The following is a 140,583-nucleotide window of genomic DNA, read 5'->3' as shown; positions in this document are numbered from 1 at the left end:
TAGAAAGTTGTGCTTTACACTGTTTTCAGACAAAAGTTAGTTTACTTAATGTGCTACTTGCAAAAATATAATGTAGAGTTTCTTCACAGCTTTATAATTACTGTACATTTACAGAGTCTCCACCATACGTTGGACATCACTTAGAAGAGATTTGCCTTCTTCTTCATGTCATTACGTTTCCAAAGAGGAAGCTGATCGAATTCTTGAATCCTCATGCCGAAGATTTCAAAAAAGGAATCTGGAGAGAGGTGACGCTAAAGAATGAGAGCAGAGGGGGGGAAATATTAAGAAAGAGACATGTTAGAGTGCCGTGACATTGTGTGAATGCTTTCTCTCCCCAAAACTGTGATATACCTCAAGTCTCGTTCTGTCGACGTCCCTGGGAAGCTGCACTCTTCCTCTGTTAGTGACTGACAGCACTTCATACGGGTAGACCTGGATGAAACAAAACGGGGCGGAGGATGAGTCGACTCAATCACACCAGCGAACCGAGATGAGAGTTAGAGAGGACGTCATGTGCCACGCGCACACACAGACACCACGAATAGCCAAGATCAGCAGTCCTTTAGTGGGAATTTATTACAAGACTCTTACATAAACTGTGAGGAATGCTACTGAGACTGTCCTTCAGACTTCAGTGTCAAGGCTGCATCTGAGGTTCCTCTTTATTATCCTTGACAATTATTTGCATATGTTAATGTTGATACAGGCAGTTTGCCATTTTCTTCTTTGCAGTGAAATTACCAAATAAAATAAATAATTTTAATGAATATCTAAATAATAAGAAATCATTCAAAAAGTTTTGTCTGAAAGGAAAAAAAAAAGGGGGGGGGGGAGAAAGGTTATGGCTAAAATATGCAAATAATACTTGCTTTTGGTTCCAGCAAATTGGGCATAGAAACTCCTCTTTCCATTCGTGCTAATGGATGCAGGCCATCATGGCTGAACTACAGAATGAAGCAAACACATGCAGAGAGGGATCATGGCAGGATTAATCGTCAGCAGATTACTGGAAGCAAAGTATGTCTGTGCCGTGTGAGCCGGTTATATAATAAACACACTCGATGAAATCGGGAAAAACGTAGATGCGAGATGTATAAAAGCTGAGGTGACTGGATACGTTTCAGAACACGCAGCTGCACACAGTGAGTTCATGGCCGAGCCGTGCAACTAAAACTCCTTGTTATTGACGCCCACGTACCTTGACATCTGAAAAGAAACGGCGAAAAAGAAACAAAGCGTCATTAATTTCAGAGAGGTTCTGTGTCTGCGAGAAGGACTGCAGAGGTACGCATCCTTACCTCTGAATCTGTCGCCGTTGTAGTGGGAGAAATCAGCTGATTGTTGCTTTAATGAGGGAAAAACACAGACGATCAACAAGCGCTCTGGGAAAAACTCATTCATTTCCAAAGAGACGGTTTGGCATCAGTGGGGTTTTGTCTTACCCCATTCAGGCCATTGTGTCCATATCCAGGCAGAGAGCATGTTTGGGATGTGGAGGAATTTGGATCTGAGTGAAAGTGAAACAGCAGACAGATAAGCTCATCATGAGACGACTTACAATCAGGCTCCTCTCTTTGCCCTAAATAGATTAGGCCCACTGAGCAAAACATGCTTGGCCAGGTTCTTCTTCTCGGAGCCTGCATCTAATTCTTCTGAAGAGCGGACTTCTCATTACCCATCCACGTCTATTTTTAGATTTTCTTTTTAAAACTTTAGAAACTGAGCATTAAAGGATAATCTCAGTGTAAGTCACTTTTTATCCGTGCAATTTTCTTCCAAATATAGGTCGCAAACTAGTTCGGATTCCTGGCTATTTTTCAGTAGAAAGGCTTATCAAGACACTGATTGTGTCTGACAAGGATTCACTCAAACTGCACAAATGATTACGGTTCACACAAAGAATCAGTCTTTTGATTAAATCTTACAAGACTACAAGTGTTTTCTTTGTGTTTTCTTATATCTTTGTTGTTGTTGGATGCTTGTTCAAAAATGAATAAAAAAAAAAACAGTTGATGCTTCATGTATATCCTTTGTTTAAGATATTAACTGAGTGCTGTACCTTGTTTATAAATGGGAGGCCTCCTGTACAGGTTCAAACCTTCATCTGCTGAGAGAAAAGAAAGCAGGATTAGCATGCATCTGTTAAAGGCTACACACACAAAAAAAAGAAAATTAAAAATGAGGTAACACTGTTCAGATCTCTCATTTTTTCATTTACACTTTTTAAGTGCACAAGATAATGATTATTGATTCCCATCTTTCACATGTCCTCTACACACACTCAAAAGAATGTGCAGAGCTGCTACAAACTCGGCCACTTGTGGCAGAGGAGGCAAAGAAGCCAAAGAAGTTTAGAGGAGGATAAAAATTAAGTGAATCGAAATAAAAATGAAACATGGGGACAATGCATTTAATACCAGACTGAGAAAAAGCTACCAATAAAAGCCGCTCTTAATCGATCTGTATTATTCTAAAGGGCCACAGCCAGAAAGTTTTAACCTCAGGATTTCTCAGCCAAAAGGCAGAGAAGCAATCAATAAGTAGAAATCACATCAAAATGAGTCTGCATAATGCATGCGATGCAAATGAGGAGTAAAAGCAAAATGATTGCAGCTTTCTTTGTTTTTTTCTCCACTATCCTATATGTTGGTCATGATTACAGGTGGCTTTTCAGTTAAACAGTAAATATGCAAAATGTGGCTTTAGCCTGTGTCGTCTCTCTCCTGGTGAATGAGTGTGAGCAGGCTGGCTGTGTCTTTGACCTGGAGCCACTAGATGGCTCAGTGTTTCTAATGCAGGGTAAAGCTGGTCTCTGTGCTGTCCTGCTCTGCTTGAGGAATTATTTCCAAACCAGATCCTGACGCCACTTAAAGCAGACGAACCGGGTCTGCTCTTTCAGGTTTACACCCACTTGCTCAAAACAAAAATGCGCTGGTTAATAAACCCACCGGCGGGAGGAGAGGCGGGGTGCAGGGAACAGGTGGCAGAGGGGCAGGGGGTCTTACCTTCGGATTTACAGGGAAAGAGGTGACATGAAGGAGAAGTGGGGCGGGTGTCAGTGCTGCCAGAGAATAAAGGAGGTGAAGGCACAACACCTTATGAGCAGGAAGAAGGGCGGTGGAGGTGGGGGGGATAAAAGAAGGTGGTCAAACAGAGGAAAGGTGAGCAGAGGCGACCCTGAAGGCCTGTACCGGGGTGCTCTGAGGTCTGCAGGCGGCCTTACCTGGTCGGTGGAAGTGCTGCGGCGATCGAGACAGAGTGGGAGTGAAGCTGTGACGATTGTACGTCGTGTGAACTCCGAAAGATCCGTGGCTTGTAGATTTCGGGATTCTTGTTCTCAATTCAAAACTCTCCTAGAAAGACAGAAAAGACAAAATCAGAGTAAAGACAAAAAAAAAACAAAAAAAACAAAACAAGGTCAAGGCCATTCTGGAAAGTCTAACTTCAGGTGTGTGAACAATATTTACCTCTGTATTTTGAGATATGTTCCCTGGCGACTAGATCAGATAAAAAGACACAAGAAGAAAAATCAATGCACAAACTGAGTCATACTGAAGCAGAGTCAACAAGGAAATGACAGAGCCTTTTGTTTTCAGGTGAAAACCTTGTACTGAAACCACTGTGAGCTTATTGTGTGCAGCTTGGTTAAAGGAAGACGTGAAACACTGAGCTGAATCAGAAAAATCTGGTTTTCACATGAAGACAGACGCATGGGAAGAAGAAAAAAAAATGAGGGAAAAATTCTATGAGACTATAACATGACATTTTCTTTAAGAAGATAGAAAATATGGATAGAATTTATCAAGTCAGTGTGGCCATTTATATTAACTTTTACTCATATTACATTATATCACCCCTGGCACGCCCCCAATTCCAGTTTTATGTAAATTTTAGTTCTTTAGATCTAATTTTTTGATGCTGTGCTTCAGTTTATATTAAAAATGTTTATTTTCATGGATAATCTGCAGGGGAACTGGTGCAGTAACAGAGAATTAGACTGAGCTGCTTTGAAATTCCTCAAGAAAAGATGTGAAAAACAAATGAAATGTTTTACCAAATGATTCTCACGACTTTAAACATTAAACATGTTATTTTTGACTTCATGTTACGTGAGAAAACTTTTCATGACTGTTTTTTATGCTTAAGTAAAACCCTCCAAAATAAAAGCGGCAAGAGAAAAGCATCCAATTATCTGTTAAATAGGTTTTTTTTTCTCCAATACTGATATAGTAAATCAATATGTAGCCATAATAACTCCAACTTAAAGTCACATTTGTGTATTTTCCCACACGATGCATGTCGCTGTGCATTTTGAATCGATCACAAATAACAACAAAACAAGACTTGACTTGGTTTGACTGATAAATCAAACCAAGAAGGAAAACACAGAAACAATGACACACAAACATGTCACTGGAGATCAGCTGGAGCGGTGGGTGGAGTTACCTCTGCAGGGCTTAGATTGTCCTGTCTGCTGCCTTTTTCTTCCAAAGCAGAGGAGTTGTTGCTCACAGACTTATAGGAAATCTTATCAGGATGCTCTATATCATATATAGCCTTGACTCTGGGAATCGCTGCTAAATCCCTGTAATCAATGATCTCATTGTCTACCTTCGCCTGGGAGCAGGAGAGGATGGAGGGAGGGAGGGGGGGGAGGGGAGGAGAGGACGGAGAGAAAGGATGGAGAAGGATTAGGTCAGGCAATAGGTCAAAGGATTGGTTTTTTTTTTACTGCTCCATTCAGGGAGGAGTAAAACTTTAGTCCCACAACACGATGACGATCTGATGTTTTATTTACACAGAAAGAGAACTGTTGAGGTGTTGGTGGGAGTAAAGTTCATCGTGGATGACGGGACGGGTGAAGGACGCCAAAGGACACTGAAAGCTCTGCTTATTCGTAATCAAACTCACATATTCCCAACAATGTTTGATCATTTTTAATAAAAATATTAATCAGTCGAATCAGTTTCTCTCAAAAGCAACATTTCAACTAGCTCGGATCAGTTAAGATAAATCTTCCAGAATAAAACAAACTAAACAAGCATGTTTTGCTGAATTTAAGCGTTGTTATTTTTCTAAAAGTTTGCCTTCATTTAAACAGTTATCTTGCAAGAGAGACACTCTGTCCATGCGACTCCCCTGTACAAATAAAAGGGATAAACGAAACACAAATCAACCCACGGTGAGCCGTGCACCAGGGGAAGATGCTGAGCAGACGTGTGGGGTTTTTTACTCACACAGATGTTCCGGGCGGGACTGCCGGGCGTGCACGAGCCGGGCCTGGACGAGGAGCTTTCAGACGAAGATCTCACGGGCTGAAGACAAGGAGAAGAAGTTTGGTGAATATTCGATAAAAATGAAAGGAAAAAAAGGGCTAAAACTACAACTGTTATTTGTCGTGGAACCAGCAGGCCTGAAACTAACAGCCATGCGTGAAGCTCTCTCCAGACAATATTCTATCGATAAAATGTCACTCATGGATGGAAATCTTGCTGTATATGTATTTTTTGCTTCAGCACTCGAGCTCCAACTGTTCAGCCAGGTGAGCAAAGTGTCGGCCACACTGTGCGCCAAACAAGCAAGTGTAGCGAAAATCTCAAGGCCTTGAGTTCGCAGCCTGTTCACTCGAGGCGGCTATCGGTGCAAACGGCAAGCCGGCACTCAGCATTAACCTTCAGTTTATGTGCAGGGTAAAAGAAATCAAGACAGGGTGTTTTTGGCCTGTCGACCTGAGGAAGGGAGACGACAAGTAAAGAAATGGCACAAGGATTCACAGCGCAGGTCAGATGAACCGCAGATCACAGCTTATTTCCAGACATTTCTGAAGGCGTTAAATTACATCTCATCCATCACGCTGAAGGTCACATTGGAGAAATCTTACCCTGTAGCTGTCTTCAGTTTGGCTGCCGTCTCTGCAGTCTGGGTGCCAAACTGTTGATCCTACGAACACAGGGACAATTAGCTTCTGCAGCTGTCGGTAGGTTTTACACAAAGTCATGACAAACCCTGGGAAAATAATTCAATCATTTAGTCACAACCTCAGAGAACTGAATGCTGAACTGACCTTGCACATACATTTCTTCTCCTTCTCTGAACATTTTGTCACACCGGCTGCATCGTGCGCAGCCGGGGTGGTAATGCTTGCTCCCGGCCTGTTGCAGACAACGAGAAAGTCAAAAGTTGAACTCAAGCCGTGTGTGGAAGAGCTGCATGCGATATGCAGGAAAGAGATCTGTAAGATATTATATTTCATGAACCAGGAAGCAGCCGTCTCACCTCCAGGACTTTCCCCGTTATAAACTTCTGGCAGGTTTCACATTGAACCCCGAACTGAAGCTGGTAGTCTCTCTCACAGTAGGGCGCTCCGTCTCTACAACACACATCCACACATCCATCCAATGATCATCATGCATCCGATTTTTAATTTTGCTAAAACTTTGCTGTGATTGTGTTGAAATGCATTTACTTGCTGATGTATTCTCCACTCAGCACTTTCTTGCAAGCTTTACACTTGAAGCAGCCGAGGTGCCACTGGCCTCCGAGGGCCAGGAGAGCCTGGCCGTTCATGATGTCTCTGCCGCAGCCACTGCAATCTGAAAACACACACACACAAACACACATCTACTTTCATTTTTAACAAGTGAAACGTTTTAAAGTGAATACAGTCCATCTGACTTCACAGAATTATAAGAATAGCTGTTCTCTTTGTCCCCTTTTAGCCGGCACTTTTCCACACAGTCCTGCAGAGATAGATCCCTTAATCTGGAGGCTTTGCGAGCCCGAATCCTCTATTGATCCCTGCTGTATCTATAATCATTGGGTTGCTGAGTTCAGGCTGGTGAGGAGCCTCCGGCCCTGCTGTATCTATAGTACAGACGGAGTGGCAGAGCCCTGCAGGTGGTTGACTGGATTTGTGCGGCAAAGCCACCACGCAATGTCGCACCAGTAGGAGTTTAGACTGGAATTAGGGACAATGTTTATCCAACATTCCTGAGAAAGATCAGAGACGGTTTCCAGACACGAGAAGGAGCTTGCAAGACATCACTTCAATCTGCTGTTTGGAGGCCGGAGCTGATGGCCGGGTGATTTTGCAAAGCTGTCGCATTTTATTTACTTCTGTCATAACGACGTACAATCCAGGGCTTTCTCAGTTTAAACAGAAACATATCCGCTTTAGCTCACCTGCAGAAATGTGTTTCTCCCTGAACACTAACAGATGTGACGTTGATCTTGAATGAATCAGGATAAACAGGATTCTGGGATGGAGACCACAGCTGGCCCATGTTTAGTGCTTAATCCACAGATCTATTTTAAAGCTCTGCCAATAAATCATTTTGATATGAACATGGGATCCCATCATCCGACTTGGAGGATGGATTAAACGTGAGTGCACTCACTCTTGGCGTAGCTGCCGTCGGGCGGAGTCGGAGACTCGGGTTCGTTGCAGCGCTGACAGAGACAGTCCTTCCCGTTGAACGTGACGCAGTCCCCGGCAGGAAAGGGCTGCCTGGGAATCACACCGACACACGCACAGAGAGGTGAGACCCTCGGAGTCAGAGTTCACTCCCCCTCGGCTGTTGAGACTCACCTGCAGATGGTGCAGACGAAGCAGGCCGGGTGGTAGGTCTTCCCCAGGACGGTGACCACCTCTCCCTCCACGAACTCGCCGCAGTTGCTGCAGAGCGTGCCGTGAAGCCGCTGGAAGTCCAGCGGGCAGAGGTAGTCCCCGTTCTTCATGAAGAAGCCGCTCTGGCCCAGGTCACAGCCACACACTGCACAGCCCAACACGGAGAAGGTGGCATCCATTAGTGTTTTCTTTTTTTTTTTCATTTGATCAAGGACATCAGTAACTCTGCATGTGACTTTTGCGTAACCTCGGGTTTTGATTTCTTTCAGGGTCACATTGTTTCAGGATGTTGCAGCGAACACGTCCACCCGATACTCTGTGAGGATTGCGTGTGTTTCTGCGCATCCGAGCTATGTGTTTGTTATTTGTGTGTGTACTGTACCCATCGGGTTCGCGGCGAGTCACTGACAGGATGTCACGGTTTCCCCCCGCTTGTTCGGAGTTACGTGACACTGCCCGACCGTTCCTGCAAGCAGAACGCGCCCGGATGCCAAGGACGGAGACATCGTGTTGCACTATTCCTGTCCCGCTGTGCCTCATTCACAATGTACACACGTTTTATGTGAAACGTTACTATTTTTAAGTTTAAGTAAAGCATTCACGGACTTGCATGTGCTGCAGGGACACATGCCAGAAATAACTCAAAGTCTGATCATGAATGAAGCTTTAGATTCTTGTCATCTTTTTTTTTTTTCCAGCTTTTCCACTCATCCAACTGCAGTCCCTTCCCAGTGTCACAATATAACAAGCTCCTCTTCACTGAAGGTCCTTTTGTTTTTCCCTGTACGGTAAACACTGTAGCAATGCCATGAAAGGGCAGTGACATGAGAGGCTTGTCAGTGCTGATTAAAGAGGAACAAAGGCTCGCAGAGGAAATATGTTTTCCACGAAGCAGAGTAACTGCAGTGAATGCGCCTCGGACGGCCCGGGAGGTTCTCACAACAGGCCATTGTGGAGAAGGAATGTTTTGCAACAAGTTCAATTCAATGACATTTGCAGAATGGCCAACGAATTAAGCTCAATTTAAGGAAAACCTGTTTTAAATTAGCTCTGCTAATCCGCCCGAAAAGGTCAACTGTTACTTCCATTATATCTTGCATGAAAATCCCGAATATCATGTTTAAACAGCAGATCCAGTCTTGTAGTCGGTGGGGAGCTATTTGCATGAAAATAGACTCAAATTTTCAAGATTGTTTCTGGGAAGTTTCCTTCTCTTGAGTATTGATTCATTCTGCAAATATAAGTACATCTCATTTGTCAGAGCTTACAGTGAAGCTAAAAGCATAAAAACTGCACAAATACCTGATTGAACTGTGATTCTATTTTGGTAGAGGGTGCTGCTATTGTTGCGTGCTAGGTAGTGGTTGACCTTTTCACCCCAAAGGAAGAAAATCCCTGACTGGAAACTGGATTTGGTGGCTTTTTCCAGGTGCACCGCTTTCCTTGAACAATCTATAAACATACACTGGAGATGAGTGCGTCTCTACATGAGTGTGTGTCAGTGCAGGAATGGCTACACCGCTGCATTGTGGGTATGCTTTAACACTCATAGCCACTCACCCTTGCAGGTGAAGCACTTGATGTGGAAGTGGTTGCTCTGCACCCGCAGCACCTGTCCTTTGCACGGTTTCCCACACCTGAGACACTGGATGGCCGGCTTGGCTGACGGCGGGCGGCAGCCATCCGGGGTGTGCAGGACTGCAGGGACAGAGAGAAAGAAGATAGTATCAGGTAATATCTTAAATAAAAAGCACAATGACGTTGCTGTGAAAACCAGCGTGGCTGTTTTGCGCGACCCTCTTTTTTCCAGGAAACTCCTGCAACAACAGGTTGTTCCACAGTAATAATAATTCAAAAAAGAAACAACAAGCAACCCTCAACCTCATCCCATCCAGTTCTATCTGCGGCCTGGAAGCGACGGATGCCTGTACAATCTAATCACAGCCCACTTGAAAGGTCCTCGGTGTGATTAGCGGAGAAGAGAGGGGAAAGAATGTGGCGCATTGAGAGCTCTCTGTCCTCCGGCATACAAATAGAGACACAGACACATGGACTGCACCGTCTCAGTCCTCATACACAGAACAGAACTCCTTAAACACACACACACACACACCTCTCTGACGACCCGGGGCCTCTGTGTACCTTCACACAGGACTGACAGCTCCAGTTAGGAAGCTTTAGAGGTCTAATAAAATCAGCAGGGACACGGATACTATGACATGTCGCAGCTGAAGGTGAAAAGTTTTGTGGTCTGAGCTCAAAACACCGCTCAGTCTCATCAATACAAATAAAGAAAAAAACAACGTGAGTGAAGCGCCGCTGGTATGCGGCCCCAAGCCTGTGCCTCCACGGGAGAGATTTGTTGCCGTGGCAACAAGCATGTACCACATACTAGATTAGGACGCGTCATGAAGTCTCCTCATGATGAAAGACGAGTTTTTCTTAAATGTCGGCTGAAAAACAAATAGACGGCATGATTTGAAAATTTCACTTGTAGTTCTTTTGCTGCAAAAGTAATTTTTTTTGTGATGTAAATTCTACTTGCATTCCAAGGCTTCCAATGTATATTTTGACATAAAAAAGAGTGTAAATAAAGCAATTTAATCCATTAAAGTCTCAAAAACAAGTCAGATCCTAGTATTACTTTGTACATAACAATATAAAACTAATCAATTCAGGCATGTTATTTAAATTATGTAACAAACTCAGCACAAAACCATGCGAACTAAAGTTTTTCTTTTCTTTTTCTCCAGTTAAACTCTTAAGTTTCCCGGTAGGAATGCAACCCGTCAATTTGGCTGCAACACTCCAACAATTACTGAAAGTCCAGCCAAGCTGGCCTTTTGTCCTGCAACACCTCAGACATCTGAGCAGCTTCCAACTCAGGCTGAAATATACAAACAACTTTAACACAAATGCTTTAAAAATGACAAACTACGCGACAGTGCAAACACCGCAGGACACAGTAAAGCGTCTCGTGCTGTTACAAAGTGAATTCTTCATGCACTTTTTGTCTCCTGCGGATATCAAAACTGCTGCGTGAAGTCTGAAGTGCCTCCCGCTCTTCCTTAATCTCTCCCAGAATGTGAAGCTGATATGGTGTCAAGCATTAGCAAACGGTGGATTTAGAAAGTCGGCAAATGCTGTGAAACCTGAGAACCAACGGCTCATCGCACGGCCCACTGTCTTGAGCTATAAAAATCTGTATCTGTGGCGGTTTCTGTGGATCTATTTCAAGTATTCAGATTCCTTTGTGGAGATACTTAAACGTCCTTCTTGACCCCTAAGCTGGATTGTATGGTGATGGTGTAAACGTTTATTTATATTTAAATGTTTCTGGAGTTTGACCTCTACTGAAGGTGGAAGGTCATGGATATGAAACCAATTTTATATTTAGATGTGTTAATAGAATTTAACATTTGTAGATGCTAATATTTCATTGTAAGGAGGCCAAGATGAGACTGGCTGTATTTTTCTGATTACTACTGAAACACAAACTACAAATGACTGCTTTTAAAAAGAAGCACTTTATATTTCCACTTGATAGTTAATACCGTGTAAGCAATGCAGCAGGAGCTGTACAACTACTCAGAGTTACTGTTTCAGGAGGACAGCAGATTACCACGTCAGATTAGCTTGAGGTTTCTAGGAATTTGCTGAAAATCATCTGAGCGTCATGTGATGTTACTCCTTCCTGCTACGTAAGAGTCAAGAATGCAGCTGTAATTGACTGAAGAGTGGCCAGAGCCACACCGTAAACACCGGCATGTTCCTCATTTTGGCGTGATAAGAGCCACATTCACAAGTTTTTCTGCAGTCACATGCTGGACTCAGTCAGTTTAACTGCTGCTTTTCCACAACTCCGATTTTAAATACCAAATTCAGCTTCTAAAACTCCAAAGCGTCACCCTAATTAACCAGCTTAGGTTCACATAGTTCACAAAGTTTCACAGCAAGAAGCTTTCCACAGAAATAACATTTCTTGGCACAGAAATAAAAACATTTCACCAATGAAAGAGCACAGTTACTGAGGCATCACATGCAAATTACACTGATGGAAAATAAAGACTTGATATGGGCTGTCACTGTGATGACCAGCGGTGCCACCAAACAGAAAACTTCAACTCACTTCCAAACAGAGCAGAACAAGGCAAAAAACAAACAGGAATCTCTCTCTCACACACACACACACACCCTCTCTGTCTCATACACACTTTCATGCACGTCTACCTTTCATGACAGTGGGTCTCTGCTCCTCTGTGGCTCGGTTCAGTGCAGCGGATCGGAGTGAGGAGAGGAACTGACTGGACTGCTGGTCCAACAAGGGGAGAGGGGGTGGTTCAAAAACACAGAGGGCAGAGAGAGAGAGAGTGTGTGTGTGTGTGTGTGTGTGTGTGTGTGTGTGTGTGTGTGTGTGTGTGTTTGTGTGTTTGGAAGAGGACAGCATGAGTGCCATTAAATGCTCTCCTGATCCATGAGCTCATCCACACAGGGAGGGAGGGACGTGGATTTGAATGTGACACACTGCTGTAAGGACACATTCAGAGGAGGCCGGACTTTAAGGAAAACCACAACAACATTTCCTTAAACTTACGATCCAATCATGTTTCCAGTTGATGTGGATCATTTTGAGTTTTGAAACACTTTTGACATTTATCTTGACCTTATCGTTTTGTTTAAACTGACTGTAAACCTCTAAGTGGCTCTGCTAATAAATTATTAAATGAAGATTAAGAGATACACCATGCCATCTGAACATTGTTTTACCTGCTTAAGCTCGTGTTTTTTGTCAGGGTGTAAAGTCTACAGTGCTTTCTAATTGAATTATTTCTTGAATGAATAAATCGCAACAGCACACCATCACAAAATGAGGTGAAGAAATGTTCCTGAGGACGTTTTGAGAGTGCCACTGCAGCTGCTGCAAACTGATACAATGATTTCATTTCACTTTGTCTCAATGTTTCATACAAACACAAATAACAGGATTGTTCACATTTTCTCTGGAAATGGAAGCTAAATTATCACGCGGTACCCAAGGAGGAATCTTCCATGTCGTTATAAGGGGGAAACGAACTTCCTTAAAGCAGGGGTTTTTTTCTATGTCACCTTATAGAATCCTGTATTCATTATTTGGAAAATTGACTTAAGTTTTTACTATTATTCAGTTTAAAAATTGTTTACTAGATAATATACTAAATGGTGAGTGGACTTCAGTTAGATAACAGATTTTAACAGACCAATAGACTGAAACACAGCTGTGGAGAGACTGCTGCAGGAATGTGGTCACATTTTATTACTTCTATCACCTTTTTATTCTGATTGTGACATTATAGCTGCTACAAGAGATGTACCACACAAAGTTTTGCTATATTCTTGTATAGAAACTACTTCAAACCACTTAAGTGCTTTAAACTTAGTCAAATTCTAACATTCACACACCGCGATGGTGGCAGGCAAGCTGCTGGATCTCCATTCAGGACATTTGGGGTTCACTGTCTTTCTCTACATCACTTTCACTTGTAGAAGATTAAACACCGACCTCATCCGAAAGAAGGACCAGCTTTACAAACTGAGCCACGGACACTACAATCATCTATTTTTATAAAGAAAAAGGTTCTTCACCCGTATTGCTCCCCTTGATTTCCACCTGTGTCATTGTTGTGACAACAAAGTATTACCTAGGAAGACCCAACCAACAGCACACAGCGAGGGATAAACTCTTCATTACCGGACATCTCAGCAGGGATGGCCGCCAGCTTCTCACACAGGATGTAGTCGTTGGGGTCGAGGAACGGCAGCTGCTCCATCATGGACTGTTTGGGGATCAGGTAGAGGACCTCGGCCAGCTGCCCGTCCTCAATGATCGACATGCGCCTGACCGAGTTCTTCCTCTTCACCCGGTCCAGGACCACCATGTCCCTGCTGGGACTGGAGCCGCAGATCCTGCCCAGGCTGCTGAGGTTAAGCAGGCTGGACACGCTCATGCTGTCGAGACTTTCAGCCAAACAGTTCAGGTTGCAGGCTGACCCCAAGGCCGAAACCATAAAGCAATCCTGAAGATGCAAAAGCCCTCTGGTGAATGTCAGGTCTAAAGGTGCTCTGAGACTTTGCGACTGACTCAGCGTGCGAGTGTGTGTGTGTGTGTGTGTGTATTGTCCACCGAGCAGTCAAAGACTAACTCCTGCCACTTGCCCCTTAAGAGGATTAGGAGAGGTATATTTTTAGTGTTTATCTTCATGCTAAACAGAGGACCTGAGCTCTAGGAAGTCTAACCCTCTTCCCTCTTTTCCAGTGAATTTCAGTTGTCACAAGTGTGTCAATACCTGAGGCTGGTGACCAGGTAAACAGGACGAGCAGCTCTGGCTCATCCAGCTACGTGTGGAGATAAGAGAGATGAGCATTTTGATGGTTGGTGGGATTAATTAAAATGACAGCTGGACACTAAGTCCATCCCCAATAACCTGACAATCTGTATTGTTCATCTTTTGATTGTTTTTGACCTTGGGGCTCGCCACATTTAACCTGGCTCAGCATCAGGGACAAAAGGGGAATCTGGATCTCATTGTTATATTAAGAGCCGGTCGGCGCTAAAATAGGGCTGCAGCAGAATTCAGGAGGAGACAAGTCTGTCCAGATAAAATTAGAAACTCTCTAATTTGCATTTTTCTGAACTGCAGTGCTACGAAGTCTTGGAAGTTTTATGTGTCTGCGCTGTGAGAACTCGCTGTCACATTGAAAGAGATTACAAAAATAGCTGCCACCGCGTTACACTCTCAAAGAATAAAGAAGACATGTTATTATCTTCAAGGAAGCCAGTCATCAGTCTTACATCTTTTTTATACCGTGTGGCATAAATCAACAAAGCGGAAAACTTTAATTGTCTCAGTGGCTGGATGTCAGAGGGGTGAGTGTGTTGGAATTGTGACTAAAATAGCATTAAAAATAGAAAGTATACACAGGAGCCCATTTCACACAGACCATTTTTCATTACTGTAGATGAGTCATCACTGTAAAAACATTAAAAAACAAAACAAAATCTAATCTTGAGGCAGATTTGGAAGCATGAGGATGATTAGTGTGTGTTTGAATGGAAATTCATGGTTCTTGAAGCGAGTTTATCTGAAGACTCTCAGCTTAACGACCTGCTTCAAAAAATCCACAGCAGCCTAAAAAACAAATGTTGACGATGTAGAGACCATCCACTGAAGTTAAAGGGACAGCTAAGGAGCTGTGTAACAGTCAGGGACAAAAACACAACAGTGGAGTGAAAGTAATTTATCAGTTATGGAATATAAAAGAAAATGTGTCTGGAGCTCCACCTGCTGGGCGTTTTGTGCATAACATGGCCAATGCACAACTGCATAATGAATTGACATAATTTTGAAAGTTTAGAAACATCCTTGATCAGTCCAATATCATGAATGTTTTTCCACTGTTGAATAGAAAAAAAAAGGGGGGGGGGGGGATCACGAAATGATGAAATGTGCATTGTACAGAGGTTTAGGGTCATTTGCATGCGACGTCCTATCTTGTTTGTCTTATCAACCCTTGAGATGGGTCTAAAATCTGACCAGAGTCTGCAAGAATGACTTCAGAATTGTTTTTTTTTTGTTTGTTTGTTTTTTTACAAAGACACAAATCGATTTATGTAAGATCGAAAAGGTTTTACACTGAATGTGAACACAAAAACAAAGTAATGGAGACTCGGCGATAATAACCGGTGAGGAAAAGGTAAAACCAAATCTTTATCCGTTCCCATCAGTTTGAATGAAATACAAATTTAACAGCTCTGACTTCTACTGTAAACAATGCATTTTGTTAGGTGTTGTTAGTGTCGGTCGACTGAATGACAACGGATTTTCACTTAAAACTGAACTTTCAATAGAAAAAATGTGCAAAAATTTAAATGCTGGGAATACTTTGAGGCAACTGCATTAAAAAAAACCCAAAAACAAACATCAAGTAAATTCTATTTCCCTCATATTTAATTACCATTAAAAACTCATGAGTTGATGGAGCGTGACTGTGCGTCCTCCTCTTCCTGGTCTGAATCTTCCTCGTCCTGATTGAGCGGCTGTCGGTCAGACTCTCTCTCCGCCTGGCCGGACCTCTTGGTCGTCTTGTTCAGGATGCCGCCCTGTACACAAACATTAGGTGAGCGCTGTGTTTACTGTAAACAGTCAGGGAGGAAGCGGCGTGACCTCTGACCTGTCTGTGATCAACGATGTTGAGCAGCACCGAGGTCACGATGCAGCCGATGGTGTTGGCCAGCATGAAGATCATCATCCTCTGCCAGCGCCACAGCGGGATCTTAGTCTCGCTGGACGAAACGTGGAAGAAAAAACAAAATATCAAAGCACAGATCATGACAGCGGGATTAGAATATCAAGTGTACTTTACCTTGATTTGCCCAGAATCTGTCCAACAATGAGATTAGACACTCCGATCCCAACCATCTGTGTGGAGGTAGCCAGGCCCATGGCGGTTCCCAGAGTGGCCTGAGGCACCACCAGGGGAATAGACGGCCACATGCTGGCCTGGAATACAGGAGAACTTTTTTTAGAAAATGTTATTTCTTCTTTCAGGTGTTTTTGGTCATTGACTTTAAAGAGATCAATTCATTTTCAGAAATAAGGCAAATCTCACAGCGGCGAAGGAGTATGTGACTCCGAGCCATATGGTGGAGACCAGAGGAGGGACGAAGGTGAAGGCGAGGAGTCCAAACACGGGCAGTGTGAGGACGGCACAGGCCACTGCGAAGATGCCCCGCAGACCCACGTAGTCCTGGAATAACACACAAACGGGACACGTGCTCACACGCCTTCGCTGTGTGTCTGGTGTGTGAGCACTTTGCTGCACATGCTCGGATACTCACTATGAGAATGCCCACACTGGCTGAGAGGACCAGAGAGCTGTCATAGACAGCGCCCGCCACGTACGCCGCCTCCTTCTGACTGTAGTCGCTGTACTTATCCTGGATGAATTTACTGGACAGGAAGACACAGGACGCGATGTACATTTAAAATGGTGCTCATACGTCACTGACACATGGCTGGTAATTAGTTACATACAATTAAAACAACATTTTATGCAATCCCCTCTTGGATTGCAGATCTGATTTTTATTTTCCAACAACCTTGATATCCCGATCAGACTTGACATATTTATCTTTTGCAGTTGTTACTTTCTTCTATTCTTATTTATTCCTCTCTCTATCTGCACATCGTGACGTTAATTTCTCTGGTGTTCGATCAGAGAAGTTGATCCTTTCTTACCTGGCGTCTGCGATGAAGGGGAAGATGCCGTTGTAAAAGAACATGATCGTGAGCACCAGAAGCCAGTATCTCAGCGACAGCAGCTTCACGTCCTGAATCCTCTACAAACACACAAAAATAAGGGATATCCCAGTGACGCTGTGCTTGTGTTGCTTTGTGGATGATCCTTCATGATCTGGGATCAGTGTCTGCGTTCTCTCCTTACCACTTTGCGGGACTCTTCTTGGATGGCTCCATCGAGGCCCAGCTGCCTCATTCCCACTTTGTCCAGGGCGCTGACGATGACTGCTGAAGTGAAGCCCAGCACGCACAGAAAAGCCCCTTGAAGACAGATAAATACGACATGAGAAACTCTTGCTTGAAAATCTTCATAAACTGGAATTCCTCTTTTCTCGACGTACCACCCCACAGTGTCCACTGCATGCCGTATCTTTCCTCAAACTTCTGAGTGAGGAAGAAGTTCAGGACCGATCCCAGGCGAGAGAAGGCCAGCGTCAGACCGAAGGCCAAAGCCAGCTCCTTCCCTTTGAACCAGAAGGCTGTGATGCGGTTCTGAACGACTAATAATGAAGAACAGGGGAGTTAATGAGGCGGATTCGTCAACGCTGGCGATGCATTAAGGATGTATAAAAGATCTCACTGGTCAGAGATCCGTTGCCTGATCCGAACAGCAGACGGCCTGTGAGCATGAGTGGCAGCAGGTACGGCGTTCCTTTGAAATGAGAGCCCAGCGCAAAGAGGGACGAGCCCAGAACACACAGGAAAGAGAACAGAAAGACGCCGACTGCAAAGAAAAGCGGAGAGAAATCAGTTTAACTGTCTGTTGTGTTGAACCGACTCGCAGATCTGTGCACACTCACAGCGGTTTCCCAATTTGTCAATGAGGAATCCAGCCATGATCACCACGACTGCATTCCTGCAGATAAGAAAGAAACAGCAACTGTGTTTCTCCTCTGATTGGACACTGATCTGCTCATGCACAGTGCTGTCAGGGTGCGATTGTGCTTACGTCCAGGCATAGATGGCGTAGAGGAGATTGTACTGCTGAGGAGTCATCCCCAGGCCCTCCACACAGTCCACCGTCCCATTGATCACTGTAGCGTTGGGACATGTCAGGTTCTGCCAGATGATAAAAAAACAAAAACAGTTGTTAAAAGTTCTTTGCTAAGTAATCACAAACAGTTTTAACAGTATGCACATGTCTGTATTCATATTTTATACAATGTTTTTCCTTTTCTGAAAACAGAACTGTAATACCAGTGACATCTTCAAGCTGGTCTCTTTTCTCGTTCTTACTCACCCCTTGAAACTGATCCTGCAAAACACTGGGGATGTCAAAGCAGAAGTAGGAGCCAAAAGTAAGCAGGCAGTTAAAGAAAAGCACCAGGAAGCGGTAATAAGCTGAAACAGAAAAGGAAAAACAAACAATATACAACAATACTTTGAATATCTTTGCAGACTTTTACAATGATCAAAGTTATATTTCTCTGTTACAGTCAATAAAAAGAAAATAACTTATAGTCACGAGCACTACTGACTTCCTAAGATTGTCACTGATCTTTTTATTTTACAAAAATGAACATTTGTTAAAAAAGTGGCAAGGAATAAACCTAAGTAATACTTGTAATACTTAGTAATACTTGTTTCAATACATCGCCTTCCTATAATGGTAAATAATGGTAACAGGGTTCCTACATGTTTGCCATTTCAAAATTCCATACTTTTTCCATACCCAAATTTCCAGAGTTCTCGCCAAGAACATCAAATAATTTGTGACATTTTAGTAAGCATAGTGCTCCGCGGAAGGAGATACCGGCGCACAGCGGCTGAGTCTATGGCTGCTACTGCTGTGCTCCGGTATATCCTTCCATGGAGCACCGCGCATGCGCAGGTCTGTGTATCAAAACATTATTTTAATGGATTGAAAAGAAAACACGTCTTTTAAAATGTTTTATAACCATTCGGATTTACTTCACGTGCTAATACGCCATCCCCTGGACCACTGGAAGGAGTATTTTGTCCACTTTCGTCAGTCCGGTTCTGATTCCTATTGACTTCCAGCAATTGAGCTAAGCTAACTACGATGCTAACAGCTGAGAACCAGCCACAAAGACACAAAAAAGGTATTTATGAGCTTGTCTAACTTTGTCAATGATAGGGAAAGGGCGTGGGTCCAAAATCTTTCGAGTAGTCATTTAAGGGGGCATTTATCCAGTAGCTTTGTCACAGCTGTGACAAGGAACTCCTTGGTTTCCATCCTGAGCTGTGTTTCTTCCCCATCATGTGGCTCAGCACCGCCGCCTCCCCCATGTTGGTGATGTCGAAGGACTTTATGCAAAGTCTGCATTTTGCTTTTCTTGTCTGCCCGGAATCCTTTGCCAAGCAGCCTTTGTATTTGGGATTTTTTAGCCACTCCTCTGTAGGGCTGGGCACCATTAGATATTTTTCGGGTACAAGTACTTTTTCAATACCTCATGTATGGTACCAGTTCCTGAATGGTACTTTTTTCGGTACCTGCCTTTACGGCGCACAGACGACACCATGACTGCATTTGCACTTCATGCCACTTGGTGTGCTGTTTGCATGTTCAACCTTATTTTACACAGACACCACAGAGGAAGAAGGGCTGCAGGCTCTCTGTGAGGCTCTCTCTGCATGTTGTCAGAAAGAGTGTGAGCCGGTAAGACGTGGTAACATGTTCAATGATGGATGCACCATTTTTTTCAGTAAAAGAGAAGAACTGAACCATCGTTTCCGCGCATGTTTATTGACCACACAGCCACTTTAAGAACCGAAACTGATACCAGTACGCACGTCTCTTGTTCGGTACCAGTATATACCGGAGTTTTCCGGTCGGTACCACTGAGGTACCGTTAAACGGTACCCAGCCCTACTCCTCTGAAAATTTACATCTTCCCATTTTAGCTCACTCATGAGCAGTAACTTGTTCACCTGCCCTATTTCTTCTTCTGTTGGTTTTGCTTGGTGGTTGGCATCCATAGATATCCTATAAGAAGTAGATGCCTTGAGGCCTCAGTATGCTTCCCCGTTGCAGCGACGTCGTTCCTACGCCGGCAACTGAACATATCTTGCTTCAGCGTCAATTGAACGCGCTCCTCTGCAGTTTCACCGCCAAGCCGCTAGGCAGTCACAACAACAATGTGGCTTCCGTAGCTCCAGCTTTTACCTAGACATAGATCTATAGACATAGATATCTAGACACACGTGCACTGACTGAACATATATCTGCATATATGACATATCTGGTGACACCGGGCTGTGGTGAGGAGAGGCTGAGCGGACCATGATGAAATATTGGTGAAACTAATGAGCTTTTGGACGATTAAAGCCGTTTTAGGAGCGGCTATACACATAGCCCGGTCTGCTAACAGTGCTAACACAGCTAACAGTATAGGATGTACAGGATGTGCGCCGCTCAATTTTGAATCTACACTTCTCCCGAAGCACTGTTCGGATCAGAAAAGCATACGGGGAGAGTTCTACTTCATTCTATAAACAACACGAAAGCGGACCAATCACAGCCCTTGACGTTCACGTCACCACTCGTCGCTTCGACACGAAGTCAGTATTTTTGGCAGGTGCGCGTCAAGCCTTAGCGTAGGGCCAACATAGGGCGCGTCGCAGACGTTGTAGGAACGATGTCGCGGTGACGGGGAAGAATACTGAGGCCTTCAAGGCGGAGTCAACAACATCGTTCACTGGCAGCCATCTTTGGACAGCACTCCGGGGCGCTCTGTGTAATCTAAGGGAAGGTGAGTGATTTACACTAAAATACTCGAAATTCTTAACGGATTTACAGACGGTTTGATTTATTACAAACGTTATGTTGCTATGATTCAGATTAAATGTTAAAATCACAACTTTTCTTTTTGCATGCAGTTAAATATCTACTTGTCTGATGTTTATAACAAACCACGTGATTTGAAAATCGAGCGAAAATTGAGCAATCAACAGCTATTTCAAAGTTGACGCTCAATTGACATTAAAGGGCAACTCCGGTTTTTTGATACTTGGACCTTATTTATAGGTGTGTGCATGCTCATATACTCACTCAGACAAACATCGTGCAGCTCGGAGTCCTTCAGAAGTTATTTAGATCCAGCCGATGTAGCGGGGCCACGGCAAGGGAGCTTCAGCGCGGGACATAATCTCTGCAAAATCATTCAATTTGGCTATATTTTTTCATCCATTGCCAGTGTTATCATAAAGTCAGCTCGTCTACCGTCTTCAGGTGGGTCAGCTTAGGCCTGGGCGATATACCGAAAATTTATCGTTACCGAGATTTATCACGATAACCGACGTCATTTTTCCCATGGCGGTAAATTCGGTATTTAAAAAAAGTCCGTTTTGGCTGTGTAGGCGGGCTGTGTTCATGTCCCTTTAAGACGCTGCACTACGCGACTCCACCAACTCCTGTTTAAAATCACAGTAATCAGCAGAAGAAGCTGTCAGCAGAGCAGACAGACGCTGTTTGACCCTCTGAACATCCGAACCAGCAGACACTCTGGACACCTAGCATGGCGACATGCTAATTTAGCCGCTAGCGGCTACAGGCTAACAGCCTGCAGGGCTGCAGATTAATGCTGGTCGACCGTCCCGGACTGTAAAACTCCTCATCAGCTGATTGGCTGATATTTCCTGCAGAAGCTCCTCATGCTCTTTTATTGAACAGGCTGTATGTTCTGGTGTTGCGTTTGTTTATATCACGCTGCATGTACAGCTCCGAGTCCTGCTCCATGTCTTCTCCATTTTGGAGTTGCTGTGTCAGAGTAACAGCGCCATCTGAAGGCGTGGTAGTTGAACTACATCGTTTTGAGTCCTTGTTATGTTGCGTGGATGTAAATATTTCCTGAAGTGATGCTGTGTGGACAGGAAACTGAGAAGGAGATTATAAACAAACAAGTTGGGCTCATTTGTAATTCAGGGACAGGTAGACGTCCAGTCGTGTTCCATTCTCAGCTGCTGATAACGCCACATCACACTGGAAACATCTGGAACCACGTACTATTAATAATTTCCCATGGTCTTCCAGTCATCGGATTTTCCCGAATGCCCACAGAGAAGACATTTACATTAACAGCAGAGTTCTGTCGGATTTGGACGTCTGTTGCTGTGAAAGTTAGGACACATAGATATGTTTTGTACCCTAATATTGATAAATCTAATAGGATTTCAAGAAAATTGACCCCATATCATGAGAAATAAAATAATATTTGCACCACCTGAGCCCACAGTAAACTGTCATAAGTTTAATCCAGTACAATAAAAAGCCCCCCCCCCCCCCCCCCCAAGTAGTTATCGTCCATTTATCGTTATCGAGGTGAACTGCTCAATATTATCGTGATATTGATTTGAGGCCATATCGCCCAGCTCTAGGTCAGCTGACAGTTTTCGCTTACTTAGCCACAATTAGCTTGGATGGGAACGTTGGAGCTCCTCTCCCCAGCAGAAAGGCACCGAGTCTGCCTTGCTGTCACGGCGCCCGGGTGTCTGACTTGCCGGGAGGCTGCATAAAGTCAGCTCGTCTACCACCACGGTCGGACAGCCAGGGGTGGCCTGTGCGTGGGTCCAGTCGTCCGCCTGTGGAGCCCGACCGGGCCTGGAGGCTGAGCCGCTGGGTCGGGGGAACCGTCCACCACGGCGGCGGCGCTGGGCGCCGTGCAGCGTGGGGGGGCCCATGGCGGCCCCGGGTTGCCTTTCGATCCGGGGTTGGATGCTAAAAGCTCTGCTCTGCTCTGATAGGATCGGTTACGCTTCGCTCTTCTCCGACACCGTGCTAACTTAGCCACAATTAGCTCGAATGCTGGAGCCTCTCCCGTCCGCCGAGCCGCAGCCAGCACACAGTGCTCCTCGCCCGGCTTGGAGACCTCCAGAGACTCTCGGTGAGGAGAGACTTCCAGGAGCGCCCCGCAGCCCGCACGCAGTGTGCCTCCACTGGGCTAACTTAGCCACATTTAGCTCGGATGGGAACGTCACGGAGCTGCTCTCCCAAGAGAGGCACTTTGAGTCGGTCTCGGCTGTCACGGCACTCGGGTGTCTGACTCGCCGGGAGGCTGCAGCCCCCCGCCCGGCACGGCAGCGACTCAGAGTGCCTCTCTGCTGGGGAGAGGAGCTCCAACGTTCCCATCTGAGCTAATTGTTGCTAAGTAAGCGAAAACTGTCAGCTGACCCACCTGAAGACGGTAGACGAGCTGACTTTATAACACTGGCGATGGATGAAGAAATATAGCCGAAATGAGCGATTCTGCAGAGATTATGTCCCGCGCTGAAGCTCCCTTGCCATGGCCCACGCTAAATCGGTTGGATCTAAATAACTTCTGGAGGACTCCGAGCTGCACGATGTTTGTCTGAGTGAGTATATGAGCATGCACACACCTATAAATAAGGTGCAGGTGTCAAAAAACCGGAGTTGCCCTTTAATGTGATGAGTGAGTGAGCGGCCCTGTCCCAAGATGGCCGCCATGTGACGACGCTAGTCCCCACTGGGTTACAATGGGCATGAGCCATCTGACTTTGTATATATATATCTATGTTGGCATCCAGTTTACAGGTGCATTGCTGCCAGCCTGCCACTTACCGGACCGGAGTGCAATGGCAGCTGAGAAATCTGCCCAAATGTTTTCCAGGACCGTAACCGTCTGTGTGCTCTCACACAAACATTTTTAGCTGCTACCAACAGATCGATGCATTTCCCTTTTTTCTATATTCCTTTTCTTTCTTTCTTTTTTTGTTTTTTTCTTTTGTTTTTTTAGAAAATATAACAATGATAGAAGTCTTGGAAACATGAATATTTTTCCATACAATAGTTTAAATTTTCCATACTTTTCCAGATCTGGAAAATTATAAAATCAAATTCCATACTTTTCCATACTTTCCATACTGTGTAGGAACCCTGTGGTAAGGATATTCATTTTAAAATCTGTCTTTTCATATAGTAAATGTGTGACTGGAGGATTCAGGAAGTAGCCCTTCCTGTTACTCTGCACCACTGAAGTAGGAGCAGTTTCCAAAAGATTGATGACCACTGGTATAAAGCATATCAATAGTACAAAAACAAGAAAAAATGTACTTTCTATGAGATAAAACAAAACATCTGCAAGTGGAGCAGAGAGAATTCACGATGTAGGGTTGAAATCATACATATTTCACTAAAAACATAATTTCTACATGACTAGGTCTTATACAAAGTTGAATTAGAACATTTTGTGCTGAAATGACATAAAACCACTTGATACCAGTTTTCCCTGATCTTAACAACTTCTGACCAAATGTCTGTGGACTTTGAAGCGAATTAGCACTCACATATTGATGTCACACAATAATCAATCAAATATGAGAATAACTAATATTCTTTTTAGCTCGTGAAACCTTTATTACTGACTTCAGTGGAAAAAAAGTCAAACGTCTGTGTAAGTCACATGAGGTTTTACCTACACTTAAGCACAAAACATGCTGAATCAGAGTTCAGTGGCCCAGATATTCAGGGAAGTGTTGTGTGTCTGGAGACAGCTCTGCTGCTTAGCTTAGCGAAAAAGAAAAATAACATGGAGACTGAAGTACATTTCAAGAAGCTACTCTTTTAGCCAGACTTACCTTTCTCCGCTGGCTGTGCCATAGTTAAAAAGAGGTTGTCGGTTAAAAAATACAGCTTGTAATGACCATGTTTGGCTGCTGTTTACAAAAACAGTCTGCAGGTTAGCAGCCAGCGACGAGGTCGCCTCTGCCTCTGTCGAGAGAGTCAGCAGACCGCAGATTTTCACACTGCCTGGATGGAGCTGGTTCCATCGAGAGGTAGGCGTGATAACTAGCACACGGATTTACAAATCTGTGCAGACATTTCCGGACCTTTTTTCTCAATGTAAAACTTTATTGACAAAAAAAACCTGACATGTTCCCCGACGGAAAGATATTTTGCCTGATCAAAAATGTGTAATGCAAGGGCTTCTTTGAGTTTTATTCAGATTTTTTTTTAAATACTGCGTCGTGTCCAGGTATACTTGCAATCAAGGCATTCTTCAGAAATATCAATGAATGAAAAATACACATAGCGGCATTTCTTTTCCTGAAATTTTTCATAAGAGACACATTTCCACATCAACGTTTTATTTTATGAAAATGTGTGTTTTTGAGAAAAAATGTTCACTGAAAACTGCAAAAATTTTATTTGGAATCCCAATATATTATTATAAAAAAAAAATTACTGAGAGAAATCGCTACAATTGCACATTTTAGGGTCTAGGTGCTTTTGATAGTTTTCCCCCCTCATATTGGCATAATCAGATTCCAGAAATTGACCCTTTCATTTTTCTCGCATTTCTCAAAACAGAAAATTCGACGAGTTTTATTGTTTTTCTGCCCTGAATGACAAAACGGATCTACCACTCAATGTTTCCCTTTTGACTGGTGGGCGTGGCTTATTCCAACTTTTACTCTCTTTATTGTTAAAAATATTCCTCCATGTCAGCCTCCTCAAATCAGTCTGCTGCTGTTGTGTGTCATTGTAATACCAAAGTTTTACCACCAGATAGCGCACTGATACACACATTCATGCCTAATTATGGTGGGGTGATTACATTACAATGTCAACAATAAATTATACGAATCTGTTATAAACATCTCTTCTAAAAATATGTAAAGATTAGCCCTCTTCCTAACAAGAACATGAAGGGAAACTACTGTTTTCCTTCATGTTTCCTTCACCTTCTCATTCAATGTTTATTCTTCTTCTTCATTTTCATGGCTATATACATCATAGATTGACACTAAAGGCATCAAAACTATGAATGAATGCATATGGAATTATGTAATAAATAGAAAGTGTGAAGTAAGACTGTTTGCTTTTTTACATTTCTCACAGTAGGCACCATTTGCTTTATTGACAGCACTGCAAACAATTGGCCTTTTCTCAATTTCACATGAATTTTAACTTTCTTGGTTAAAAGATAATATTTGACCTGGCCAGGCTTTGAGGAGCAGTTGGTTAATGGATTATCTGGGACAGTGCTCAGGTCTCTGAGCGCGTAGCTGCGTGAATTTAGCTCAAACAGCTCACAAAGCAGTGCAAAAGTCACAAAGCCTGAATTTCCTCAGTTTCAGTTTTTTGTTCCCCTTTCAAAAAAGGAAGTTGATATTCTACTATGTTCTTTGACCTTTCTAAGAATCACATCTGTGATGGTTTGATCCCCCGTGTCCTTTCAGCTATGGCAATGGCAATGTGCAATAAATTAAGCATCATAACTTGGTGAAATTTCCTCCGAACAAGATCTCAATTATTGACTTTACAATTTTCAGAGGCATCACAGTTTACCACAGTTGAGGTTTCAGTTCTTTATCTGCTGTAGCGGTCAAATGAGAGCTAAAGAGTAACAGAGGTCAAAAGGTAGGTTTCGTATCTCTGGCCTCAAAGTGTCATTCAGGTTCATTCGGGGTCATTTGGGGTCATTCATGCAGCCAGAATGGATCAAAAACACCGAATGCATGAGCTTTTTCTTTGATGTCCAGTTCTGTTCTAATGAATACTATTTGAATATGAATCATTTGTATATTTAGATCTACAACGAGTTATGAATTTCAGCATCGCCTCAGTGAGATGTGGATGGACAGCAGATCCAGACAACGTTGGAAACCAAACAGGCCAACCAAATCCTGGATTTAATATTTCTTTTTGACCAGTGACTATATTTATTATGAAAAGGACAACTGCTGATTGTTAAATGCAGTTTGGAGTCTAACAAAAGGGCAGTAAAATAAAGAGTATACGCATGTGTGCATAGTAGTAATACAACCGACAAACTAACAAAGCGCACCTTGTTTGTTTAGGCTGCTGTTTCAATATTTACACCCTGAAAATTATTATAAACATGAATCAATAAGGGGAAATGGATCTCAGCTCATTCAGTCCCTGGTTTATCTGTTTAGAGATTTAATCCAATCGGGGAGCAACAGATTAGCAGGTGGGCAGTCCACCTGGTGACAGCTGCTGTCTCTGTCTGCCTCCTGCTGCCTCCAACGAAACATTTATAATCTGTTCACTTTTCTTAGTTCTCTCAAACATTCTAAAACGCGTTTTAAAAAACGCGTGCATCGCGTTTGAGCAAGTTGTCCCTTCGCGGCCGCCGTCACAGCCATGTAAAGCCATGTAAACAAGCTGTGTTTGTTTAAAGCGTGTTTTCGTGGCATGTTTCCCTCCATATGAGACATGTCAGCTCCGCGCCAGGTTAAAACCTGGGAAATTTCTGCATCCGAGGACAGCGAGGCTGAAACTGAAGAACTCCGAGCGGATCGGAGCTCCGGAGACCAAAGCGAAGCTCTGTTCCCATCATCAGCAACAAAGACCCGGACCCCCTCCTCCGCCCCGCTGTCCCCTCCACGACCCGGGACGTCCGCAGCCACCCCGAGTCCTGCAAGGAAACGCCGGAGCCAGGAGGAGATCGAGGCGGACAGACAGCGAGCGAAGGAGAGGAGGGAGGCCAGGGAGAGACTGAGAACAGCCAGGGCGCAGGAGAAGGAGGGGAGGAGGCAGGAACAGCTGAGGAGGAAGGAGGCTGCAGAGCGCCTCAAGACCCTGAGGCCAGAGAACTACATCAAGACCCTGACAGTCTGCATACATCCAGGTCATCAGATCACTATTGAACATACCAGACCATTTTCTATTGGTTGAAAGCTTCATCAGATGTATTAACAGAAACTTTTGTATGTATCCCATCATCAGCTCTGCTGCAGCAGCATGGATCAGACCTCCTGCTGGACACCCTGGCTGCCTACGAGTGGAGGCTCAGCATCGAGAGCCAGCGGCTCACCCACAGCATCGCCTGGACCAGAGACGTAGCTCAGGTCTGAAATTACAGACTCAGACATCCTAAAAGAAGTGTTTTGTCGTGACAGTTTCCATATTTATGCTGGGATTGTTTTGAATTTAGCAGGAAGACGAGGGTGAAGCTGTTCTGGAGGAGGAACAGATGCTGCTGGTTCTGACCATGGCTGATTTCGTAGATCTTGTGGTTGCTGTGAACAAAGTAACAAACATTTTCAGTCTCTTCAGACCTCAGAAAGACAGAATTTTCTTAATTTCACATGGCGATCCCTGTTGCACCACAGACGCTGCACAGTGACATGCAGGAGGCGGAGGCTGAGGCGGGGTCCCTCCTGAGTCTGCTTTCTGAGTGTCTCAACCGTGATGCAGCGAAGGTTCTCACTCTACTAGTGACAGACTCGGATCACAGGTCACTGAACACTTCATAATTCTGAATGTGGGAACCTCTGATGAAGCTAATCTCCCCTGACGTAATGGATTCACTCTGCCAGCAGGACAAACACTGAGCATTTCCGTGAAGAGACACTGCAGTCCAAGTTGGGGATGAACAATCTGGACATCGAGGAGGTCAGTTGGATTTGATAAGAAGCTGCTCTTTTATTGACTACCGAATGTATCACAGCTGATTATGTACTTCCCTCCAGGTTCGGGTGTATCTACAGCTTTACAAAAACATCTCGCTGGTCTTTGTGGATGGCTGGCAGGACATCACTGACCATGTGTGCGCCGTCACCAAAGCCCTATCGAAGCGTCCTCTCAAGTATGAAAACCACTTTTCTGTACTTGATTTCAAACTATGTCAGTACTGTAAATAAACAGCAGCTGGGTGTGCTCCCTGCAGACTCCTGGCAGAGCGTGAAGAGCTTCCTTTCTGTGTGGACGGCTCGTGGGCCAGCGGGGTGCGGGTGGAGAGGGACGGCTCGGGGCTGGTTCAGGTCTGGGCCAAGCAGATGGAACAGCTGAACAGAGTGAGCCCCGCCGTGGCGTCCTCTGTGGCCTCGGCGTACTCGTCTCCTCAGCTGCTGCTGCAGGTACAAACACCCTGACGTTTACCATGACCTCTGTCTTTTCTGATTTGAATGAATATCATTGAGCCCACTGGGTTTGTTTTAAGGCTTATCAGAGTCTGGACCGAGAGGACGACAGGAAGCGGCTGCTGGCAGGTCTGTCAGTGAAGAGTGAAGGCAAAGAGCGCCGCATTGGACCCGAGATATCAGCCAGACTTTACCGCTGCTTCACAGCCCAGAATCCAGAGCTGGTGTTGGACTGATGGTCTTAGTGAAGAACCACTGTGAGGTCGTGCAGCACTGAGTTCATCACACTGAATCACCAATTACATTATTTTTCAATCAGGTTTACAACTTAAAATAATGCCTTAATGAAAGGAGTGGATGGTTTTTTATTTTACATAATTTATATTGTCAAAGAAATGACTTGGAACAATGAACTGCATTGTGTTGTATATAAATAAAGACAGATCTGAACATCTGCAGCAGACTTTGTTTTTAATTTATTTTATCTTTATAGAATTACCTGAGTAAGAAAAGTCATAAACAAAAGCAGAACTGTCAATAGAAAAACAGCGAAAAAGAGCAAATCCTAATCATCTAATACCTGAATTTAATGCTGATTACAAAAGCTTTTCACAGTATCAAAAAACAGCTTTGTCCCTCTTGGAGTCTATCCCTGAGAAGATTGTTTTTTCTCCTTTCTTCAGGGTCTAATGTGCCTCTGCAGGAAGGCTGCCCTTCATCCGTTTTATCTTTTCAAACAAACCAAAGAATTAAGGAAAAACATGATAAATACCAGCTTGGTGAATAATTTGGCTAGAATGAAAAATCAATCTAGATGATTGTTCTTTTCTTCCTGTTTGATAACAAAACCACTTAGGTATACAAAAATTGCACAAATGATTTTAGCAAACGAGTGGCTCAAATGTTGGCTACAGCGTAACCTTGAATGGAGGGAGGACCTGTGGATGGCAGCGGTAGAGCAGCTGAGTGCCGAGCGCCCGGACGTCTCAGTCATGTCCAGCGGCTCCTCTTGCACTGGTAGTCCTCCGGCTCGGAGCAGCAGCTGTCGTAGTCGCTGCTGGGAGGAGTCGGCGGGCAGCGGCAGGCGCCGAAGGGAGGCGACAGCTGACAGGGGCAGCGTAGGCAGGGGACGGCGTCGGAGAAGGGGCTGGTGCAGGGGCTGGGGGAGGCGCAGGCACTCGGGGTGGACACCGGGCTGGGGGATCGGGGACTGGGCGGCAGGCTCATCTCCTCCAGGAGATCCTCGGGGAAGTCGTCCTGCTGCTCTGAGGCGTCGGGGTCACTGCTGCTGCTGCTGCTGCTGCTGAGGGTGAAAACCCAGCCGAGCTGCAGCTGCAGGAGGAGGCGCAGTCCTGGAGGTAGCTGTAGTGCGTTGAGGATGTCGGGGCAGGAGGGGAGGATCTGGCGGACTCTGGTGCAGCACAGGTACTGCAGGGAGGTGGGGGTGTAGCAGGCACGGATCACCTTCATGCTGCTCTTGGCTGCCGTGGAGCACACCATGGGGTAGAACTTCTTGTTCTGCAGCCTGGTGGCAGCGACGCCTGCTTCAAGAAAGGTGAAAAATAAAAAAAATGTAGATGCTCCCTCAAATCACACGGGATGAATAGAGCGTGAAGCACGCACCGATGCAGCGCCGGTTCTTGTAGAAGGTCAGGGTGCCGTGCCACGTGTCCAGGTGCACGCCGATGATGGAGCCTTCACCAAACCGAGAGGAGAATTTCACTTTATCGCCTTTGTGTTGGAGAAGACCTTCAAACGTAAGATAGAAATTACATCTGCGTTATTTCTTTACAAGTCACTTCCAAACTTGACAGTAGTGGCTGAACTGATCTCCGACCTGTGTAGGAAAGTCCCCAGCTGTCCTCATCGTGGCCGAGCAGGCTGCCAAAGTTGTACCTGAACTTGTCCAGATTCATCTCTGCCGTCCCAATTCCTACCATCTACAGACAAACCGGGCCACCAGAACAGACAGCTTGACTCGAGAGATGGAACGGCTGCGCGGTTCATTCATCGCTAACGGCGCTGCCTCAACGTACCATGTCAGTCCCGTAGACGGGAGACGTCATCTTGACCTCCCAGTAGTGCTGACCGTCCGAGAGCTCCTTGGTGCCGCGGATGGCCGCCGTGCCACAGCTGTAGTCGGAGTGAAAGCTCACTTTTCTGTCGTCGCAGCTGAGGAAGGCTCCGGACGACTTAACGTGCTCATCCCACACCCAGTCGAAATCTGGAAACACACCACAGACAACAAGCAGGACATCAGGACATCATTGCACGAGTCTTTTCAGCCTCATAGCACTAAGCTTGAGCCTTTTTGTAGAGGACCCTCCTATGTCGGTAAAATCCATGACTGTACTGATGTGCTGTTGCTCACCCTGATCCTCCTCCCCGCAGAGGCAGTCACTGATGGCGCTGAAACCTATGCCGAACTCTTCCTGTCGCTCACAGCGGCAGAAAGACTCCCCGGTCACCGGCTCCGTGCTCGGCAAGGCCTCCTCCGCCAAGGCCGACCGGGCGCCGTCCAGGCAGTCCTCCTCCATGGCCACGTCGCTGATCTGGTGGAACACAAACACACTCAGCATCTTGAGAGTCCGCAGAGGGGATGGAATTAGTGCCGGCGATGCCGTTTCTCCACCTTTCAAAGACTCGACACGGTATCTGGCACACGGAATGGTTTATAGAGTGTTGCTGGTAAGGGAAGTCAAACGTTCTAGTAAGTAAAATGAGACGCCTTCCAAAAATACTGGAGCTCCTGTCCTCGCCTTTGGAGAGCTGACCATCGCTCACATGTCAGCAAAAGGACAGTCCCAGTGGAAAACTACTGGCCCTGGGGCAGAAATGCTGTCTTTCTTTATCAATGAATCACTAGTTCTAAGAAAAAAGTAATCATTTCTTTCCAACACCAACCAGAAGCTGCCTGTATTTGACCATATATGTAAGTTTGATTGTGTTTTGAAGCCTTTATCCCACTAGTTTGTCAACCCATTTTAAACTTTTGCCATATTTGTTTTACTCCGGACAACTTCGGATCTCACCTGTGTCATTGATTGGCCTTCCCTCTCCTGCGTGTCCACCGTCTGGATCGCTGCCATGGCATCTGCCTCTAGCCGAGGTTCACCCCAGGCCAAATGCCGCGCGCGGCCGTTCCTGCCTCTTCTCAGCATGGCAGCTCTGCGGACGGCCGAAAACAAGACCTGAGGACCAGCTGGCACACCCACGCGAGGCCACGAACATTATTGTTTATGTCAAGTGAGGTCAATGCTCGACTTGTGAGTCACGTTCAAATTGCTCTTTGTCTTGTTTGTTACAGAGTAATGATTGTTTGAAACTTTAACAACATCGTCTGAGGACACAGTTTACCACAAGGCCACTTTTGTTTCAAGAAAACACTTCAAATCTCGCACTGTGAGGAGGTTTAACGAATGGATTGAACCTTTTCGGGGTTGAATGATGAAACGGAATCACATATTTTTATTATTTCCCGATTTTATCTATGATGACAGTCACCTACAAAATGGTAATTAATAATTCATTTACTCTGTATTCATGGTTTTGGTCACTTCCATGCAGATATAATAAAGAACACATGCTTGGTTCTGATAAAATCTAAAACGCAGGAGTTTCACAATGTCAGATAAACTGTAGTAGGAATTAATAATTAATTAATATTTTTCCGATCACTCCACAAGAGTGAGAACTGCCACTCCTTGCCTTTCAGTTCCTCAAACGTGCCACAGAGCTGAAATGAGGTCAATTCAGACTGCTTTAAATAGCAAACGCTGGCTTCAGGCATTTCGTCAGTGCAACAGTGAGTTTAATGACCTGAACATTCCTTTGGGCCCTTTCAGTGAACATGAAGCCACAGGTAATATTCTACAGGTCTCTGTGTGGTCGCCTGACTATTTCTATCTGTCCCAGTTACAGTTGGCAGCAGGAAGTCTTTCCACGCACATGTTCAACCTTTAAACTGAGCCTTCTGCTCTGTGACAGCACGTCTGTCAGGAGAACCGGATAAAGTCACCTGACCCGGAGACAACAATACCCAGCAGTCGCCTCTCTTCTGACCTGCATCCTGTTTTATCATCACCTGGCAAACAAATGGGCTTATTCCATTTTTTTTTTTTTTTTATTAAACTTTTGAAATGAACCCAGCAGGCCAATGATTAACAGCAACATGCACAACAATGCAGACAGTTGGAGCAGATGAACTTCCCTGACAATGCAATTTTGCCTTTTTATGAATTATTCACAAAAAGTCCAATTCCTCAAATTACTAGAACATTTTGTGAAATGAAATGTTTGTTTTTTCTCCCCCTATTTCATTCAACAAAAGTCCACAACAGTCAAAATCAGGTCCTAATCCTTGAAGTTATGTATACAAATAGCTAACTAATTTCAGATTGTCTTTTTAACTATTTTCTATTTTTTAATGAACACTTCACCTCAATCTCATACAAAATGTTTGGAGATTCCAGACAGGACAGCAGCTGGTTGCTACTTTGTAAGCAGGTGCACATGAGTGCCTTCAATAAAGATTAGTCAGTCTGCAGCTACTCTCGTTTTAATTGGGCCTTACCCTACATACTCCTGCTGCATCATCTCAAGCTACAGCACGTCTGCCAGTGTCTGAGCTGATGGATGATACGAACACCATTCCCACTGGAGTTCAACAGGTGAAAAATATATGTTCCAAAATCAAATTACTGTCTGAGTGGGTTTGTTCTCTTGTAATCCAGTTGTATTTACACCCACAGCTCAGTATGACTCTGTAAATCTCATTGTGTGTCATTTTAGATATTATTCAGTGAACTCTTAGGGCTTTTATGTTAAGCAAATTTCTTCACTTTGCAGCTCTATCTCACACACAGTCTAAACTCCACTATATAAGCATCTAAATTGCAGTCATGCTCCTCTTACCTTGCAGTAGCCTTTCTATACGCTGTCTTGCAGTGGCTCATTTGAAAGCCAGTGTGCCTCTAAATCCACTATATGTGACAGGTGCAGTTTGCACTCTGTTCCACTTCTCAGAGATGAAGGTAAACATTACAGCTCCCCGCCTTCACCCTTCTTCTATTGGACAAGACCTGCATGGGGGTGGAGTTCATGCTGAATCATCTTCTTGCAGTCTATTGGTTAAGACGCAGAAGAGGGCGGGGCTTAGATCTAAACTGTCAAATCATTGCCCAGAAGGAGCGTGACGATACCGGAAGATATTCACCACATCAGTCAGTGTGTGCGTAATCCCAAATCCAAAATATGGAGCAAAATAGCGGTGAGTTATAATTTTCTTTTCATTTTATGTACAAAGAATTCGCTGTTACAATGTTTACCGAACAGCATGTTGTTTGTTGTGACATTAGAGGTGAGTTTTCATTGTAAGTCCTACCGCATCTATCTTGGACCGACTCTCCACAGCCTTCACTTCAAACGAATGTCTCTTATCTCAACAAAACATGATCTCCTCTGAGTTACAGCCTGTTACGCTACCATTTTTGCTACAATTGTTTATCTTTTCAAGCAGCTAAATGTGTTGAAAAAACACTTTCTGTGTCGCTAAACGAAAGACACATGCACTCATTTCCCGTGACATGTCAGGTGTATCGGATCAACTGGTTTTCCTGTTAACCTGTGACGAACCTCCTTTAGTGTCGATTGTTACTGCTACCAACAGCAGATTATGAACCCCAACAGAAATCTGTAGCTGTTCCTGTGGACGCCGTTTAACCACGTTTACAAAGGAAAGGTTTTTAAGTGTTTTGCCTTTTGTGTCTTTTAGCAGCTATGACGCTAAAGGAAATCGGTCAACAGTTAACACGGAAACGAACTAATCCGAAACACCTTTCAGAAGTTATAATACATTGTTCTCACCTCAAGGTGTTCTCTACACATCTCAATATAATGCTTCCAGAATAAAGACTCACTGGTGTCCATGTGATTAAAGTTAGGAGTAAGATTTTTATTATTGTTCTGACTTGCTGAGAGGATCTAGTTTCTTCTGTGATAAAATAACCCTTTTCTCTCTTGGTTCACATCAGATGGGAGCTTATCCCAGGTCCAGCATGTTGTGTTGGTCCTGTCAGGGAAAGGAGGTGTGGGTAAGAGCACCATCACCACAGAGTTAGCTCTGGCTCTCAGGCACGCTGGGAAAAAGGTAAGCGGCTGGAGTCGCTTTAAATATTACTGTTTGTTGGATTCAGTGTTGAAGCTGAGCAGTTTATAAAACTGTGACCATCAGGTTGGCATCCTGGATGTGGACCTCTGTGGACCCAGCATCCCCCGCATGCTGAGTATGGGCCGGCCCGATGTACACCAGTGTGACTCTGGCTGGGTGCCAGTTTACACCGACGCTCAGAAGAGTCTGGCCCTCATGTCTATCGGATTCCTGCTGGAGGACCCAGATGAAGCAGTGGTTTGGAGGGGCCCCAAAAAAACCGGTACAACTGGTCCCCCATACTTTGGAATAACTTGATGGTCACATAATTCAAACTAAACTAGACTGTGTTGCACGTTTTCAGCTTTCTCCTTGTCTGAATTCTCTTTCTTCCAGCTTTGATCGGACAGTTTGTGTCAGACGTAGCCTGGGGAGAACTGGATGTGCTCCTCGTGGACACACCGCCGGGGACGTCTGATGAACATCTGGCAGTGCTGGAAAACCTCAAAAAACATCGAGTGGATGGAGCCATTCTGGTCACCACACCTCAGGTACACAAAACACTCAGAAATCCAACTGGTGGCGCACGAGGAAATCAAACCTGTTCCATACAATAACCAATAAAACCGGGTCTTCTGTTGTCTGTAGGCGGTATCGACGGGGGATGTGAGGAGAGAGATCACTTTCTGCAAGAAGACAGGCGTACGGATCCTGGGAATCATAGAGAACATGAGTGGCTTTGTTTGTCCACACTGCTCCGTGAGTGAAGATTTAAAGAGGCCAATATCAAAACACTGATGTTAATGGATGGAGGACTGTCTAATCAAAGACTGCGCTGCAAATGTAAAAGGTGCATCTCAAAAGAAACTAGAATGCAAAAATATTTTTTAAACATTTTAGATCACAATTTTTTAGGCCATAATTATAATTCAAGATCTTAACTGTCAAATTAACTGTGACCTTCCTGAGAGGAGCTCACTTTTTGAGATGCACCTTTATGTTTGTGTCATTTTATTACAACCAGGTATAAACAGTATTTAAGACTTTATTCTTTTTCAGGAATGCAGCAACATATTCTCAAAGGGAGGCGGTGAAGAGCTGGCCAAACTGACCGGATCAGTGTTTCTGGGTGAGTGAAATGCTTGTAGTGTTAGCCTGCAGCCACAAGGTGTCGCTACACACCGTGAGAGTGAACATCAATCAATATCTCTCAATCAAATGAATACTTTCCCTCTGCGGTTGTGGGCTTTGTAGATTAATCTCTTGAGTGTTTATGCAGCAAATCCAAGAAATCTAAGAGATTTAATCTAAGAAAACAGCCGTCTATAACAGAAATTAAACGTACAAAAAGTAGTTATTGATTTTGAGTTACTTTAACTATCAGGCAGCTGTCACGTGTTTCAAGAGTGGCACTCGTGATTTTAATCTTCTCTTTCAGGTTCTGTACCTCTGGATCCTCTCCTCAGTGCCAGTATAGAAGAAGGCAAAGACTTCCTGCAGTCGTTTCCTGACAGCGCCACCTTCAGTGCAATTAGCAGTATTTCCCAGACCTTGCTGAACAGCCTCCAGTCAGACTGAGTCAAAACTCACATGCTGTGCATTAAAATGCTTAAATACAGTATTGATCATTGTGTTGAATAATGTAGACTATAACGTATAAAATATTTACTGTTCCCCCCCAAAGGTGGACACTATTTGCAGGTTACAGTCCTGCTTCAATTCAATGTTTCTTCTGATTTTATGGCTGAATGATTCTGCCAATTTTTCCAAATAGACTAAAAAGGTCCAGCAGTAAATTTCAAGCAGGGACATGCTCATGCATATGAATACAGGAGTAGAAGGTTCAAAAGGACTTTACATTATTGTTACAGAACATAAAACATGGAATACGTGGGACTCTGGCCTTATGGAATCAAACTTCCTCATATCTGCTTACTCAAGAGCATTGACAGTCCAAAGTGCAGCACAGCCTTTGAGCCGTCATCCGAGTGCTGCATTTGCAGTTTTTGTGTGAAGACTGTCAGGCTTCAACATAAATTGTTACAGGAAAAGTTCTACGCAATGGCAACGGATCCTTTTGTACACAGTTTTGTAATAAAATGATTACTTAAGCTTCCTGTGTGAGACTCTAAATGGTGGCGATGCATTCCTGAAATGACGTTCTGTGTTTGGAATCCAGTCACAGCTAAGTTGGAGTAGTCTTTAATTCAAGTGTGAAAACATTCACGTAGACACATCAAGAAAACGTCAACACACCAGCGGTAATACAGGATTGGGAATTGGCGCTTCGATAAACTGCATCAGCAGCAGCTCCACTTTTAAAAAGTCAACTCCAGATCAAATGGAAGCAGTTCCTGTATGAAACACGGCCGCGCTCGTACACTTGATCTGTTTCGATTCTCTCTACGTGCTACAACATACACCTTCGATAGTCTACTTGCATCTTTGAAACCTGACCCCACTTTTTTTTGGAAGGCTTGCGCAAGATTTTCTTCTTTTGATCTGGATTATATCTAGAAAAAATGAGCCTGTGATTCAGGGTCAAACTCTTAACAGCAACAAAACACTGAAACCCATGCAGGATTTTAATGGCTGGAATGTAGAAGAGATGGAAATACAGCAACAGATGAGCAGAGGAGGAGGACAGAGGGGGTTGAATAAGATCGGAGAGAAAATGATGTGGAAAATACAATTGTGAGACCCGGGAGAGGGCGCACACACCTTTAATGCAAACAGCAGTACTACAGGAAAAAACACTGAAGTTTGAGAATGTTTGCGTAATGATTAGAATACAGCTACACACACAACTCCCACTCCACCAGCAACATACTAAAGGCAATCTCAATTATTAAACCAAGAATTACATCCAGAGGAATTCCAACCACTTATCACAATTACCCCACAGTGCATTAAATCTATCTATATATAGAGATATTTATATGTCTGTATATAATCATATATGTGTATATCCTGGGAATTAGATTTTTTCCTGCATTAGACAGTTCAATGAACAATTTCTTATAAATAAAATCGTGGAAAAAAATCTTTAAGTCCATACACATTTCTTTCTGTAAATAGATCCTGGAGATTAATGCAGATATTGTTTTCACTCCCATGTTGATCCGGGAGGACGAAGAAAAAAAAAAAAAAAAAGCTGTGCGGCCCTTTGGTCGGCTCTTTAAGACCAGAGGCCAGGCTCCCTCAGCTGGCCTCCAGGCCTAAAATAAGTGGAGGAAAATAAGGAATCTATATCATACAATTGTTTTTTTAAACACATCCGCACGCACGCGCACACGCAAACACACACACATACAAGACAGACAAATCACTACATTGCGCATTTACAAGTTGACTATCAGATTGGGACGACTGTACAGATGGTTGAGATAAGACCATTTTCATGGAACCAATTATTTTTTTCCCCCGCCTTCACTTCTTCCATCTTGGGTGACAGTAATTTTTACAATTTTTTACCCCCCCGGTATACTTTTTTTTTTTTTTTTCCCTCCAGCAGCAACATAAAGAGAGATCTTGTAGTGGAGACGACTTGGTGTTTTATTTCGTGGACAGGATGAGGGCAACGATGAGCCCGTAGAGACCCAAGACCTCAGCGAAAATCAAGATGAGGATCATGCCCACAAAAAGCCTGGGCTGCTGAGCTGTGCCTCTCACGCCCGCGTCGCCGACAATGCCGATGGCGAATCCTGCCGCAAGCCCGCTGAGTCCCACGCTCAGCCCGGCTCCGAGGTGGAGGAAACTCCTGCACGGAGAGAAATGCGTTAGAAAAAAACACGCCGAGGATCACAGGAGGCTGAACGCTGCAAACGAGAACATTTCAATCTAATCCAACTGATACACAGTGACGACCGTCTAGGAGTTTCTCTGCTTTAGCCAACAGTTTTCAGCACAAAAGAGCCTACTGTTTGTCAGATGGCTCTACTCTCCACCCATCACATCATTTACACATCCATCATGAAGAGGGCTGATGAGTGGAACGGCCAATACACACAAGAATCTTTCACCTGACTATGGAGTAAACCAGCATATCTGGGGGAAAACATGCAAACTCAACACAGAAAGGCCCTACAGCCCAGTTCATAATCACACAACAGTACAGCTTGTCTCAAACGTAAATGTGAGTGATCAATATCAATTTCCTGGCTTTATTCCAGAACTTCATGCATACAATCTCCAACAACAACACCCAAATCATTCTCAAATGATTCCATTCTGCATGGAATAACAAAGTTACAGTGGAACGTTCCACCCTGTCCCACATAACCAGCGGTACAGAAAAACCATCATTATTAAATTCAGTCTTGTTCCTCTATTAGAAAATCCCTACTCAACTGAAACCATGCAAATTTCGCTCAACAAAACTGACTTGTCCAGACAAATCCTTAATTGTAGTGTGATGACAAATTTGTAGGGCTAGTCTGAATAGGTGTCCCCATGCTTTAGATATCTGGGCCCAATCAATGATGAATAATGGCCTCATGCAGCAACGGCAGTGCAGGGGAAGTGGCTGAACACACAGGCAGTTTAGGGAAATGGTCAGGTCCGTTTTCACCATTCATGCGATGGCAGGCCCAGTTCAGTCAAAATGAAAGTCTGTGAGAGCAGCGAGCGCAGCTGAGGTGGTGGCTTGACTGAATAGTCAGATATTTGGGTTCAACCCTTTAAATTTCCTGGTTTATAATGGAAGGTAGTGTGCATAGAAACAACTGATGATGCCAAGTGACAAAAACACAAGCTGCATTTACCTGTTTATTGATATATTGATCTGTGCTACAAAAGGACACAAACAACCCAAACTGGACAAAGAGTGAGCAATGTGAGAAGTGACCAGTTGAACTTACTTGAAAAGACTGATATCAGCTGTGATGCCGTTGGCAATCAGCACTGCTACTACCAAGCCGTAGATGGCTATAATACCCGCCATGACGACGGGGATGATGGACTTCATGATGAGCTCTGGCCTCATCACAGACATGGCAGCAATACCCGTACCACTCTTCGCTGTGCCATAGGCTGCTCCCAAGGCTAGAAGGACAGACAGGAAATATAAATCAGTTGGATAAATAAGCACACAACAGCGTATACATACACGTACAAAGTTACATGGGCAAATACACTGATGACTGAAACCAGAAAGACAGAGTGATGAAGCAGAAGTGATACGAGAGATGAAGCAACACCACAGCAGAATCTTCATAGTTTCTCTTCCCCTTGAAAATCCAACATGGGTCCATTTGGGGATTTTTTTTCCCCCCACTGTAAATCAGATCACAAGATTTCTTACTGAAAACCACAAGTCAAACCTTTACAGTGTTTGCCCTAATCCATACAAAAATAAACTACAAGTTAGGAACAAACTTTATTGGATTGCTGCAGAGATGAATATTGCTCTTTGGAGGCAACGAGCAGATAACAATGTCTCCAGAAAGAGCAGCAGAGAGACGAGCAGCTCTTGTTCCTGCTGGATGCTTTCTCCAGCCCGTGGTCTCTGGATAAGATCACACTAATGTAATGAAGTAGAAGGATGACAAAAAGCTTTATCAGCAGGTTTGGTTCCTTCAGTCTGTGACAGAAGAGAAAGCATTGTGCAGCCTACGTCAGAGACAACCTACGTCACAGCCAAGGCAGACTGCAGGAGGGAAGTGACCATGCAGCTGCAACATTATAAACCACAGTCTGAACTGAATAAACAAGAAGAGCCACCCATTAGCAGCTGGCCGTCAGCTCCACCACAAAACGTGACTGCAGGTGTGACGACTCACTTCACACAAGAGCAACGTATCAGGAATCAGAACATCTCAGCACATATCAGAGGGTTGTGCCCATTAACCACAACAGATGCATGTTTAGTGGAGTACTGACATAATCAACTACAATAAAATATCTACTGCATGATACATATTTGCAAATGTTCAACCATTACATTCTTCGATGTAGTTCTGTCACTTATGAGTTAATGGTTGCATTGAATCCACCTGAAAGAGTCAATAAATTCAGGGTAACTGAGCAATCCACAAAGTTTTAAAAGAAAAAACTGAAATAGTTAAAATGCATACTCGCTCTGATGACGTGGATGTTCAGGACCTTACACTGACCTCATCATACCAGAAATAAGCGTTGGGAAAAGTAGCCAACAGACTGATGGCTATTATATTAGAAAGGACAATCTTCACAGGCAGTGTGTTGTGCACATAGCCTGAGGTGCCTTCTGCCATGTTTTCTCCTCATCAGTGAGCCTGGGCATCATTCTGGCTAAAGCCAAGACTAGCGCTGAGGTTATTCTGGCAAATGGATCAAGAGACAGACAAGAAAGACGTATGAGCCAATCTTCAAATGTACACATGGCTGCCAGCCACAATCCCAGCTGCCGCTTCCGATTTATCACAAGACAGATGCAGCCTACGCATGAAGGTGTCCAAGAAGAAGTGGACAGGAAATTAAATATTATTAATTAATATTACAAAAATCTGACAAATGACTGATTTCACAACTGCCTTGTCTAAAATAACAAGAAATTGAAGGAAATGGGGCCAATTTAGATAAGTGTTAAAACAATACGTGACATTTTTGCTACTGAAATGCAGCTCCTATCACCAGTTACTGCCCCTGATTGAACTTTATCTTAAAAGCATTTATATAAAATATATACATAAAAACTGTTTTTGAGCAAATGCCCTGAGACCGTGTACTTTTTGCAAACACTGAAGGACAGTCGTACTGAAACATCTATAAGGGGAGCTGCAGCACATTTAGCCTTTATTTAAAAACTAATAGTTAAATATAAGAAATTTGCTTTTGCAACTGACATGTAATTATATCTATACTGACTTTAAAGTACATACATATTCCACAATACCTCAATATAAATTTTTAATTCACAAATTTTAGTGGGCATCTCATGAAATGTTTAACCAAAATAAAGTATTACCTCTAAAACACCAGGCCCATATGAAATTGAATAAATGCAGTAATTTGACTTTGCCATGCAAACACATTAGATACAATATCCTAGAAACTGTTCTTCCTGGTAGCATCCATTTCTTTTCACTGTTCAGCCTCTCATTAATAGCAAGTGTGAATAAGTTACCGTCAGTAACATTATCCTACGACGCCTTTCTCTGCAGACGTTGGCTCACTGAGGTGTGGCAGGAGAGGACAGAATGCAAGAAACACTACGATCTTGAAACTATGTTGTTCTGTCCCCAGGGATTACAGGTTTGATGTGAGGCAGACAGTTTCTGCGGTGATGTGGAAGCAGCACAACCTCTGGGCTTTAATCCTAATCCCTTCAGATTAGGTGAAGAGTGCTGCACCACCACCACCACTCCCTGCATAATATTTGATATATGGGATGCCCTTGTGACGTCTTGTGACAGAGCAGGAGGTGCCTCTAGCTGGGGATGATCTAGCATGCAAAATATTAACGCAACAAACAGATTGATCTGCTCCGAGAACCGGAAGCAAAGAAAAAATACTATATCATGAAGATCTATAATAATTTTTAATATTCTATTGTTCAATCTGCAGAGATTCTCAGTGACATCAAATTTTACATTATAGCAATGAACCCAAGAAGCAGCAGCAACAATATGGCACTGATTCAACAGCTCATGGCAGGATCAAGCTGAAAACTGGATCATCAAACGTCCTCATTTGTCCCACCGACATGACGACCGTTTTTACGCATTGTGTGATCCCCTCCCTACGAGCAAATTCCCCTGCTGTCACTCGTAGCACTAGTACTGGTAGTTAATGGCCATCAACAATCAAAATAGAGACACTTTTCCTATCGCTTTAGTTTAGGTATTTGGCTGCTCTCATTTTCAAGGGGAGTGGAACATTTTATATTGAGATGATGGCTTACCATCTGCAACTACTTCAGCTTACACTCATGCAATTAATAATTACCAGGATAGATTTCTCTCAGACAAAATTGAGACCTCAAAACATGCTGACATTGAGACCTCAGAACCTGACTAAAAAGATAGCTACTATATTCTGAGTTTACATCAAAGATACAGCCATCACAGAAGCCATGCCCATCATATGCCGTCATTGTACAGGGCAGGCTTTCTCCGTTTCTGAGCTGATCAAAGACAAAACACAATTCAAAAAAGCTCAATTATAAAACAAACGAAAACTTCCATCTGTGTGTCACTTGCCTCTTCCTTTAAAGACACAGCTGTGTTGCTTATGTAACTAAACGACACGTTTTCCTCGCACGGATTGGGCGAGCTACTTGTTAACTTTTCCCACACTTTCAGATTCAGACGGTGAATCCCAGTCAGAAGGCTCGTCATGTGATGATCATGTGACCCGGTGTCATTCCTACTAGCAATAAGGAAGTCAACCTGCTGGTCAAGGTTTCCAAAGACCATTTTAGTTGCTCGAAAAAATAGTTTGAGGAAATATAGGTTGCATTAAACTTGATGTTCGAGGGGTGGATTGTCAAAACACCTTCGTAATACATTAAATGTATTCTTATATGATATAGGCTTCCCAGCACAGAGTAATTACAATAACCTATTATAAAAATAATCCTGCACGCTACAGACATAAATGTAACATTTTAAAAGAGAGATTGCTATCAGTCAAAGTATCTTCTCCTACATGCAGTAAGCGAGCAGCTGTATGGACGGTCGCTGAGACACAGTTGTGACATTTTTTAAGACCGTCATTGCCAACTAGGAAATAATTTTAATAAAGTTTTAAAAAGCATAGGTTGGCATCTTACCATTTTTAACTTTCAACTAAAGCACAGATGTTGACAGAACCAGGCTAACAACGCTAGCTGTTCTACGCTAGCTCATTAGCCTTGGCGAGTTTTAGTGTGACGGTGAAGCAACGGCATTAAATGACACACCAGCGAACCAAGGAGTAAATCTTAAAAAAGTAAAATCCAAGTGAAATTGGTTATATGTTCAATTTAAGTCTATATGTATGAAAATGTACGGTAACCGTTGTGACGTTGACGTTAGCATTGCTAGCAGGTAGCTTTTAAGAAAAGTGAGCTTCACGAGTAGCGTTCCTACCATGTTACAAATAAAACGAGACAGTAACAAACGAAAACGAAACCACTTAGGGACTCGTCGACAAGTGGAAATGTGAAAACTTACCGCTGAACACCATCGCCGCAGAGGCACCCATGACCGCGAAGAACGGGGAGTATTCGGGAGCTGAAGACATTATTTCTATTGACAAGTTGCGTATAAAAAAATAAACTAAATATACAAAACTGTTAATCGGTAATGGGTGAAAAAGAGAATTGGCACTTCACAGAAGCTATCGAAGGCCACGGGCGTGAGATACATACAAACAGCGCCGACAGCAGGAACCGTCTGGGCAGCTAACTAGCAGAGTGAAGCAAACAGTCACGACTCGGATAAATAGCCGGCGCAGAGGCACAAAATGGCGAAGCGGAAAGTATCACCTGACCGGCCGTACGGGGAGAACCTATCAACATCTGAGTAAAGGGGTGGCTAGACAAGGAAGCTAAAGTTTCTCAATCACATACTGTACCTTACAAGAGGATTTAAAATCAATAAAGATATACTGTAGAACAGTATTGACTCGTTTCATATCTAGACAACGCTTAATAATTTACGATATGTTTTAATTATTTTTAAAGGTCACCCCTATCAGGAGTCCCTTTGGTGCGCTCCGCTGCAGGCTTTCCCTTTGATATCCACGCGTTTCCCCTCAGAACAGGAGAGATATATAGCCAGGAAAGGGGAATATTTTATACTGAGACATGTTGGAAGACACCTTAAACAGTTTTTTTTAATATGATTAGAAAACAAACAAAAAAAGGCATTATTTTTTTCTTCCAGTGATCAGAGCAGATTTTGCTTCACAGCCATGCAACTGAAGGTGGTTTACAGTAAACTGTGACATGCAGCAAAGAGGCGCCCGAGAGAGTGAGAGAATTTGAAGATGAGTGTGCTCAGTGGGGGAGGGAACAGAGAACCCCCCCACTCATGCTACAGCGTACAGCTCCTAGCAAGTGCATGCTCAGAGATCTTGCAGGGGGGGGAGGTCAAGAGAGAGCTGGCACCCCATGACGGAGATGAAGAATGCCTCCGTGTGACTCAGAGGGAGCATGTGCAGTCTCGTGCCTCCTCCTTCTCCCTCCATCCTCCCATCCATCCCTCCATCCTTTTCCATCTGCATTGCCAGTCAAGTCAGCACTACAGGACCCCTCCCCCAGTGCCCACTGTAAAGCCCCATCACTTCTGATGCAACATCTCCAGGAGCGTCATGGGCCGTCCTTCCTTTCAAACACATGCACAGGCTTCAGCATACAACACTAAATCACCCCGACAGGGATGATGATGTGTGTATGAGTAGCGATACACTGCTGATAAAGAGGTCCCAATGAACGAGATTAATGCTTTTCATGTTTCCTGACCTCCTCTGATGAATGAGTGAACTCAAACCGACTGAAGAGGCATGATACAGCCTTTCTGTAGTGATCAGATTATGGTGTGTTCCAATTTCCAGCTCATTTACCAGCATGCTGCATGATAGCATATTGCATACCCTTGTTTGTTTGGGTGGGATTTTTTTTTTAGTTCTTGAATGGCATTAATTATTAATCATTGAGGACAGGACTATACTTTTTTTTTTCAAATTTCTCATATTTGAGATGCTGAATCAGGAAAAAAGGGGGAAATTCTCATGAGGCCATGCCTGAATCGTTGGCATACGGCACGCTGGAGGATTTGCCACGAATTGTTATGGATACTATGCTGTATTTTGAGTCAGATGTTCATTGGTCAAATCATGGATTGTCAGCTCAACACAGGTTTCTAAATATAGACCTCTCTGTGTTTCTCTCCAATCTAAATAAAGTCATCAAACGAGCTGCTATTCAACCTTATTCATTCTCATTGCAAAGAAAAAAATATACATCACTACTGAAACAGATTACAAGGACAAATGTTGCATTAAAAAATTCAATTTGTATACGACAATAGATTGGGAAATTATATAATTTGCTTGTAATGTTTGTGATTGTGTAGCTATTTAGAGTTGTTTCTTCATCCCAGTTGCAAATAATCAGTTTGTAGGTCACAGCAGTATTTCTCAAGACAGCTCCCATGTGTGTCCTCATCCTGTCCTCAGCGGCACGTCGACTGAGGGACGATCAAGGAAAGACCCGTCTCAGTGTAGGGTTAAACACATAAGCACCTTACTCCTTGAGGCTGGAAAGCATAGTTTTCAGGAGAAGCGCCAGACCAACACCCAAAGGAGCAGCTAAAAATAGAAGTGCATGTGCGATTAGCAGAGTGAGAATCCTGAATGAACGCTGCCTTCGAAAGACACAGTCAATGCCACTTACTGTAAGGAGGGAATTACTGCACCACTTTGCCTTTCAGGAAGCAGAATTTCTGCAGATGTATTAGCCTGAGATACATTCACTGAAAATTAAGTGACAATACATATTTAAACAGGGATACTGCATCAACGCCACATCAGATTCTTTTACTTTGATATATAATAAAATGTTAAATTACTGCACATTTTTTAAATGTACTAAGTTAAATTAAAATACAATCACTGGAAGTGTGTAGCCAAGCTGAGGCCTGAAAGCAGAAAGAGTTCAGCAGACGTACTTATAAGCACACCTGACTCACTCCTGCACAATATTTTCCAGTCATGCAGTTCATTGTCAACTTCCACAAAGAAGAAACAGCAACATAAAAATAGCGTGCATGAAGAGGCCCGTCTGAGGAATTAAATAGTCATAAGGTCTCAGGCACATAAAACACAGTCTGTACTGTGATTTGATGTAAAACAAAGTAAGAATAATCGGACATCTTGAACTTCGCTTGTCCTTTTTTCATAACATTTGGTAACTTGCTCATCATTTTCATTTATTATAAACTGAAGAAGTTAGGAAAAACAGTTGTACTACTAAGGCAATCATGGTGTACATGAATAATGCTTTTATATTAAAAATATGAAAACCTTCTACAGGAAATGTATTATACATCAAATATAATTCAAATATACTCCCAAAAAGTCAGTTTTATGTGTAGTTTGTTTGTAAATGGTGGAATATGTGTCAGTATTTTGTCAGTTTTACAAAACCTTGCGGAAGATTTGCTAATGGTGAATTTTAACGTTGACTCTAAGTCCTTCAACTTTAACATCTTGGAAAACTAGAAACAGTTTTTACGTAATCACTGTTGATACCAGCATTCACAGAAGGCATAATGTTCGAAATCAAACAGTAGCGACTCTGCAAATAGTGTATTTTTTTTCCTTCTTCTTTTTAAAAGGAGTAGATGGTGCTTAGCAAGTTAAATGTGGTCAGGTGACTTGAAGGCATCTGGCACACATCTGTGATACTCTGAAGAAATGCCACCATCTCTTAGCAAGAGCAGAAGTCAGAGATTTGAAGGGATAAAAATAAGTTGTGAGACAAAAGACAAAAAAAGGAGAATTGCAGGATGAGTCTACTTAAAGCAGAATGCTGTATTTTCACATTTGCAGTTTTTTTACACAACTGACATACAATCGTCACCAGCGCACATGTTTCAACATACAAGTTAATGTGTAACTTCAACAACACTTTGCCAACAGGACACCAGAACTGGACTTCTTAGGAACCATCTTTAAGCAGAAAAAGGACGGAGGTAACAGGAAAATGGAAAATAAAAAGGATGAAGGAGCTGCATTTATCTCCATTATCTGTACACCACGAAAATGTATCTTTTACCTTAAAAAGGCTAACAGCTATCCACAGGAACATATGCATTGATGTGAATAGGAACAAAAAGACTGAACAGAAAAAAAAGTCACAGAAAAGAAAAAACAGTGCAAAATTGCAAAACTCAAATTCACTATTGACATTGTTTAGCAGGTCTCCCAGTTATGTACAGAAAATCAAAAGTGCAATGGACCGAAACATGACCTTACAAAATAGGAAGTCAGAACTGACCTAATGCGGCCTCTATCGAGTTCAGTCCACATTCACCACGAAAACTAATACTGGACTTCACAAGTGCTTCTTTAAATCCCAGTCCGTTCTGTAAGGACTGCAGAGCGGACTGTGCGACTGAGTTTGGCAGATTGAGATGAACTGCAGAGCAAAACGTCTACATTACCATCGAGAAATCCAAAAGTTTGACTACAACAGGAAGACAAGCACAGCTGAGCCTGAACATTTCCGTCGCCTCTGCAATAGAATTACACCACCATAGTACAACTCTGTAAATACAAAAATAAACAAGTAAACACGACGATCACATTTCCGATTCACATGTTGATATTTGGATGAAATGCATTAATAAATAAAATAGCTGAATTTTCAGGACGGATTTAGGTTTTTTTGCATACAATTTCCACCTGAAACATTTTAAGACTTAACTTCACACCAGACTGTGTGTCTTAAGCATCATACTGCATCTTTAAGTGGTAAAACCTATTTCTTTAGAGATCATACAGGTTTTGTTTCAGAGTGTGACTGTAAACGGCTGCATTATGAGGCCATCGCATCCTGGAAGCCCCAGGCTTCCAGCAGGGAGACCTGGAAGCTCTCCGCACACAGGGGCGGGTTGTCGAAGGTGGTGCACCTGCCGGTGCGTCCGTGATTCAGCTCAGAGTCGATGTACAGAGCGTTGCCGTCGCCTCCCCCTGAACAAACACAACACGACACACAGGATGTGTGAGTGACTTTAACTCACGCTTCTCAGGCGGTTCTAAGAGGGGTGTAAGACTGTGACGATACACTCACCCACGATGATGGAGTCAAAGTTTCCTGCCATGAACATGGAAGTGTTCTTAGAGTTGAGGTTGAAGTGGCGGGCGGACAGAAATGGGGAAAGCTCTCCCACAGGTTTCTCCGGCTGCTGCAGGCTGTTGTCTGCATTCTGGTCCTCAGAGGCTGCCTGGTCCTCTGGTTCCTGCCTTTTGATGGACGAAGCCAACTCGGGGTGGCGGATCACCACCCACTCGTAGCGCTCCATTTCTGGTTTCAGCTAACAATGAAAACAAAGGAGCAATAAGAATTTACCCATCACATCATCGTCTCTGCATAATCATATCTAAATCCTTCTGTTTTAGTTTAGAATTTCTCAAAAATCACTCATTGAGGCCGTTTTTTTTTTTTTTTTTAATTTCAAGACCTTTCAGGCTTTCTTCATGTCTTCAGCACAAACTTCGTCTCTTCCTGTTTTTTGCTGCTGCAACCACACCGTTTCCTGTGTGTGATGATTGATCTTACCATCTATCACTGTTTACCAACCAGGGAAACAACTGAAGGAGTACTCTAATATATATGAAGAGCATACATGTTTTTTCTACAATAGTAAAAAATAAACACGTTGAGTTTAATATGACTACTTATTCTTGCATCAACTATAAAAGAAGCAGAGCAGAGGCAAAGTAGAAGCATTTTAAATAGTTTTATCGTGTTTGCTTTTAGGATGTGAGCTAATGTGAACTTCTCCTGTATGGATATTTTTACAAGGCGTCTGCATCCTGTGGTGCCTCCACTGATCTTAATGTATCTGCTTCATCTTAAGAAAAACACAAAAGTCGACATCCTGGGTCTGGAGTTCCCATTCAATCATAAACAAAAGATTTCTGTTTTTGTTTAGGGGGCGCAAGTCAACTACAACTAAGCTGTTTTATCAACAGCTGCTCTTCTTTAACTGTGTTATGATCTTTTTCACTTGCATAATCCCTTCTTCTCTACAGCTATTGAAATGGATTCTTCCATTCAGGGGATAATAATAATAACCATCATTGCAGAGTGAGCTCAATGACACTAAAGCTTCCTCTTATTCTGCAGGCCATCGTCAGTAGGAGCTGGCTCTTCCCTTTTGTGTGCCAGGTATGGTGTCAGGTACGACTGGATCGGGTTACAGAACTTTCCGATCTATGTGTGCTTAAGCCTTGCTCTTCGGGACGGTTGTGTTTTCTGGTCTCCCGGCTCACACAGTCCACAGGTGTGCATCAGCAAGCAGAGCCAAGTGAATAATTCATACAGAAGACATCAGAGGACCGGACCGCCTTTCTATTTCAAGCTGTAGCGCCTTTATTAAGCTTGACGCTGCATTACGACCAGCAGCGCAGGCAGTCTGTGGAGTCGTTTCTGCATCAGACGTGATCGTGTCTGGGGAAGTGTTACCTATTAGAAAGGCTTTTATTCTCGGAGAACCAGTGGCTCTGAGCTCAAACCACATCACGGTGGATGGTACCCCCTGCTGGCAATAATGTAGTACTGCTAAGAACAAAACATTTCTCTTCCAGTTGATTGGGAACCCTAATTTGCCCTCAGGGTGATCCTCAATCTGTTTCCCCTCTAATGGAGCTCAGGGTGTGGCTGCCTTCACTGATCAGCTGGGATTCACCTCCAGAAGTCAAAACTGAGCTCACATCTTGAAAAATCTACTCACCCTGAAAACAAAACACTCTCCTGTGCCAAAGAAACTCAGTTTGTTTCCTCCTCTCTTTCTTTCCTCCCAGTCTGTAGACAAGAAGGCTCCGCAAACCTGAAGATGAAAAAAAAAAAAAATCAAATTATCGTTATCTGCTGAAATTATTTATTCAATTGGCTTACAAGTACTTCAAAGTTTAACTCTGACAACAACACAGGAGTCAAGCAGGAAAATAAAACCTTTAGTCTTTTGTGAAACATGTCAAGCAAAAGAAAAATTCTACGTTCCTCATTAGAATAAGGAACTGAAACGGGCAGGAATTACAAAATGAGTATTTCCAGTACTATTTTGTTTTGGCTCCATTTCAATGTGATACATCATAAATATTAAAGTCAGTCTGTTCTTTAGTTGAGAATTTACAGGACGACATGTTATTTAACACTGCAGTCAGTTATCAATGACAACCAGGATGCAAAATGTTGTAAAACAAATCAGTAAAAATGTCCGAAATCCTTTTCTAAACTTCACTTGGTTTAAATATTTCGGGTGATTGTCGGAGAGTTTTCTGTCTGCTGTGTGTGAGTCTTACTTACGTCGCCATCTGTGGTACGGATGAGCATTAAAGTGGGCTCATAGCCTTCACAGTGGGAGTAGAATCTGCAGGGACACACACCAGTTTACATCTTAATGATAACCATTGTGCAAATATACTTTCAAACTAAAACAAAACCATCAGAGAAACTAATGTGACTGCGGACATATCGAGACGTGCACCTGTTCAGGCTGCATCCATGGGTGGAGGTGGTGAAGAGGAGCTGGGGCTGGCACAGGGCGAAGCGCTCGGGGATCCATGACCAGATGTCGTGCATCTCTTTGGCGCTGACAATCTCGGAGGAAAACGTGTCGGGGTTAAGAGCCAGCTGAACATTTCGCCTGGAGAAGAAGCGGAGGGGGTCAGAAACTGCCCAACAGCCAAAATGGAGATTACACAGCTGGTGAGGAACCATTGATCGATTATAAATGGAAGCACTCACACAAATCATCTCCTCACTTCAAGTATCAATCAACAAATATGCAAATGGTGACAATATTTTTGGAGAATAAATAGGTTGACAGCAGAAAAAAAAAAAAAAAAAGAGGGTGAGATGAAGATGGAAACCCACCTAGAACTGTACAAGAACCAGTGCAGTGAACACAGGAGTGCAGAGCAGGTGAGACAGGATGGTGTATGGAAAACCGTGGAACAAAACAAAACAAACAAGAAACAAGAACAGGCTGTGAGAGGAAGATGGAAAAAGCAGAGCAACGTAGAAAATAAAGCTAACAGCTGAAGCAGTGTAATAAAGAGTCAAAGATTTTAAATATCTATATGGTTCTGAAACTTTTTATGTCCCTTTTGTTGATTTATGTGCTGTGGTTTGGCTCATTTTACATCAAAATATCACATTACGGAAAACAGAAGTCTGAAAAACCAGAGTCATCAATTTCTAATGATACCATGTCCTTGATAAAAAAAATAAATAAGCGTGCAACAAGGTACATCCATCAAAAGTATCCTAGTCTCTAAATAAAAAAGAAAAAAAGATCAATATAATTGATTTTACCGCTTCTGCTTGACAGTGATTCCTTTCTGCTGCAGAGACTTTTCATTTGTCAGCTGCAGCAGCGTGATCTCCTTGCGGCTGAACAGGCGGAGGGAGAAGGCCTTCTCCAGTAGCTTGTCGGGGGTGATGGTGGAGGCGATGCCCTTCACAAAAGCCTGGATATCCGCCCTGATCTTGCCTGAATCCTGCTGCTGGCCCCCCTGGCCCGCCTGGGCTCCGGCTTTGTGCTTTCGGTAAAACTTGAGCAGCGCTATGGCCACACGGTAGAGAATCTTATAGCCCTCCACCAGGTAGACGTCGAGCACCCGGGCCATGTGGCTGAAGGGAAGGTCGCCGAGCACCCAGCGCTGCCAGTCCGAGTACACCTCCATCACATCCTGGGCAGTGGCCACGATCAGTTTGTGGGCGGGGGCGCAGTATTTATTGGCCAGGTCGCCGAAAGTCATGCAGCTGGACTCGTAGGCCAGGAAAGTCTGGTCCAGCAGCCGCTTTCCCGGTTCGTTGCAAGCCAGTATGCGGCTGACGTGCTCGAAGCACTGAGCCTCGTCGGCGCTGTAGTGCAGGAGCAGCGAGGTAACGGCCGGGAGCGCCGGGCAGTGGGAGATGTCTGGAAACTGTCCAGCCACGCAGTTGATGATCCGATGTGCTGAAGCTACCGCCTCCGTCTTCAGGCAGTACCGCGGTACAGGATTCTCATCCACAAACTCTGGAAGCGGGGCGAGGGCGGAGGGCTTCTTTGTGCCTGCGTTTCCCATGATGTCGCGGTACACCTCTGCATCCGGGGTGACTGTACGGCAGGGAATGGCCTTGATGAGTTGCTGGTAAACTTGTGCTCGTAGTTTGTGATTCTTGGCCCAGTAGCCTTGCCGGGCCATTTGCTTGAACTCTTTCAGGTCTTTACAGTCCACCTTGGTGGGCCCGCTGCTCTTGGCCAGGTCCCCCATCTGGCTCCAGTCCACAAAGCTGCCATACTCTTCATCAGCCATGGTGGAGAAAACCGAGAAGACTGAGACGGAAGAGAGGGAGAGGTATGCTCCAAGGTATTCCTCACCTTCAGCTGATAATAGGACAGTTTACACTAACTGCCCATGATGGTCACTGGAGGGCACAGAGAGAGAAAGAAAGAGGGAAAAAAAAAAAAAAGCCAAACAATTAGCGCAGAATCGAAGTGATGAAAAGGTCATTCCTCAATGATGTGCAAGTTCAACACAGAGTAAAGAAAGAACAACATTTCTCAGCCACTGGTGAATAAAGGAGTGTGGGAAATCCAAGAGGGATGGGTTCCTGAAAGTCTGCAGTAAATATGGTCTTTCGCATTAATCAGATTCATTATCTGGTCAAAACCTTCATTTAGAAACAAGCACAACTGTCAAGTGAAAAAACTGAATTTGTAGCTTGAAATGAATTTAATAAAGCCCTCCAAGTGGCAAGACTGCAACAAAACAACTCAGTATGACCTTTGCTGCAGACATCCCCTTCACAGATTTAACTGGATGCTCTTCAGGTGAAAAAACATCTCAGCAACAAATACCTAACTTCACCGACAGGAACTCTTAAACAGCAATGAGGTCAGATCCCTCCTGTGCTTACAACACGATATGAAGATCAATAAAACAACTGTTTTACACAGCAAATGATTCGCATGCAGTCATCAAATCACAGCAACACATCACATGAACGCATGTCCAAAGATCACTTGCAGTAAGTCTGACATAGTAGCCATAAAATCACGAGATAATGTGCTTTAAAAGAAGTCACATGGAGAAAGATGAGTCTGTAGATATAAACCGACAAGAATCAGTCTACTGTTATATTTTCAAAACTGACTGTGACTGAACAGACATAAATGCAGACAAAGAAAAGAAACTGAAGAATAAGATGGACACATTTGTGATATATTACTACTCTTGAGAGGAATAAGTCAACATGGGGGTGACAGAAAATTTACAGTTTATGGTTAAAAAAAAAGTTTTTCTACTTAGCCTCCCACTCTAATGGTAGATGATCATCTTCAGTTTATGAAATCACCTGTACATGTTTTGGCTGGCCTTTATAACAAAGTGTTTATGGATTAATAATGTACTCATTTGTGATGAATGTACTGTGCTTAAGGTGCCTTATCTTAACTTTACTATGCAGACGATTATTTGGCAAAACCACTGAAGGCATAGTTCAACTAATACCCATCCATGAAAAATGTAGAAGGAAAAATCAGAATATCCACACAGCTGCACTGATGAAAAAGGTTTTTGATCAATTTCTTCAATCATGACAGACATCACTTTCAATGAATCTGCCCCAGAAAGATGGACTGACTAACTCCAAAACACACATGAATCTACCCATCTTTAATGCCACAGTATGTGATGGGATGTTGGCACTGACTGTGGTGAAGGCAGGTTACACTATGGACCAGTTCATCACAGAGAAACAGAGAGAATCACACCTACAGATACACAGAGAGAAGATGCCAGTGCATAGAGAAGGGCAGCTCAGTGACATTGTCATTATTAGACAATCCTGCTCGGCTCTACACCATAAAATAAAGCCATATTTTGTGCTCAACTATCATGCACACTTGCTGTTTGCTGTGAGGATTAAAACCAGCCCACGTCTGATTTACCGTTTCATGTCAAGCAATGTTTGATCTGTATGTTTATTCAACTTGAAAATACCAATACTATGAAAAAGCTCCATGCATGCAGCTGAGATTTGACAGTGTGCTGCAGCTGCATTACAACAGTACTTGAGGTTGAAAAATCACAACGCATGTTTTCATACTAGCTCACTATTGGCCTTCCGTGCAGGGATGTTATATTGCTGTCAAATAATGTTACCGTTGACACAGTAATGATTTGCTGTAGCAGAGGTTCATCCCGTGCACACAGTCCATAATCAGATAAAATGACAGCACAGGCTGCGTTTGTGTCAACATGCATTGGAGCCGCTCGCAAAGCTGCCTGAACTCATCATGATTTTCAATGGCATGACATGTTAGCATGAGCAGAGCAGCAGCCGACACGCTGCTGAGGAAGCCGGGTCACGGAGTGTTTAACGTTAACCTCTGGAGTGAAGCTCAGACACCCTTTTCCATTCACACTTGCCAAGTTAGCATTGCTAGCTTTAGCTGGGCGCCGCTGCTGTCTTGTCTGTCAGAGCGCTTCAGCAGCTAACCGCGTCCAAACCAAGACACACTAAACACCGACTGACATGCAATAACGACAAGAAAATATGGAGGCATTAGGAAATACCGGAGCATGCCAGTGAAATGTAGCTGCAGCAGCAGCGGTTAGCATGAAGGTTACCCACCACAGATGAATTTGGTCCACAGCAGGCTGTCTTAGAGTTTGTTACGGCGTGAATTTACACAAATTAAACAACGCCAGCGACAGAAACCACAGTCAAATCTACTGGGGAAGAAAAAAAAAGATTTCACAGGCACAAGAATTACCCCTGACAACTCATGAACTCGCAGAGTCTGTACCTGGGCGTGAGATGTCTTGAGACGTGAAGCAGCATTCATATTAAATCGCTTGGCGCATGCGCAGTAGGCAGCTGGTCAGTCACGGCTCGCGCCTGCAGGAGGTGCAGAGGAGGGCCACGAGGGTCCGCAGTTCAAACCTGCAGCCTGCTCTGTACACGATCTGGGTCATTCATAAAAACAGAGTCTGAATTATACGGATATTCGAGAAGCATACAGGACTGCATTTATTTGCAATTCAACCAGATTTATTGAAATAACGCATTTGACTAAATAATGCATTTAACAACATTGAGACCCTGAGATCATTGCAAACAAAGTAGCACTAATCTGAATGCTTTCAAGTTCATTTTGTAAAAACAGACTAGACGAGGTTTATTGACTTTTCATTGTATTTTGCAGATAGCATCAAAATTGCCACTATGTTAAGATTGCTGTAAAATTGTTGCAAAAATAGACATTTTCACCATGCAACCCCTGTGCCATAACAAAGAAAAGCAAAAACAAACAGTAATGCAAACAACCTCAAATATTTGTTATTGAGATACATATATTGTGTACAGTGACGTGCCAGATCAACTACCAAACTTTTTTTTTTTTAAATCTACAGCTGTTGTTGTGGACTTAAACTTAGCAATTGCCAAATTTCTTTAAAAAACTGTGAATGCAGAGCAAGATTAAACATTTTTCCTGCTTTTTTTTTTGTGTGTGTAACTGTGTTGTTCTATGTAAAATTGACCCTAACATATTATAATTGGATTGGCTTAAGAAGATTGTAGCAAAACTCAAATAATCTACATCTATACAGGCGATTTTTTTTAATATTACACCTACATTTTAAGTGAAAATGTATCCTACAACCAAAAGATCAGAAATCATGCTAATTGAACTAAGAAGAAACATAGACTGCATGATATGAATTTGTTTTTAATGTCTTATTTTGAAGCAAATGTGATTTCTTAAGACTTGCTTCTTGAAACCAAGTCAGATGCTGTCTGCATGCTGTATGCACGCAGACGTTCAATTCAAACTATCTTGGTCAACTGAGCGATGGTTCCGTGAAAGGACAGGAAGTACCCTCGCCACGACAACAAGCTCTGCCTTTGTCCGGGACTCAAAGCAACCCCAACACACAACTCGCTCAACGCATGACAGTTATTATAGATAATTCAATTGCTGGAGGATCATTGCCTTCCTGAATAACTCAGGATAAAATGTTGTTTGGTTGCTGTCTTGTGCCTCTTCAATACAGCTGATGTTTTCTGCTTTGTACATCAGAAAGCATCAGAAAGCCACACATCATTTTCCTGGACTGAATTCACAATTTATAAAGTCATCAAGTTAGTTCATGGTTGGAGGTGCTTATGAACAGCCTTAGATGATCTCAGCGTGTATTAGATTTTACTAGCAGAACAACTCTGCGTTCATTTACTGCATTCTGTGGCTCTTTAAGAAGTTCCTCAAATCCAGAGCTAAAAGCTGACGCTGCTGTATTTTGCATGGAAGTGTCGCAAGATGACAACAGACTGATCGGATACGCAGGAACAACATAACATGAAGATGATTCCTCATTCATCAAAGAGACATGTTGGGATGTCTGAAAAATTTGGCTCGAACTGTGTCAGTGCTTGGATTTGAGAGCGATTATGAAAGAAGTTGAGAAAAGAGGTGACTGTATGAAGGATTGTCTGTGTGTGTGCATGTGCTTGTGTGTGTGTGTGTGAATGAGAGAGAGAGAGAGAGCAAGAGAGGCAGATGGGAGCAAAGCCTGTAAGCCTTTAGGTCGTAGCTTATGGAGGTTTATGCTCATCAAATCCTTCCGCTTCCACACACGCTGTGACGTCGCAGTGAGCGCCATCCGGTGAGCGCTCCCACCTCAGTCCACCTCACAGGTCTGTGAGATTCTAGTAAAGAGATCAGTGAGATGGATATTCTCCCTGTCTGCAATACTGTCCCGATTCAGTCATCTGACTGAAGGGGAAAATATTGTTCCCATCTGTCTCAGTGGAACTGGTGTTCTTGTTAATTGGAAAAGTGTTGATAGGCTTCATATTTCTCAAAGTGCCCTTTACTGTTCTCGCAATTTTATTCTTATGATGCTTTTATAGGAAAACATCTAAAAGGTTATGATACAATTCTGGATATCATGCGCATCAAATAACACTTGAATTATCTACTGCTGTCTCCAGAGGAGTCTGTCTCGACAAGAATGTATGACATTTTAATTATTTCTCCCCCATGTGACACACATTAGAGCGTGGGAAATAAAATATGGGTGAACAGGCAGAAATGTTGCAAGACTTTTCAACTTTTTCCTCCCATTTTGAACCGCTCAACAGACACACAAACAAATAAGAAAATAATGTTTAATTAATTTATTGTCAAAAAACAATTTCTTATTAGGCAGGTCACAAATGAAACGAAGTACACACAAAAAATTGTTTCCAGCAGAGAGCAGTGAACCACTTTTCGTCAAGCTATTTGCTATTTATACACTTTCATTGGGTATTTTCTTTGCTCTTTTATCGCTGCTGGTTTTACTACCATTAAGTCTTGTATCTGTATTATTCCATTCAGTGTAAAGGTTTTGCACCGTTTGAGTCATTTAAATGAGCTCTCTGCGTTAAGTATCAATTCACAAACGCAGCTTAAGTCTCGCCAGTGGGACTGAAAGAAACTGTCACCCAATAGCGTGGGCTCCATTGTATCTGTGAAAAGCCCAAGTGGCACTCTGGGTATTGTTTTCCATGAAGGGGAGTCAGGTTACCTTGACAACCGCAGGATGCCTGCCCATAGGCCCCGGGACGGAGAAAAGGCCGGGCCAGACAAGGAGGGAAAGGGAGCAAAACAGATAAAAAAGGAGGCGCGATTCTTCCCAGCCCCAACTTCACTTCTTCTTTAGGTTTGTGTGTTTTTAAAAAACAAGCCTGATGGTTGCCAGCGGGCTGGGATGAAGATCTGAGGAGGTGAGTGTATGTGTGTGTGTGTGTGTGTCTGTGTGTTCAACTGAGACATCAACATATTGATGACAGGAGTTTTTTTTTTATATATATATATATTTTTTTTTTTTTGTTTAGAATTTCTATCAGAAAAATACTGAAACACAGACAGTGAAAGAGCTTTTGGTCCCAGTCCTGCTCGTAATAATATTCATATCAGTTAATGTGGAAAGTGTGAAAATGTGTAATCACCGTGAAAGTGATGATCAACCCAAAAAGAATTTGAATGCTCTCATTTGTGCAGCTATTTCCAGCATGAATTCACTGTGTGTGTTTCATCATGCATTTCTGAAGTTGTTGTTTTGACAGTGAGATTCCTGCAGAGGGAGGGCAATGCGTGTAGCACTGAGGCCTCGCAGGTAAGCCTCACACACTTCCTGTTGTAATAAAGCACAGTGAGTTATGGCAGATATGCTTGTTTACATTGACCTTACCAGCATCAGGACAGCTTTATAGAGATTAGTGCTCTCACAGCTTTGAATATTAAAAGTTAGGGGAAATAATGTTGTCTGGAACTGAAGCTGGAACTTTGTAGGCTCTCAGGACTTTTTAAAAGTACTTGAGGCGAACGGCTCGGTGTTTCTTTAGGTAAGGGCTGGTGGCTTTAAAGGGATGATGAAAGATAAGAGAGACGTGACGGCTCTCTGTGCCCCAGTTAAAACCGAGGCTGGTCCATGTGATTCACGCCAGGGTCTCCTCACCTTAAAGTTACGGATCGATTCATGTCTCTACATACTGTAAATTAGTTTTATAGATGATAAAAGTCAGAGTGCAAGTTTCACTGTATCAAAATCCTAAATAAAAATCTATTTTACAAATTCGCAATGGGATAAAAATCAGCCGTGCATGGCAGAAATAGTTGTATAAATGACATTTTATGACATGTCAAAAACAAAGCCAGAAAACTTAATGACATATTTCTGGAACTTATTTGCTCATTCAAAGATGTTGAGCTAGAAAAATGTCAAAGATAAGCGATTGAACTATATTCCCTTGAATTCTGAGCAAGTTTGGGATTCTGAAAAACATTTATTGAGGTAAAATAAAGTTGCATAGTTCTGCTTTAAAATGAAAACAACAGGGAAATGAAACGCACGTGAGTTAAATGCACTTATGAGGATTCCCAGTAATACATAAACTACAATGATTAAAAAAAAGGCCAGACTTGTTAAAGAAGGGAGAATAAATATTGTGAATGCAGATGCAGTGAGGTTTCATATAAAGAATGATGACAGATGGTGCGCTCTCTGTGCATTGCGCCCTCTAGCGGCTGCCTGCTGCTCTGCCTGCTCCTGTCTGTGGTCACCCTGCTGCTGCAGGGCCTGCTGGTCCCACTGGAGACGAGCAGTGATGAGCCTGCTGGGAGATCACCAGAGGAGCAGGGTAACCACACACCCACACACACACACACACACAGCAACACAAGGCTGAGTTTATAACCAGCCTTTTACAGCAAGAAGAAGAAAAAGAAAAAAAAAAACCCATCAATATCCGAGAACACACATTATCATAGTTTTGGGCAAGACTATTTATAAACAGTGTGGATTTAAAAAAAAAAAAAGAAAGAAAAGAATGTACAGAGAAAAATGTAACTGAAAGGTGATTCCTGACCAGGAATTAAAGCTTCATCTGACTTGTACACAGTTCATGGTGGGTCCCCCCCGATGTGTCCAACAGTTGTGGGTTTGTGGCAAAGATGTACTGTTCCCATGCTCATTTGTCTGGCTAAACTGTTTCTCTAAATGAGGCTGCTTCAGCAGGTGAGGGCCAGGTTGTTTGGAGCAAAAACTTTCTGGTTTATGTGGAAAAGACAAATGTTGTCAGCAGCCTCCTCTGGAGGATGTTTTTCTGTCAAATCAGCAGTGGGTTTGGTGAATAAATGAGCCTGCTGTGGCTGTGTGACTATTGACTTCACAGAGTATTGTAGAGATCTCTGATCAATTCTCAATAGTCTTTATCACATCTACATAAGTCTTGATTGCAAAACCTGTTGTAATTAAAAAAATCAGACTCATATATTTATCTTATTCAGTTAATTTTTGTGTTTTCCAAAGAATGTGTTGGAAAATACACATTTATTCATCCAAACATCCTAAACTGCTTCCTCTCAGAGTCATGTGGAAGCCGTTGTGAGCAGACACTGTGACCCTCAGCCACAGACACACTCGGCCACAATTGCCTGATGCTTTGAAGGACCCACCGCAAGCCGTGTAGGTCCACCGAGCAGCGGTTGTGTTGGAGAACGCGCCACATGAGAGAAGCCGTTAGCGAGCGCACACAGTTATCAAAGCTCCAGCCCGTCAACAGAATGTTCTGCTTTTCTCTGTGGAGAATTATCCGTGTCAACAGGTCATTTTATGCTATATTGAATCTCAATCGGTCTGGTCGCGTCTCATGGAGGTATGATTACTCTGGGAAAAAAAATGCTTCATGGTTGCCATTTTTTGAAACACTGAAATGGAGATGTGGGGGGGGGGGGGGTCCTTCTGGGTGGAGTTTGCATGTTCTCCCTGTGTGTCTGTTGGGGATCAGATCTCCAGGTCACCGGGAAAACTTCAGCTCACACAACCTTCACATTTGTATGACGTGCACTTGCTCAAACACACCGTTTTATCACCTGCACATATAAAACTTTTACAGGCCTTAAAATGAAATCATCACGTCTGACATAATTTGTTACGGAATCGCACGTCTTTCCTCCCGTTCGTCTTTCATTGCTCCTGCCCGAAGGACCTCCACGCTCTCAGGCGGCGATACGCTGACGGTCAGCTGAGCAAACACATCCCAGGGATTTTACTGTGTATCACAGGTTAAACCTCCATTCCCAGGGAGGTCCGACTGTAACCTTTATGTTCACCCGCTTTATACAGATGCTTCATTCACGATCGTCATTTCAAATAAAGCCCTCAAAGTCACACGCACCGTGAAAACACACATTTGCTGTTTTTGCAGTTATGCAATGCAAATGACAAAATTACAGGGATGAATAAAGTTTTGATCATCAGGCTCAGTCAGATCGGTCGGAAAAGCTTTAGTTTGAAATCTTTGGAGGAAACTCTCGAGAAAGAGCTCTTACTGTTTGAAGTTATATATCCCCCATATGCTATGGTTTGATTTTCAAAGTTATTGTAGTGAACGACTGGATTAATGGATGCATGAGAACTGGCAGGGATAAATGCAAATGTAAATGTAAATGTGCTGTCTTGTGAAAAGCTTCGCCTCGTTTTGGAGAACACGTTTGAAAAGTGACCTTAAATTGACTCTTTCACAGCTATGAGGTCAGTGTTTTAATCTTAGTACTCCCTCCATCCGTGAAGGTGGAAAAATTCACAACGGCACAAGCTTACCGTAGACGTGTGATGTGTGTGTGCGCGTGTGTGTGTGTACGTGTGTGTGTGTGGGCCTTCCTCTCTGGAACCCCACAGTAATGTGAGACGACCACAATGGTCCAATCACGCTCATAAATCCTGTCATAAAATTGTTGTTCAGGAAAATCCAGCTCTGTAGAAAATATTAGATGCCATTAAATCCAAAGTGCAGCATGGAGCACGCACAACCGCACTCATTCACGGCACATCATGTTAAAACCCTTCACGAGGCGACATCCAGAGGCTCCAAATACAAGAATTACGCCTTATTCATGAGGTACGTGTGTGACACGTGTAATTTCATGCCACAGGTCCTCGAGGTCCTGGCCTCCGCAGGCTGGCTCTTCGTCTGGAGGCGCTGAGCACTCAGATGCAGAGGCTGAATAAAGACAGAGACCATGTCCAGCTGAGCAGGAATGACCTCCGTGACCTCCTGCAGAGGTACTCACAGTGTCTAAATCTATCGTCTGCCAGCCTTGATGTGAGGTAGAATCTCCATTTTCAGTGTTTGGATTTGTTTCCCAGCTTCAGACAGGACCAACAAGGCCTGGCCCTCTTCGTGGAGAGGGAGCTGCAGAGAGTGTCCCAGAAGCTGGATCAGCTCGGCCGCCATCAGCACCATCACCACGAGGACCACAGCCCAACTCCAGGAGGCCGCCGCAGCCCGCACACAGGTACACTCCAAAATTTAACCCAGTGTTGAGATAAAACATAACATTAATCATGATCGGTCACAGTTTGGTGACTCTTATAGTGACGAGTGCGCATTGACATGCGGAGAAAAAAACCCCTCTGTAAAGACCTTTCCCCATGTCAATCAGTTATATTTCGTATGAAATTTTAGTTTTTAATTCTATTTTCCATTTTGAGGAAATTAAATACAGAGAAAGGATTTTTGTTTTATGAGCTGGAAATAGGAAAATGTTTCCTCGCAACAAGCAGAAAGCAGATAAACCTCTCTTTGAATGTAAATGGAGTGAAAACCCAGCAGATACCCAGAAATGTTGTTATCTGCTTTATTACATTTTCAAAACGGACTCATATTCTGTCTCTTCAAATACTGAAGTTTTGTGAAATGCCAACAAATCGAGTATATTAGATCATTTTTCAGCTTCCAGTTTGGATTTCTTCTGTAAGAAAAGACACCGAAAAATAGTAGTTGAAGAAAAGTGTAAACTTAAACGGTCAGCGGTGAATCTCGCCTAGCTTACATTTAGTTTTACAATGTATTTTACAAAAAAAAAACAGCTCGCTGTTCAACCCAAACAGAAATTTTATGGCTTGTTGCAGTTATAATAGGCTTTAACATTCTGGTTACACCAAACGAACACAACTCTCTCCTCTCTGCACGCCGCCGCCTTCAGTAATTGGCCGGTTTGCAGACTTCTCTGTGGTCGCCTGCAGAGGTAGCGTGATACTTTGAGCCAAACGCACGGTTCATAGCCTTAGTAAAGGTTAACCACACAGTGAAATTAACAAGCTGTGATAATACAGGGTGTGAATTGGGGGGTTAAAGGGCAGTGGGTGCAGGTGGTTATGGGGGTTGAAGTCCTTGAATAGAAAGTTTAACAAGTCCCACAGAGCCTCTGCCAATGAACTAGCGAGAGGAAAAAAAAAGGGAAAGAAAGAAAAGAAAATCAGCGAAACGACCCTCCGGTGAGGTGTCAGGTGAGAATCCGGTTACGCACACAGGCTGGCACGCAAAGGTGTGTGTGTGTGTGTGTGTGTGTGTGTGTGTGTGTGTGTGTGTGTGTGTGAGTGTGTGTGGGAGAGAGAGGGTCATGGAGCTGAGTTGGCATACTTTTATTTATTTATGATTTCAAACGTAAATTCATAAAGTTTGAACCATGCAGGGCACTGTCACATGCCCAGCACTGTGTACAGTACACACACACACACACACACACACACAGTCTTGTATTTCTATCCTTGTGGGGACCGTCCATTGACTCCCATTCATGTCTAGCCCCTAACCCTGACCCTTACCCTAACCCTAACCCACACCACAACAAAGCCTAACCCTAAAGAAATGTTTTTGCACTTTTACTTTTTTCAGTAACAACAACATGGTCAAGAAAACACTGTTTCTCCTACTTAGGACCAGAAAAAGGTCCCCACAAGGCACGTCGTTCCACGTTTTGCTATCCTTGTGGGGACATTTGGCCCCAACAAGGATAGAAATACAAGAACACACACTCACACACACACACACACACACACACACACACACACACACACACACACAAGCCACCCGCATGCACACAAACACACACTTCCCCATCGCCAGCCTGTTTGCCCCTCACCCCTTTCCTCTCACATTACCTCATACCCATAAAAATCCGACCGAATTACCCAGGAGTCCTTTCACCAGCTTGTCTACTCATACTCTTGTTTTTGCAGGACCTTTTTTTTTTTTTTTTTTCCTTTTTGCTCTGCTCTTACAGCATATCCCTGTTTTTAGGCTTTCACACCTCTGCTCAGCCTGCAGGTTTTCTTATCTTTTTTTTTCCTCCAGTTTCCTTTTTACTAGGTTGTTTTACACAGTTGAGGACTGTGTGTTTTGGCAATGGCGAGTATTTTAAATGTGAATGTTTGGTAGCAGGCAGGTGGGTCAGGTGTGTGTGTGTGTGTGTGTGTGTGTGTGTTCATTCCAGCTGATTGACATTGGCGAGAGATTGTTGGGGCGGGGGGCTTACAGGAAAGGGCCTCTGAGAACACAGTGCGTCTAGTCTAATGCCTCTGTGGGAGCTCTCACATCGCGGCGCTGTACATCAAAGTTATTGTCTGCTGTTCTTCGTTAGGTTGCGTTCGAGCATGGCCACACAAAGACAGGCTAACGGCTAATATATTTACTAACAGGACCCAGCACGAAGTGCGAAGTGCCATCGGATCCTGCGTATCCAGTGTGTGCAGAGAAAGTGGAGGTGAGAAAGTGAAAATGTTTTAATGGGTCCCTGCTGTGAAAAAAGAAAGTTAACTTTATGTAGTAGAGCAGTGAAGCAAATCCGAATTATGAATCACACTTCAAATGCACTTTGACGTCTGTTTCTGTGCAGTTCCTGCAGGCTCAGTGGCGGTCGGACCCATGCTATGCTTTCTATGGAGTGGACGGTACCACATGTTCCATTCTGACTTATCTCAGTGAGATAGAAGACTTCTGTCCACCTCGTCTGGGAGGAAACCAGTCTGAACCGCCGTGGCATCACAAACCTAATTTTAACACACAAAAGGTGTGCTTTTGCATATTTTTGATGTGCATTAAAATTGGATTGCTCGGTTCCCGTTGCACTTTTCCATGCGAATCCTTGACATTGTGGTTATTCCCAGGCAGAACCTCGCACCACTCTGGAGCCACTGTACGAGCTGATCAGCAACAGCAGCAGCCCGGCCGTCCGCTTCATCCGATCCAGAGTCGAAAGAATGTCAGAGCGCTGGATAGACGCCGGTCTGAGGCTGAAGCAAAGCAGCAACAAGACCGTCCCGATCCAGATGAAGGCATGAATTCATTTTCTACGTCTTTCGTCTTTCACGTTCATATTTAAAAATGAGTTTCGAGGATAGAATGTCTAATGGTTTAGGTGCTGCTTTACCCCGGAGCCCTGGCTGGAAGTGTTAGCCAGCGTTTTGCCGCCATGGTGGACAGAGGCGGGCCTCTCGGCGAGTTGGTCCAGTGGGCTGACCTCTCCGCCTGTCTGACCATTCTGGGCCACGACCTGACCTTCAGCACGTCCCAGAGCCACCTGCACAGGTATTAACACTGATCCAAACCGCAAGAGCAAACAGTTTGTTAACTTAGACAGCAGGATTCAACGAGTAATTATGAATCAAATGAAATTTGCTGGTGAGAGTGCCAGTACCTGATGTGTGCTTGTTGTTACTGTTCCAGCCTCATCGGTGCGGCTCCAGGCCGAGGCAGCTGTCCAATCCAAAGAGCCCTGACCTTTGACCTCATCTACACCGACTACCACGGGCTCGCTCACCTCAAAGGAGCGATGGGACTGGCTTTCCAGCACTACCAGTATGTATTCACTGATCTAATAAGCCTTTGGGATTATGAAATTTGAAATCAAGGAATTAAAATAAACTGTTGAAAAATGAAACAGTTCTTCAGTTTTGCAAATAAGCTTTCTTTTTTCTAACACTTATTTAGATGTAGTGCATGTTAATATTGAATGAAAAATCTCAGATAACCTACAAATTGCAACCTTTTTCTGTTGTTTCTTTAACCGCTGAATTGAAAATAAAAAAAGACTAGCTGTTTTTTTTTTATTTATTTTGATTTTAGGTGCCGCTTTAGAATCCTGGATTCATTTGGAACGGAGCCGGCCTTCAACCTGGAGAGCTATGCACTCAGCCACGGTTATAAGACACTGTGGGGCAGCTGGGGTCTCCAGCCTCTGCAGTACATGACCATGTTCCGTAAGTGTGTGTGTGTGTGTGTGTGTGTGTGTGTGTTTGTGTATGATAGAAACAGATTCGCAAAACGCTTACCATACATCTTTGACACGCACCCCTTTAAGCGTCCTCGCTGTGAGAGGATTAATAGCTGAGGTTAAACAACCGCGGTGCCCAGACAGAGCTCTCATTCCAACGCCTCACCCTGTCATCTTTTTCACCCTGCCGGGAGACGGAGGCAAGCTGGAATCACCGGGCCGAGAGCCACTCTTCATCCCGCCGCCTGGGAACGCTGTTTATTTGTCCTGACGGAGGGGAGGAGGGAGGAAGACGGCCGCTAGTTAAAGATGTGAGAAGGATGAAAAAGAACCGGCAACAGGAACACAAAGCAGAAGGCTTGACAAAAACGTAAACTTCATTCTTCTGCTCTTTAAAACTAAAGATCATCTGGGTGATTACAGAAATCCGTTTGAGGGTTGAACACCTTTACTGGCGCATTCCCTGTAAAGTAAATACTCATCTCTCACACCTTCCTCAGTGTGTCGGGGGCAGCAGGGTGGCAGCTGCCTATCCAAACACCCCAGACTCTCCTATATAGAGACCTATTTCCTTTTGGAGGTGATTTACGCCGGGCAGTATGTTTCACTTCTTTCACACAATTTGAATATAAACTGCTCCTCAGCGGCAGGTCGCTCGGTAGAAGAAGCCAAACGCATTTAATCATTTTCCCCGTTTTGTATATCGAGCCGACCGATAATGTGAGAGTTGGTATTCATCATGATAACCACACGCAGGACAAATAAACGGCGAAAAATGGAAAAGTCAAGTCGTTGATACATGCGCTGTGATGAAGCTCAGGATGATTGATGGCATCTTGAGGCTGTGAGCATAATGTCAGTGGAAACGGTCAGATCAGATGTATTTCTCCCATATTTCACATACACACTCAATGTATTTCATCAAAATATGATAAGGAGGCACGTTTCAGTGAAATGGCTCCAAATTAAGGTGATAAGCGTAACTGCACTCAAGTCAAGTTTTTATTAATTCTTAAAAACTTGCCAAGAATAAAAGTGAATGGTAATCAGTTTGAATGGTGATCCATTATTTTCACGCCTAACGTCTCTGGGTTGTGTTGTTTCCAGCTCATACTCCAGATAACTCTTTTCTGGGCTTTTCAAGTGAGGATGCAGTGAGACGGGAGGTCAGGGAGGACGAACTTCAACCAGAGAGCTACAGAAAAGACAGGATAGCAGTGATCTATGGCAAACAGGACTACATGTGGCAGGTATGAAACCATGGTACTCTCATACCATGTGTAAGTGCAATAATTGATGTGATTTTAAAGAATTTTCTTGTGAAATCAGGTTTTTTTTTTTAATGAATACAGTATGACTCCTGCATGTACCTCTCTCTTTGTTTGCATTCCAGGGAAAATCTGATTATGTGGAAGTGATCAGCGAGCTGCTGGAGACTCACGCCACAGTGTACGGGCCGTTAGGACACTCCTCAAACCTCCCCAGTTTCGTCAGAAACCACGGATTGCTGAGTCAGGAACACTTCCTGCGACTCCTCCGGAGAGCCAAGGTCAGCCTGAGAATCGCTTGTGCAAACAACCACTTAATTCATCCTTCTGTCATTTTAAATGGAAAAAAAACCTGAATCTTATCTGATAACCTCATCTTGTTTACATTTTTTGACAGTTCCCTCATTAAAACAGCAGTTCTCTCCCCTTCTCTCTTCTCCTGCAGGTATTTGTCGGCCTCGGATTTCCCTACGAGGGTCCAGCTCCTATTGAAGCGATATCTCTTGGCTGCGTCTTCCTCCAGCCGCGGTTTGACCCTCCGCATTCACCAGAAAACAGCGAGTTCTACAGGGGCAAGCCCACCACAAGACAGGTGGGAAACGCCTCAAACATATTGTCTATTAATCAGATTGTTACTGTGAAATATTGATTTAATTCTCGTCTTTAATCAGATAACCTCTCAGCACCCGTATGCCGAACATTCCATCGGGAAGCCTTACGTCTGGACCGTGGACGCGACCAACAGGAGCGACGTTCGGGAGGCGCTCAGAGCTATCCTGAGCACGGAGGTAGCAGCTTCCACTGCAGAGACAGTTAAACCGTGTGAGCAGGCACGCCAGGGTTCAGTGGCCTTGAATGAAACGGTGTGTGTGTGTGTGTGTGTGTGTTTGTGCAGGTGAAGTTGTTCACTCCTCAGGAGTTCACCTGTTGGGGAATGCTGGAGCGGGTTCACGGTTACGTCACACACCAGGTACACACGTCTCGGGATCTTGGTTTTGCCGTTTGTTTTTGGCTGTATGCATTTTAATTTCATCCAAAATCTCATCTCCTGCATGACTGGGGTGTTAATAGTTAACTTTCTCTCTCATTATTGTCGATTGCTCAAGAACTTCTGCAGTAAATCAGCCCCTTCTTGGCCACCAGAAAGTTCTCTGAGGCTGCATCTGGGCCCGCTGGGTCAGTCCTGTGTGAGTGTGTGTCAGAGATCCTCCCTCTTGTGTGACCCAGCACTGTTTCACCACCTGAACACCCCTGCAGTATTTACCAGGTGAGACTCACATCCATCCATCATACAACACTGCCATTTTGGTTGAATATTTGATTTTCTGCAATCAAAAATCGAACCGCCTCCCCGTCTGCAGGCTGGGCCTTGGTTGCTCCAGCACGGTGCAGGACGCCGACCACCTGTTCCCCTCCTACAGCCCGTGGGGTCGTCACTGCGCTCTGCAGCAGGAGCCCCTGCTGTTCAGCTGCAGCGGCTCGGACCCGACACGCCGCAGGCTGTGCCCCTGCAGAGCTCACCTCCACCGGACTCGGTGAACAGCAGCCGAGGAATGATGACTGAAGTGATGACAGATGATGGATTCAATTCTTTGAGTGTTGTGGTGCCAAACTAAATGTCTGATTGTTGTCGTAGCTTTCCATCGACCTCCTGAGCAAATAGTAACGACAAGATGCACTTTAAGGGAAATGTTGTTGGATGTATGTAAATGAAGTGAAAAGTGTAACCGCAGAATCAAAAGCCACTCAGGTCGCAATGTCTAGCTTTCCCTGTACTCCAGATCGCCAAATGCACAGCACCCTGTGATATTTTGTTTAATAAGTATGTAATTATTCATTGGGTTACAGTAATGCATCACGCTGGTCAGCGTTTCATGGGATTCTGGTTCTCGTAGCTCCTCGGTGCTCCGCCGACTGCAGATATTAGCCGGGGCCTCAAAGGAGAGCGGCTGACAGCCTAAGTGATGAGGCTCATTATCGGAGTGAATCATGGATAACCTCCGAATGCCTCTGGGAGGTCACGGCCGTATGACCGTGATTATACTGTCATATAAACCGTTGGTTCCCAAACGGTTTGGACCGAGGAAACCCCCTCAGCTCTGTTTAAATCCACTCCCCCTGCCACTCCGGGCTGAACTTCACGTTTATCTTCAAAACACATATTTTATAATTGGACCAGGAAAGAGCCACTGAAGACTGGATTCATTTTTTTTTTTGTTATTTTACTAAGAAATTACACTTTAAATGGTTCTGATCATAACTAATGACACATTTCCCCCAAAGTTTGCTCCAGGAATATTCTCCACTTACCTTCCAGATTTGCTACAATCCAACTCTCCAGTGTGTATTTTCTTTTTTTGCGTTGATATTAGAGTCAGAGGCATTACATCCATTAAATACAGAAGTTTTAAAGGGGTTTACACTTGATAACTTCACTTTTCGGAAGCCTGAACAGGCTCATCTCGTCTTTCCCCTCGCGCAACGCGTGAAAGAAAATGATAGCAAGAAAAGGCCAAACGAAGGCACACACTCGCCTCGCTGGTGTCGGTGACGGGGCGCTGCACGAACGCGGCACAGCTGTTCACAAAGGTGGCGACAAGCTGCTAATGACGCGCTGATGAATGTTAGCTTTCAGGAAAAGTAGGATTTTTAGCCGTGAGACCAGAACATGTTGTCACTCAGGGATCAGACGACTCGGGGCTGCAGCAAAACACTCTCTGGCCATGTGATCGACGAGGAAACGGTTCATGAAAACATCAGTGAGGACTCAGGTGTATTTCTGCTGTTTTTGTTTGGCTCCGTCGAATGTGACTTGTGCTCAGTTATGTGGACGAATCCAAAGACGATGGAAATGAACTTGTTTTCTATGCCGAGAATAAAAGTTGTCTTTGACCCAACGGGACGTCTGCGAAACTAATTTTCGGAAAACGATGTGTCATTTCTGGATGAGTCACATTAATCCGTATCAGTTACATGTGTTATGGCGTATAAAAGCTGTCACTCGCTTCCCAGGGGGCTGATAGCGGAGGGTTCAAGCCCAGGGTCCGAAAACAGGCTGGAGTGCAGACAAAGAAAACGTGCAAACGCGCACGGACAAAGGTTTTAGTGTTCCACGCGGCTGCCGACTGACCTCACGCTGAATGTGGCTTTATACAAGTGTCGAACTGACAAGGCCCATGTGTTTGTCAGAAATCCATGCGATGGCGAGAGACGTCTGTATCCTCCGGCTAATTTCAGTCATTTCAGGTCGGCGGTTACGGCGGCCGATTGATTTCATCTCTCGAGATGAACCTCAAGGCAAAACTTGAAGGAAGTTTATTACTTACTTAAAGTGGTGCAAAAAGTAAAGCAGAAGATGGTAATTTCATTAAAACAAAGCTTTTCGACTTTGTTTCAGGGTGTGTTCATGTAATTTTGAACTTCAGACAAACTGAAACATAAGAGGTGCACAGATTACTAAGACCTAATATGTATTTAAATTTAAAGGCCTTTTATCATGGGTCTGCTGTTGATAACGATAGACCACAGACCACTTTCTGTTGTAAAGTTTGCAGCATGACTTTTTCTTGTTTGTTTTGCTCAGATCTTGAAGTATCTCCATAAGTGAGTTTCTTGGTCTGTCCAATCGTTGCTGAGATATTAAAATTCGGAGGAGAGTCAGACGAAATACTGTGAATCAAGAGCAAAACTCAGAGTGACGGATGTTATGGATTTCATTAAATCTGACTCTCGGCTTGTTTAAGCAGTCAGACTCTCGATGACTTATCAGACGGTGCAGCTCGACGCGCCTGCGGCGCGGAATGAGTTTAAAGTGCCAGAAAATAAGAAATGATCAGAGAAGGGACAAACAGCAATAACCTCGACAGTTACCCGTGGTCCTGTGTCAGCGAGCCAGACATCACGGACCGTTCACGCTCCAGCACACATTCAATAATGTTTATCTGAGCGCTTTTTAATTTCACATGAGAGACAGCAGCTCTTTGAGTCGCACTCATGCCGTTTCCCCTGCACCTTCTAACTGTGGCGGCAATTCACATCCTGCGAGCCAAGAAAAATGTGAGATCTTACAGAGGAAGGTGACGCAGAGGAATTTCTTTTCCGCTCAAACTTTCAGCCTCGGTCGTGTCTGAATGTTGATATGAAAGAAACATTGGTCCTGAGAAACTGCTGGCTGCACAGAAGTGAGATAACAAATCGCTGAGTGTTATTGCACACACAAGACTGACGTATTTACAGTGAGTAAAGGCAAATTCAGATTGAGCCTAAAATTAATGCACTGTGTCTGGGGTCAATATCAATTTGGACTGCATTACAGAAAGCTATTACATTCATAACTCATAGATACCTCTTTTTTTTTAGAAGTTGCTGGAAAATGTAATTCCCATTAATTTATTATCGCTGTATCATATTTGCTTGACTGTGTACCATTAATCACACTGTTTACTCTGGATCCTCAAGTGTTATTCTCCAGTGAGCTTATTGTGTCTTTTGAAACAGTCGTTCACACTGCACATAAACTCTCCCCCCCCCCCTTTTGCTTGATCGTCGGCCCAATTTTTTTATTTTCTATGTTTTATTCAAGACTTCCAGGTTAAATGAATGTGGCTGCATGTACTTCCGAAACAATGCCAACAAGACATTTTTTTCCTCTATTTTGTGAGAAACAAGTCAAACTAAGTTTGTTTATTTCTTCAGCACTGTGGGTTGGGGAGGGGTTGCCTCACTGTGCTAAGATTGCATGTTCCCCCTGTGGCGTGGGTATCTGCAGCTCTGGATTGTTCCGGTCCAAAGGCATCAACCTGAGATGTGGTGTGTGTCTCTGTCTGCCAGTGTGTGTGTGTGTGTTCGCCCTGTGAAGGACCAGCAGACTTTGAGCAAAGAGAACACTCCAGACCAACTTCAGCCCACTGCGTGGTGCAGATGGATGGACGGATGGATTCATACACAAGGCAATTCAAAGTGTTTAAAAAAACTTGGAAATGCCTTAAAACACATAAAACAACAAACATGGCTTGGGTCTTTGATGAATGTCATTTACAAGTGCTTTCTTCATATTGTTCATAAAGTAGCTGTAACCCAGACCTGGATGATCAGAGATGGTCCTGATCCCTTCCTGAGTGTGACTAAGTGTGTGTTTACACAGTCAGGTTTGGGATAGCCCTGTGAGATTGTTGCATCCAGTGTGGTCCATTTGTCGAGAGCTGCCAGCTAAACCCGCCCAAACATGGAGACCGGGCCGTTTGAACTGAAGGTCCCGGTTTGCTCTGGTATGGTTAGAATCCAAACGCAGCACGGACCACACACACACACACACACACACACACACACACACACACACACACACACACACACACACACACACACGCACGCACTCACACACCTCTAAGAAGACCAAGCACGGGATTCGGCAGTGGATCATTCTGATTTGCAGCAGACGGACTGATGTAAGTGATCAACAAGGGGATTCCCTCCTCGCTTCATCCAGTAGCTGCCGACAAATATCACCACAGTAAACCAACATGCATTTGTTTTTAAATTTAACCACACAAACAGTGTCGTGATGGCAGTTATTTCACTTAATATGAGCGTATGCATGCACATACGCATCATAACAGACTAACTCAAATGGACCAAAGTAAAGTGTGTGTCCACCATTTCACTTCAAAATAAAAGATCTCACTTTAACAGACCTCAGTGTCTGTCTCTGTATCACGTTCATCACCTTCAATTCCTCCTGACTCCAGAAACATCTGGCTCTCTGGTTTGCTGCAATGGCAGATTCTATCCTAAAGGAGGCAGTGTGGTCAAGCCTGTGGCTCCACTGCACTACAGCGGTCAAACAGCAGCAACCTGCTGAGGAAATGAGTGACATGGATGAAAACTAAGATAAGCACTCAAGAGAAAAGTCATTTATGAGCGTCAGGTGTCAGAAAAGCAAAGGAAGTAAACAGTTGCAGTTCCAGGACGACTGAGGACACTTCGGGCTTCCTCTACAGGAAGCTCTCCAGTTATTTCCACCCAACACGCTTGCAGAAGGGGGGAGGGAAGAGCGTAGCTTAACTGCCATAAGAAAGCAGCTGCTTTTATTGAAACCTGTTATTGGCGTGCCAAGATTACACTGAACAACAACAACCCTCCTCCCTGGAAGCCAATAAAAAGGCTGACAACAAACACTTGGCTTGCCTACAGCGCTGTGAGAAGCCGCAGAGGTTGGCCTTAATGATACTTGGTAACTATTACAGACTATTAAATAAACGAATAAAACAGGAAGAGAACGAGAGAGAGAGAGAGAGAGATGGAAGGGGGAGAGATGCAAATAGTGATTCGCTTGAAAGTTGTTTCCAGACGTATTGAAGGTAGCTGACTCATCGCTGGGCAACCTCAGAGGGAGAGGAAGTTGGACGCGTCTGTGTCTATAAATCAGATAAAAAGAACTCCGTGTGGTTATACTCATCAGTAACACTACGGGACAGAGAGCTCGTCTTCACGCTTGAGCTGTGGCGGAGGCCGTTCCTCAAACGTCTCGTCAGCATTCAAGCAATCCCCTCACACCTGAGTAACTCTGAGGCAGACGTGATCCGGTCCACCTCTCCTGTGCTCCCATGTGTGTGCTGCGTGTCCGAAAAGCTGCTAATCCCATTGTCTTTATGTAAATATTCAGCAGCAGGAATGCTGTGACCTCTGGGGGACAGGAGAGGTCGTCAGAATGGGATATCTGGGGCAGCCTCTGCAAAATCTTGGAAGAATAATGCAGAAAGTATTAAAAAAAAAAAAAATCTTACATAATTGTGCCGGTTGTGTTTATTTTACACGCAGATGACAAACATTCGTAAACACTTTCCGAAGAAGACCCAACTTTCCAGATCTCTGATTTCCAATCTCTCCTTTCCATCTCCGGAAAGTTGCGAAGGAGCACAGAGCTGCTCGCTGTCGCCCGCGGCCCAGAGAAAGCCCTCGTCATCCTTCATCCCACACCTCGGAATTGCCTTCATTTTCGGGGGCCCATAAATTGGCTCGTATTGTCCCATAAATGACTCCTTTTGGGGTGGGATTTATAGTGAGGGGTGGCAATGGAGTGTGTGTGTGTGTGTGTGTGTGTGTTGGGAGGGGAAGGGGGATAAAATCCACCTTTTGATGTCCCCCCTCCTCCACCCTCCACCCTGCCTTGCCCATATGCTGCGCGCTGCCGTTGCCACACACGGCTAGCGTGCGACTCTCCAGCACACACAGGCACATTAAAAGATATTAAAGCGCATTTCTGCTTTCGTTCAGAGTCATGAGAAGCAGCAGCCGAGCCGGGTGGCTCACGTTAAGCCGCACCACTTCCTCGCTTGTAATTAAAGCCGGCCATGCAGGGGGTCTTTAAAAGACTTGTTTTTGCTACACCCCTCATCCTGACCTTTAGAAGAAGAGAGTTTTTCTTTTTTTTTTTCTTTTTTTTCTTCATCAGGGTGGAACAGCTTGAAACAGCCTGTTTGTTTCTGAGTGGTGATCAAATCTTCACCAGTTTTAATAACAGATGTCGACCGAGCGTTTCACAGGGTGTGATCATCATCAGCCTGAACATTATTGAGGGAATTCTCGTCTTTAAACAGACCCAGAAACATTTCGTGCAAAATCAAGAGGATATTTAGACTCTAACATTTCATTTTGGTTTACACATCTATTAAAAAAACCCCCACTTTATTTCCTATTAAAATGATGGTAAGCCACAAGCTGGTCCAAACCAATACACTTTTTTTTTTTCTTCTGTGGGAATTTTCTTTCCGGGTGGATTGAAGGCAACAACAAGCTGGATTACAAGTCAAATAAGACCACTACAAGTGTAAGTGACCATGAACCCATTTCAGTTTGGGGAGGCATTATATGGTATTTGCAGGAGTATTCATGTTCTTGTCAGGCTGTCTTATGAAAAGTGAATAATAAATGGACTTGTGTTGTGTGATTACTGCTGTGGAGACTGTTAAAGCCACCAGTCCTTCTGCTGTGAGGCAACTTGTTTCCCAGCAAGAGAGGAAATGTTCAACACTGGAGCAAAACATGTAAACAAAAGACACATTCTGGATTACTGTTGGGGATTTTACCAGCAAAGAACTCACCACAAGCTTATGAGGCACATGGAGGAGTCGAAAAGTAGCGGGGTCTCCTCCATTATACGTATAAATTACAATAAACTCGGAGGATATAGAGAGCTTCTAAAGTCAATCTGTTCAAAGTTTATTGGCCTTTAATCAAAGTGCCCCAGAATAGATCTGCAAGTGAAACAAGAACCACTTCACTGCCTGCTTGGTCTGCGGATGGCGGCGTTAACGCTTCCACAAATGGACCACACTGACGCAGCAGTCGCACGAGGATTCATCTCATCCGAACCAAACTTCACACGTTCGGGCACACTGTTACTCACTCACACACAAACACACGCAATCTTGAGTTTTTGTGGTTTGAGGCTCAACAACAGCCTCAGGCCTCAAGCTTGGTGGATGATTACTTTACCCTGATTTATATGAATCCAAACAAAAAAGGGGAAATCTACTGAACATCCTCAGACAGGGTTACATAATGAAAACTTCTCAAAATCTACCTTTTAAGGAGTCCTTATGTGACTTAAGTTTTTTTTAACCTCATAGGTTTGTAATTTTTTGCCTGTGCTGCTCAGTAACTTAAAATACTTCAACTGAAAATTTAGAATAAGGTATTCATTTATTTATTTATCTTTATTCCATATTGTCTTACCTGTTCTGAAATGAAAACCAGTTGACTGGATTAGATCTGAGGTGGGGAACTCAACAGCGACATCTAGTGGGCAGGTGTGGAATGACGGGGTCAGAGTTGAAATAAACGGCTGCTATTTGGAAAAATGACCTCTTCTTCAATAGTTTGCTCGCATCTTATTTAACGTCGAACAAACCGCTGCCTTGCCTCTAGTTTGTCTGTCTCAGTTCGCAGGTTTTCACTTTCGCTTCCTCCGTTTCCCTTTTCTCATCCACAGCCGCCACTTATTTGTGTTTCCAGGGCTCCGTTCCTGCTTTTCCTTTCTTTTCCTGTCCACTCCTCTGGCAGATGAGCCAGGTGATACAGCCTGCTGTGTGCCAGTTACCTCTGCGATGACAGCTGCCAGGCCAGGTGCAGATGCAGCTGGGAAGGCTTGGAATGTGTGTGTGTGTGTGTGTGTGTGTATGTGTGTGTGTGAGATCACTGTGACACTGGTATCTGTGTGTATGCATGCTTTTATAAGGCATAGACAGGGAGGAAAAAGGGGAACTTGGGTGTGAGTGAGAACACAGGTGTGCCAGAGACGGAGGGAGCGTGGGAGAAGTGAGACGGAGCAGATCTGGGGCGGAGAGGGGTCGGGGAGACTGACCTTTGACCCCCGGGATCGTTCAGGCCTTTCCCTAGTCCCATCCACGCGGATGTGTTTCGACATCAGCTAATTATCTGGACGTTTGTCCGTCACTCAATGTGCCCGACTGCGTCTCGGCGAGCGTAATTGAGTCAAGACGTGAAATCATAGCAGGAAACACGCAGCGGGCTCAGATGACATCAGCCAGTTAAACTGCAGCCCGTCAAATAAAACAAGGTCGTGAGATGAAGGAAGAAGATAATGAGTGAAATCCTGACGATTCCCACGACGTTAGCGGTATTTTTTTTTTTTCCCTTTGTGATTTCATTGATGAATCAGGCTCTATTGAGTCATCACAGCGAAGCACATTCCTCCTGCAGCGCACCTGTGATGCTACAACCCCTCCACTGCCGTCTCTTCAAACAGCCTCTTTCTTTTTTCTCTCCTCTCCTTTACGCCCTCCATCCCTTCTGGGAACATTCCAGCTTTTGCTCCGATCCCGCACCTTCTGCTCCTCCTCCCCTCCTAACCCCCCCCGCTCCCTCTCTGAGAGCGGGAGGCCACTGTTCCATCACTCACCACATGGTGATTACCGGCACAAAGGGGGCCTTGGTGGCCCCCGCTGCAGCCGTCCGGCGCGCACCGCCACTGGGGAGAGAGTGGAGGAAAGTCCCCCGCTTCAGCCGACTCCCTCCAGCTCTCCGTCGTCCCCACCTCCTCAGACGATGAAAACTCTGTCAGTGTGGATTAGGGAAGAACGGTGTGTGTCGGCGGTGGAGGGAATGGCGGTGATAAAAGCCGCGCCGCCTCACCTCCGCACGTCCATCGCTCTTTCAGCTTATTCGCCATTTGTCACTTTATACCAATTTTGGGATTTTAAACCTTTTCATGCTGTTGTCACGTTGCCAAACTGTTCGGCTTTGATATTTCTTTTTTATGTGGCCTGTTAATGGGCTCCCATTTAGCTTCTCTTGTACATTTTGATGATCAAAGGCCATCTTTTTATGACATACCTGATTAAGTCTTTGAATTTTCTCCACAGTAAAGTTTATTTTCACAGGTATTTCACATATACAGCTCTTAAAAACAGCGTCCGCGCTGTGGGAATAAACAGCAGTCGTTCTACTGCACAGTGTGTGGTCTTCACTAACTGCGTGAGCCGCTTTTTCATATCTAAAATATGCATTATTATTATGTATAATCAACCAGATACATAACTGTGAAGTTTACCGTGAAGCAAGTTTGATCAGAGGACAGGATCAGAGCCTGGCACCACAAGTTGTGTGCACTGAAGGATTCTGGGAATGGGGGCATTAAGGTGGTGGCGGCTGTGCTCGTGGGGCTTATTCTCAGGCTGGCACAGCAACGGTCTCGCTTCATGGTGAGAGAAAAAGGGCGCCGGAGCAGGGGTGGGAGGGTGCAGGCTCTGAAATTGATTTCATGCCGGAGTCAGACACAGCCCCAAGGAAGGAATAATACGTGTGTGTGTGTGTGTGTATGTGTGTGTGTGAGGAAGAGAAGGAGTGTAAGAGAGTCCACTGTGAATTTCGGGGGACACACAATGGCAGAGACGGAAAAGGAGAGGGGCCGACCTGCATCAAAGAGACTGGATCCGCATGAGAAAAATGCACGTTGCAATGTTGATGTTGACATCGGGCCACAAAAAGCCGGTGTTTGTTGTCTACATATCTTTCTCTCAGTTACATCAATTATTAAAGTTGTGTGATTTGTGTTTTCAGCCACTGGGTATGAACGATGTCTTATTTCACAAGGAAGTGCGATTTTTGCAAATAAACATAAAATTATATGCATGCATTCCATAAAAACTTGATGAAGACTTGAATATCATTTAATGTAAATGTTGTCAGATTCCTCTGCTCTTCTGAATAAAACCGTAAAGCCATAAGAGGAGTCGGTGACACAGAGTGCCCGGCTGGTATTTAATCAGACCTTAGGAAACGGATTAGAAAATTGAAGATATGCGCCATTTAACAGTTGATTGAAATTCAAGCTGTTTCCTCTCCCTCACAAACACTCATGTGCTCGATCACTCAGTCGGACGGCTTCTCTTTCAAGTGTTCTCACACATGCATAAGTATTAATGCATGTGCAGAGATACGCTAACGCCGCCACCGCTGCCGCCGCCGCCGCCGCCGCCAAGGGTTTGGAATCTGTCCGTTCCACAGACCTGAGACCTGCACTGATGCCTTTATCTGCGCTCATTTTAACCATCATACCCTCGGCTGCCTTTTTCCACCCACTCTACGGTGCTCTTACTTTGAGTCCATCTTTTCCTTGATCTTTCCTTCCTTCTCTCCCTGAATCTCTCTCCATTCTCTCTCTCTCCCTCTCTCTCTCTCTCTCCCTCTCTCTCTCTCTCTCTCTCTCTCTCCTTTCCCCCCTTCTTGGCATCAGCCGCAGCATCTCTTTTAAGGCACATGTCAAGGGAACTGTCTGCCGCTTTCAAAGGCCTTTGTGTCCGGCCTTTCTTCCCCTTAATTTGGTTTCCCCAAAACACTTTCCCATAGCATGGCTGTCTCGCCCCCTTTTCTCCCGACTACCCCTCTCCTCTCACCTCGCCCTCCCTCTAACTGTTCCAGCTGTCCTAAATACGTTTCGCTGAGGATGACGTGGGGACGTCAGGGGATCACGCGCTCTTCTGAAATCGTCAGAGATAATCGAGACACGCATGTTTAAGCACAAAGATGGAGCCCGGTGAATGCAGAAGTTAGTTTGAAGTTGATGTTTTGATGAACGTGAGGAGAAAAAAAAAAATGATGAGGCGAGAAAAAGTGAACCAAATGTGTCCTGCACATCCGGTTTCCCCGCTGCCCTCTTCCCATGACTTCTCCGACGGCATAGGTTTCTCCTGGGAGCTCCTCGTCATGGCAACGCCTGGCCAAGAATTGTTCTGCTCGCCGACCGAGTTGAGAGGAAAGGTGGCTTCGGAACCACAAAAGACTGTATTTATTTATCTATTGATTCATTTGTTTGTTTTGTGGGACAGATGCAGTGGGGGATGACATGTTTAAAGGTTTGCGAGCAGGAGAAAGTTGGCCGGGGGGAAATAAAACGTGGAAACGAGCGTGCAGCACCCCCCGTTGGGCGCAAGTGACGGCATTCGTTCCTCGCATGTGTGCGCAGCAGCAGCAGCGCGGCGTCCTCACCTCGGGCGGACACATGTGGTTTCAATCGCAGGTATATGGACCGACTCCTTCGCTCTATCTGCCGCTCTTCCTCCCACCAACACTCGAGTCTCTTCATCCATCCCATCGGTCTCGCCTTCACTCCCATCCCCGCTTCCCTGACAGCAGCCTCTCAAAATCCATACTTCCTTTTCATTTCTCTCGCATCCCCTGGCAAAGTGTTTTCCACATTGTTTCACCTTTGCTGTCCTTCCGTTTGTTTCTACCTTTTCTGACTGGCCTGAAAACATCAGTAATGCGTGTACTTGTCATTCAGTCCGGCTTGACATCTTTGAGGTGTTTCCCTTCAGGAGCGTGCGACTGCAGGATGTGTGTGTTGCCGCTCACGTCCCACTGCTGGGAGGGAGTTGTGCCAAAAACGTCTCTCTCTTCTCCAGAGATAAGTGATTGTGTGCGTGTCAGTGGTTCTAGTTTCCTAAAACATCCCTCTTTGAGGTGTGTAAAACGTGTGAGTGTGTGTGTGAGAGAGTGGGTGTCGGTGAGACTGAGCTACTTCCTTTCCAGGAGACAGTTTTTTTTTTTTTTAAATAATGTAATTGTGTTCAGGTGTGAAGGACACGTGGAGAGTTTCCACAACGATAAAAGTTGATGACTGATCAGAGACGTCTTTATTGACTCGTTCACCTCACTGTCCCCTTCTGTGAGCTTTGAATGACTGAATGCTTTTTTTGAAAGTTTGTTTTTCTGAGTACTTTATGTTTTGATGGCAAAAGAGGGCTCCAGATCAAGTCTGTATACCTTCATGTCTCCTTGGATATTCTGACATGGCCAGTGGCGGGAGTCATGCCTGAACTGGACTCCCCTTATCGCAGAATCAACAATGGGATTGCATTACAGACTCTATAGTGAGTATGTGAAAGCAGCTGGGACACGAGATGCTTTTCCAAAACGTTTAGCCAATTTTATAGCCTTTCTAGATGGATGATTGTTATTGGGAGTGATATGGAGTGAGAGTGATTCGGCCAGGGTCAGATCGAGTCCTCCTCGGCACAACAAAACATGAAAGCGGTGTGCCACAATGGAAAGATCGTGATGGAGGACATTTGCTTCTAATTGACCTCCACCCTCCCGACTGGGCCCCCTGGTCAGGCGTGGCCCGTTGCCCCGAGTAACCCTTCGCAGCATCTCCACATCCCAGAATGGGGATTTCTTCACTCTCCCACCTTCCGCTGACACACACAGCCTTGCACCTTTGGCCCGGCAGGCTGGGGAAGAGGTTGTTTTCGCTGTCTGAACTCAACCAACCATCAAACTGCTCACAGCTGGGACCCGGAGTCTTGACCTTGGACGAGAGCTGTTTGGAAATTTCCCCTTTGCTGCTTCCTTTGGAGCACCAACTTGATCTTCAGAGGTTGTCGTGATAAATGCGAAGTCGGACCTTATTGGATATTAATACAAGCATTTCGCATTTCGGAGGTTAGACCTTTTCTGATGGTTCAAGAAAAAGACTGCATACATATATAACAATACAGGAAGCGACATGCACACACGCACACACACACACACACACACACACACACACACACACACACACACACACACACACACACACATTCAGACACCTCGGCCCAGACAACACACACACCCTCTTCGTCTGCTGGCGTGAGCGAAGCCTCAAAGTGAAGAACCAAGACGTGTGTGATGGGAGAGAAGAGACGGAATAAAAAGCCGGTGATCTGACAGCGTCTCGATGGCCAAGGGCTGGAAACAATTTTCAGGAAGGGGGGGGGTGTCAGGGTGAATTTAATACAAATTCCTCCCAGAGCAGCCATGTGTCCCGGCCGACCTGAGCTGCCCCAGCACACCTCCCGAGAAACTCACACCCTCTGCCTTCCTACCCCTCCCCGCCCGCCTCCCCAGCATGCTCGGCTGTCACTCACGGGCGCCTGTCATATTCTCCTCACGCTTGATGTGTCCGTGTTTGTGTGCATAAGAAATGTGATGTTTGAAGAGAAAAGTACCGGGAGAGTCAATCAGCTCACAGTTAAGAGTGACGGTCGATGGCCCCGCTGGAGGAATCCAGTTTCACAGTACCTGAAACTGTTTTGTCTCGGCAGACCTCCCCGTGTCGGCCTGAAAATGTAATCCTGTGGCGGTTCAGCTCCTGTCATGAAGATTTTTGACTGATCAAATAATATAACAACTTCAAACCTGAAGGCCTGAAAGTCCAGGCTGGTTTCTAGAGTGAAAAATAAGACATTGTTGAAAATGAAATTGCGTTAGTACGACGGCCGCATATCATTTCAACCTGTCTTCCATTAGTGCATCATTTGTCCTCGTTGGGATCAAATACCTTATTTGCGGCGAGGATTAGACAAAGATTAGACTTAGCAATCATTGTTCTGGAGCAGAGCAGCCTGCTGCGACTTCATCATCCACTGTTCTTGTAAAGGGATACCCTATACTTTTCTGCACCATTGGCAACCATGATTGACCACAATTAGGCCAATTACAGCTCATTTTAATGACTGGGACAAATTGATGACAAGGTTTATGGGAGCAGCTGTCCTCATTTTCACCATATACCTCTCATCAGTCCGGACATCGCTGGATGAACCAGAGAGACTGCTGGGGGAAGTCACAGGGTGGAAAGTACATGCAAGCACGGCGTGGACGAGTGCACTTGTGTGTGTGTGTGTGTGTGTGTGTGTGTGTGTGTGTGTGTGTGTGTGTGTGTGTGTGTGTGTGTTTGGGTCAGTGTTGAGTCACGTCCAGGACTGATCTGTAGTCGCCGCCGCACCAGATCTGCAGGTGTCCTTCTGCCCCGCGCGCTCCGAGCCGCCTCTTTTTCCCAGGAAAATGCTTTCAACCAGAGTAGGGTTACCGCAAAGCAGCGCAGACATCTGAGAGACGCCAGGAATGTCCCTCCTCATCAAAGGGGCAGCATTTGGCCATTTTTATATCAGCAATTAAAAGGGAGACAATAAGATGGAGGAGAGGAAGTGTGTGAGAGAGTGAAAGAGGGTTGGAAGAAGGGAAGAAAGAATGTCAGCACCTGCCACGGCTGCGTCTGCTGCCAACGAAAAATAGCAGCAGAAGAATGATGGAGTATGATTCCACCCACCTCCTTTTATTATTCTAAATAAACCCTTTAATAAAAACGGGAATGACCCCTCTTGACCCAGTGATTACATCTGGTTGCAATTTTCTGGGGAAACACTTTCTCAGACTGAAAAGGTACCGGGGGCTTGTGATTGCAACCTCGTCCTTAATACATTTGCAATTATGCACTTTGCATAGATTAGATGTGACTTGTAGGATATTCAAGTTGAAAGAAAATTCTTGTAAATGTTTCCAGTTTGATTCAGTGTGACTGTGCAAAAATGTAATGCATTAGCTACGCTTCAGAATTGCCAGTGATCATTATTTTTTGCGTTGTTCCTCGTAGAGATATGAAATCAATGTGTTCTAGACCTTCGTTTCACAGAAAAGGTCAAAATCCTTCACGATGTAATCCAACAGAATGTAATGTGATCCAACCAGCCTCTCCTCTTTAGAACATGAAACTCTCGCCCAATGGAGAAAAAACTTCCATTGATTCACAGGATAATGCCAATTTACAGCATGTGGAACCGTCAAACTTCTAGACCATTTTATTGCTGCAATATTGTTGATTCAGAAGTATTATTGTGAATTGATGTAAACACTTTGAGAGTAACATTGTACCTTTTTTTGATAGATGGATAAATAGTTGTCAAAGGACACAAGCACACTGGGCAGTGAATTTCTAAATATTTCAGTTGTGGACGTAAAGTAACAATGACAACCAGAGTAGCATGGGAGTTGTACAACTTCAGAAACTAAAGTCAAGGTTTTTGGTTCAACTTAATGCATTCCTGGTCATCAATTCTTCCGTATCCAAGTGAGCAAAACACACATGTTCAGATGACTCGGTTCAAGTACAAAGAGCTCATTGAAAGATTCCAGATGTCATTAAGTCAGATTTCCCAATTTGGATTCTTGCAAATACTGACCAAAAAACAAACCAAAAAAAAAAAAACTTTAAAAGTTCAGTGAAGGACAGACCGCTTTGGCATGATGTACATTTCTGACCTTCAAATGTAAGTTATGTATCTTAGCATGTGCGATGTACGTATGCTTCCAAAGATCAGCAGTTGTCTTCAGAAAATAAAAAAACAACTAGATCTGCTCTCACTTAAATAATGGAAAACAAAAAAAAAAACTGTCAGTATTTACTTTAGCTTCATTGACAAAAGAACAGCAGTTCCTGAAAAACGTCAAAGTTTTCTTGAAATATTTTCAATTCAGCGATATTCTGGCCGCCTGCCCTCGGGATTGGCTCCAGCGCCCCACGAGCCTGAGTAGGATCAGTGGTATGGGAGCTGGATGGATGGATGGATTTTGGTTTAGTTTTTATAGGCCAGAACACAGTTAAGACACAACTCAGAATGAGGCACACGACATGCACCTCGAGGTTTTTAGCCTTGTTAAAAAAAAAGGGGCTCATTTTCTAAGAAAGCCACCTGTGCATGGCTGCTTTGGTTTGATCCTCCCATTTGAAAAATTTGAAGAATTTGACCCAATCAGAATTGATGTAGAACAAATTATTCTTTCTTATTGGATTTCCTCCAATTGCCCACTTTAATAAAGATCTCAGTTCTGATCCGGGAGTATTATTCTTGCATTGATGGCTGAGCTGAAACCTGGACAAGCCCCTGAGAAGACTTTTCCTTTTTGCTCCAATGTCTAAATCCTTTACATGCCTTCCCTGTGCTCCCCTCCCACTTTGGCTTCCCCTCGCTCTTGTGACTTGGGGAGCTTTCAGGCGGTGCATTGCGTGCGACAGTGCTGCTGCAGAGTCCAGGAGCTAGGAGCCAGTCAGCGTAGGGGTGGGTCGCCGTGTGCGTGGGCTGAATTACTTGAGACTGTGGGTGCACCTGCGCTATGCTTCGGCGTTGTTAAAATCTGTCAGTCTATATATGTTTGAGAGATCTGAAGTCCGAGGCATCTGGTAAATGCCACCGCAGGTCCAAAAAGCTTGCACCTTCGCTCGTGACATGGACTTCGACGCTCGCTCCAGCAGGCAGCTGCGTTCTGGCGCCCCATAAACAGAATTCCTGTCTGATTTTACAGTTCTTTCCTTTTCCTTGTTCCGTTGAATTTGGAGGGGCGGCTGAGCCTGCACGGTCTGAGCCTGAAAGCAACCAGAGAAATCCAGTGATCTAACCGGCAGCGCTTTAAAAATGAAATAATTGTTCAGTGGCCAAATTGTTCCAGTAACATATTCGGTACAGGTGTACACAATCTCCCAGAAAAAGAACACAGAAATCGCGGTTAAACAGACTGATGTGGACTCATTTCTTGCTGCTATATACATCATTTTTTGGGATATATAAATGAGTCCATATGAACCCAAAATCCCATTTGGTTAACATAAGATATCGGGGAAGGGCACTGATTGGCTGGTGCCCTGCTGTGTCTCTACAGATCTGGCTTTTTATTGGCAGGTTTTGAGGGAAGCTGGAGGTCCCTTCGGATGCAATAAAGCTGGACTATATAAAGGGGTAATCCCCAGATAATTACAGGTGGGGTGTTCTGTGTACACACTGAACGGGAGGCGACATTACCCAAGGTCAAGGTCAAATCCCCCCCAACCCACACAGCCAAACCTGCCCACGCACAAGCTCGGATGATAAAACACTAATAGGCTCAGGCCAGTGGCAGAGGTAGACTTTACCTCCGCCCCTCTAGCTCCTCCTCGTCTCAGCCTGACTCTTTCTTTCACCAGCAGAAGGAACTGAACCATTATAGGTGCATTTAAAACCTGATTAAACATCAATCTTTTAAAAAAGTTCAGAGAAAAGTCAGGTGATGAATGCCTGACAGAACTCATGCTCTCTCCTCGTTGTTTTCACAGGCTTTAGAGCTATGCGAGGGCCTAATTGTGTCAAACATTAACCTTCAACTTGTGGTTTGACCCAGAAGTCGTCGGTTTGCTTTCCACGGCTCTCGGTTTAACCTCGTCCACTAATTGTAGTGTTTCTTCAACATGTTCTCATTCCAGACGTGCAAACACGGCCGTGGCTGGAATTACAAGCCTTCAAGCGTGAAGCAACACAGTCATTTGATAATTAACCTTCATATATTTGTGGAGTATGTGACTTTATTTTTCTAAGATGATCAAAACAACCAAAAGGGGTAGATTAATTATGGTCTTGAGTTTCTCCAGCAGATCAATGTAAAAAAAAAAAAAAAAAAAAAAAAAAAAAAAAAAAAAAAAAGGAAAAAAAATCGGAGTGATAAAAAACAAGGGAAAAAAGGCAGATTTCCTGTATTTTAAGTGTCTAGTACTTTCTGTATTAGATTGGGACAAATTTTGAATTCTCATGGTTTAATTTCAATATTGCTGTTTGTATATTTATTGCGATCATAGGCTTCTGCCTGTTTGCAGGCTGAAATATAAACTCGCTCTGTAAATTGCAGTTCTCTGATGAATTGATTGAGGTTTCATTATGTGGGAAATAACAGCATTTACTGGACAAACAGCAGACTTCTGGCAGAACCGGCAACTGAACCACAGATCTCTTTTAAAATACTCAAACCTCACGTATCAATATATGGATGGAGTTGGAAACAAGCTCTACAATGCAGCCATGAGAAGTTAAATTCTGTAGCTGTACAATCTGATGCTTTCTTCTGGAAAAATTTGTAAATATTTGAAATGACGCCATCTCTTTTGTCTCCTTCTATTGTTCTGAACCGAGTTGGATCATTTTTGGTTACTTTAGAATAATGTGCTTTAAACTTGAACATATGGCACTTTCAAACAAGTTCTCTTTCTTCCAAAACAGCCTCTGGATGTGGCAGCTAAAGATAGAGAAAACATCGTATTCCTACCGGGGAGTTTCCCTGGGAAAGTCATACCCAACATGCTAGTGAATAAGAAATGCAAAGCTTTCATTAACTGCCTGGATCCTGATACAATGTTGTCCTGCAACTGAACTATGTGGCGAGTGTGGTAGGTTTTTAACACAGTTTCACTTGGAAGGCCGACACGTAGCCTTGCTGATCTTCAGTAAATAATCTTTTCTGTATTTAAAGTTGACAGTTTGCTACATAATTATTAAGCGAAAAAAAAAACATGATAAAACGTATTATGTTCAACTTTTAGGGGGGGATTCAGGGGAACTTCCCAGCCGCACGCAGCACTGTAAGAAGTAACCTCAGTAACCTCACTTCCCCACGAAATGCAAACGCAAGCGTTAGTTTGAACCCTCGATGGAAAAACAGCTAACATGCATTTCACAGCTCCACTCATGAGGTGGCTGAGAGTTTGTCAGATGATGTGACGGAGTCATTATATCCTCATTTTCAGCGTCTGGAGCCACCGTCCCTCAGAGGACACACAGCTCCAGTCCCTGTGGCAGAAACTTCTCTTCGAGCAGCAGTTGCTGCTCCTTGCTGCCAGGTGGAAAGTCTCACGCTCTATCAGACAACACCTGATACATTTCTTCCAAGCAAGTTTTTTGCTTATAATCTGATAAAGAGCTCCTCAACATGTAGCGTTTGGCAAGGCGAGATACTGGATACTGGGACGAGGAGTGCAAACAGACCTTCCAGAAAGGCAAACCGGTGGAATTATTCGACCCAGGTTTGAAACAATATACAATGCGAGGGGGAGATGTGATATTTAGCGAACTGCATTTTTCCATATGCAAGAAAAAAAAGAAAAAAATCTCAGGGAGGAGGGTTGGGATGTTGTAGGAGCATGGTATTCCCTCAAAACACTGGAGGCCAAGTGAAATTGAGCCTAATTCCCAGGAATGCCGCTTCCGTCTGGACATGTCGATAAAAATAAAGCTTATTGTGATAGTGGGGGTTCAGCCTCCAGGTAGAGTAATGAAAAGAAAACTGGCAGGGCTCCCAATGGGAAAAGCTCACCTTCCACCCTCATATTCGGATGGAGGTAATACCCACAGGAGGGGAAGCGAGCAAGTGTGTGTGTGTGTGTGTGTGTGTTTTCACTTGTGTGAGTCAAGCTTGGTCAGAGTTTTAAGCTGTTCACAAACATGCACTTATATCGTGTCACTGGAAGGGAAAGCCATAAATGAGAGGCCTGGTGGGAGCTCAACAGGTATTTTTAGTGAACACACAGGTGTGTGTGTGTGTGTGTCGGTAAAAGGTGACAAGAGGCTGAGTCACCAGGAAGACACTGCGGAGCGAACGCACAACGCAAAATGACTCATCACTTCCCTGAGAAGCAGCATCTATATGGAAGAATCAGACAGAAAGGGAAACGCTCAGAAAGAAGTGTGTGTGACCCGCAGGTGTTTTGTCAGCTGTAAAGTTGAGGGAACTGAACAGGCAAGACCAGCTGCACAGGTCACACACGGCGGAGGCTTTACGAGCCTTCTCAGGTGTGCATCTCTGAAGGGTCTTTACAAGGTAGAGGATGCATTTAATGAGAATGTCTGGGTTTGACACATGCAAACACACACACACACACACATACACACACACACACAAAATGACACGTATGCATATGATGTCTCGTCATCAGTCCATAACAGCAACAGAACACCGATTCACCGCATACACACAGTCAAATAACTGTCTGAGGAAATCAGAGTACCTTTGAAAGTCCATGCACTCACAGGTGGAACATGCAAACCCCACATAGAAAGGGCCAGGACGAGGTGAGAGGGTTAACACTACACTGTACAGCCGGGATTTCATAAATAATGACTTTTCTGTAAACATGACAGTAAATCTGCAGAAATTATTCCATGTTGCAGCAATAAACCGATTCTTTCTTAGATATTTTTACATAACTGTAAAACCATTTACCGTCACTTATATCTGGAAATTGTTTGGCATAGAAAGATTAATAACACTGCAATTGCCAAGCATTATAAACAGAACATGAATGGTTGAATGAATGAATCCAAACCTTTAATCATCTAATCTGTATGCGATTAATCTCTTGTCAGTTTAAGTTGGTAGTAAAGGCTATTTGTACGTTTAATAAAATTGTGTTTTTTAACGCCAGCAGTACAGGCGCTTCCTTTTTGACTGGGTGACTCATAACTTTAAAAATATTTCAGTGACTTAAAAAAACAGATACCTTTTCTACCACGCTAAGTTTCAGGCTGAAAATACCGAGCTGACAGTCCTGAATAAAAATAATAATCAAACTAATTCCTAACCTGGGCAGAATGTTGTTGCACTGGTTCGTGGTCTCGCCTCAGAGTGAGAGCGTTCCCTCGGCTTTGCCCGGAGCCAGCCGAGAACGGCTCCAGCGCCTCCGAACCTGCTCTGGATGAAGTGGCACAGAAGATGGATGTGTGGACTGTCGACCATAAAAACAAACCTGCTTCGAGGTCTAGTCGGCAGCTGTTCGGGGGCATGATATATTACAACATGTAGTTCTCGCATTCCTATGATTCCACCTGCAAACAGATACCCTAAAAAAAAAAAAAATCTTTTTACATATTGTGAGGTGAAATAGTTTGCTTCCCTCTTTTGGTGTTCTAGATTGTTGAAATACCTCTTTTAAAGCAGCACTACTTTAAATTTTTTGTTTGTTCGTCAGCCTCATCCACCTCTCAGCGCACACGTGTTCAGCTTTCCATCTCTTGTGGGGGTGCGGCGTGTAAGGTGGGGGTCTCCCTACGGCCCCTAATTAAAAGCAGATGTTGGCAGTTAAAAAAGGAAAAAAAAAAAAAATGAATGAGAAAAATGAAAAGCATTAAGAAATATATAGACATTCACCTCATGATAATGATATGTAATTATACAAATAAACATTTGTTTTATGGACTCACAAACCAAACGGAGACCACAAAGTGCTGAGTAGGATTAAAATAAATAGACTTTGGGTCCCATTAAGGCAAGATACGACAATACAAAGGCAAATTAAACGTTTAAAATCAGCAGCCAAGCATTTAAAGAATGCTTGATCATCCTAATTCTTTTTTTGTGTCACCTAAATCTTACAACAGAGCAATTACGCCTTCGAAAGAGCTTCTCAGATGTCACAGATCTGCTTTAAATTAGCAACCCGCAAATAACGATTCGGCTCCATATACTTCTGGGGGTACGACGCTAATGGGTACAAGTCAGCATTAATTCACTGGAAAGCGCTCCAGCTGATCAAACTCCACAGTGGGCCGCGTCCGCCGCCGCTGAAAAGTCATAACCACAGCGGTTATTGTGTTAGCCGTATTGTAGCTCAACACCTTCTAATGACTGGTAGCCGCCGCCGCCGCCCGCTTCGCGTGTGTAACGCGATCCTGCTGTTCACACCACAAACCAACAGGTCTTCTGGGACTTTTCAAAAAGCCGTTTTGTAATTGATTCCTACTGAACGTCGGCCTGAACCGACTTGACAAAGTTGTTGGATTCGCTGAGAGATAAATTAGGGCGGAAGAGGAGCTGTGCGGCGCCAGAAAACGATGGCGCTTCTGGTGTTTTTGGCTCATGCCGAGCACTTCACCCTGTTGTGATTACATGTCTGGCAAATTGGAAAGGTCAAAAATGAAGTTAACCAACGCTATTTAATTTTTCTTTGCCATCTCTGACTTTGAGTCTTGTTTTATTCCCAGATCGAGTCCTCTGCATTCCAGTGAGCTCATGAATTCGCCTCACCTGGTTGTTATTACACCTGCTTTTGGTGTGGTACAGCTGTCCCGCTGACCGGGGGCCCCGGAGTCTGGACGCTGAAGATAACTTGTCATTTGTAGGGGGATTTCTGCACGGCAGCAGAGGGGATATGGCCGGATTGCGGAGTTAAGTGCCTCTTCGTGATGCCACGTTCAGGCCCGCTGTGGTTTTGATTATGCGGAAAGCTGCTTCATCTCTCTGCGAAATGGCCCATTATTGTCACAAGGCTGTGTAAACACCTGGAACTTCATATATGCATCGGTGTTGACTTTTCAAAGCGCGGCCATGAGGGAAAACCAAACGTAAAAGGTCACATGAGGGTGGAGGTTAGTTCAAGGTGAACTACTAGGCAACAAAAAAGGGCTTCTTTATTTTGGGAATATACTCACGAGCTGCAGTCCTGTTCCGATGAAACGAACTTTCCCATCGAGCAAAAGGGTGATTTGATCTGCTTTATTGAACATCTATGTTTTATACCCATCTATCCGTCTTCTATAACTGCTTCATTCAACAATCCAGCGAGGGCCGGAACTGATCCCAGCTGAGCGGACAGAGGCAGGGTCTGAACACTTAATGACAAACGCAGCCATTTTTTCCCCCTCTACCAATCACATTTAATGATCAAAACCTATTCAGCCTTCAGAATGAAGATAAACCGAGCTCATAGATGTGGTTTTGCTCTGTAATATCGTAGCTTATATTGAAATTAATTAAATAACTTTTATCTTTGTCGATCCACATTTAATTAAACTCGGTTTTCATGAAAGAGGTCCAGAGGTGACTCTATTTCAAAATATATTAAAACAGTCCTTAATTCAAGTGTCACATTTATCAGCTCTGTGGATAAAATGATCGTCAGTTCATTATAAAGGAAAGAGACTCACAAGCTCATTAACACCCACAGATAATTCTGAGTTAATGGGCGAACAACTTTTCAAAGTTTTTTTTTTTTTTTTTTTTTTTTTTTTTAACACTGGAAGCTAGAAGAACAAAATCTGCTCCACACATAAAGAAAACATGGATCTTCATGCTGTTGCCAGAAAGTAATGCCGTCATTAGCGCTGCACTGAACATCATGATGGAAAATGTTGCTGCAATACGTTGCAGTCAAGCTTCCCAAAAGTTTCTCATTTGAGTAAATGTTGCCGCCACGAGTTTCTGGGCTTTTGCGCAGGTAAGGACACTTTTTTCCAATCCCTCCTCTGCGGCAGACGAATATCCTTTTTTTTTTTTTTTTGCAAAAACAAACCACAGGAATCCAACGCCCATCCACATCTTGCCAGGCGTGACTTTTGAGGAGCGGGGAAACGATGACAGGATGCGTCCTTTCTTATGCTGCAGTTTGAATCTGCCACTTTGTGGGCGCTGCCCTGGCTTTACCTTCTTCCACCATTACAGCTCCAGAAACAGGAGTACAGGTCAGGAAGTGTGGTTTCCTCTGGTTTTATTGCACCGTGTCAAACCCCGCATCCTGCGAGCCACCGAACTGTTACGTACGCTCACAGGAATTTGCTTTTATTAAAAATGGGCACAACATCAGGCACGTGTGTGTGAGCAGCAGCTTTTCCCCAGTCCTGAACACTTCATACTGTAGCAGTCCACATTTTCATATTATTTTTGTTATTATTGTGCTTTAATACGAGCAGAACATGAACACAAACACTATTAGGGAAAATAAACCTGTAATGCCACGAAAGCCAGATCGGAGCCAAACTGTCACACCGGAAACATGCTTTGCTGACCGGTGCACGAGGCTGCCGAGTGCCATCTTTCACCAGCGTGTGCCCACACTGCACGCCGGCGTGAGTTTATTTGGTTTGATACGACGTGCGCGGCCCGTATTTTCACAGGTGCCTGCGCTGTTGAACCAAGAGCGTGATTGCCGTTTCCCTGGCAAACACAAGGCTCCGGTTGTCCAGAATGGGGAACGGAGCGGAGCCTGTTTTCTCTTTCAGGAAGCATCCTCATTAAAAATGACATTTAAAAAAAAAACAAAAATCCCCACTAAGTTGGTCATTTGGGTGAAGTTATGTCTATTTGTAGTCAAAACTAGTGTAAATGTTACAGTTTAAACATGGAGCTGGTGTGTTCAGGGCACTCTCTCGGACACAGCAGCACAGTTTGACACTGCTCTTTAAGAGGAACCCAGTCTGGCAGCGGCATTACTTTATTGGACCGGTGTGTTACTTAATGTCAGGACTGTGAAAAAAGCGCCACGGCTCAAGTCATTCACTTTGTCTGTTTTCTCAGATTGCATCAGCGTATTTATGTGCAACTAACCGTGGCAGATCTTCTCTGGGTCAGCGTATATACGGGTTTAAAAGTGAGAGTGTGAGCTGCCCGGGCGGCAGACCGCCGTCATGGAGTGGAGCTGAGGCCAAGTCACACCAGGCGGTCGGCGGGAGTTTAACTTAATGACACTCGCTGTCAGATTTTGTCACAGACCCACTGAAGTTGCAGAATCTACTTCTCAAGGTTTAAATATGTCAAAATTGACATTATTATCATTAACATCAGGTGGTAAGTCAAATATATATTAATGATTCTGGTGGGAAAAGTTGTACAGCTTCTACAAAGTTCTACAAGACACAATGACAAGATTGTCATTTGTACTGATTGCGGAAGGACTCATTAGGCCAGGCTCTGGTGTTTAAGTTACAGGAGCTGGTTAGAAACACTGGGGAAAGGGGGGCTGAGCAAGCTGCCAACACCAACAAAGCCATGCCATCAAGACAGAAAATTCACCAAATCTAAACACAAGGAACGCAGAAATCACAGAAACACAACCAACGTAGACGAAACGGCAAACAGGACACCCAAGAAAAGCCCAAAATATACAGCTGCCACCAGGTGAAGACGATCACACACTCAGGCACAGGTGAAAGACGTCAGGGCCGCGAAGGGCAATCACTTGAGGAAGAGAAGTGAAGGAGCCTGAAACAAAAGACAGAATCTGAAAGTGAAACAAAAGACTAATGTGAGTCATTTAGGGTTGCCAACTCCCAGAGACTGAAATAAGGGACGCCTCTCGCGGGCAGCTGAAAAAAAACTGGGTTTTTGGGGGTCAAAAACACATATATAACAGCATTTTGCCACAGTTATACCTGTAACAGACTATAAAAACACATTAGGCTACTGCATCACACCTACAGTAGCAAGATTGTAATAACTCATGATCAGCTTGATCTGTTTGTATTTGAGGCCTACAGTGAGACAGTTATCATTCAAGTATCATCCATCATCATGGACAACAGCTCTCAGCCACTGCACCGGACGGTAGAGGAGCTCAGCAGCTCCTTCAGTGGCCGACTGAGACGCCCTCAGTACAGGAAGGAGTGCTACCACAGGTCTCTCATCCCCACCGCTGTCAGACTGTACAATTCTACTGTGCAGAATATGTGCAATAATCCTGGACATTATAATACCCTGCCCCCCCAACTTAAGAAATTCAGCGACACTTTATCATCCATTCACTCTGCTGTATCCATTCACTCTGTTAAAACATATTGTACATATTATATATCATACTGTATAATTATATATTGCATCATATGTTGCATATTGTATTGTATATATTGTATATATTATATATTTCCTGTTATATTTTTTAAGATTCAGGTTGTACATACAGTTAGATCTTCATTGTCTTTAGCTTCTATTATCAATCCTAGTATGATTTGCACTATTCTGGCACTGGCAGCTGCGCTGGTTTCACTTTGTTTACCACTAGTAAAGAGCGAGCTCCAGCTGGAGGCGGCGCGGAATGATATAAAGGGAGAGAAAATAGTGCCAAGCATTTACGAGGTCTGAGTTTTTTGCAGTAAACGGTTTGTGATGCAAATACACCACTCTTTCGGACACATATTGGTTCGAGAAGAAAAACGCTTTATTTTCGGGACCCCAGCAAACTTGCCGGACTACCTTCCTCTGGACTGAAACCGGACAGGATCTCTGCTCGCTGGACGCTGTCAGGGGTAAGTCTGTGTGGATGAACAACACTGCTGACGGGGATGCCATACAGATTCATGTCAAAAATCCCGAACTATCCCTTTAATACGACTATATTTTTAATGGTTCTGCATATCATTGATCTCAGATGGGATCCATAACTTTACTCAGGTTCAATGACTTTCAAGAGGTTTTAAATCAGAATTCACTGGAAGACAGATCGCTTTTCCTCTTCGCCTTGGTCCAAATGAAGTGAGACTGGGCCCAGAGAAAGTGTTTGCATTTATGCATTTTGTGAACATATGGTTTCTTTTTTGCATGGTTGAGTTTTAATTTGCATTTTTGGATGCAGCGGTCCACTTCGCTGGTGTATTAAATGTTCCGTGCTTATGCAATGATTTCCCCAACAGCAGTTCAACCACGTGAGGTGAGCGATACCTGCGCCATAGCCTCGATGAATAGCCTCTACATTCAAGAGGAGGCACATTAGAAACAATTTATTTTTTATTTGTTTTGCTTTAATGTGAATATTTCTTGCTTACACAGCTCATTACGGTTCAGAGACGTGAAGGACCTGATCCCACACTGAGGCTGAGAGGAGGATTAATCAAACAAAGACTTGTAAAACACAAAACTTTAAGCTCTGCTCACAAAAATGCCAAAGACAGATACAAACAGGCACCAAAAGGAGGGGGGCAGGAAACACAGAGTTCAGGGTTTTCTGCCAGTGCATGCAAGTCTGATGGCCTTTTGTTGGCAAGCAAAGCAAAAAACACGAACTGGAGGACAAATATAGCTCTGATTAAAGGAGGACCCATAAGAAATACGAGGAAAACAAGTAAGAGCATGGCACACTGCAAATTCTCTTATGTTTCACTCGCACGCTTCAGTGCAAGTCAATTGAAAGTGTTAAATTAGAACCTTACCGCAGAGCTCTTTAGCAGGATTTTCCCTTCTTCCACTAGCATTGCAATAATTCATATTGTCAACACTTACAGAAAAAAAACCAGGTGAGTAGGAACCAAGTATTTCCTAACTGGCAACCGATGGCATTCTAAGATAACCAGTACAGGCACATGCAGGAAGGCAGAATGAAACGGTCACACCAGATGAGCACCAGAAACAGTCCAGCTGACGCTTCAATACCTCTCGCCCCAATTACTGTCGCCTTAATTGCTCAGAGTTGCAAAAAGTATCCGACCACATGGACAAATACACAAGACGCAAGGCACGCAGTACCAGGAAAACCAGACGCAGCAGCCTCATGCGGTGAACAAATACCCACACAAAGTCGCACACCTGCAGAAGCACATTCACTGCTGCATGCACGCAGAAAGAGCCGCATAAAAATTGTGTCCATATGCCCAATAAAATAAAACGGGCAACAGCTGGGAGACAGGCCCTTAAAGGCTTACCTGTGATGGCCGCGCTGAAAACGCTTCACTACAGTTTCTTGTCTTTAAGGACGAACATAAAGATTTCTTTCAGTGTCATGATTAAAATTATTCCTTGATGACCCTGAGATTGATCAATGGAGTGTAAAAAAAAAAATCGCATTGTTTTTCTGTTATTTAGACTTGAAACTAAGTAGAAGCAGGTTTTGGCTCCCATCGCTCGGCCCCAAGCTGCCGCGTTCTGAGTAACAGCGGAGAAGGGATGACTAAGATTCTGACACTTTCAAAAAAATATTCGTGCAAGCATCAGGAGACAGAAACCTCGTTAAGTGGTCAACAAGACCAAAACATGGGAGATGTTTTCCTTTCAGTTGCTAGAGAACAAGAAAACATGGATATTTATTGCCTTTCGTTCATTTCACTCGCTCTTGATGTTGTGTAATTGGATCTTGGTGATTGGGCGACTGGTCGGCCGCTCCGGCCCACCTGGGATTTCATGCCAGTCTTGCAAAACATGCAAACACAGAGAAATTCCACACAGAAAGTGCCTGAGTTCCTTTATTGAACTGGGGTCCTCCTGCTGTGAGGCAGCAGTGTATACCACTGCACCACTGTCTCACTTTCATAAACATTAATTCCCATATTTACCAACAGCTTGGACGGAAATCCTGGTTTGGAAATAGAAAGTGTTAACAGGGATGGGTTTTTTATTGTTTGTAGACGCTGGAGCATGACAGTGACGGCCCCGGTGGGCTGCGGAGCCAGCTGTCATCTGTCTGGGCTGTCTTGGTTATCTCAGGGGGTTAAAGTCCCCTGTCTCCCCGAAACCATCAAAACCACACAGGTCAGGTTCTTACACATTTCATGAGCCACCCAAACCGCTGCCCATTCTTCAATGTCACCCCATGCCTTCCCCATCAGGTCCGTCTTCGCGCGTGATGAGTCGGCATCCCTCACCTTTCACGGAGCATCACATGGTAGCAATCAGAGTGGGCTTTGGCAGACAAATTAGGGCAGTTAATGTAGACCGGAGATCAGCGCGGAGGCGGGGAAGCTGGTGCTAAATGCCAACAGATGGGGACTGAAGTGGATGGGCTCAACCTAACACAGTGTGTTACAGTATAGCCCCGGGTCTCGAGCCGGAAAAAAAAGGGCCCGAGCCCGGAGGAAAGAGAAGCATTCTTACTAAATCTCGGTTTTTATGAGGGAGGGATGGAAGCCTCCGGGCATGGAAAGCTGCAGAAGGAAAACCTGACAACTTTAAAGTTAATTTTGTTACCAAAAGGAAGGGAGGCTAATTTTTAATTGGAAAAAAAAAGAAAAAAAGAAAAAGATTAAATCTGGGAGTTATCGGAAATTCAGTTCTGTCCAGAAGCATTTCGGGCATCCAGTCAAGACCAGCCTTCGCCTGGCTTTGGAGGACTCAGCAGCATGTTTATCCCTGACCATTTATAAAGAAATTGTTTATATCTATTCCAAAAAATGACTCATATTCATTTTGAATACAGCTCGCCCTGAAGTTCACCACTGAATTATGTATATTTCATCGAATGTTTGGCTGCGGTGACTGATGCGACTCAAAGCCAATTCAGCATGGATTCTTCTCAAGTGGTTCATTTTCACTAATCGGTCTGTCATCACCTTGAAACCAGGAATGAATAACATTCTGTCGGAGTACGGTTTTCTTATAAAGTGTGAGAATAATCACACGCTCCTCAGTGAGCACTTTTCACGTGGGAAGGTGCCTCGTTGACGCAGACTCCGCCGGTGAGATCAGACGAATCCATCACTTCTGTCTCTTCCTGTTATCTTGTCCAACTCCACTGTCTTTGAAAAGAGTGTGAGGAGAATAATGTTTTTGACATTGCTCTCTTCTCCAAAGCCTGAAGCCAAGACGCTCTCCGATTTCTCTCTTCAAGTCTAGAACCTGAACCAAAGGGCCTGATCCCGGAGTATCCCGCCACAATCTGATAGAACATTTCTTTCGCCAAGCACAACACTGCTGCTCCGCCGCTTCTCTCTTTTCGTTCTTTCTTCGAATGATTAGATGTACTTATGTCCAAATTTGAGTTCAAGTTTAATACGGGCTCGGTCCTGAAGCCAGGATTGTAAGTCTTAATGGAGGCCTATTAAAATGAGCTGCAATAAGTGAGGCAACTCACAAAGGGCTTATGCAAAATTCAGCAGTGTAATTTCTATTTGTCCATCTGCACACAATCCGCTTTTTGTGATCACCTTAATACACTAACACACACACACGCGCGCACACACACACACACACACACACACACACACACACACACACACGCTCCTCTTATGTTACAGGCTTTGAAGAGGCAGACTCATCCCCATTTTCAACAGTACCCAATCAAACACAAAGCTGAGAGGCGGATTAGGAGCAGGCTTGTGCTGCACAATGCTCCTATCAGGGACCACACTGGTTTTAAATTACCCACTATTCCTCACTCATTTTCAATCACTCAGTGGCCCAATAAAGTTTGTTTCTCCAATAAAAAAAGACAAAAAAGGGAACAGTGGATGCCAGTTTTGTGCAACAGCGGTCCCCGACAATCACCGACACTGCCGGTCCGCGTCTGGAAAGTTGTCCGCGAGCATCATGGATGTGATTAGCCCCATTTTGTGGGCAAAGAAAGATTTGGCCGGGGTGAAAGTGAGAGGAAGACGTTTCCCCACCAGAGTGGATGAAATGTACTCTTATTAACCGAATGGAAAAAATGGAAACATGGAAAGATGAAGAGATTGAAGGATGACAGATGTGCGAGCGGAGGTGTGGTCATTGTCACGCATGTTGTCAGTTCCAGAGGGAGTGGTGTCTCTTCAGACGACAGCTGGTTTCACTCAGGGAAAAAAAAAAAAAAAGACATGCCGCAGAGAGAGCGAGAGATCAGACCTTCACCACTGAATATTTATGATCTTGGTCCACACAGATTTCTCGCCACATTTTTTGCGGTTTTCAGGGGGGTTAGTATTTGGTGACCCACACACACACACACACACACACACACACACACACACGCACACGAACTCATAGACAGGCATGCATGGACTCCGAGGGGAAGGAGAAGTAAAAAGGGAAATAAGTCACAGAAATCATTAGAATGGAAAGTTGTGGATGTGGTGAAAAGCAAAAGAAGTACATTAGCGAAAAGATTTAGGAAACAGACCTACACACACATAGAGAGACCCCATGCTGGCAAATGCCGTTGTTGAGCTTTGAAGCGCAGTGGTAATGAGGCTCCATTTAAAGCCAATGAAGCCGCTTTGGCAGCTTATGAAAGCACGATTGGTAAGCCCCCCTCGTCTGCCGCTGGGTGTGTGTGTGTGTGTGTGTGTGCTGCGGTGGATACGTGTGTGTGTGTGTGTGTCAAGTAGGATAGGAAGGGGGAAGAATGGCCCGATCTGTGTTGCTCTTTCTCTGTAAACAACACCACTCTCCAAAAACCCAATAAGTCTCTAAAGCTCAGTTTATTTGACAAAAACCTGGGCTCATTTCCTCCACGCAGATGAAAAGTTTTTGTTATGCGCTATTGAAAAAGACAATAAATATTGTGACTTGCTCCTTTATTTATAGAAGCTGAGAATGAACCTTTAGAGGCCCCCCTCACCTCAACACAAAGCACGTCTGCGTTTCTGAATACATTTATTAACGTGAACCAAGGCGAAAACAATGTTTGCTGTCAAAAAATAGCAATCGCGGCAAAACACGCCGGGTGGGGTTATGAGGAACGACTGCTTGATTAGCAAGCCGGTGGTTTGTTCATCCGCTCTGCTAAAGGTGAAGCGGCTCTGGCGATGAATGAAGCTTTGCGACTGAAGCCATATCGTGTTCGGTAAGGCGTCGTCGGCTGCGTTTGGAAGAAGACTGAAACAGTACGGTCCGGTCGGATTCAGCCTGCTTGTTTGGTCCACACCGCCGGGGCTCAGATGGCAGCGTTCTCACTTCCACAAATGGACTGCATTAACACAGCAGTCACACCGGGGTTTGTTTGGATTGGGCTAAACCTCACAAGAACTGGGAAATTCTATGGTCACAGGCCTGCTGGCTTTCGAGTTGCGCTTTTCATATTTTTACGATCTTGGGTTTGGCCACTGTGCACTGATTGGTTTTCTATCACAGGAGGGGGGAAATGGAACTATTCATTGATTTTGAATTTTGCCTGTGGGGCATATTGAGCCGTTTATGACTCAACTCCGTCTAATATTTCAGAATTGCGGCAAACAATAACTGTAGAGAGAAATGGAATGATAATAACGAAGAAGGAAAAAAAATCTGTTGTACGGTTATCCCTTGGGTCAACTCTGCTCTGTACTGAAAATCCCAAATGGAGAGGATAAGATGTCCGGGATGGATGGGCTTGATGTAGAGACATGTGGAAGCGTACGTATGCCCCGAGAGTCACAGCAGCCTCTATTCTCAGAGCCCCGACGGCCACGCCTGGGGTGAGTGATGAGAAATGATCTCTTTCCTGTAATTTACCCCGAGAAGAATGGACGGAGCGAGAGTGTTTGGTCCGGAGCTGGAGAAGAGGAGCGAGGAGGCTGTAGGTGAGAGAGGAGCAAAAGAGGGAAAACCAGGAAAGTTGGGGAGCTTCCTGTTTCAGGCCTGACTTGGGAGTTGGGTTTCCTCCAAGGTGAGGTACGCATCAGTGTGCGCGCGTGTGTGTGTGCGTGTGTGCGCCTCATTGTTTATTTACAGAGCTTGAGCTCTTGCTGTGTTCATGGAGGAGCCAAGCTGCTCAACCCAGTCGCCTCTCCTCTGAGCCCCCGTGAGTGGAAACATACCAGAGCGGTGCCCACTGTATGTCAGCATACTTTCCGATGGGAAACACGTATCGGTTTTATATCGTTCCTGCAGCTCAGGATAATGGCTGCCATCAAACAGAAAGATGATCGACACAACACGCAGTTCATTAACTAATAATTTATTTTTTTTTTACCATTTAGATTAAAAAGTCAGTGGTTCATTGCCTCAGAGGAAAAATGTACAAGGAAGACTTTGATATAATAGAAGCGAAAAGCAGGGCTGGACCAAGGGAGGTGGACAGCTTTGAGTGAGTGAAATATACTTTCCAGGACGTTATTGTTGCAGAGCATGGTGGGATGTTGCGTCTGGTTCCCTCTGGAACGAACCGAGGACCAGATCAGTCACATTTTTAATTGATTCGTTCGGAATTGGGCGGCATGTTGTCTGAAAAGGGACGTAAAAACATAAAGGAATACATTCTGTGTAACATCTGAACCACATCTTCTGGTTGTGATCACGAAAGCATATGTTCCTGGTTTCTACATCCATATAACATCCATAATCATCTGGTTTGTACATCCATACATGTGAGTCATCCCAGGCCAAGTGATGCTTTACAAAGAAACAACATAGACGCCAGAGGCTGTTCAGTACATATTTACAACATTGAAAACGCATCGACTCATTAAACAAACCAAATACGTGAAAAAGAAAAAAAAAAAAAAATCTGTGTAACTCTTCATGGCAGCTGTAAAACTGAGAACCCTTGGAGGAGGAGGTCAGTCACCTCCCTGCACTCTTAGTTTGTGTGTGTGTGTCACTTGTTTGCTTGGGAGGGTTAATTAAACACACAAACTCACACACCTGTGAATGCTATAAATGCTGCGAGGAGAGAGGAGGGGGGGATGAAGTAAAGCAGTTAAACGGCCTCAGTTCCACTGCCAAGCTGCCGGGCTTGTTAACATAAAACAACAGGGCCGCTCTCCCTATGAGGCTCACTAAATTGCTTTCACAAGCGCACAACTTCCACCCCCCCGAACAAAACCTGGCTGATCTTAACCTCTTATCTTTATTCCAACAGTCAGGGTGGGCGCTTCAGGGAAGAGGAACTGAAGGAGAGGGAGCGGCAGTGGAGCGCCACGCCAGCCTCACAGGCACAGAGTTGGACCGTCGATCGTAACGCGTCACGCCACGCTCGCATACCAGGGCGAGGAGACGGGCGCTACTGTAACACCACCTGTCTACGACAGGCCGCCGCGCACAGCCAACACGAAAAGAATTGACTGTTTGGTTCTGCATTTTTGTGAAATTCCATCAGTGGAAACTGCGCCCCGGACACAGAGCTACCATAAACTTCAGCGCTTCATCTTTTTCCTCTTTGCTTTCCTTTGTCACTCACCAAAGATCACAGTGTGTGAAACTCATTTTGGTTCCGAGTCGATTTTTTTTCTTCATTTTTTTGGATTTGATTATAAAAAAAAAAAAAAAATTGTCAGTATGAAACAGATAATGAAGACCCGCAACTATTTTAACAGATAATTGCGTTTCAGAGTTTTCGGATAGCGTCCAGCTATCGCGCCTTCCACATTCTTAAATCGGAGAACATTATTTCTTCAGCACAATCAGGGCGTCTGCACACCTTTGTGACTGTGTTCTTCGCAGTTTGATTTACATTCTCAGAGGAAATAAAAGAACTACAGTGCAGAACTAAACGCCACAGAGCAGACTGGCAGCTCCGGTCTGTTATCTAAGACACTACATACACGACATGCAAAAAAAAAAAAAAAAAAAAAAAAAAGAGGGATCGGGGAGGGTGGCGGAGACGAGAGAGAAGAGGAGAGACACTTTTGGAGGAACGACAAAACCAAACACACCGCCGCAACCGAAGGAGCGTGACCACGAGCGAGCATGAGACGCCTGTAGGCACACTCGCCGCCACCGGCTCGACTGCGCCCCTCCGAACAATGTTTATCTTATACTCTATTTAAATAAATTGTAACGTCCTTTACAAAATGAAATAACAGCAAACGGCAGATAAAAAGCCTGAGAGCGACCAGACGGGTCTCTCTGTGGTTTCTGTTGGTCCTGACTCTCATAGTCTCTTAATTGAATTCAAAAGCCGACTATGCTTATTTGGCAGAGGATGACAGGGCTGTGTTTCAGGGCGGGAGATGACTTGGGAAGTTTTCCTTTGGGTCTCGATGCTCATATTGGTTTAGTTCTCTGCCTGCTCACTGTAAGGTTTTGATGGACCAGCAAAAAACCACAAACATGCAAACATAACAAAGCACATGAGGAATGAAATATGATCCTTTCATGTCATAATACAATCAGTGAGCACTAAAATCTTTCCAGCCTCATTCATTTTGTCAAAATATACTACAAAACAAAACAAAACAAAAAAAAAAAACAGTTATGTTGTTTATCCGACTTGTTTTTTTTTTTCTTTTTTCTTTTTACTGCATGAAAAGGAAACTCTTGTTTCAATCTCTTATTTCGGCAAACAAAAGCTTGCCAGTCTTCAGACAAATGTTGAGACATTTGAAAACAAAGAAATGACACTGGCCACACAGCGACATCTGTGAGACCAGAGATTATCCATAAAGCAAAAGATTCTCCCCTGGAAGCACTGGGATTGTTCTGGAATTCCAGCCGTTTGTCCACACTGGTGAATGTGTCTTCCGGAAAAAGTGACAGGCGATGAGTCACGGCGGTGATGCACGACTTTATAAACGGCTTGAGAGAGGAGCGAGTGGTGAGGAGGCACAGCGCCGGAGGCCTGGAATCTGACTCACGCATGCCGATGGAGTTTGTTCTGCTTAACGTGAAACAAAAGGCTATATCGCAAAGAATTATACGGCTGGGATGGATGAGATAAGGAGGAACCACATATGAGCAGTGGCGTCACACAGGTGTGGATATGGGCGGTTTGCCGCGTGCGAGCTGTCTGATGGCGGCAGCAGCAGCGTCGGTGGGCGCGTAGCTGAGGTCTGCTGTGGAAAACGTCCCCTGCAGAAGGGAGCCCTTGGTTCCTCACGGAACACGAGGTTTTGAGACGGTTATCAGGTGGTCCGGCGTGTTTCCGGAGTGAAAACGTGAGGCAGCCGGGCTGAAGGTGTGCAGCTCGGATTGTTGCTTGAGTCAGTCTCCGAAGCGACAAACGCTGGGAAATAAAATCCTCACAGACGGGTGAAATGTGAGCGGCGGCGGTCTTATATTGGAGTGTTGAAACAAAGACAGTTTCGACAGAAAGATGCAGGAAGACGGGAGTCGCAGCCGCGGGAGGAGTGGACATTTCCGCTGTCGTCGTGGAGTGAGGGAGTGGCGCCTGCTTCCGTCTACACTTCAAACCCTTTTTAATGGTCCCTTTTTAAGGCAAACCAGTTAGACACATAAAAGACAAGTGGCATCACAAAGTCAAAAACTTCAGAAATAAAAAGTAAAATAATTATACAATATACACAAACAACGTGGTCCATGGAACAGGTCGGGTACATGCAGTCTTTGAAATGTGCAGTGTTCCCACGATGGACGGGGAAAAGAGGCTCAGGGAGAGGAGGAGTCAACAGTCAGGGTTCATGAAGGTGTGCGATGGAGGGAGAGGTAGGGCTGGACGCTGCTTTCCCATCATGCTTTGCCGCACTTCCCCTTCTTCTCTTTGCGCTGGAACTTCCTCAGACGTCTCGTCCAAACGTCCCTCCACTGGATCACCAGGCTGTTCTTATCGGCCACCAGGCCGACCCGCTCGGCGCCCGGACTGGCGGCGGCGGCGGCGGGCCCGGCCCCCGGCCCCGCCCCCGGGCCCGTCCCGCCTTCGCTGCCGCCCATCACCAGGAAGCGTTTGCTCATCTGGATCTTGGGACACTTGCACGCCAGGTCCTTCATGTGCACCCACAGGATGTTGTCGCCTCTCTTCAGCGGCTCGCCGCGGCTCTTGTACACCGACACCACGCTGACGGAGAACTTGGCCCAGTCCCCCACCGTCTCCATGTCCAGCACGTTCACTTGGACCGCTGGGAAAACACGGAGCAGCAAAACACGCGGGTTAGCGCTGTCCAGAGCAGCGTTTATTGATGAAAGCACAACGATTTATATTCTCTTACCATAATCCTTCTTGCAGTATTTCTTCATGTTGATCTTCAAGTTGCCCTTCACTGGCTTACAGTACGATTCACAGTCTGAGAAGAAAAAGGAAATCTTAAAACCGATTATGACTTGGCCACATTTGATCTATAAAACAACACATTTTATTGTAATGCTAAAACAATAAAGCATTCAGGCGTTATGAACTGTAAAATCCCCATGAAGTCACTGAAAAACATCTGCAACAATCACAATGTCTTCATTACCGCACATCAGTTTTTATGTTTCACCTTTTATTTTCCCAGAACATCCCATCCAGAACAACTCCGATTGAGTTCTTGGATTGTTTTAGATATATTCTGGACTGAACAAAAGCCTCCAATTAAAACAGGATGAGGTTGGATTACGTTGAGCTGAGTTTTGGTTTCGGAGTTGCTAAAATACAACTCGTGACAAATCACATATCAAAAACCCTGCAACAGGCGGCGGCGCTGGGCGCGAGGTGAAACATACCAGAGGAGTAAAAGTGTTCGGTTTGACATCTTTTCTGGGGTCTTGAGTAAAGACAGAGCCCGGTGGAAGCAGGTCATGGCTGGATGGATGTGAATAGGCCGGGGCTGTCAGCGTGACGGCTCAGACCACACATCGGACAGATGACCTCCACTGACCACTGGAAGGCGGGGTTTCTCGTCACGAGGTGTTATATTTGGGATTGAAATTGATTTCCTGGCTGATTGAGCGACTTCATCTCCTGCTGACTTGACTCCGAGGCCAGCCATGCTTTGGTTAGGTGTTGTTTTCAATCCCTTTCAGTTTATTACCCTGAATGGAACGTTTTTATTATTATTTCTGTGTGATTTGATGCTGAAGAATGACAGTATGACAACACTTTGCTTGGATCGCAAAGTTTTCTTTTCATACATGTGTATATTTAATATATAATAATACATTTTTCAGATGGAATCAGGGTCCAAAGAAAAAAAAAGAGGGCTTGAATCTCAACCGAAAAAATGTTTTTGAAGCACTGCACATGGGCAACCACCACTTTTGGAGGCCGGACAAAAAAAAGAACGAGACACTGTTGATCATGAAGCGAAGCTCTTGTGTGCTTGACTGGATTTATGAACCATAGAAACTTGGATCCACTTGTTTCAATTACAAAGCTATGAGAAGGACCCGAAAGAAGTCAATGAAAATGATGGACTGAATTTGTGGGGAAGGCCGTGACAGCCATTTTTCAACAGGGTTTTAGTCAGTTTTAGTGAGGAAGGACATGAAACGCTGACCATGATGCACACTTGGAATGTGAGGGCATGAAACTGGAAAACCACATGCCGGTAAACTGGACTTGTATCTGCGGCGAGGCCTCTCGTTGTTTTCATCATGGGAAGCTTTTGGGGTTATTTTATGTTCCAAACCAAATAATTACTGGACACGAAATGCTATAATTTAAAACATCACGAGAGAGAGAGAGAGAGAAAGAGAGCGAGAGAGAGAGGAATTACACTCTCAGAGACGTTTGAGTTCACTGGTGCTGTATTGTTCATTTTTGGGTTTAAGATTGAGGAGGAAGAGGAGGAGGAGGAGGAGGAAGAAACAGGGGACCAAGGAGCCCATAAAAATGTCCAGGAGGCTTGGCTGTATATCAGAGCGCTGGAGATTTTATTAGGCCGAGAGAGGACAGAAAACGAACGAAAAGGTGGAAAGAAAGCGCAGACGGCAGCTTCCAATAACTCTGAGGCGAGTGACATGAAAAAAACCTGATAAGTGGAGGTGTAGACACCGACGGGTGCAGGGGAGTGTGCGCTGATGGATTTGTGTGTGTGTGCGCGGCGTGTTCGCAGACACTTTAAATAAATGATGTTACATATCGTAGCTCGCTGAAGGGGTCTTTTTCATTACGAGTTGGCGTGCGGTTTTCATGTTCAGATCATTATCATGGAAGCGCGCACGCAACTGTGACAGGCATGCATTTGTATGAGATGTGCATGGGTTTTATTAAACCGCCGCCATTGTGTGTGTGTGTGTGTGTGTGTGTGTGGCAGACAGTGGCTGACCAGGAGTTATCAGTAGGGGCCGACAGTGTGTGTTTTCCCATGCAGGCCCGCTCACTGCTGGCTGTTCACCTGGAAAAGCGCTTGGTGAATCGACCAATGACCCAGAAGGCCAGCCCACTGAAAACATGCACAATTGGCTCCAGTGCTCTGGATGTCCTCTTTCTCTTCAGCCTCTTTCACCGCGCCGTGACAAGGACAAATTGCATCCACCGCCCCTCGCACAAAAAGATCCAGGGGCCTCAGGTTTCTGACGGTGGAGCTCGCTCTATGGTAGTTTAGGAAGGAAAAAGATGGGAAATGCTGTGGTGCGCCTGGTAATCAATGACTGCTGTGTTGTTAGACCCTGTAACATTTTCCCAGGGAAGTAGTAAACAAGTAAGGGCTGGATTGTGCTTTCTCTGTGTCAAAAAAAAGCTAAAAAGACCTTAAAGAGAGTCAGCAAGGAGGAGAAGTGTAAAAGAAAGAAGAAAAAAAGGGAAACAAATCAAATCAATACTGTTTCATGTTCAAAGCAGATGCTTTTTTACCAAGTGCACTTATTCACTTTGTTGCTATTGGCTTTAAGATACAATCAATATCAGTATTGGTGTAATTCGGCTGGCTCATTTAGCATGGCGGCTTACCTGGCTCATTCTCAAAGTACCAAAATCTATTTGATTAAAGTTCTACATCTCGGTGTGTTTAATTGTATTTGACAGACTGTTTCTTCATCTGTTTTTCTTTCCAGGCTCAAAGCTAAACCAACAGATTATCCGAAATTAGCTCATTTGCAATATTTTCTATAGCAACTTGAGACCTCTTCTGAAACTTGCGGCCAGGCGGCAAACAGAGGTTTGTGTTATTTCTTTAATCTAAGCCAATCTAATTGGAGGGTGTAACGCAGTCGCAGCGTCCGCCGACGGAGCGGCCGAGTTCAGTCTTCATCTGGAGCCAAAGCGTCAGCCATTACAAACATCTTCAGCTCTATAACTCAAACCCTCAAACTGTGTGGTATTTAAACTCCAAAACACGAGGAGGCAAAAGTCAAAAGCCGAAAAAGCAAGAGTATTCTTAGAATATCAAAACTATAAAATGTAAGAAGTGCGTGGTGGGAGGCGCGATCTGCGTCTTGAGTGATGACATGTGTCATAAACCTGCTAATGAATCAGCATTTCCAAATCGACGCCATCATTCAAACCAAGCTGCTGCAGAATGAAAAAAAACAAAACAAAACAAGGACGGTGTAATTGAGCGGAGCCTGAATTGGAGAGTTCGAGGGAGAGACTGAACAAATTTCCCCCTACTCATTCGCCAGCGCTCACTTTCACACCTCGCGCTGTGCGTCCCCGGCGAAACTGCAACTAATCACCGCCGCTGCCTATCTGACGACCTTGGCCTGACGCTCGCAGCCACACTTCCAGCACAGCGAGGCTCCATTAACTTGAGGCCTGCGGTTTGGGGAAAGCGTGCCAAGGACACTGAATTTTAAGACAATGGAAAATTCTTACGCTCCCAGTTCACTCGTTCTCTCCTGCACAACTTCAAAAAAAAAAATGTGTGGACCCACCCTCTATTAATATTTATTCCACACCTTAAAACTCATGTCCAGAAATATAAATTAAAAAAAAAAAAAAAAAAAAAAAGGTTTTCATTCCCCTCGTAAAGCGGCGGTGCAGAGTGTATACTAACCTGCTGGTTCCTCCGTGCTGCTCACCACCGCTGTGGGGTTGACCACAGGGATTTCTGAAACACACACAGACAGGAGGCAACACCTTATTTTACTGGGTTCACATTTAAATCTGTACTTTTCAAGCGTGTGCAGGTCTGAGGGCGGCGGCGAGCGTGGTCTCAGACGCAGACAAATTTCACTAAATCGGTTTGCAGGGAGTGGATACAGGAGCGTTTGATGAAATATCCTCACACAAAGCGTCCTTGTTCATAGAGGTCGATCATCATAAACACCAAGCTGCAGAGCAGAGACTGTACTGCGGCTCTGATGGAAACACACGGGGCTTTGTAGATGGACATGCTCGATAAACGCTGACAGACTGACAGCGACGCTCATTGGCGGTGACAGGGAAGACGGGCTTAAATAGAGCGTGCACGCCACGGACCGATGTTGCGGTTTCTCCGTCATTTTTTTGAGGGATACTCTGAAAGATCCCACTATAGCATGAGCAGAAGAAACACGGCCTAATGGATGTTCAGAGGACCAGACTTATGTTCTGAGTCAGATTCGGTAAACGCCGCACAAATTCATCCAGTAATCCAATTTGGAGAAGTCAGCGCAGTCAAAGAAGGCCTACTTGACACGTCTGAGAGAGAAGTCGATTCTTTGTGGCAAAGTGATTTAAATTGAAAGGTGGCTGCAGTGGATTAGTCCCGTTCTCCCCCGACAGATGTGGGGTTAACACTGCTGTGTAATCTCCATGCAGGCATGTATAGACAGAAGGACAGATGGCAAAGGGGGGGCAATTTTGGTTGGGATTGTCTTGAGACAGATGCGGCCCTCCCTCCCTCGCCGTGCCCGTTGGCTACACTAGAAAGTGCCTCGTGGAATTCCTCCAGGATTTCTGCTTTAATCGTATGCAACTTTCCAATACAAATGCTAATGCTAACAACAGGCCCTCTGCTTTTACCATAAAACAGAATTACTGGAATGCCGGCTTAGCATCCACCCAGAGGATCTGCTTTTGATTGGATTTGGAGGTTGAGGGTTTGAACTAAGTGAGCGGGAGAGCGTTGGAGGAGAGGTGGGGGGGGGGGCCTTCTTGGAAAGCTGTTTTGAGGCAAAAGCAGCAGTTGTCTCACTAAAATTATGGACAGCCAGCCAACAAAAACAAACAGGGGCAGGACGCCTTATGAGGGCAGGCGCAGCTGCGAGCAGCTACTCTGAGGCCCCGTGCCCTCGCGGCCACATCGTGTGAAGACGGACAGATGATGAAAGGATCATTCAGATGCGGGATGCTGCCATCATACTAATTGGCTGCTTAATGGGATTATCTCCCTGTCTTGGGGCAGATGAGCCTCAAGAGGAGGTAAGATGCCCACCATGAGGCCCCGCTGCCACACACAGCCGTCATTAATGATACATGTAATAGACCCCAAAGTGTGGGATGCTTAAACCCACGATTCGCCTCGCTTTCTCGAGAGGCTTCAGTGACACGTAAACGAGCGCGGCCCACCATCCATGACCGCCGTCGCCTTCCCCTTCTTGCCCGTTTGCCATCTGCTCCGGAGCAAACAACATGGCGCCATGTGGCACAATGTGGCGGCGTCGGGTACGGCGCTGGGTGCCGTGGCACCATCGACCATGGCGGAGGCCTCCCTGGACGTGTGTGCAATGTGGCACACAGTGTGGTGTAGAGTTGCCCTCTATTACACATGCCTGCGTGCGCTCAGCCACTGGCAGATTTCATAACGCGGACACACACACACACACACACCGAGGCTTGTCACAGGAAATTAAAAACCTGATGTAGTCGACATGGCGGAATAACAGTAACCAAGCTGTGGGTTCCCAAACTACAAGGCCTACACCGACCCCCTCCAAAACACTATATTTCAACTCCATTATTCTTTTAACTTAGATTGAGTTTCACTTTCGCCTGCCTTTGCATGCTGGCTCTTGTTTGGCACGCGCTTTGGGCTGTTCGCTATGAAATTATCATTGCATTTTTAGTGGCCATGTAAAATCCGCAGAGCACATGTACCATATGTATATACACAGCAGAGAGCATGGGTTGAGGGGCGTCTGCCAGACAGCCAGGCTGACTTCGGGCTGCAGGGAAAGTGTGCTTTCAGTTAAGCTCTGTAATCTCAACGTCTGTGGGTCTGTGCTGCTTTCTGAGATGCGTTGCGCCGTGTGTCACACTGTGTTCGTCACAAGTCGGATTCCCGACGATTCAATCGGCGAGTTACTGTAAACTGATAACGCTACCCAGAGTGTTGCAAGGTGAGTGCTGGTGCAGCGTGCACGTCTGTCTGATCACTCACTGATGCAGGGGGCCACCGGGGAGCGGCTCTGCTGGTAGCCTTTGGCGCAGCGGTTGCAGGTGATGCCGGTGACGCCGTCCTTGCAGGGACACTGTCCGGTGGTCTGGTTGCAAGTCTTGCCGGCTGCGCCCACAGGGTGGCAGTCACAGGCTGGGGTGGGGGTGGAAGGGTAAAGAGGAGGTGGGATCACAAGAGAAAGATGGGACAGAGACAACACATTAGATATAAGTGAAGAAGAAATTGCCACAGCATCTATATATACAATCATTTACAGGAACCCATTGATTAGCTCGTCTAATTTAGACACTTTCTAAGCTACAAATGGTGAAAACCCATCGACTCTGCCCTCCTTCCACCTCCATACGTTCCCCGTCTCTCCTGAATGCCAGCGTTCTGTCCGGTGCCCGTACGCTAACACATGCTCTGCCGTTTCATCACTTCCCGAAAGTTCACCCGATGCCCGGCAGATGCCAACAGCAACAAGTATTTCTCCGGTCAGCTTGCTGCAGCACAACTTTTATGAGCTTTGCAGCTTGCGGATGATTTATTTAAGCGGCTGTAATTGACAGGAAGGTATAAAGAGCTGTTAAATACCAGATCTGGATAGTTGCTCCAAAGTCTTTGGACACAGTTTTACAAGAGGATGAGAGCGAAGCGAAGGAAAACAACATGTCAGAGTGGAAGGAGTAAAGGAAAGGGTGTAAAAAAGAAAAAAAAAGGAGTGAGAGACGAGTCCAAACTGCAGTGTGTTTAACAGGATAAACAGCAGTGAATTAAAACTCTGGACAGTCACACAAGTGACATTCCAAAAAAACACTTTTACATGTGTGTGTCTTTTTGGTGTTTTTATCCCTCCTATGTAAAACAAATCTGTCAATTTGACCAACATTTTACCGAGAATTTTTTAAAAAAAGGCCACAAAATGATGAAGGCATGTTCTGCCTTTACTTCTTTTCTTTTCCAATGCAACTCTTTGGAAAATACACTCGTAGAAGTGCAAAATTACCAAAGCACATTTGCGAGCGACTTGCCTGAAACACGATCATCATAATTGTCCAAAGTTATCAAAAAAGAAAGAAAGAAAAGAGAGAGAGAAAAAAAAGGCAAGAAAGTCCAGAATTACGCTTTAGGGAAAAAACGTGTAACTCAACAGTTTAGCGTGGTTCCTGCCAAAGGAAGGCAGCTGCTAACACGCCACGGTTCGCTCCCACCACCTGACGGAGCTGTGAATGTGTTTATTTACTCCGGACATTTTTGAGCCGCTACAACAAAGGAGAGGACCTTGAGCACCTGTCGACTGGGTAGAGGTGGGGGGGTGGAAATGGCTGAAACCTACCCAGGAGAGATCATGTGCATGTGGCAGCATGGCGGGGAGAGATTAAGTGTGGCTCAGATCTTTAGAAACACTTTTTCCCCTCTTTTTTTTAAAGAAAAGCCGATCAATCTACAGGTGTCGAGATGGAAATCTCTCCAAATGAGTCACGCAGGCTCCACGAGGAACCCTCAGCTTTGATGACACTTCTGCGACACATAAAGGGAGCGGAGATATGGGTGTAGCAGGGTGCGGGCAGGACTGAGCCGGGCGCCAGAGGTCAAGTCAGCGGGGGGATCGGATCCGGGCTGCGGCTGCTGCTCTCGGCCAACCATGCTCTCATTCTGGGATCGGCGGCCAAAGCCGAAGCTACCGCCACCGATCCCAGGTGCTCCAGTGTTTATAAACCATTAGGACATTTCTGGACTCATTTCCTTACACCGCGGAGGAAACCTAACTTAATAGTGATGCTCTTAAACAAGAGGTTACAGTTTTAAACTAAATAAAGAGTAATCATCACATGGTAATTGAAAATAACCAGGAACACAATTCTGTACTTCAGGGTTTAACTTTAGTGTCCAAGTTGTTCGGTAAACAGCTCACAGCCGTCGGGTCTGAATGAGCTGTGAGGGCCAGGCCGGGGATGGGGGTGACGGTGTCAATCCACAGCCTCACACTGTTTTTCTGAAGTTTTATGTGCGGGGGGCTCGAGCCAGTTAAGAAGCAGTAAAAACGTCCTCAGATGTTGATGACTTTTCAAGCTTGTGTAACTACAGACGTGACCGGCATTGCGTCGGGATTTGTAGTCCTTTTGACAGCCGTTTGCTCAGTGTAATTGTTTAGTGTGTGTGTGTTTGCGTGTGTGTGTGTGTGCTTGTTTAAGTGCCGTTGAGGACTGCTCTTTGTCAGTAGTTATTGGCCTTCGCCACATTTGGAGAGGTCGGTGTTATTTGTACTTGAGCTGGAAATATATTTTTAATGGTCAATCATGTTCTTCTGGCCTGTTCTGCAAGAGTAAAAAAAAAAAAAAATTAAAAAGTGAAAATTTGTGCTATGGTAATTTTAGAATGAAAAATTAGCATTATATTAGCATCCAGGCTAAAAACACTGCTGAAATGAATCTGTAATTACAGATTGAATTAGTAATTCAGTTGCTGTTTCTAAAGTCTCGGGGGACTTGTTACTTTTGTTGAAGGTGAAAACAGTTAAAGAGTTGCAGAGCTGCTGTCTCTCTCTGTCCTGTATTTTTGTGATATTTTCAGACGAGCAAAACGCTCATTTCCTGCATCAGGATTACATCATTGTTATATTAGTGTTTGGTTCTCAGGTCTATATTTCAGGCCCGCTCGCCGCGCTCAAACACATCCCAGCTGCACAGAACGGCTTCAGATCGAAATCTCGTATTTTAAAGACCTAATGCATCGCAGCCAGGCCATGTGAAGTCTGTTTTAACGTCACACCAGAAGCATTTGAAGTGTTCAGATTCACTTACAGTCACCTTGATGTCAGGATCACACAAGGAAGACCAGGTGTGTGTGCGTTTTTTTTTCTTTACACACTCCTCAGACAATGCGCAGACACCCATCTGAGGCCAATCTGATTGGAAACAGACGCAGTTCGCTCGAGTCCTGCGCCTGCACCCCCCCCCCCCCCCCCCCCCCCCCGCTCCTGTCTCCCCTTCAGAAAACACCTGTATTTTATTGTCTTAACTCCATTTCAGACGTGACGCTCCCCCCCACCCCCTTTCAAGCCGTACCACACCTCTGACCTCTGCCGCGACCCGGACACATGGAGGAAGGCAAAAGGGCCGAGGAGCAAAATCGGCGATCCCACCATGAAGAATCAAAGAAAGGGAAGGATTTTCAAGTTTTATAGTGAGTCATGATGAGAGGAGTCAGGAGTTGGAGAGCAACTGGAGGTGGCGGTTATAAACCATCTGGGAGGATAGAGATGAAAAAAAAAAAAAAAAAAAAAGAGAGAGGAAAGGCCCGAGCGAGGCGAAGCGACGGCTTGGAGAAGGCTGCGGAATTGCTCTGATCAATCACGGAGGCGCTCGGATCGGCGGAGGCGTTTTGGACCTCGGAGGAGGACTGTAAACTGTTTATCACCTGACTACTTGGACAAATCGTCAGAGCGCTCGCACGTGTGCGTGAGACGAGTCCACCTTTAGGCAGAGCAGGAAATGGAAGATGAGGAACGTTAAAAAAAAAAAAAACTCAAAAAGCACCTTTCCGAAGCGATTGCGGCCGATCTCCTTCTGTTATTGTTTCGGTGCAGCAACAGGTCAGATGACTTCAGTCTTAAAGTATGCGACCAAGTCGCTGTGATGAATGGCAAAACATGGAGCGCGGGCGAGCGCGGCCCGATATCGTGCCATTTCCAACCTACTGGTGTTCGGTTTCTGCCGGCCGCCGCCGCAGAAGGAAAACTGAGCAGGAGCCAGAGGGAGATTCTCGCTGTGAAATTTCAACCAAAAGATCTTCACGGCTATGAGGGCTGGCGCGCCTTCATCCTCTGGAAGTGATTCTTTACATTCGTCAAGATGAGCAGGGTTGGAAAAAAAAAAGAAGAAAAGTTCTACTTCTTTGCTATTTGTTTGAATATTTTCCTGAGCAACAAGTTCAGGAACTTGTGTTATGTTTGCAATGCTTCCAGCATAAAGCTGAAAAATATTCACTCCAATAATAAAATATGTTCTTCCATGAGAAACGCTTCGGTCAAATGATAATATTATGTAGCGCGCGGGGCGAGGGGGGGAACATGTGGTGGGACGGCCACAACAGCTTCAGGCATGATATCAATTCGTTTCTCTCTGCTGCGCTATGGCAAATCAGACATACTGACATTTTCTTTCTTTGATTCAAAGTTACCATGACTGCATATGTTTCCAATCATAACATGTTACTCCTTTTACACTTTCTCCGAACTGGCACGATACGCACAAGAATTAGAAGGTTTTAGGGCGATTTGTTCACCTATTGTTTGAAAATCGTGTAAACTTTAAGCACTGCAACTCGCCAAATTAAGAGTCAAACCGAGTCTAATAGTAATAGCAAGTGACATTTTCACAGAATTAAACACTCATAAATAAATATAATACACTCAAGTCGATGACTGATAGAGTACAAGGTGGTCCGTGTTTATGAATACTTGCGGTAGGTAATTCTTTCCGAGAAAAATCCTTCATGTTTTTTTAAAATTTGAAATTCTGTGTGAGCACTCAGAGAGGTGACTGCTAAAGTTGCCTTTTTTCTTTATTTTCCTTGTCTGGTTACCTTTGCAGGCCCGTCGGTGGGTGATCGGCCGGGCCATGTCTCGGTAGAAGCCCTCCTTGCAGTAGTGGCAGTGGCGTCCCGCCGTGTTGTGGCGGCAGTTCATGCAGACCCCGCCGCTCTTCCGCCCCGACAGCTTGTACAGCTCCATGTTGAAGCGGCAGCGGCGGGCGTGGAGGTTGCAGTTGCACGCTGCGGAGGGAAGAGGGGAGCGGCGGTTAGCGGGATAGATGGCAAAGTTTACAATATCTTTCCCGTATTTACCTCAAATCCAAACGTGCATTAGACTTGATGAAACGCTCACGAGGAGGACGCACTGCAGTAAAAACACATTTTTACTCTTAGACTTTTCCAGTAAGACGGCGTAACAGTGAGCGGTTTATAATCTACACCGCGGCCGTGCGCTTGGCGGCCATTCCAGAGCTCATCAATCAAAACTGATATTTGCAGAGCTCATTTTCTCCATTTCATAATTAATGAATTCGGCTTCTCTCAGCCCGTTAGTTATTAATCACTGGAAAGAGAGACATTAATTTCATGAATCACTGATGAGTAAAGACTTCAAAGATCTATTATAAGCACCGTTCAGATAAAGGAATGGGGCTCGAGCTCGCTGTCTTCTAAATGAGGCGAGGTACAATATATGGGACCTGTGATGTGAGGTTACGGCTCTTCAGAGTCTCCCTCGGCTCCACTTGAAATCCAACCGGTTCCTTAATGTCTCCTTGGCTCACGAGCTTTCCCATTGATTCCTTCTCCACATCCACAAGCCCTGACAGTATTGATAAACTCTTTTCACTCTCAGCACGTGAGGTTTGCCTCTTAAAAAGGTCTAAACCTGTACTTCTGTATTTGTGTCAGAAAGTTTAAATCAGAGTCAGAACTGGGACCTGAAGATCTGGCCTCGGCTTCAAAGTCAGGCTTCGCGGCGCTCAGCACCAGATCAAAGTCGCCCGCAGACGAATTAGAAAGCGGTAAACAACGGCAGAGCCGTTCGACCAAAAATGTCAACAGTTGTGGCAAAGGGGGATTATTAGCGGATCTCAATAAAAGGTGATGTTAATTAAGTTTAGACAGATGGGAACGGGACCGAGAAAACAGATTTCACCAACAGTGAATGTTTAAAACAGGAAAGAGACGCAACAAAGGGGTGTAAGTAAAGACAGGCCTGCATGGAAGGTATTCTATAGGCGTCCAATTATTTTTTGTAAGGGTCTATATAGAATAGCGGCTTTTCTACAGACTGCATCAATAGAGATAGTTTGGATATTAAACACGCTCTGCATTTATATTTTGAAAAACAACCGTGGAGCCTCTTGCAGACCAGTTTTGGCCCGCGGGCCTTATGTTTGACACCCCTGACCTGGAAGATATTTATTCTATTGTCACTTTCATCACACACCATAAGTAAAGAATAAAGTATATACTTGGTGAGTACATTAAATAACACTTGAGCAAGTCAAATAATATCGATACACTTCTTTCTGTCTCTGTTCTTTTTTAAGGTCGAACCTGCAATTACGCACCGTTCAGTGATATGATACATAATCTTTATGTAGTCATTAAAAATGACAGTGATACTCTAATGGCTTCAGCTCCGCAGGGGAACCGCTCAGAAATCAATGTCAAAGTCACGGCTTGAAGGATTGAGTGACGTCGAGCATTGAGGCTGCTCATTTAGCTTAATCCTCCTTGTCAAGTGGGTGTGAGAGATGGCTGTACCTGTTTTACACACATTAATATTTTAATATCAGAGCCACAGATTTAACAGGAAAACATCATTTTCTCTTGTAAATAATTTTCAATCTAAGCCTTTCTTTGATATTGCAACCTCTTGGATGCCACACATATTTAGACATTTATCACTTTAAGCTAAAATCTCAACACTTGAGATGCAAGCGGTGAACAATATTCGTCCCCATCCACACTCAGAGGAAAGCCTGGCATTTGGGAGGGGAAAGAGGCCCACTTTTCCTCAGTTACAAACCCTTGGAAAAAAAAAAAAAGGGGGGCACATTCCCAGACTGTTTCCCAATTCCATCTGGTTATTATGTTGCCCAATTTGTGTGGAATTCCGCATTTAATGAAGTAGAGTTTATTGTATGAAGTAATATCTAGTCAGTTTATGTAAAGACGCCTTTGAGAGTTGTCCAAAGCAGGCGGCGCTGGGATGACAAATCAATGCGGGGCACTGAGGGGGGGTTTGGAAACTGAGTGTAGATCCTTTCATCTGCAGTCGGTTTAGTGGTCGATATATGGTTTATCCCTGCTTTAACTCAGGAAAACAATATACAGCAAATTGATGGCACACTGGCAACCTAAGTGTTCCCTCTACACGTGCACACGTACGACTAAACAGGCTGTCCGACTCCTTCCAGGAGAAATGTGACAAAGAACACACCCGCGCCGGCGAGAGGGGAGGGAGGAGGGGCCGAGCGGAGGGAGGCAGGCGACTGTGATTGTGATCAAGCATCTCAAACACACACACAGCTGTGAGCACTTGTGTCCATTAACACCTTGTAGCAGAACATGAAAGCGATGGATCGCGTTCGCTGCCCGGCCCTCCTACAGCATCATCTCAGCTTACGGCCGTGCAACAGGATCGGCCAACAAAGTGCAACGTAAGAGAGGATATGTTCAAGTGTGGAGAACGCAAAGAAAACTGCAGAATTGAACCTTTAAATGATTTAGCACGTGGAGCCAGGGAGGCATTTTGAAACAGACCAAGAGAATTTGAATCAGAAATAGTTGTTAATGTGTCATAAAATAAAGAAAAAGAATGGAAATAGTGCTGAGGAGTGATATATAATCTAAAATGTGGTGACTAGATGAAAAAACAGATCAGAAAAAAAAAAAAAAAAAAACCCAACCAGGTACCTGCATGTTTTATTTTCTGCGTGCAATTGACTTGAGCTCAGAGCCGCAGCTGCCCACGAATCCAGGAATGTTTATGGGTTTGTTTTGAAGTGCCTGTGCACACACACTTGCTGACACCCCACCACCGCCCACCACCAGAGCTGTAACCCCCCCCCCCCACTCACCCAAATTAGGCTCAGCGGGGATAACTGAACCCCGGTGAAGGCCATTTCTCAATTCATTAACACATCAAAGCTTCACGAGTGCTCTGCAAAAACACCTAATAATTCCTATCTGTGTAAGAAGAAAAAAAAAAAGCAGACAGGGATGTGCAAAACTCACGCCTGATGTTGTCGTGGAAATCAAACAACAAATACAAACTTCAGTCTGGGGCAAAAATCAGAGTAAGCGGAGGGAGCGGAGAGCAGACCCCTCGGAAAATATTAGACTACTGAATTGTTTCGTCACCTTGTCATGAAACTGAGCAGCTCCAGTTCTGTTGGAAATACATGTCAGAGTTTTGTTTTTACCCTGTATCGTTCCCTTCATCGTTTACACACGTATAATCAGCTCACGATAAATGATTTTCTTACTTTTTCAAAGACGGAAAATACCAATGGCGACCTGCAAGACTATCTGTTTTGTGTCGACTTTCAAGACAGGTGATTCAACGAGTACACTTCCTCCGAACAAGCTCAGAAGCTGATCCGTCCACTGCGGTTTGACAAATTGGTCCCTGCAGACCGTGCTCAATAAATAAAATGTGTGTTTGCAGAGCGCAGTGCCTCTCTCTCTCTCTCTGCCTCCATATGTGAGGGATGAATCCAACCTCATTTTTCCTTCAGTTTCCAAACAAAGCCGAGCTGGTGAGCACAGCCAATTGATTTTGGATGCCTGTGCTAAACCTAAATCCCCTGCCTAAAACTGGTCCTTGAAAATTGGAGGCCTGATACCGCCACCTTTCCCCGCTTGGACCAGGCCGGGCTGCAGATTCCTTCAAACCCAACACCCCCCTTCTTTTAATACTTCGGCCAAACAGGCTCTGCTATATGGGCTCCCGCCATTATGTGCATGTGCCAGTGTGTGCATGATGCTCCGGTGGTGTGTGTGTGCGTGTGTGTTTGGGCTGAGTTCCACCTGGCTGCTCCGGCCACCTGCTCAGGGCACTGAGGGGAACACCCGGTTAATTAGCTCCTCATTATAGCCAAAGCAGTGTACAGTGTGGACAAGCACACACATTTACACACACACACACACACACACACACTCCAACAGGAGACAGCTTCAACTGGTAGTAAACCAAAACAAGGAGTGGCTGAAGGTAGACAAAAGGTGAATCTGAGGTGAGGCTCGAACAGATGTACGCTTTGCTGGCTTCACGGTCTCTAATGAGCTGTGAACAACAGGCTGAGACGATGTTTTAGGAACTCTCAGCTCAGGACGAACAGGAAGCTGCAGCACTGCAGCCCCGCAGTGTGCAGAACAGGGACTGTGCTGCGAACGGGAGCCCGAATGTCGTTTTGTAGCGAAGCCATCTCAGCTCCGCTCGCTCCTTCCTCTTCCTCCACACACAGACATCTTTCACTCCAAACTTTGACACTACATCTCAGGCCTCCCCTCCCTCTGTTGGTTTCTGCGGTGAGCCTCACGCCGTGGGCTTAAGTGCAGGCTCTTGGGAGCCCTTTTGAACTGAGAGTCCCCTTAATTCCTCCCCCACCCCTCCTATAAGGCCGCTTCTCTCTCCTCTTACCTTTATGAAACCCCATCTGACCGGTCGCCTCTCTGCCTTTTCGCATTTCTTTCCTCGGCCCTACTTCTCATTTATCCATACTTTCCTCCATCTCCCCTTCCTCTTTCTGGATGGCAACAAGCGAGGAAGGATTTTAACAAGGTTAGGCTGGAGGGATGCCAGGCTGGGGGGCCTGGTGTCAGCGGAGAGCCGAGCCTTTAGCTCTGTTCTCTCTCACTGGTCGACTTCACTTCCCCACATCTAAACATTGTTATCTCCGTCCAGCATTTGCCTTCACTTTCTGACTATCTCACTCGCTCCCTCGCCCCCCTACAGGCAACATCTTGCAGTCGGGCAAACAGAGGATGTTGTGCAATCGAATTATCACGGAGAATCAGCTTAAAAAAACAGAGTCCAAGGTAAATCATAACAGTTTTAGTTCTTCGCCATGACTCTTGGCATACAGAGCCATGAGCCATGAGGTCCAGTCTGGGCAACGCATGAGCAGCTTTAGCCGGTTTAGAAATAGAAAGTGACAGATGGAACATGCCGTGTAAATTCACCACCTTGGCTGAAAGGCGACGACGGTAGAAAATGGTGAGGAACTGTGGCTCTGGCCACATTAATGGCTGAGCGTTTTAAACAGCTTGGGGCAGTCAGGGTGTCGGTAGATCCAGGCCCTGAAATGCAAACTTAGCTTGGTTTTTCTAGCTCGTCCATGAAAATATGATCATGTAGTAAATCTATTTAAAAAAAAGGTTTGGATATTATGTGACAGGAGCTGATCAGTCAGATGGCTCTTCTCAGCCAAAGGCAGAAAAAAATACTGTATTAAATGGACCCGAGCCACTGTCATGCACTCACAGTTAACAAATAGACATATATTTTCTCTTAATAGCCTCTGAATCTTTCTGCCACCAGCAATACCGGCCGACAGCCAAAAACCACATATTTTCTCAGGCAACAGAGCACAGAGGCTTGCGAAAGCATAAAAAGAAGGCTAACTGTTACCATAACACCAACAATGCAATGTGAGGAGAAAAGGGCTGATTTCAGCAAAAAAAACAGCAGAAAAATACATGAAATAGGAGTGAGCAGACAGGAAAATGTCCAGGCAAAGAGTTAATCTCTGACAAGAGTCAGTTACACAAGGACAGAGGGGAAGAGAGCGCCGGCGGTGACGGGCACCTCGGGAGGTGATTGCTACCATCTGTAAGGGAGAGTCGGCGAGGGCCTGAGAGAGCAGGGTGGGCACAAACTGCAGCTCCGCCAGTTTGCTTTGGCACGGCGATGAAACGCTGCATCGCACCAGCAGATTATATGTGGCTGACACACGTGCACAACTGCAAAGAAATGCACATGCACGCACAGTCGGCCTCGAAGCAGCAGCAGCCCTCAGTGCGTCAAGCCAACTGACAATAACGCTGTTACTTGACCCTGCGCCGTCCGTAACGTTTGTCTCACCATGTCCCGTCTGCACCACAAAGTCTTTACGTACGGCCTCACAGAAGGAAAAACGAATCGGTCTCATGCAACTTGGACAAAGACCAAAGATGCTATAAAGACGGGGAGAATGAAAGTGAAGCGAAAACCAACCACACAGATCCTTGAACGGCACACACACACACACACACACACACATCGCCAAAGCAAAACCAGTGCACCTCAGTCAGCCCTGCAGTACGACCGAGCTCCAGTTTCACTTCAACAACCCTAGAGGTATGATTTCAGGATGATATTCTGCGGCTGGGTAATTATTTCCAAGCACAGGAAGCTTTCCTTTCTTTAAATTCACTCTCTTTTCCTCAGCGACCCCCGTGAATGCACGGAGCAGAGTCGTGCTGAAAGTCAGTAAAGTTTCAATCCCCCTTTAGGCAACGCTAAGAGGAAGGGTGGAAGAGCCTTTACGGTGGTGAAAGCAACAACATAGTGCACGGAATAAAATACCTGCATGAGTGGCTGTCATTGAGCATCTCAGTCATATTAGTTGGAACAGTATTAGAGTAGGAAGACTCACGGCAGAAGTGAAAAGTCGATCCTCTACTCCAACAAGTCTGGACCTCAGAACCTTTACGTCTTCTGACAGGTGTTACAGTCAGTTTAAATATTCTTCCCATTCATTCCAATGACATGTTTTTGTTTCAACCAGTGAATTGACCATGAATTTAAATATGTGATCTTCCATGGCTGTCTGAGTCTTCAGATAAAAGGTCTCACCCTCGGTTGAAGCGGATATTAAAGGATTGTTGGAAGGATGGGTGAGTTTAATATCACTCTGAGGAACAGATGTATGAAATCTTGTCATACTGGAAGATTTTAAGATGCTTCTTGACTGGAATACTCCAATTCTCTCCGGACGTCTCTGGCAAGGTTCGGTTTGTTCCACTCAAAACTAAACAACACTGTGTTGCAATAACAAAAAACAGACAATTCAATGTTTTCTAATTGAGAAACTATAAAACCTGGTGATGCTCATGTTACTGAAATCATGCAATCTCACAAAGTGTGCCACGGTTTCATGTGTGTTGTGCTCGAGAATGAGATCATTTTTCAATCACTGGGCCTAAAAAACTGTCTTCATGAATCTGTGTGATGCCTGGAACATGGACCTGACCTCTGCCTGCCCTCTCCAGGAGATGTGAAAGGAGGAAAAGGGCTGTGAAGGGATGGAGGACTATTTTGAAATTCTAATCAGCATCGAATCACCATCTGCCCCCCTGTCAGCGAGGGAAATGAAGAGAGAGAGAGAGAGAGAAAAGGAGAGTTTGTGCTTCCAGCTTTGTGGAGATATTAAAGCTTCATCTGGGAAACGTGTCCCCAGCCAGCTTCCTTCTAGTTTAAAACACGCATTGACACACACTAAGAAACTCATCGGTCAATGTCCCTGCTACTCCGCTAATAGTTTCCCAAACGCAGTGGCCGAGGTCACCTAAAGCCCCTTTAACAGGTAGGAACAGGCTTGAGAGGAGACCTCCAACTGCACAGTGAGTAAGTTCTGCTTCTCCATCTTCTGCTGTAAAAATCACATTTCAATGCAATGTTTCATTTAGCGTGGCAGACGTGATCTAATAACTCAAATTATGCAACAGGCAATAACTTGTTCAGAAGCAATACCTCTTGGTGGGGTTTCCTGCAGGTGATGACATGGTTCGGTGTATAATGAGAGTCTACCACCAATCGTCATTATGTTGATTGATTCCGTTTAAAAAGAAATTCTCCAGTATCACTCATTCCCCGGTGGTTAAATTTCCTACTCAAAATATCCAACACCACACCCAGCCTCTGCAGCGCGGGGCTCCAACATCCACAGCTCACCTGCGTTTCTGGCAAATCGGCCAGAGCGGCGATTCACATGACCTCTGCGTTTAATGTTATGAATGCTTTCTGCTGTGCCTGGCGCAACACGGGGAGCAGACCTGGCTCGGCTGCTCCATTAGGGATGGATGGTGTCTGGCCCGGGGCTCGCTGCATCCCAGAGCAGCACTCTGGACTTCCTGCAGGCTGAGTACAAATGAGAGGGAGGAAGGGCTGGAGAATAGAACAGCTTGGTGCCGCGGCCAAACAAGGCCAAAATGGCTGTGGACCCAGCCAAGAGCGGGCCGCTACTACAGCGCCATAAATTATCATCTACTCAGGATGTCACATTGTCATTGACTCCACAAGAGGCCTCTCCATCTTATACAGTGACTCTGGCAGACTCTATTATGGTGTGATAGAGTGTCTCACGTTTTTAAGTAAACATCAAGTATTTATATTATGACATTGGTCGTGCCAGCAGAAAAGCCAATACTCCATCACAACCAGTGTCCGCGCAGCTTATATCCATCTGTTTCCTCATTCTCTCTCCTGTGGCTCAAAATCCAGGAAGATAAATCACAGTTTCTTTTTTTTTTTTCGTCGTGTCCCCCTCAATACAAACAGAGGCACTCCTTTACGAGGCTGCGCGCTCTCTGACTGCTACAGCAGGGATTTACAGAGCGGTGTCTCGAAGCAGGACTCGCAGGGAGGGAGGCGGCAGATGGGCCGGTGTGCGCCTGGCTTGTGTCTGGAGACGGTGCACGAGCTTGCCAAGATCGCAGACGGCGATCTTGGTTCAAGGCATGTCAAACATTTAGCAAAATCTAAAAACAAACAGACGGGCTTATTAAGGACAATGTTCCTGTTTTTTTTTTTTTTTTCTTTTCATGATGGAGGCTTAAAACAAAACCCCAAGAGAGAGAAACCTTGCTAAATCTTTAAATACAGAGCAACTGAAAACCGTTGGAGTGATGAAACTGGCCGTGAGGTACATCATTAGTCAAAACAACTGACAAACTCAGTGGCAGAGTAAGAAATACATCTACATCTGCTCACTCGGAGTTGCTTGTTGCTCACAAGCCATCTGAATGTCAGCTTAGCTCTGTCACCACTGCACAGAGGATCGTGACCTCTCGGGCTCTCCCTCCAACCCAAACACCGGAGGAGCTCATGAAAGCTCTCCTGACACCTATGGGACTCCCGGGCTGCAGAAGTGTTGCCGCTCTTACACACTTTTCCAGTCTAAATACAGCCACAGTGGCATGCCTCGGGGCGCAGGCCTCATTTGTGCACCGTGTCAGAAAGAAAAGCAAACTGTGAAATCAACAAGGGGAGGGTCCATTTTTGAAAATAGGCTTTAATACACGCTGGAGAGGCTTCTTAAGAGCTCTCCTGCTACTTTAAGAATATTTTGGAAGCCGTCGTGCCGGAGTAAGCTGTAAAGAGGCTTTTGGAACATGAAATTAGGGAGATCGGGGACTGATTTTTGGCATGTCTAGATGTGTGATCAGGTATAGCGTGCAACCGGCAAAGGGCTTTAACTGCACTGTATCAACACTTGGATTAAGTCATCACAGTTGGCCAGCGAAGCCGGGCTATTTAGTCCAGAATGGTTGGATAGGAGTGACAGATCAATCCCGCAGAGGAGAGATCTACGGGAAGCGGGCGTAACACTTCAGAAACAGCTACAGGACATTTGAAAGAGGGTGTGTGTGAAAGTATGAGGGAGAAAACACAGAGGGATTGACAGGATATTATTGTTACAGAGCGTGTTAGGTGTGTGTGTTTGTATCTGTGAGTTGAGTAAGTGAGGGTGTCAAGGACACCCGAGACGCCAAAGTAAGGTAGAGTTGGCATGGGAAGTACATAATGAGGAAAGAATGAATTTGCTGGCCGGTCGGCAGCTGAAATGGCTCGGCCCCGCCGGCGTTGTCATTCTTTGTCCTTTTTTAAACCAGTCTGGCACTGTTCAACGCTAAATATGATCTCAGGCCAGCTCAAAGGCAATTACAACATGCAAGAAAAATATACAGTTTTTCAATGTTCTCCTGTTTTTGTGTTTTTTTTTTTCCTTTCTTGCTGTAATTCAATTTCATTATGCTTAAAGGTTAAATTGGGGACACTGGTTTTTAATAGTTCTATTTACCTGTGCTTGCAAATTTTTATGACAAGCAAAATTGACCTGAATTAAATTCCACCTAAGTCTATTTATACTAAGTGACCTCTGTAGAAAAAATTACAAACAGCGAAATATCCGCAAATTAGAAGATGAATATTGATGAAAACACACAACCAACCTGACGTGGAAGTAAAACCTCATTGAAGGCATAACATTAGTTTATGTACATCAAAAGTCCTTTATCACTGGAAAGGTTAATCTAATGCAAAGTTAATCCATATGTATTAACAGCATTACCAGAAAACATGCTTTAAATTTTCTTGGCAAGCTTGAAGAGTATGTCTAAATGACTTTTAGTCAGCAAGTCTTGAGCTCTAGACCAACACTGCCAAATAACATTCTTGGATGCCTGCGCTGCAGCGGCGTGCCAGTGAGCCGAGCTGTTGTCATCTACTGTTTAGACTTTTTTGTGTGAGAGAGTTTTTTTTTTTTTGTGTGTGTGTGTATCACTGACAGGTCCAGGGAACATGACTCTGTCAAAAGTGGTCTGCTTTCCTGTAGAGTAACAGTAAATGCAAGAGGCTGACAAGAAATGACCACAACACACAGACCTCTTGAGAACCATCGCTGGGGTTGCCAGTTTAACCACTGCGAGCTCCGACAGCTGCTCACCAACCGGTACGTCCTGGCAACAGCAGTAATGAACCGTGTGATTATCAAGCAGAGGTCTTCCTAATTAAGTGCCTCATTTCCGACCTTCTTCTCTCCCTGTTCTTTACCTGTGTGCTTGTGTATAAACTCAGTTTGTTGGCCTGACTTTATTTTGCTGCCCTCATATCCTGAAAATGAGCAGTGAAAAAGTTGTGTCATCAACAACTCCAACTCATGAAAGAACAACCAGTACCTTCAAGCAATTCCTCATTTTCAAACACAGAGCATTCAGTATTAAAGGAGTGCCATAAAGTCTCACATGGTTATGCATTATTGTCAATAAAGTTGAAAAACAATTTCCAGGAAAAAGCAGAAGAATGATTTTTTTTTTCTTCCGTGACGTTTTCTCAATTCTTTGGCAATCACTTAAAAACAATAAAGCATTTTCTCCCTGTGCATTCATTCAGCCAAGGTACTCTGGTTTTCTCCAACAGGAGAGAAAAACAAGCAAAAAAACATGTTTTAGGTGAGAGTGTGTGGTATAAACTTTCAAAACTTAGATTCCAATTGAGCAATCTGCAACAAAGGCACAATTCTAGTTTGCGAAAATTATCCTTCCATCAGATACGATGTCCTGCTAAAGTCAGAAAGTGTTTGTTTTTCTTTTCAGACTGCCATACTTGAAATTCTAGAAAGTGATATCAACAGACAGCAAATGACAAAGTGTTTAAAGGGGAACCAACAGTAAAAGATAGAGATGAAGACTTACGCAGACACTCATTGGCCTCCCGAGCATTGGCCCTCTGCCACGGTCTGTCGTAGTGAAAGGGCTTGCAGCGGTCACATTCAGGCCCTTCTGTGTTGTGTTTGCAGTCACACACCAGTTTCCCTTCCTTGTCTTTCAGGCAGCGTGAGGCATGACCATTGCATTTGCACCTCCCGCCCACCTGGAAGTCTCCCACTGCATAGAAATAAGTTGGCAGCGTCGAGGTAACCGCCATCGGGTCGTCGTCCCTCCCTCCGCTGTTGCTCCCGGCGGGGAGTCCGAGCTCCCGGGGCAGCTGAGGCCGGCTGAAGACCACGCGGATATCGGTGACGGTGACCCAGTCCTGGAGGACGGGGCTGTTGTCAAAGTCTTTACCGGAAGGCCGCCCGTCCAGAGTGCTAAAAGCGATGAGTCCTCCGGAGAGCACGTAGAGGTCAGTGTGGCCATCTGTGCAGAGAGCCTCCTGCTCGTTCTGCTTGGTAATGGTTGCTTTGTTGGGGCGATTGTACATTCGCCGGCACTGCGAAGAGTAGAACTGGTAGGGCATCCAGGTTTTGCCGTAGTCCATGCTTTTGTATATGGCCAGAGACTCGGGCCGCGGGGAGCAGAACTGCAGGCTCACGTAGGTGATTTCAAACTTTTTCCCCAGCGAAAGGGTGAGAGTCACGTTGTGCGGCGAGGTGTTGAGATTCTCCGACTGCCAGCAGGTGAGGTTGTGGGCCGAGTTGAGGTCGGTGAGGTAGGAAGCAGGGTGCGCGCGGCGAGGGTCGGCCGCGTCGCAGATCTGGCAGGTGCGCACAGAGGGCCGCTCGTCGCCTCGCTCCACCACGCTGCAGGACCGGGACGGAGGCCGGCCGCAGACGCTGGACACCGTCACCTCCTTGCCGAAGGCAGCGTTGATGAATTCGGGGATGCAGCGGCGCGCCGCCCCCGTGTCGTCGTAGCATGGGTCCGGAGGGGTCTGCTGTCCCGCAAAGGGATTGGTGGCACTGTGGGTGGAGGCTGAGAAGGCCAGGAGGCACAGACCCAGCAGGCACCTCCAAGGTTCCCTCATCCTGCTCAAAGGGCCAGTGTTTTGATGTGCGTCTACACTTATGCAAAGAAGAAGTGTCCGTCCAAAAAGTCTGTGTGGTTAAATTCAGTGTAAATGCGTCGTTGTGTGGCTTTCTCTTTGACTTCTCCCTATATGTGTACACTTGTGAATCAGTGGAGGGAAAGTGTCTGAGCTCAGTGACCCTTCACTTCAGGCTGGCCTGAGCCTTTCCTGTAAGAGAGAGAGAAACAAACACAGAGGTCAGTGTCATTGAAATATTTTTACCATAATTGGACATATAATGAAATATGACAGTGATCTACTGTACAAAAAACAAGGTTGTGTATCTTCAAAACAAAATTATATTTGCCCTTAAAAAGGAAACGTAATGGGATCTTTTGTACTGTACAATTACAAGTGAATGTTTTCATTGCCTAAAAGCCTGTCAAAGGATCAGACAGTCAGATGAGGGGGGGCCAGGAGAAAGGATGTGACCATTTAAAGAAAGACATTAGTGGCTGCAAGTAACTGCATCCTGAATTTCAATGCTCGCCCCCTCATTCAGTAATTCTATTCAGGTCAAAACTGGCCGAGCCTTCTGGTCATGCTTGAGCAGCATGACAGAAGTCACCCCATAATCCCCAGCGGTGCTGCGAAGCAGTGGACCGCGTGTGACCCTGGTCAAACCTCTGCTGGAAGAACTGGTCCTAAAAAAGGAAACCACTGACATGGCTGGAGTTTACTGATTATTAAAGGAGTTTTACAGCAAATCAACCACTGACACACGATTATCACACTGCCGACCTTGGAAAAGACCATTATGCTCTTTCACTGAACCAGAAAATTTGTCAAAAGTGATAGCTACTTGAGGATTATACTGCCCATTAGAAGGACTGCAGCCATAGGAGTTCATTCAAGCCTTTCTTATTCTTGGGGTCAAGACAGGTACCTGGATGGCATCATTCATACGCTTACAGCTTGGCGAGAGGCCTCTCACTCCCAAGAAGAAAAAGACTGAGGGGCACAGGAAGAGAAAGCCTCGGGAGCAAAGAGAGAGAAAGGAAAAGAGATGTATGTGGCCTGAGGCTTTCCCTTCCCTAATCCCCCCTTTTTACTTGCCTGGGTGTCAAATCTAGAAGAGCCCCATTTCAAACCAGACAGCTGAGCAGTTGAGAGGGAACCCCAAGCCTCTTTTTGCAAGGTATTTATTAAATTACAATGAATCACACCCACCTCCTCCTCCCCTCACACTCCCTCTTATACTACAGCATCCCTCTTCATCTCGGTAGAACAAAAGGCTGCCTCTGTATCCACTTCAGCGAAGAGGGGAAGGCAGACAGATGGATTTAAGAGCGAGTCGAAAAGACAAAAGTTTTTTTCCATTATTGTGTGAGGGGTCCAAAGCTAGCAACTCTCAAAAAAAATAAAAAGAAGAGCCAAGTACCCGGTTAAATAGGACCACTCTTCTGTGCTCAAGTGCTTAAACCAAGGAATTTGGCTTATTCTTAAGCGTAGATTGGGTGTTAAAGGGAAATGGTGTGAAGGGGCTTAAGAAGCAGAATGGTGGCGCTGAAGAATATATGAAATGCTTTGCATGTCAGCTCAGAAACATTTAGAAAAATACGTTTGCCTTTCATTTACCATGTAATAAAATAACTTTCAGATTGGAGGCCTGAACCTGCAAATGAGTAACTGAAGGAAGAGGACCCGGCAGGACCGATGAGGACACTGATCAATGGCTCGTCCCCGGACGAGGGGGTTGAAGTGGGCACGCAGGCGGGAGTTCATCAGTCAAAGTGTCCCGTCGAAAGGCGGGCTGACACCCACCAGGCAGGGTACAGCTGATTAAATTAGCAACTCATTAGCATCCTGGACCGGCTTCCGCCAGCAGCGAGTTCGTCCAGGAAAACAGGCGGTGGAGAGACAGGAGGAGACAGGCTTCGGGAGAAGAAACAGATGTTAGGATCTGATGAACATGTTGAGCAGCTAAGAGGAAGTTTGAAGGTTTGGTCGCGAGAGACACAAGAAAAACACAGGAAAAGAGGAGTTTCAGTGGGTAAGAGGGAAAAGACAGATGCACATCGAAGACAGAGAAACCGGTAAGGGGTCTGACAGTGATAAAGCAGAAGTGACTCAAGGGAGGGTGAGCAAGGACAGAGACGAATGTGAGCAGTCAGAAAGAGAGTGAAAGTGACAGAGACGGAGGGAGGAGGAAGCAAATGGAAGGACATAAAAGAGAGAGGGAGACAGGGAGAGATGGTGGGAGAAATGGAGAGGAGACAGATTAAGGTGGATTGGTTTGCGTCTGGACTTTGGATGACTAAATATGGTGCGGCCCATGTGCCGTCGGGCCGGCCGGGAGACTCTTCCAGGGTCTGGTGCTGTCAGGCGCGTCTGGCAGACGAGCGCGTAGGTTAAACAGAGAGAGAACAGTGACACGGCTGTTTAATTCCACTCAGTTCGCCCTCCGAAATAGATCTGTGCCCCACAGTCGGCGTTAACCGTTCGTAGACTGTCCAACAACGTGGAGCCGCGGCCAACAAAATCTGGTCTTCGTTACAAACCGAAGACCTGCCCCGTGTCGCTACAACATCTCCAAAATGTGAGCCAGTTTCACAAAATCTGCACGTATCTGTCAGCTCTGTGCGTCTGATGTTGGACCAGAGGTTTAGCCGGTCGACCCTTCAAGCCACGAAAATCTGTTCTTGCGAAGAAAAAAAAAAAAAAAAAAACCCCGACAGAAATCTCCTTTCAGCACTGACAGTGTGTTTAGCAAGCCACAAAGTTCCCCTCAGTGGGGGAAGAAATTGCCTTTCATTAAATGTGGTTGAGGTAGCAGCAGCTGTAGGCCAGCGTCTCCGACTCTGTGAAGAAGACAATGAAAGCCACACAGAACGGTTCAACCAGTTGCAACTTTTTTCTTTTTTTGAAAAATGCCCAGGTAAGGTTAAAGCTTTTCCGACAGCAAATTTAATTACATTGTTGATGTAAACAAAGGTTTTTTTTTAATTGTTCCAGAAAACAATTTAAGCAATATATTTGAAGTTCTGGGAAGTACGCTTTCTTGCCAAGAGAGGAAGGAGAAGATCAATACCACTCGCATGTTTGTAAAGTAAATCTGACGCGAAAAAGCTTCGTGCAGCTTCACACAAAACCTCATAACAGAGAAACTGGTTGTTTTCCCGTTCCTGACTGTTACAGAAGGGATGTTCCAACTTGATTTGATTAAAACAAACTCTGGTTGGCCAATAACAGAGTTCCATCAACTGCAACTCTGGAATATTCCTGACAGTAGTTTCCCTCTGGAGGAAATTGCAATCACAGGTACTGACCTTGCTCACAGGCCACTTTTAGCAAAGAGAAGTCCAACGATGAAGAAGAACTACGTCCTGAATTTGACATTTCAACGCTGTTGGTGTATTACAAGCAAAGGAAATGTAGTTGCAGTTGAATTTGGTTTAAAAGAAGCTGGGTAGAGGATGAAATGGGGACAGGCAGGGAAGCGGGCCTGGAAAGTGAGGAAGAGGAAGGTGACAGGGTGGTCCGCCGGTTTCAGCGGAGACATTCCAGGGAACGTTTTTTCAGCTTCTCCCTGTCACCGGGAGATCATCCCATGTTGAGATGTCTCTCTTTCAAGCGTGGGCGCCTCTGTCAGAGTTCACAGATTAGGAAAACAGAAGTTGCTGAGAGACTTTATTTGGCTTTGGGTGTAGAGGAGGGCGCCAGGGGAGGTGAGGAGAGGAGAGGGACAGCTGAGCCACTTTGTATCCCAAGTGGGAGCCTTTCACGCTGCTGGAGAGTTGGCGTGGCGGCCGCACTCAGGGTGGAAGTGAATGGAGGTCTTCTGGGTCGCCTGTCTCAGATGACAGCGAGCCGGGCTCCAAACCGGTACCCTGCTAGCCCTCCAGCCTCCGGTACAGTAATCCCTTGTGGGGTTATTACTGGCTCTTCAAAGCCATAGAGGGTGTTTCAAATAGGCCAACAACAGGGGAGCCCCCATTCTTATTATCATTACAGAAAATCTCATTCAATGAATATAAAAGCACTGAATGAGAAGGCAACAAGGTCAGGGATCCCCCTCAGTGCAAAGATCCCACTCATTTAAAAATGCTTCTGAGCCTATTATACGTATTATTTCCAGCTGCTAATCATCACTTTTAAAGATCACATCTAAAGTGCATCTTTAATGGTCCGTCATTCACTGCTTTACAGCGCTTTATTGTCTCTTCGTAGCATTTTATGTGAAACAAAAAGGAGCCGCTGTGTTTGGAGGTATTTTTCATGCAGTTTGCATCGTCTCCATGGTACCTTTCATTGTACATCTCCGGGTTCTTTGGTTTCGTCTCACAGTTCCAAAAAAATGTTTTTGAGGCAAACTGGTTATTCCGACTTGCCAGTAGAATGATAAAAGACAGATGGATGAAGAGACAGAAAATAACAGAGATTATGTAAAACATATCAGCACGATTTGCGACGATGACGAATAAACTCATCACATCCTCCTTGGTTTTGTGTCTTTATTCAGACGTCCGATACGTAAATGTGACTGACAGGCTTCAGGTAACAGGGGTCACCAATTAGTGGTCTGAAATCCACTCGATATCCATGGTGATGGTGATGCGTGTGCGTGTGTGTGTGTGTGTGTGTGTGTGTGTGTGTGTGTGTGTGGGCGATGGTCGTGAGGGTGAGGGATACTCTGAGTTCCTCCCTGGCATTCATTAGCGACTGAAGAGGAGGAGGAGGAGGAGGAGCGGGGAGGGGGGGGGGGGGGGGGGGGGGGGGGGGGGGGGGGGCGAGGGCAGGAGGGGGTCAGCTCTCACAGCTGAGGGCGTCATTAGCGGGGGGATCACTGACAAATTTTTAAAGCCCGCTTACGCTCAGAGTCTCTCCGTGTCTCTGGAAGGTTTAACGTGAAAAATACCCACGAGTGTTTTTCTTTCGTGGCTCCAGCTGATGCTGGACCGGTTGCTCTACATGCCACCGGAGGAAAAGTTGAGATAATACAGCTCAGGTTTGACGGTTCCTGTGCGGATTAAGACAAAGCGGGGGATTCCAGATAGTATCATAAAACATAGGAGTGAAATATTTTCTACCTTTCCATCGAACAGAGAGAGACGCACTGCAGCGAGAAAGGCTGAACGCCCAGCAGAGGAATGCAGCAGCTTCTGTTGCCCAGCCCACACGGCTGGCCCGAGTCTGACAGCAGCGCTTTAAATCAACAGAACCCGATCCAGAACCAAACGGGAGGAGAAAAGACAGACAGCGTAAGGTGGAATATGAGGTCAAGCTAGTTCTCACAGGCTCCGTCAGGAAGTCGCGCTCTCTGTGCTTCGTACAAAAAAAAGCGGGAGGGAAAATGCTGATAGGACAAGTTGTGGTATATTTTTCTGTTGATGAACTCTTCGGTGAGGTCGGAGTTTTTGGTGAGAAACTTCGAGCTGGAGCGAGTTAAAGCACACGAGCACGCAGAAGGTTCCGGGTATGGATGAGTCAACCTGGACCCGGGGTTCAACGGGGTTGACCTGCGAGAACCCAGGCAGATATACAAGGTCTGCTTTGTGCTAAATTTCTGATTGACCCTTTCAGGGCCGGTCAGGAACAACAAAAACTTCGAACCTCTGACTGCAAGAGATTCAACTTCCTGAAGTTTGAAGTTTTTTCGGATCACGCGAGAGGACCAAAGACTCTGATTGAGTGTTTCCCATGGACATAAGCTCAACCGAGACCGACCACAGCTCGAGGGGCAGGTGAGGTGTTGGTGGGCATGAGAGGAAGTGCCTCGTTTGGAGGGATGGAAGGCTTTAAGGAGAAGGAGAGGTGAATGCTCCTTCAAAGCCTTTTGAAGGTTGGCTGCGGTAGGCAAGAGCCGTGGTTTTCCCAAAAAAAGCCCCCCTAACAGGAAAACAGTCTCTCTCTCTCTCTCTCTTTTTTTTTTTCCATTGCACAAGAACAACCTCTACCCCACAGCCGAAAGCGCAGACCCACTTTGAACTCACGGGGGGAAAAAAAAAAAAAACCCACAAATAATTTTATTAAGTGCTCAGAATGCTCGACGACTGTGCTTAAACACACACGCTGTTGACGGACAAACACACGCTGTGTGGCAGCTGCATTTACAGAGTCCCCGATGAAGACATCATAAAGGACGCCTGAGCGCTCGCGCTCTCTCCCCAAACCCACCTCGGGTCAGTGTTCCTGCACACCAGGTGATCTCTGAATAAAGGTGGGAGGTCAGAGTGTCAAGGCCCTAAATAACTGTCTTTTGGTGTGACTTGTGTTAACACGCTACTACGTGAGCAGAGAGCTCTTTATAGAAGACACATGCTATTTTAACAGCTTCGCTCGCTGAACCAGCATAGTTCAGCAGAGTTGCGAGTTCACAGGAGACAAGAAAAGTAATCAGATTATCCCGCCTGAGGCCGTTCCCGTCATTACAGACGCGTATTCAAGACAGACAACCGATAGGTATCGGGAAAGCGCTGCAGTGTGGCTAGACAAACACACGTGGACCTCACACTCGCACTCTCTCTCACACACACACACATCATTCTGCATCTGGATGAAATGTGTGCCTAACAAACACAGGCCAGGCAGGGTGCAGGAAGTGGCAGGATAAAGCATGTGAATCTCTGCCCCCGGACCTTCTTCCCACCGTGAGAGGCGTCTTGGGTGTCACACTGATGAATGACGAGTATTTAAGCAGAAAAGGTAAGCACACACACACACACACATGCACACACCCAATTTGTCACTCAAATAGAAAACACACAGCCACTTAAGTCAGAGGAGAGACAGCGCTTGGACGTCATTCTCACCTCTGAAGTGGAGCCGGCGAACATGTGAGTGAGTCTGTACGATGTGGGCACTTTATCGCACCACATTCATCTTAAGGGGTTTTTTTTTTTTAAGTGCAGGATCAAGGAGAAAAGTAAAGCTTATATAAAAAGACATCAAATTCCCACATGTGAAATGCAGCGTGGCGACGAGTCTGACGTTGGTCATTGAAGACCGTTCAAACTCTTGTTTTTGCTGATTAGTTCGGTAATGGAGTCAGTGACTGGAGCTCTTAAACAGATGTAATGTGAAAGGCGATCATTCTGATCTCCAGTTCTCTGATCGCTTCACCAGCAGCGTCGGGGTTGAAAGGACCTAATTTTTTAATTGGCTTGTGTCATTTATTCAAAATGACAAACGCTTGACTCGAGGAAGGGATGATGTTACACTAAGCCAAAACATAAAAAGTAGAGACTGACAGAAAGAGAGATCTAGCATTACTGTGCCCTGTCAAGCTGCTGAAGCCACAGAAGAAAAATACATTGTGAGTGTTGACTTTACTCGCTCAGGTGGATGGAGCCAAGAGTCCTGAGGAATCCTGCTTTTCAAGGCAGGAGAAAACGATCTGCTTATGTTACTGCAGATTTATCCATCTCCATCCACCCGCCTTTCTCTGGGCTTCATAAATACCACACACACACACACACACACACACTATACGAGAAGTGACTAAAATCTGCACTATGTTGCCTTGGATTAGCTTCCACATCATGTGCCTTCAGCGGCTCCTGGCTCTGCCTCCCTCTCTCTGCTCCTGATGGAAGCAGGGCGTGATGCAATTAAATAATGATGATTAATTTGCAAAAACAGGAAGGCAATGGCCACGCTCCAGATGAACAGCATTTCCCCAGAACACACTCGACTCCCTCGGCACAAACTTGACATTCCTCCTGACCTCGGAGAGGATTCGGAGGCCTTCTCCGTGGACCGATTCCAGTTATTTGCGATGAGAGTGAGAAGTAGGTCAAGTGGCTGACACTGTTTCAGTGTGCAGTGGGGGCATACTTTAAGTCTATTGAAGCAGTGGAGATAAGCAATCAGTGTGGGACTCTCGCTTTCGCTTCCAGGCTTGTAGCAGCTTGAGAGGGTAGATGAGCTCAGGGAGGGTGGAGCTCCTCATTACTGTCACGGCCATTGTCTCCTGTCACACCTTGCACACAATGAGCTTCAGAATCAGATTATCAAATTATCATACAAGCCACAAAGTTCCTATTAACAAAAAAAACTTGAAAGAGCTCAGCAGATTTTTTTCAGAGCACATTTTATCCTTGTAACAACAACACAAGCTTCTTCTTTTTTTTCTTCTTTTTTTTTTTTTTACACGTGCGCGTGGTGGCAACTGGACTGACAGACACCAACAGGAGAATTGCTCAGTTTAAAACTCACTGCCTCCAAACAAAAACTCCTCGTCCCTTTTGTTAAATCCATTTCCGTTCTTCAGCGTACTGCTGAGAACCTCTGGCCAGCTGTGCGCCACAGAGGATGACACCTGCAGATCCGGTTCAGCGCACTCCGGTAATTCAGCAACCCGCCTCAGCTGTCCCGTCTTCCATAAAGTACTGACTGTCACTGGGTTCGTTTAAAACAAACGATGGGTGAAGGACAGTCAGTCACAGCAAGCGCCGTGAGTCACTTACTTCTGATCCAAGACAATAAACCCGTGCGTAAAATTGAGATAGCTCGCCGCAAAAACACGAAAAAGCTGTAATAAACAGGCGCCGCAAACCGAAAATTACAAACTTACCACGTGTCAACTCGTCACTGTCGTTGTCTCTATTTTTCCTAAAGAAGTCTCCCGAGAGAGATCCACACCAATTCCCCTCAGGCAGGAACTGTCCGCTCCAAACGCGAAAAGTGTCTCGTCTTTCTGCCTCCTCGAAATGCTGCACTGGAACAGCGGCGAGATGGTGATAACTGAGAGGGTAAAGGAGGAGAGTCGGACCGCTGGACCCGTCCGCACCCGAAGCTCAAACCAACTGAAAACTGTCCAGTGCATCCATATGTAAAGCGAGCCCGAGGTAGGCTACTCCCCATTAAAATCAAACCCAGATTTTCCCAAAGCCTGTGCGCACGGCAGCGAGAGAGAGAGAGAGAGAGAGAGAGAGAGAGAGAGAGAGAGAGAGAGAGAGAGAGAGAGAGAGCGAGAGAGAGAGAGAGAGTCAACGCCAGTAAGTTTTGTTTTACCTGTAATTTACTGATGCGTAAAATTCAGTTCTGCGATTAAAATTGCGCGCAAACAAAAATAAACCTCCGACCAAACTGGGCGCCGTTTCAAGAGTTCTTTTCTCTCTCTCTCTGTGAAGCAAGACAACTGCTCTCTCACTTTTACAACAAATACCTCCGCCACTTTACGGACTGATTGTTACTATGCTGCCTACCCCAAATGTTCACGGGCAGCCATATGGAGGTCGTAATGAGCCCACGACGTTGAACCTGCTGGAACAGAGCAGTGGGGCTCGGGGGCCCACAGAAGTGAGAGGCAGATTCAGAGTGTTGTAAGTTATTATTTCCAATAACAGACCAAAGATTTATTACTTTATTCATCCTTGAGGCAAAACAAGGATGGATAAATTTGATATATTTTTAAATGAATAAAGCGACGATGTCAAGTGACATCAATGAATTCATTACAAAAGTTTTGTGCCGCTGCTCCTTCGGGGTACAGAGGAGGATCTTGCGACACCATCACTAAAACTGCCTTCATTTGGCTTCACAGTGAAAGTGCATGTGCTTTGTCATAATGAGTGTTTGTCATTCCAGCCTGACAAGAAACCGCTTGTGCGTAAAAGCGCACCGGAGGAGCCACAGAGCGCCAGTGACTTTATATTTACACCTTTTTCAGTAGTGACACCATTGCCTTGTCTTCACCTCACGGCCACAACATTCATTTTGGTAGTTTTTAGACTTAAAAATGGTCTCAGCCAATCACATCAGACCAACAGAATTTGAGTGGAGTTATACGCGTAAAAGCAGCCCAGCAGAACCACTTTATGATTCCCGTTAACTTGCGGGCCGACAGCTCGCGTGTTGCTGTGTGTTATTGCAGGTGCAGCCTGCCTACCGGCGGCTCATTATTCGCGCATCGCGGCCGATCAAATCCCGAGCACCTCCTGGCTCCACCGTAAGCTGATCAACATTCCTCCCGTGGGGGGGTGTTTCGCGGTACCATCCTCTGGGGCGAACAGCGCGGCCCGGCCCGGCTCGGCCCGGTCCGGAACCCCGCTGCACCTTCACGCCTTTACTCGAATTACTAATCCCAAACAAAGGCCGTTCAAACACGCATTAAGAACCGTGGATAAATAAAAAATAATAAGCATTAACCCAAATCCTTTGCGTGTGCGCGCACGGGCGTCACGCCTCCACGCGCACGCCTGCAGCCAATAGCTCACCTTATAGCGATGTCAAGGCACATAACTGGACCAAAAAAGATAAAATGACGCTTTGGTGTTTGATTGAAACTCAGATGGTGCAGCTCTGAGAAAAACTGAGCTGTATGGATAAACTGGATCAAACAGTGAGCGCAAATCAGAAGCTTTCCCTTTTCTCAATTTCTACCAGCGGATCAATATTTCTTTCCCGTGTTCGTTCTGTAAATATGTCGAATTATTTTCTTATTAAATGACCTATTTTATCCATTTTGTCCGTTCTCCTTTTTTGTTTTTCCACCCTCATTCTTAATAATGTCCATATCAGACTTTCAAGTCTTTGAAGCAGAAACTAAATTAGTATAAAAATCATTTTGATTTCTGATTTTTTCTTTCAGTTTCTTTGTCTCATTCCCCCCATACAACACAGTCTTTAAAGTCCCTAACCTAGCTGGAATGGTAAATCCACTTTTCAGTGTTACTAATCAATGTTTTCAATTAAAATACTTTGGAAAAAGCTGGAAAAAGTCACACAAGTCGAAAAGAACACAGAAGTCGGCTTCTATGCCTAAATGAAAGCTGCACAAACTCCTGTAGCTCTTTAGTCCCTTAACAACAAAATGAAATATTATATTTCCATCTATAAACGTCTAAATCAGTGACAATAACCTCAACCAAGCTCAAATTCTCCCTAAAAGGCCAAATTTGACGCATTTTGGCGAAATAAAGGAACTCCTCTGACCAGCCACTAATTAAAAGTGGGAGAGATTGGACTGCAAGTGAGACAAAAATGAAAGAAAACAAGACCGACAACAGGCAGCACACTCACTCGCTGTCAGATGGGATTCACGCGGGGAGCTCTCCTCGGTGCTTTGGAGCTGTTGCACTTGGATCAGTCTGCTGATTGTGTCTGGAAAACAAGGCTCAGCGGTGCGTCTGCTCCCGGCCCGGGGCGCTCAGCGCTGGCTTCCCTGCGGCGGACACCCCGGAGAAAATGTCAGCCTCCGGCTTTCTCCTCGCTTCATTTTTTGGCACCCCTGCTGTCGGGCGCAAGGAGAGATGCTGCTTACCTTGTCTGGAAGGGAACCCCCCCCCCCCAACCTCATGTTTTACAGCGGGGGCAGGCTGCCCTCTAGTGGTCAAATGGCTGCAGCACGTCGTCGTTAGTGAATGAAACGAAACTATCAAATAATGTCTGACAAGATAAAAGATGTTGAGTTAATTTATTGATCTCTCTTGGAGAAACTATCTCTCTGCTTTTTAAGCACCCATCCTATTTATAGTTATTTTTAAAACATGGTAGGAGCAGTGGACTGCTATGGCTTGGCCAAGAGAGATGGTGGAGGTCAAAGGTCAAACTCCATCTCTTCCCACGTCAAACTGAGCTGTCCAGAGCAGAAAGCTGCATCTTACAGATCTCTTAAACACACCCTGGAATTTACTCCAGCGCTGTAGATTAGTGGAACGTGAATGTTAGATTTGCAGCGTGTTTCTGTTGGCAGGAGGGGAAGTGGGCCAGTCGCAGGCACTGCAGTTAATTAATTGCTGCAGGCAAGATCCCTGCAGAAGATGGGTGGGTGCAAGGATGGGGAGCCGGGGTGGGACTGAGGGGAGGTTGCGGTACGGTTTAGGTTTTGTGAAGGAAAATGAGGTCAAGTCAGAGAGAGAGACTGGAGGGCACCTTAAAGGACACTGAGGTTTTCTGTAAAAATAAACAGCTTGAGCCCCTCTCAGCTCGCCCTCGATTAGAACAGCGGCCGCTTGGGGATCCCCGTCTGTTTACTCCCCCGCTGCCAACTCATCTTAAGTCAAGTCGGCATCTCGGCATTATTGTATACATCCTCTCACACACTCATTTGCTCAGGGCTCAGCTGCCACTTCACTTCAAAGGCTCGGGGCCTGAGTGGGAACGGAAGAGATATTAATGGGTATAACACCAGCGTGTCCTTGTGAAATACAAGCGCGTGTGCATGTGTGTGTTTGTGCGTGCCCTTTTCTCTGTCCACGTCACACGGCATTGCTCGGGGTGTGCGGTATCTGCATGTCAACATTAAGGAAAGAGAGCTATCAATAGCTCTTGGACCAGTATTTCTGTCCCATCCATCATTCTGACGTCCCGCCATTGAAGGTGGTCTCCTTCCATCCTGCACAATCAGACTCAATCAGAGAGTTTTTAGATGAGGATACCTTGAGGAGTGTGTCTGTGTGTGTGTGTGTGTGTGTGTGTGTGTGTGTGTGTGTGTGTGTGGAGCGGCGCTGTTGTCTTGATGTGGGATTATTTTGAGGTTTCGCTGTTGACTTTTGACAGCAGAGACTGTCAAGAACGACGGCGGGAAATTGGCTTTCCCCGCTCGGTGCAAAGCGCACGTGTGATTAAACCCACTGAGAAGAAAAAAAAAAGCAGAGCTTAGAAGTTCGCGTGTGTGTTTTTACATATATGCATGCATGTCTGCGCATTAAGGAGGGGGTTCAGGTGC

The 140,583-nt window shown here is 44.9% G+C and overlaps 9 protein-coding genes across 17 annotated transcripts in view; 3 read left to right on the top strand and 6 right to left on the bottom strand.

The window, feature by feature from the left end:
- The window catches only part of LOC115393441 (actin-binding LIM protein 1-like), a 14,315-nt gene extending 603 nt beyond the window's left edge, over positions 1–13,712 (bottom strand). The window contains exons 1-21 of one of the 4 annotated variants that reach the window (XM_030098435.1): positions 11,861–11,958; positions 9,191–9,328; positions 7,592–7,775; positions 7,401–7,510; positions 6,470–6,596; positions 6,280–6,373; positions 6,068–6,155; positions 5,885–5,943; positions 5,676–5,732; positions 5,241–5,318; positions 4,450–4,620; positions 3,471–3,500; positions 3,227–3,356; positions 3,009–3,098; positions 2,063–2,110; positions 1,446–1,510; positions 1,302–1,347; positions 1,202–1,209; positions 873–947; positions 355–435; positions 1–254 (exon numbers count right to left, since the gene is read on the bottom strand). The exon at positions 1–254 is cut by the window's left edge and continues 603 nt beyond it. In XM_030098435.1, the coding sequence (XP_029954295.1) occupies positions 141–254; positions 355–435; positions 873–947; positions 1,202–1,209; positions 1,302–1,347; positions 1,446–1,510; positions 2,063–2,110; positions 3,009–3,098; positions 3,227–3,356; positions 3,471–3,500; positions 4,450–4,620; positions 5,241–5,318; positions 5,676–5,732; positions 5,885–5,943; positions 6,068–6,155; positions 6,280–6,373; positions 6,470–6,596; positions 7,401–7,510; positions 7,592–7,775; positions 9,191–9,328; positions 11,861–11,867 (1,800 nt within the window). In that variant the 5' untranslated portion in view covers positions 11,868–11,958 and the 3' untranslated portion in view covers positions 1–140. Of the gene's footprint in view, positions 255–354; positions 436–872; positions 948–1,201; positions 1,210–1,301; positions 1,348–1,445; positions 1,511–2,062; positions 2,111–3,008; positions 3,099–3,226; positions 3,357–3,470; positions 3,501–4,449; positions 4,621–5,240; positions 5,319–5,675; positions 5,733–5,884; positions 5,944–6,067; positions 6,156–6,279; positions 6,374–6,469; positions 6,597–7,400; positions 7,511–7,591; positions 7,776–9,190; positions 9,329–11,860; positions 11,959–13,358 lie in introns of those variants that run through there. The other 3 variants (XM_030098434.1, XM_030098436.1, XM_030098437.1) reach the window with 3 other exon arrangements.
- Positions 13,713–14,573: 861 nt separating this feature from the next.
- Positions 14,574–24,654, bottom strand: mfsd1l (major facilitator superfamily domain containing 1-like). Its single transcript, XM_030098438.1, has 13 exons — positions 24,520–24,654; positions 18,206–18,306; positions 17,915–18,024; positions 17,766–17,821; positions 17,546–17,689; positions 17,307–17,465; positions 17,111–17,226; positions 16,906–17,006; positions 16,506–16,617; positions 16,277–16,414; positions 16,031–16,167; positions 15,839–15,950; positions 14,574–15,767 (listed from the first exon to the last, which is right to left on the bottom strand). The coding sequence occupies exons 1-13, from the start codon at positions 24,539–24,541 to the stop codon at positions 15,633–15,635; spliced, it is 1,443 nt and encodes a 480-aa protein (XP_029954298.1). The 5' UTR covers positions 24,542–24,654; the 3' UTR covers positions 14,574–15,632.
- Positions 24,655–27,047: 2,393 nt separating this feature from the next.
- On the top strand, positions 27,048–29,217 carry eme2 (essential meiotic structure-specific endonuclease subunit 2). Of its 3 annotated transcripts, none has more exons than XM_030097671.1 (8): positions 27,048–27,539; positions 27,638–27,759; positions 27,849–27,941; positions 28,024–28,148; positions 28,231–28,306; positions 28,384–28,499; positions 28,581–28,770; positions 28,854–29,217. In XM_030097671.1, the coding sequence occupies exons 1-8, from the start codon at positions 27,125–27,127 to the stop codon at positions 29,007–29,009; spliced, it is 1,293 nt and encodes a 430-aa protein (XP_029953531.1). In that variant the 5' UTR covers positions 27,048–27,124; the 3' UTR covers positions 29,010–29,217. The 3 variants fall into 3 exon arrangements, with proteins under 3 accessions (XP_029953531.1, XP_029953530.1, XP_029953528.1); XM_030097670.1 differs by having other exon boundaries at positions 27,846–27,941; positions 28,234–28,306; XM_030097668.1 differs by having other exon boundaries at positions 27,846–27,941.
- spsb3b (splA/ryanodine receptor domain and SOCS box containing 3b) lies at positions 29,214–33,787 on the bottom strand. The gene is made up of 7 exons (XM_030097667.1): positions 33,688–33,787; positions 31,806–31,941; positions 31,145–31,325; positions 30,810–30,997; positions 30,611–30,713; positions 30,397–30,522; positions 29,214–30,314 (listed from the first exon to the last, which is right to left on the bottom strand). Exons 1-7 carry the CDS (start codon positions 33,726–33,728, stop codon positions 29,764–29,766), a joined length of 1,326 nt encoding a protein of 441 aa, XP_029953527.1. The 5' UTR covers positions 33,729–33,787; the 3' UTR covers positions 29,214–29,763.
- Positions 33,788–33,965: 178 nt separating this feature from the next.
- On the top strand, positions 33,966–38,053 carry nubp2 (nucleotide binding protein 2 (MinD homolog, E. coli)). The gene is made up of 7 exons (XM_030097672.1): positions 33,966–34,042; positions 34,806–34,921; positions 35,006–35,204; positions 35,318–35,472; positions 35,570–35,680; positions 35,981–36,050; positions 36,360–38,053. Exons 1-7 carry the CDS (start codon positions 34,027–34,029, stop codon positions 36,497–36,499), a joined length of 807 nt encoding a protein of 268 aa, XP_029953532.1. The 5' UTR covers positions 33,966–34,026; the 3' UTR covers positions 36,500–38,053.
- Positions 38,054–38,188: 135 nt separating this feature from the next.
- On the bottom strand, positions 38,189–44,360 carry atp6v0cb (ATPase H+ transporting V0 subunit cb). The gene is made up of 3 exons (XM_030097673.1): positions 44,056–44,360; positions 39,781–39,964; positions 38,189–38,681 (listed from the first exon to the last, which is right to left on the bottom strand). The coding sequence occupies exons 1-3, from the start codon at positions 44,123–44,125 to the stop codon at positions 38,477–38,479; spliced, it is 459 nt and encodes a 152-aa protein (XP_029953533.1). The 5' UTR covers positions 44,126–44,360; the 3' UTR covers positions 38,189–38,476.
- A 3,039-nt stretch (positions 44,361–47,399) lies between these two features.
- tbc1d24 (TBC1 domain family, member 24) lies at positions 47,400–55,478 on the bottom strand. Of its 3 annotated transcripts, none has more exons than XM_030098632.1 (8): positions 55,417–55,478; positions 51,933–53,030; positions 51,492–51,497; positions 51,103–51,261; positions 50,922–50,985; positions 50,347–50,442; positions 48,681–48,924; positions 47,400–48,580 (listed from the first exon to the last, which is right to left on the bottom strand). In XM_030098632.1, the coding sequence occupies exons 2-8, from the start codon at positions 52,916–52,918 to the stop codon at positions 48,426–48,428; spliced, it is 1,710 nt and encodes a 569-aa protein (XP_029954492.1). In that variant the 5' UTR covers positions 52,919–53,030; positions 55,417–55,478; the 3' UTR covers positions 47,400–48,425. The 3 variants fall into 3 exon arrangements, with proteins under 3 accessions (XP_029954492.1, XP_029954491.1, XP_029954493.1); XM_030098631.1 differs by lacking the exon at positions 55,417–55,478 and adding an exon at positions 55,242–55,331; XM_030098633.1 differs by lacking the exons at positions 51,492–51,497; positions 55,417–55,478 and adding an exon at positions 55,242–55,331.
- A 2,856-nt stretch (positions 55,479–58,334) lies between these two features.
- On the top strand, positions 58,335–69,661 carry LOC115393398 (alpha-1,6-mannosylglycoprotein 6-beta-N-acetylglucosaminyltransferase B-like). Its single transcript, XM_030098383.1, has 18 exons — positions 58,335–58,379; positions 58,722–58,771; positions 59,680–59,795; positions 62,092–62,221; positions 62,306–62,454; positions 64,640–64,704; positions 64,837–65,010; positions 65,108–65,275; positions 65,359–65,528; positions 65,667–65,798; positions 66,066–66,199; positions 67,321–67,463; positions 67,607–67,762; positions 67,927–68,073; positions 68,153–68,269; positions 68,377–68,451; positions 68,588–68,748; positions 68,843–69,661. The coding sequence occupies exons 2-18, from the start codon at positions 58,746–58,748 to the stop codon at positions 69,018–69,020; spliced, it is 2,241 nt and encodes a 746-aa protein (XP_029954243.1). The 5' UTR covers positions 58,335–58,379; positions 58,722–58,745; the 3' UTR covers positions 69,021–69,661.
- Positions 69,662–100,923: 31,262 nt separating this feature from the next.
- Positions 100,924–139,075, bottom strand: ntn2 (netrin 2). 2 transcript variants are annotated; one of them, XM_030098381.1, is made up of 7 exons: positions 138,936–139,075; positions 126,878–128,138; positions 115,460–115,648; positions 110,873–111,022; positions 108,566–108,619; positions 104,861–104,935; positions 100,924–104,770 (listed from the first exon to the last, which is right to left on the bottom strand). In XM_030098381.1, the coding sequence occupies exons 2-7, from the start codon at positions 127,926–127,928 to the stop codon at positions 104,385–104,387; spliced, it is 1,905 nt and encodes a 634-aa protein (XP_029954241.1). In that variant the 5' UTR covers positions 127,929–128,138; positions 138,936–139,075; the 3' UTR covers positions 100,924–104,384. The 2 variants fall into 2 exon arrangements, with proteins under 2 accessions (XP_029954241.1, XP_029954240.1); XM_030098380.1 differs by lacking the exon at positions 138,936–139,075 and adding an exon at positions 136,486–136,791.
- Between the last annotated feature and the right edge of the window lie 1,508 nt (positions 139,076–140,583).

This window comes from Salarias fasciatus, chromosome 8 (assembly GCF_902148845.1).
Source record: "Salarias fasciatus chromosome 8, fSalaFa1.1, whole genome shotgun sequence".
Lineage (NCBI taxonomy): Eukaryota > Metazoa > Chordata > Actinopteri > Blenniiformes > Blenniidae > Salarias > Salarias fasciatus.
The sequence above is the reverse complement of the archived record's forward strand: the minus strand, read 5'-3'. Positions and strand labels throughout refer to the sequence as shown.

Coding starts and splice junctions, on each gene's coding strand:
- mfsd1l (XM_030098438.1), bottom strand. CDS start 24,541: ATGGCACAGCCAGCGGAGAAAG. Junction 16,618..16,905: donor CCCTTCATCGCAGACGCCAG/GTAAGAAAGGAT, acceptor CTTCCTGTCCAG/TAAATTCATCCAGGATAAGT. Junction 16,415..16,505: donor CCAGTGTGGGCATTCTCATA/GTGAGTATCCGA, acceptor GTGTTATTCCAG/GACTACGTGGGTCTGCGGGG.
- eme2 (XM_030097668.1), top strand. CDS start 27,125: ATGTCAGCTCCGCGCCAGGTTAAAACCTGGGAAATTTCTGCATCCGAG. Junction 28,500..28,580: donor CTATCGAAGCGTCCTCTCAA/GTATGAAAACCA, acceptor TGCTCCCTGCAG/ACTCCTGGCAGAGCGTGAAG. Junction 28,771..28,853: donor CTCCTCAGCTGCTGCTGCAG/GTACAAACACCC, acceptor GTTTGTTTTAAG/GCTTATCAGAGTCTGGACCG.
- spsb3b (XM_030097667.1), bottom strand. CDS start 33,728: ATGAGCCACTGCAAGACAGCGTATAGAAAGGCTACTGCAAG. Junction 31,942..33,687: donor TATAGAAAGGCTACTGCAAG/GTAAGAGGAGCA, acceptor GGCCGTCCGCAG/AGCTGCCATGCTGAGAAGAG. Junction 30,315..30,396: donor CAAGAACCGGCGCTGCATCG/GTGCGTGCTTCA, acceptor TTCTTGAAGCAG/GCGTCGCTGCCACCAGGCTG.
- nubp2 (XM_030097672.1), top strand. Junction 35,205..35,317: donor GAGGGGCCCCAAAAAAACCG/GTACAACTGGTC, acceptor TCTTTCTTCCAG/CTTTGATCGGACAGTTTGTG. Junction 36,051..36,359: donor GACCGGATCAGTGTTTCTGG/GTGAGTGAAATG, acceptor CTTCTCTTTCAG/GTTCTGTACCTCTGGATCCT.
- atp6v0cb (XM_030097673.1), bottom strand. CDS start 44,125: ATGTCTTCAGCTCCCGAATACTCCCCGTTCTTCGCGGTCATGGGTGCC. Junction 39,965..44,055: donor TGCGGCGATGGTGTTCAGCG/GTAAGTTTTCAC, acceptor CTGTCCTTCTAG/CCTTGGGAGCAGCCTATGGC. Junction 38,682..39,780: donor GCTGATATCAGTCTTTTCAA/GTAAGTTCAACT, acceptor CTCTCCGTGCAG/GAGTTTCCTCCACCTCGGAG.
- tbc1d24 (XM_030098632.1), bottom strand. CDS start 52,918: ATGGCTGATGAAGAGTATGGCAGCTTTGTGGACTGGAGCCAGATGGGG. Junction 50,443..50,921: donor TCCGTACCACAGATGGCGAC/GTAAGTAAGACT, acceptor TTTCATCTTCAG/GTTTGCGGAGCCTTCTTGTC. Junction 48,925..50,346: donor GAGAGTGTTTTGTTTTCAGG/GTGAGTAGATTT, acceptor TTTCATTGTTAG/CTGAAACCAGAAATGGAGCG.
- LOC115393398 (XM_030098383.1), top strand. CDS start 58,746: ATGCGTGTAGCACTGAGGCCTCGCAG. Junction 65,276..65,358: donor CCGTCCCGATCCAGATGAAG/GCATGAATTCAT, acceptor CTAATGGTTTAG/GTGCTGCTTTACCCCGGAGC. Junction 68,270..68,376: donor GAGCTATCCTGAGCACGGAG/GTAGCAGCTTCC, acceptor GTGTTTGTGCAG/GTGAAGTTGTTCACTCCTCA.
- ntn2 (XM_030098381.1), bottom strand. CDS start 127,928: ATGAGGGAACCTTGGAGGTGCCTGCTGGGTCTGTGCCTCCTGGCCTTC. Junction 111,023..115,459: donor CCACCGACGGGCCTGCAAAG/GTAACCAGACAA, acceptor CCCCCACCCCAG/CCTGTGACTGCCACCCTGTG. Junction 104,771..104,860: donor ATACTGCAAGAAGGATTATG/GTAAGAGAATAT, acceptor GTGTTTTCCCAG/CGGTCCAAGTGAACGTGCTG.